The sequence below is a fragment of the Phacochoerus africanus genome, chromosome 8 (assembly GCF_016906955.1).
Source record: "Phacochoerus africanus isolate WHEZ1 chromosome 8, ROS_Pafr_v1, whole genome shotgun sequence".
NCBI lineage: Eukaryota > Metazoa > Chordata > Mammalia > Artiodactyla > Suidae > Phacochoerus > Phacochoerus africanus.
In genome coordinates this window covers 71,354,898-71,493,310 of record NC_062551.1, presented here as the reverse complement: position 1 = coordinate 71,493,310, position 138,413 = coordinate 71,354,898, and the positions used below count along the sequence as shown (strand labels likewise).

Sequence of the window (138,413 nt, the reverse complement as noted above, 5' to 3'; positions counted from 1 at the left end):
CTGGGCATTGCTGGGAGGTGTGAGAGCCCCCCTCTTCCAAGAGGCATTTATTCGTGTGATGGTCAAAAGGAAGTGGGGTTGATTCTGACAGATTTGTCCCCATGGCACAGGCTTCCATTGTGGAAGTTCAGCAGCATCCATTGCTGACTTTTACAAGCTCCAGTCAGGTTCCTTGACGACTCTCCCTGTGCCTTAAAATCCAGCCAATTGTTTCTAGGGTTCCTACTGCTTCACCACGCCGTCGGGATCCTAGGAAAATCACAGCTGGCTGCGTCCCATCCTGGGAAGACCTCACTGAACACTTAGTGCCATGACCCTGTTCCTCCAGAGACCCGTGTGCTCAAGTCAGGCATCAGAGAGCCAGTCAGAACCCCCTGTGGATCTCTTGGGGAGCGTGGAAGAGGCAGAGGGGAAATTGCCTGTGCCTGGCCTGCTGTGTTCCCAGGAAACAGTGGTGTCAGACACCAGCCAGAAAGAAAGCCATGTAAGTGGCTGTTGCCCAAGACAAAGCCAGACCCCCGGCTGCGTGTGTGTGTGTGTGTGTGTGTGTGTGTGTGCGCGCATGTGACCTCACAGGCCCTCACTAAATGTGTGCTGACTGCCTCCTGTCCCCCACTGCCTGTCCCCGTTCTGTCCCGAGTTCAGGATGCTGCCTGCTGCCCTCTGTCAGGCCCCTGTTTCTCTCCGTGGATGGGGTTGGATTCCAAAGGAGGCATTTGTGGGCTCTGGTTGCATTTTAATGATGCTCGGAAACCCAAACCGGGGCGGTCCTGTTGTGGCCTAGTGGAAACGAATCCGACTACTACCTATGATGATGCAGGTTTGATCCCTGGCCTCGCTCAGTGGGTTAAGGATCCAGTGTTGCTGGGAGCTGTGGTGTAGGTTGTAGATGTGGCTTGGAACCCAAGTGGCTGTGGCTGTGGTGTAGGATGGCAGCCGTAGCTCCAATTCAGCCCCTACCCTGGGAACCTCCATATGCCGCGGGTGTGGCCCTAAAAAGCAAAAAAGAAAGAAAGAAAGAAACCCAAACTAGGCCACTTATGGCTGAACCCTGCGGTCCCCGAGATGCCCATCTGCTTCAGGGTTTATCTGGGTGTCTGCTTTCGCCCACTGCGGGCAGGCTGGCTCGCTGCCCACGGCTTTCTGTCTCCACGGCGGCTCCGTGAGGTCTCCACTCCCTTGCCAGGGGTCAGCAAGGAGCTGGGGGGGACAGAAGAGAAGAACAAGGAAGCAGTGGGCACGGTGCCTCCACGGGCTCCCCCAGCCGGAAGCCCCTGGGAGGGACCCTGACCCCCTTCCTCGCTGAGGAGCCCCCCAGGAGGCAGCCTTGGTGAGTGCGTGACCTTAGTGCAGGCAGCCCAGGACTGGGACCTGCCCCCTACTCCCCGCTGGCCCAGGATGGCACAGTCCTGGGAGCTGAGGAGTGGGTGGGGGTGGGGGTGAGGATGGGTGACTGACTCCTGGCAGGTGCTCAGTGAACTTGTAGCATTTGAGAGAGTTGTGCGGTTGGTGGACACAATCAGGTTTCAGATTCAGAGAGACTCAGGTAGGAGTTCCCGTTGTGGCTCAGTGGGTTAAGAATCCAACATAGTGTCCCTGGAGACGTGGGTTTGATCCCTGGCCTTGATCAGTGGGTTAAGGATCCAGCCTTTCCACAAGCTGCAGCAAAGGTCACGGATGCGGCTTGGATCCCACGTTGCTGTGGCTGTGGCATGGGCCAGCAACCGCAGCTCCAATTTGACCCCTAGCCTGGGAACTTCCATATGCTGTAGGTGTGGCCCTAAAAAGAAAATAAAGAAGAGAGAAATACATAGACATGTAAGGATGCATAAATATAAATATTCTATTGATTCTGTTTCTCTGGAGAATCCCGAGACAGGCCCAGTCCAGCCAGCTGATCTCCTGAGGGCAGCCCCCATCCTGCCAGCACAGAGTGCCAAAATCTCCATGGCCTTGGGTTCAACTGGTCTTGACTCCTCACTTTGGACTGCTCTGGAAGATTCCCGTTGTGGCTCAGCAGTAACGAGCCCGACCAGTATCCATGAGGATATGGGTTTGATCTCTGGCCTTGCTCAGTTGGTTAAGGATCCAGCATTTGTAGGTTAAGGATCTTACATCTGTGGTGTAGGTTGCAGACATGGCTCAGATCCCGAGTTGCTGTTGCTGTGGCTAAGGCTGTGGCTGGCAGCTATAGCTCCAATTCGACCTCTAGCTAGGGAACTTCCATATGCTGTGGGTTCGGCCCTAAAAAGCAAACAAAGAAACAAACAAACAAAAAACAAAACTAAAAAACAACAAAAAACCAGACCACTCTGACCCTCTTTAGCAGAAATGGGGTTTAGCTGACATCCCTGGGCAGAAGAGGTTTTTAGAAGCCTGGCATGCCTTTCTGCAATCATTGACCCAAGGGTCAGCAGGAGACTAGGGGTTGGCAAACTACTAACCACTAGCAGATCCAGCCCACTGCAGCCCTCTGTGTAAATAAAGTTTTATTGGAACACAGTCATGCTCAATACGTTCCTGCTCATCCATTTTCTGTTGGCTATGCAGCCTTTTTTTTTTCTTTTTTGGTTGCACCTGTAGCATATGGAAGTTCCCAAGCCAGCTGTAGCTGCGACCTATGCCACAGCTGTGGCAAGGCTGGGTCCTTAACCCACTGCTCCTCAGCAGAGACCTGAGCCCCCACAGAGGCACCAGATCCTTAACCCCCAAGCCACAGCAGGAACTCCACTATGGAGGCTTTTGCGTTACAATGGCTTCATTGAGCAGTTGGGTGTGTGACAGAGAGGGTGTGACTTGCAATGGCTATAAGAAGGGGCTTGAATCCTGAGGCCCATCTCCAGTGGGCAGTTTGCCAGCTACCTGGGGCCTGAGTGGGTGGAGGCGTGGAGTGGGGAGGTGGGGAAAGTGAGTTCTCAGGAAGTTTGGTGCCATAGTTCTCAGACCTGGGGGGCAGGGGAGCATCTATTATACATGCAGATTCACAAGCCCACCCCTAGAGATTCTGAGTGCGAAGGCTGGGTGGCGCTCAGAAACCCAGTTCTGCTCCCCAGAGCATCCTGATGCTGGCATCCCAGGGGTGCATCGCAGGAAACCCAGGATTAGGAGGTTTTCTGCATCCAGGCCCCAGGCGCCTGTACCTCAGCAGGTGCCTGGGCCCAGAGATCCCCAAGGGAACCCCAGGTCTTTAAGGGCCTCCCACATTTTTGTGGCCCCAAGAGAGTCTGGGCCCTATCTTGGCTTTAGGACATAGAGTCACTGAGAGTCATAACATAGCCTTGCTCTGATCAGCTAGGCTTGGGGGCCTGGTCCGAGGAGATGGGCAGTGCAGGCTGGAGCTGCCTCTGTGATAAAAGACGTCCTTCCTGGTACTAAGCCAGGCCACACCATTTCTCAAGAATGCCCAGGCCTGGCCTCAAGTGACAGCATTTCGTTCTTCCTCATTCTGCCAAACATGGCATCTGCTTTTCTCCGTACTTGGCCACCCCGGCCCAGAATGAGGCTGCCAGCCTTGTGGGGGGTGGGGGGGCAGCTTTGTCATCTCTTTGGGACTTAAGTTGGCCCAAATGGGAGGGAGATACAAATGTGAAACTCCCACCCAGGAGGTCTGGGTAAAGGACCTCTTGGTGACGTGGTCCAGGCGGGGGCAGAGACTCTGTCTGCCTGGTGATTGCTTAGCTCAGAGCAAACGCTCAGTGGAAGAGGTGGAGCGGATGAATAAGGAGCTGGAGAAATACCAGCCTTTGAGACCACCCCCCCCCCCAAACGCCCTGCATGTGCTCACTGCCCACACAGACAGACCACCTCCTAGCCGGTCAGAGAGAGAGAACACGGCAGCTTCTTAACCATGGTGTCTTTATTTACAGCTCCAGAGAGCGCATGCAACCCGCCATCACAGGACTACAAGGGCGTAGCCCTCCCCCCTCCCCTGCTGCCCCCAAACCTTAAAGAGAAACTGCAGCCCCCCCCAGGGAAGTTCCTAAGAGTCAGACAACCCAGTGACAGAGGCCTCAGGCCCAGGTGCTCCACGTGGTTTCCTCTAAAAATAAAGGCCTGTCCCAGGGAACCTGCTGCAGAGCACAGGGGACTCAGTATTCTGTGATAGTCTATATGCGAAAAGAATCTGAAAAGGAAAAACAATTTTGAAAATAAAGGCCAGTTCCAGCCCAGGAGGCAGGGCCTCTGAGCCTGCAAGTTTGCCAGTACTGGCTCTTAACGAGGCAAACCGGATCTCAGATTTGCCAACTCGCATCTGAACGCAGACGCCTCCCGAGGCATATGTAAATGTCCCTGACCGTCCGACGGTCCTGTCTCCCCCTCTGCATCCCAGACACTAGCACAAGGACAGCCTGGAGAACTTGCGAAAACCCACCTCCGGAGACTCTGGTTCAGCAGGGGGATCCCACATTTCGGCCAAGCTCCCAGGTGATGGGCCGCTGCTGGTCCTGGACCACAGGGCAAGGTCGGAGGGACCAGACAGCCTCTTGCATCCAGAAGAGGCAGCCGATGCTCTATCAGCCCTCCCGTCCTGATGAGGATTCCGAAAATACACTCCCTACAATGGAAGCCCCTGGTTCTGCCGACCCCTCCCCAGCACATGCCCTCCTGTCTCCCGTAGCAGTGAAGGTCATCACGGAGGCCGTGGTGCCCCTTTCAACTCCATGACACCCCCAATGGGGAACATCAGAGGTCTGTTTGCTCTTTGGGCCCCTCCCACTGTCCCTCCCAGCACCCCTTTTTTCCCCCTGTTGTTCTGTTGTTTTAGAACGTGTTCCTTGCAGGTTACAGGTGTGGTCACTGTCTCTCTCCAGCGGCAAAGTGAACCCCATTGCCTGGAGCTGATGTCCACCATCTCAACATCAGCTGTTACTGGACGGCTTGACTATGGCTTGCAGTAAGGATCCACCTGTGACTCTCTCAGTGGTGGCTTTGGGAGGTGACTTGTGGCTGGATGACTCCTTGAGGGGCAGGTGCAGCTGTCACTTTCCCATGCGGCATGGCTCTCATGTCTTCTGACCCTTTGCCCATTCCCAGCAGGCTCAGGAGCCACTCCTGGCATCGCCAGACAAATCACAGCCAGGCAGCCCTGTGGGAACGCTGGGTACCTCTGGGGAATGGCTGGAAGGTTCCCGCAGGAGGAATGCAGGGGGTACAGGCGACCAGCTCAGCAGCTATTGGTTTCCACTTGGCTTCCTGCGTAGCTTGCGCTCCTACCCCCACCCCGGAGGGGCGGGTATCTCTAGAAACTCATGATCCTGTTATTGCAAAGCCACTGACACCTGCAACTCTGCCTCGGTGGCCAGGATCTGTACATGCTGCCTCGGGCTGAGTCCAGAGCAGTTTTCCAAACCTCTTTGACCACGAACCCCATCCCTTCTTTTCCAACGGAGCATCTCACGCCCCCAGGGTTCCAGGGGACACACATTAGGGAAGGAGCCTGAATGGTGGCTTTGAAAATGATCTCTGAGCATGTGATGAATCATTGCCAAAAAAAAAAAAAAAAAATCCAGAATACCTACTAAAACCATCCTAGAAAATAAATTAGTTCACACGGAGGGCTTGCTATGTGCCAGGCACTGTTCTAAGCATGTCGCAAGGATTTTGCATTTACATCTTACAACGCCCCTGGGAAGGGTGAGTTATTATCCCCATTTTACAGATAAAGAAATCAAGGCACAGAGACCTTAACTGAGTTTCCTAAGGTCACCAAGATGGCGAACCATAGAGGAGGCCAGCAGCTGCCCTTCCACAGCAGGGCAGGGGGCTCAGGCCCAGTGCAGGTCAGTCACCAGGATGCTTTGCAAATGCCCAGACACCACCCGGGCCAGTTAAACCAGAATCTTCCCCATAGTTCCCCAGATCATTCTAATGTGCAGCCAATGTCCACCCACTGCCTGTTTTTATGTAGTCTGCAAGTGAAGAGAGGTTTTCGCATTCTAAAATGCGTTTTAGAAAATCAAAAGAATAATCACCTGGGAATTCCCGCTGTGGCACAACTGGGATCAGCTGTGCCTCGGGAGCGCTGGGACGCAGGTTTGATCCCCGGCCTGACACCGTGGGTTAAGGATCTGGTGTGGTTGCAGCTTTGGCTTGGGTCAAAACGGTGGCTTGGAACTCTATATGCCACCAGGAGGCCAAAAAAGAAAAAAAGAAAAAAATCATCTGTGACAGGTGAAAATTCTGTGTCCCTAAACAATTTCATTGGGACACAGCCTAAAATACTTCTCTGGGCCTTTATGGAAAAGTTTGTCCAACCCTGGATTAGGGGACATTGGCTTCTGTACTAGCAAAAGAAATTTAAGATAGACCTAAGGAAGAAATTCCTGGCAGAGAAGTTAACAACATGAAAAGGTCTTTTATCCCTAACTCTGTTAAGAGGATTCCACCCACTGAGCCTTTGCAAATGCAAACTGGAAGTAGCTAGGGCAAAAAGGCCCTGAATTTCTAGCCATGGAACCCCCCTGGGAGGCAGTGAGAGTTCTTGGGGCTTTCAGCTTTGACCTGAACTTCTGCGTTTTCCATCAGTGATGGCCCAAGGCCATCCTAACCGCTGCCCCTTCAGGCAAAAGCAATCCTGGGTTCCCTGGGGTTCAATCAGGATCTCGAATCAGCCACCCCATCCGAGACACACAGCTTGGGCCTTGTCTAGTCTCAAACAGACAAAACTCCTAGTGGATTCAATTTTCAAATAGCCGGCTTTGATCTCTTTCGGTCCTCCTCTCCCCAAGATAGAGTCCCAGGCCCCTGAAACTTGAATAGGGAGAAAAGAGCCAGCGTATTTGGTTTCTCCTAGATCTGTCTGCTTTCCTTGGTGCTGGACCCTTGACCCTGACTGATTTCCCAGCGGAGTAAACAGCCCTGGCATCCTGCAGGCGTGGTCCCTCTGGCAAGTGTCCAGACCCACGAGGAATCTGGATGGTGAAGGCTTGCAACCTGGGTTGCCCTGGACCTGAGGGTTGGCCAGAAGTGCGATGCCAGGGGTGGGGGTGTGGGTGTGGGATTTAAGTGACTCTCTCTGAGGTGGCCCCTGGAGCCACATCTGCTGGGAGAGATGCTCCAGGTGGGCATCAGGGTCTGACCTGTGGGGGCAGTTAGCTTCAGAAAGCATCTCAGAGGTACCCTAAGTTCTCACTGGGCTTTGCTGGCAGAAGTGTAGGCTGGGGGTTCTGGGATGTTTTCCGGGAGGCCTGGGAACCACTGAGGTGAATGCAAAGTGCGTGCACATGGGGGATGTAAGTGTGTGTGTGTGTGTGTGTGTGTGTGTGTGTGTGTGTGTGTGTGTATTTTATATGGCTGCACCTACAGCACATAGAAGTTCCTGGGCTAGGAGTCAAAGTGGAGCTGCAGTTGCCAGCCGATGCCACAGCCACAGCAACACCAGATCCAAGCCATGTCTGCAACCTATACCACAGCCCATGGCAATGCCAGATCCTTTAACCCATTAAGCGAGGCCAGGGATTGAACCCACATCCTCATGGGTACTGGTCGGTTTCTTAACCCGCTGAGCCACAACGGGAACTCCAATGTGTGTATTTTTTGAGTCCATGCTTGCATTAGATTCTCAAAGGACATGCACTCCAAAAGTCTAAGAACCCCTGAGGTGGCAGCTGCCAGGCAGCTCCAAGGGGCATGTCCCAGGACGAGGTGAGCAGAGCCACAGAAAAAAGGAATGTCATTACCATTTTTCCCCCAAACATTTCATGTCTCAGAAACTCCCAGAGGGCAGGGGCCGGTCTGCCCAAGTCGTGCCTTACAAGCAAACAGGTGCTTCATGTACACTTTGTGTTGTTTTAAAAATGATATACCTTTGCCCAGGAAGGAAGAGAACAGATTCCAGCCTTCACCACAGGAAAAGGGACTCCCAGGGAATACGAGTTTCTCTCATCCAAAGCCACGGAGAACCTGGAAGGTGTGCTGAGCTGTGGAGGAGGATAGATGGGGGCCTCGGAGCTTGAGGGGCCCAGGTTCAGATGCCAGTTCCACCCCTGACTGCCTAGGACCTGGTCCTCTCAGGGAGCCCCTGGTCCAGCAGCCTGAACATGCTTGTGGGAAATGCAGAATCGACCGAGTTGGAATCTGCATTTTCACCAGATCCCCCGGGGATTCTTGAGGAGCACTGATCTGAGACCCTGGACAAGTCATAACCCCGCCTCCCTTTCCTGACCTGTAAAATGGTGATTACGCCTACTTTTAAAAGGTCATGTGATAAAGGCGATAACGCATGCCCCGCGTTTAGCACAGTGCCTGGTACATAGGAGGTGTTCCGTACTCATCTCCCGCCCTCAGGGTTCCCTATCTCTCAGGGAGTTTTCACTCTTTTCCAGCTCGGAAACCGCTTCCTTTTTAAACTTGACGCTGTTGCAGTACTACTATTGGACAGTAGAGGGCACTCTCTACACTGCCATCGCGGAGAACCCAGATTCCGGGATGCGCAGGGGGTGTGGGTTTCCCATGCACCCTGTGGGGGCAGGTGTGATGCTGCTCGGCGGCCTCTGGGGGCTGAGTGTCCTGGGCCTGAGCTCCAGCCTCAGTCATCCGGTCCCGCAATTTAATCTGCCACCGCTAGTTCTAAACAAATGCCCGAGTACTTCCGCGCTCAGTCCCCAGGCGGGTGGGGAGGCGCCTGGCGCAAGCGGGCCGCTAGACGTTGATGAAAGATCCCTGGTCGCCGTTGGCCGTTTCCGGCTCCACGCAGCGCCCCTTTCTCCGTGTTACCCTGCGGTTCCGGTGGAATTTGGCATAGCAGCGGAGCCCTGAGCGAAGAGAGGCAAGGGGGTCAGAGGTGCCACCAGCCAGCTCCCCCCACCCTCTGGGATCCCCTCCTCTCACCACCACCCTCTTCTCTTTTCCGCCCTACAACCAACCCATCGCCCCCCATGCCTAGCAGCCTGAATGGGCTTTAAAAAGAGAATCATCCGATTTAAAAAGAGAATCATCAGAGTGAGAAAAGAAGAGTGAACAGATGGAGCACAGGGGATATTTAGGGCCATGAACCTATTCTGGGTGATACTATAGTGGTGGGTACATGTCTATGCATTTGTCAAAACCCATAGAATGTTCAACACCAAGCGTGAACCGTAATGTAAATTATGGACTTTAGTTAATATAATAGTAACATATCGATATCGGTTCATCATTTGCACAAGGTGTACCGCGCTAATGAAAGATAATAATAGGGAAAACGGGGGCTGGAGGGAGCAGCATATGAGAACTCAGTATTTTCTAGCAATCTTTGTGTAAACCTAAAACTGCTCTTAAAAACAGTCTATTATTGGAGTTCCCGTGTGGCGCAGTGGTTAACGAATCTGACTAGGAACCATGAGATTTCGGGTTCAATCCCTGGCCTTGATCAGTGGGTTAAAGATCCGGTGTTGCTGTGGCTGTGGTGTAGGCCGGCGGCTACGGCTCTGATTAGACCCCTAGCCTGGGAACCTCCATATGCCACGTGTGTGGCCCTGGAAAAGGAAGAAAAAAAAAAAGTCTATCTAAGGGATGCAGATTCTGCCCTCCCCTATAAAAGTTCCCATGTTCTCAAAAAGAAATCTGAGGCGTTCCCGTTGTGGTGCAGCAGAAACGAATCCAAGTAGGAACCATGAGGTTGCGGGGTCGATCCCTGGCCTCCCTCAGTGGGTTAAGGATCCAGCATTGCTGTGAGCTGTGGTGTAGGTTGCAGACACGGCTTGGGTCTGGCGTTGCTGTGGCTCTGGCATAGGCTGGCGGTCACAGCTCTGATTGGACCCCTAGCCTGGGAACCTCCACAGGCTGCGGGTGCAACCCTAAAAAGATAAAGGACGAAAAAAAAAAAGAAAGAAGGAAAGTAAGAAAGAAGGAAGGAAGGAAGGAAAGAAAGAAAAGAAAAGAAAAAGAAATCTGAACTTCCTACCCCGGCTTACAAGGCCCTCCAGGATCTGGACCTGCCTCCAGTCTGCTTGCTCCACCTCCCACTCCCCTCCTCATTAATTCCAGCCACACCCAGTCTTCTAACTTTTTCTCACATACCCAGCCATTTTGGGCCCCAGGACCTTTGCACTTGCCATTCTCATGGCCAGAAATCCCTTCCTGAAGCTCTTTGCATACCTGGCTCTTTCACAGCCTTCAGGTCTCAAAGGGACCCTTCTTGACCACCCTAATTAAAATAGGCACAGCCCTCCTCCCCCTCCAGGGGGAGGAGGCTTCCTGGCTGTGGCTCTCTCCATCATGGCCATGAGCATCCCCCGATATACATGGTAGACATTTTTCATTTAAGGCCACAGAAGGCCACATCCTCCTGATCAGCAGTTGGAAGATGGGAGAGACGTCAGTGTGGCCTGAGCGATCCCTACATGTTGGTTAGGAGTGACCACAGGAAGAGAGGAGGCCCTCAGCAATTTAAGATCCGCATATATCACTCTCAAGAGAATAAAAGAATTGCTGTGAAGTTCATGCTTTCAGGGTCTAGAACTTACCACCTGGGTCACTGGGCTTTCAGACCTGTGGCCACACAACGGACACTTGGGAGGAGACAGGGCATCATGACCAGAGGTAGTTGGTGGCTGCAGAAGCCCTTCCCGAACCCTCTAGAACCCAGGTTGGCCTAGATGATTGGACTTCAGCCCTGGGACATGAATGTTGAATTTTGGAATTTCTCAGAAGTCCTCAGGACTCCTGGTCCTCGGGAGGTTTCCTGGCATCCGCATGGAACAGGGAACAGGATGGGAGGGGCAGCACAGATTGGCCATGAGTGATAATTATGGAACCTGGGTAATGCCAAGGGGGGTTCCTTACCAATATGTGTTTGAAAATTTTCAGAATACAAAATTTAAACTATTCCAGTACTTTTCTAGCTGTGTAATTTTGGGTAAGTCACTTAACCTTCCTGTGCCTCAGTCTGCCCTCCTATAAAATGGGGAGAATAATCTCTCCCTTTCCGAGATGGTTGTGAGCCTTAAGGGGATAACGGGTAAAGGGGTTAGCAGACAGCTGGGCACACCTGGGCAGGAGGGCACATACTGCTCCAGGTGGGAGCTCCGAGGCGGTAGAGAGGTAGCTGGGCAAGTACATCCTTTCCTGGGGACTCCACCCACCCACCCCTTGTTATCACACTTGGAAGGGCTCCTGTGGGATAGAATTCTGGTGTGAAAGCACCAGTCTTCTCAGGTTTAATCTTCTTTTCAACGATACATCCCATCTCTCCTTGCTTCTCCCGCTTCCAGATCGGGGGAGATGGTGCCAGCTTGTATTTCAAGAGGTGAGAAAAGCAAATCTGAGCAACGATGCCAGGAATGGAGACTAAATGAGTTCACAGATTGGGGAGGCACCGAGCAAAGCTGTTCCCGCTGGCGTCTTGGACTCCCCAGGGATGCTCCCGCCCCCCTGCTCTGCCGCCCCAGCTTCCAGGAGAAAGAGGGTTGTGAGGTTCTCGGCACCCGGGGAGCTCCGAGCCCCACCCCCCAGCGGCAGGCTCACCTTCCGCGCACATGCAGTCGTCAAAGCATTTGTTGTTCAGGCCTCGGTTGTGGGGCGTGCACAGGTGCTCCCGGAGGTCGCAGCAGGTCCCTACCCGCAGGGCAAGCACACGCGGTCAGCCGTGTCCAGCGGACCCTCTCCGCCACCCTGCACACGCTCCCACGGGACTGGAGATCCATCATCTCTCTGGCAGGGTGGGCCATCTGGTGTGCGAGGCTCCCAGCCGGAACCACCGCAGGATGTCACGGCCAATGCCCCCACCCCCCGGCAGGTGGGGCGGTGGCAGAAATCCCAGCTGCCCCAGATGGACAATTGATTGATCATGGGAGGAGCGAGGGCGCTTTGGGATCCCCTCCCCGGAGCGTGGGTGAAACCGCTAGGGGTGGCCAGGTGTGGAGTCAGCATAGAGCTGGCAGAAGCCTCAGGGATGGCTCATTGAAGCCCATCTTTCAACAGATGGGAAAACGGAAGCCCACCCCCCACCCCCCCAACCAGGAGGCAGTCCCCAGGCATGGCCTCGCCCACCAGTGGAGCCAGCTCTCACAGCCACTGACCAGTTGGCCCAAACTTGAGCCTTTTCTTTCTGCTCAGAGTGAAAACAATGGTTTGAAAAGGAAACAGCCTGTTGAGGTGCTGGTGGTCTGGCTTACATGCTTCACACCGCTGGTTCAGTTGCTGTTCTGTAGAATATTCCAGCTCCTGAATTAACAAGTGCTGGGGAGTTCCCTCATGCTCAGCGGTAACAAACTTGACTAGTCTCCATGAGGACGTGGGTTCGATCCCTGGCCCCACTCAGTGGGTTAAGGATCCAGCTTTGCCGAGAGCTGTAGGGTCTCAGATGTGGCTCAGATCTGGCATTGCTGTGGCTGTGGCGTAGGCTGGCAGCTAGAGCTCTGATTAGACCCCTAGCTGGGAACTTCCATATGCCGCAGGTGAGGCCATATAACAAACAAACAAACAAAAACAAGTGCTGGGAGGCATGTCCCTGGGATCTCTACCTGGAAAGCACTTGCTGTCCATCAGCCAAGACAGCCATCAGTTGCCAGCCTCCAGCTGTTAACACCTGCAGGAGCCCCCTGACTGATATACCACGGTGTTCCTGAGCAGGACAACCCTGGCTCGGAGGGAGTGCCAGGGCCTGGCCTTTTCTGCCCAGCGTGGGCCTCTTCTAACAGGGAATTTTTGCCCTGGAGTTTCCTGCTGGGCTGGCTGCTCTGCAGTCTCCTGTCCATCCCTGCTTCCTCCCACTTTTATCACTCCCTGGCCTTCCCCACTGCCCCCCCAGAAAAACCTCCTACACTTTCAAAAAAAAATTTAAGTTTTTTATTTTTTTACTGCTGCACCTGCAGCACATGGAAGTTCCCAGGCCAGGGGTCAAATCGGAGCTGCAGCTGCCAGCCTACACCACAGTCACAACAAAGTGGGATCTAAGCTGCAGTTTGGGGCAATTTGGGATCCTTAAGCCACAGAGCAAAGCCAAGGATTGAACCTGCGTCCTCACGGACACTATGTCGGGTCCTTAACCCACTAAGCCACAGTGGGAACTCCCCTCCTGCACATCTAACTCCACCTCAGTATCGGCTTCCCAGTTCCGACTGACCCAGTCAAGGGCCAGCCGTCTAGGCCATCCATCAAAACTCCGGGGCCCCTGTTTTCAGACTGTCCTGATGGACTCAGCAGCTGAACAGGTCAGGATGTTAGCAAACCAGCCCTGGAAGCCCAGCAGTCGTGATGCAACAGGACAGAATTAAGCTCAACCAGACTTGAGGAGGGAGAAGCAGAGAGCAGTGTATCCCAACTTAAGGCAGCGTGGGTGGTCCAGAACCAGGTAAACCCAGGTTTGAGCCACTCCTGGCTGTGTGACCTCAGCTGAAACACTTGGCCTCTCAGAGCCTCAATTTCTTAGCCTGAAAATTGGGAATGACAGGGTCCCTTTCTCTGTGTAGCCGTGAGGATCAAACAGAATAAAGTAGGACAGCAACTCTCAGCAAAGTGGCAGTGGCGGTTGGCATCATTTACCATCCCTAACGGGTCCTGAACGCGTGTCTGGGAACACCTACCCCATCCCCCACCCCCACCCAGGTTCCCCCACCCCCCCGGCCTAGTGCCTCGAATACGATGCTGGTTGGGTACCTGGCAGGCAGTCCTGATGATGGTCGCAAGGCTCCCCTTCAGCTGGTGATGTTTCGTTCCCATCACTGGAGAGCTTACCCCGCTGCTTCTCTGGGGACAAGAGGACCTGTCGTCAGGGCCTGAGGCTCAGCAGGACAGAGAGATTATGCACAGGCCACCACGGTCAGTGTCCACATTGCCACTCCCACAGGGTGGCTTAGATAAGGCACCATACAACCCTGCTTCAGTTCTCTCTTCTCTAAAGTGGTACCAATACCAGAACAAACCTAACTTTTTTTTTTCCAGGTTTAATAATTCGCTACATGGAAAGCATTTGATGTGTGAGGAGGACTTGAGAGCAGCATTTCCTAATTTTTTCTCTCTTTCTTTTTCTTTCTCTTTCTTTTTTTTCTTTCTTTTTTTTTTTTTTTTTTTGCTGCACTTTTGGCATGTGTAGAAGTTCCCAGGCCAAGGATAGAACTCGGGTTGCAGCTGTGACCTGTGCCACAGCTGCAGTAACATGGGATCCTTAACCTACTGTGGCACAAGGGAACTTTCAGGGAGCAGCATCTCCTCTTTTTTTTTTTTCCTTTTTCTTTTGAGGGCTGAATCTACTGCATATGGAGGTTCCTAGGCTAGGGGTTGAACGGGAGCTGCAGCTGCCGGCCGACGCCACAGCCACAGCCACAGCAATGCCAGATCCAAGCCACATCTATGACCTACACTGCAGCTTGTGCCGATGCTGGATCCTTAATCCACTGAGCGGGGCCAGGGATCGAACCTGCATCCTTGTGGATACTAGCCAGGTTCTTAACCCAATGAGCCACAACAGGAACGTCCAGAAAGCAGCATTTTCATTTCGAGTGTCTGTTCCATTATAGACTCCATGCCCTCCCCCCCAACTTTGGATGTCTGTAGGTCAAGCAGGACCCATCAAGGCCCCCACCCCAGTGGATGCTGGGGGAGGGGAGAAAGCCCAGCGCAGGGGTGGGTGGAGGTACCTCTCTTCTTCGCAGAGGGCCAGACCGCAGGCTTTAAGTCTTCATAATCGGTCCAGTCGAACAAGGCCATGTCCAGTGTGGGCATCACCTCGCTATCAGGCCTGGGCTGAGCCTGCAGAGGGGGGTGGAGGGGACGAAGCCTGAAGATCCCAACAGGTGGAAGAAGAAACATGGGGTCCCAGGGCCAGTGGGCAAAGGAGGGGCTCCTCGGAGACCAGCTCATTCTCTGGACAGCCTGGAGTCCCAGCCCAGGGACACTGGGGCAGCCACCTGGGGCTTCTGCTCTAAAGGCTACTTTGGCAGTTTCCTTCCAGAGCAGCCACCCCGCCTTGGGATGGTGTCTATAGGCAGCCCATGCAGACCTCTGGGGGGTGGGCTCAGGAGGAAGCCCAGCTGGTCGCTCCCCACCCCTTTGCTCCCCTGCAGAAATGATCAGCTCTCCATGGCACCCTTGAGGCCACAGCACAGTTCCACTTGCAGCCCTGGCCAGTGGTTTCAGGGCTGGATCTGCACAGAGTAGGATGCACTGGGCTGGGTTCTCAACAGATGGGCTTCAGGGGCCCCGAGACAATACGTGGACAACCATGTATGCCTAAGAGATGGCCCATTGCTTTATCAGATTTTCAAGGGATTCTGATGGCTCAGCAGGTTAAGGATCCAACATTGTCACTGCTGTGGCTGGGGTCACAGCTGTGGTGCGGGTTCGATCCCTGGCCTGGAAATATCCATATTATCCATATGCTGCGGACATGGCCAAAAAGTAAAAAAAAAAAAAAAAGTTTATTTTATTTCTTCTACATATATGCTTTATCAAGCATTCTGTGATTTTATTTTGAAAAAATTTCAAAGCCACAGAAGAGGTGCAATGACGTATGTCTTGTTAATTGCGACAATAAACACCCTCCACCTAGACTCACCAGTAACGGCTGCATTTGCCTCATCTGCTTGCTTGACGCCCCCCTCCACCCCCAGATCCTTTTCAAAGATTTGAAGCAGATGGATCAAAGTGTTAACTAAAGCTTGTTAATTCTGGATCACACGGATCTTTTCTTTCTTTCTTTTCTTTTTTTTTTTTTTTGGTCTTTTTGCCATTTCTTGGGCCGTTCCCGTGGCGTATGGAGGTTCCCAGGCTAGGGGTCTAATCGGAGCTGTAGCTGCCGGCCTACACCACAGCCATAGCAACATGGGATCCGAGCCGCGTCTGCAACCTCCACCACAGCTCACGGCAACGCTGGATCGTTAACCCACTGATCAAGGCCAGGGATCAAACCCTCAACCTCATGGTTCCTAGTCGGATTCGTTAACCACTGCGCCATGACAGGAACTCCCTTTTCTTTATCTTATCTTTATTTTATTTTATTGCCTTTTTAGGGCTGCACCAGAGGCATATATAGATAGAAGTTTCCAGGCTAGAGGTGGAATCAGAGTTGCAGCGGCTGACCTATGCCGCAGCCACAGCAACACAGGATCCTTTAACCCACTGATTGAGGCCAGGGGTCGAACCTGAGTCCTCATGGATTCTAGTCAGGTTCGTTACTGCTGAGCCAAGAAGCGAACTCCTGATTATGGGGCTTTTTTTTTTTTTTTTTGGCTTTTTAGGGCCAAACCTGCAGCATATGGAGGTCCCCAGGTTAGGGGTCGAATCAGAGCTACAGCTGCCAGCCTGCACCACAGCCACAGCAACGCCAGACGTGAGCCACGTCTTTGACCTATGCCACAGCTCACAACAATGCCAGATCCCTAGCCCACTGAGTGAGGCCAGGGATTGAACTTGTGTCCTCATGGATACTATTCAGATTCGTTTCTGCTGATTCCTGGAAACACCCAGGACATGATATTAAAAACTATAATTCTCTGGGCTTTTTGGTACATACAAACTTCCCTGAGAGGCTTGCTCTGGTAGATGCAGACACCAGGGTGCTGAGCTGGCCCTGGCTTAGGACCACTGCCTGGACAGCCCTCCCTAGATGGCATGCCCACTGGCCAGAACTGGGCTGGATGGGCATCAGAACTGGTTTAGGGACTTCTCTGGTGGCCTAGCAGGTAAGGATCTGGTGTTGTCACTGCTGTGGAATGGGTTCGATCCCTGGCCCGGGAACTTCCGCATGCTGCAGGCACAACCCAAAAAAAAGACCTGGCTTCCATTTAGCCCACTGCTGGCCTAGACCACCTCCCTCTGGCTCCTGCCTCAGTCACCCTAAACGTATTAAGAAAGGTTTGCATGACACCATCTGAGGCCATCCTGGGCCCCTTACCTGGGGCCAAAGGGAAGTGACAGGCAGGATCAGGGATTCTTCTGTGGCAGGTGCCGCCTCATTGGTGCTTAGGTAGAGTAGGGTGGGAGCCAGGCTGGTGGAGGAGTCCTCTGTGTTGGCATCCGGGGCCTGGTCTGCTGACAACTCCGCCTTCTTCATCAGGGAGCTGGGACCTCTGACCAAGGCTCGGCCTGACACGAGGAGCAGGAAACACAGGGACTTTATCTGCTCCCTCCCCATATCGGCACCAACCTGCTGTGAACAAGGGGTGGGGGGCAGGAACCCCATGGCAAGCTCTGGGCTCAACCAATTTCCTCCTACCCAGCTTCCTGGGGAGGTGAAAACAAGAAATCCGGGGCAGGATGAGGAGGGATGTCTTAGATGAATTTGAGTGTTGCCGGGGAGGGCCCAGGATTCTCCCTTTAGAGAACATTCCAGTAAGTCCAAGTCTGGATTTGTTGGGTGCGGCCAGGGGTGTAAGAACCACAAATGAAACCTAGTAGAATTAATCGTGGAAGGCTTCCTGGAGGAGGTGGAGTTTCAGCAGGGGAGGCTGAAGTAGGGGAGAAGTCTCTGAGGAGGCAGGGAGGTGAGAGCTTCCTAGGTGGTGATAATGACCGTTTATTGTGGGCCAGGACTGTGCTGTGTGCTGAGTCCTGCTTTACAAGCATTCTTTCACCTAACCTTAGCAGGAGCTCAGGGAGGTAGGTACTCTTCCAGCCTCTTCTACAGGGAAGGAAAATGAAGCACAGAGAGGTTAGGCAACTTACTTGAGGGCACACAGCTAGTCTGAATTCCAACCCAAGTCCATCTGATGCAAAGTCAATACTTTTAACCATGGATGCTGCCCTCCAAGACACGTGAGCGTGGGGTGGGATGAGTGTGAAGGGGAGACCGTGTGGGGTTGGGGGTGGTCGGGAACCAGGGAGCTTTGAGAAAAACTTGAGGGCCCAGGCTCGCCCTTGCCTCTTTTTCTCAGGCAAGATCTGACTTTAAGGTGGTGGGGTCTGTTGGGGCCACCCTACTCTCCAGAACCAAATTCTAGAGAAGAGAAAGAGGCACCACTGAACTTCTCCGTGCATTTTACAGAAGAAAACTGAGGCTCCACAAGCCTGAGGCCTCACAGCTGGTCCGCAGGGCTGGGCCTGGCCTCCAGGCCTCTGCTGTCCCCTCCTCCCTTCGCTCCTCTCCTAGGAGGGCCCCACTGGTCCACTAGAGCTGGAGCTGGAGTGGGGCTGGGTCCTCGGGCCACTGACTTTGTTGTCAAGGATGCCAGCACCTGCATCCCAATTTGACACATGATCCCCAGGGCTGGGAGGCTGAGCATCTCAGCCAGGCCCCCTCCCCTGACTGTGTTCTGTCCACCTGCTGCGGGGGCAGGGGGTCTCAGTAGACCTGGCAGTGAAGCGAGCCCCAGCTGTGTGCAGAGGGGACTGAGGCCCCATTACCCAACTCCTGCCCTGCCCCAGGCCCGGGGCACTCGGCCTGCCCCTAGAGGCAGTCTTGTCACATGAAGAGACCTGGAAGGTGAGGTTGCCTGTGCGGGCTCAGGGCTGGGTGGGGTGGAGGATCGGGGAGGAGCTGGTGGTGCGGAGCTGCTGGAACATGTTTGCTCAGAGACTGGATGGGCAAAGGGAGAGGGAGGCTGGGGCCAGGACCGGCTCGGCTCACAGGGGATTCGGGAACGTGGAAGAAACGTAGAGGAAGGCAAGAAGGACTAGAGGGGCTCCCATAAGACAGACAAGGCAGAGCCAGAAGAAATAATGACGCGACAGCCGTGTCCAGGTCGGAAAACACTGATTCAGCATCACGAACAAGCTGACAATTGACTAGTAACAACCACTGCCCACTGGCCCCTTAGACAGGTGCCAGGCGCCATTCTAAGTACCCTGGATACCTAGCCGTCTCTGAATCTCTACTGAGGGTAGGCGGGGCCATTACCCTCATTTTGTCGAAGGAGAAACTGAGGCGACTTGCCAGTGAGTGGTGGACTGAGGATCTGAACGTGGGCAGATCTGGGTTCAGAATCTAGGCTCTCAGCCTTTGCTCTGTGCTTCAGAGTTGATTAAGTGATGTGCTTGGAAGACACGGAGTTGTCCCATCTCAACTCGGGCCTTAGAGTAGGATGGATTTAGGTCAGACACAAGGTGGAACTTCCTGATTTAGGAGGATGATCTATTGATAAGACTGAGCTCCCATGGCCACATATCCTTCTCCTGTTCCCACGCTCCACCCCCAGGCCTTTCCCAGCTTCCTCTTCTTACCGGGTTCCCCCCCCACCCCCGACTCCAGGAATACCCCTCCCTTCCTCTGGGTGTTCTCTACCTGCCCGCACGGGGCCTGCGGATGTCCTCCCAGGGACCTCTCGCCACTGACACCTCCTCCCTGTCCTGCCTCTGAAGTCCCCTTGGCCTTGTGGGGCTGAAGACTCTCCCTGCTGCCCCCACCCCACCCCTCCCTTTCATGGCAGGGCCCCACCCCCTGGCAGACCTCCAGCTACCTCGGTGCAGTTTCAACCTCTCCTTCCGTCTCTTATGCTCCCTGCCACGTTTCTTCACCCTCTCTGACCCTGGAGACCGGCTCTCCTTTTCAGGGTAGGGCAGCATCAGCCCTGCCAGCAGATCTTGGCTCTGCAGCAGGCCTGCAGGACTCTGTCCAGGCAGTGGCTCCCCTGCCCCTGGCAGCCTGGACGCCTGTCTGGTGGCGGTGACCACAGCTCCATCTTGGGCCCGGCCAGGCATGCCTGGGCCCCGCTCCTTCCTGCCCAGGCCCCGCCAGCGCTGGTGGCTGGCCTGGGGCGTCCACAGTGCTGGGCCTGGGAGGTCGATGTGATTCTCGGGAAGGTTCTGAGCAGAGCTTCCAGGTGCCAGGGAGCTGGCCAGGCTCAGCTCCAGAAGCAGCAGGAGGGCGAGGAACAGCATGGGGGCAGCAACGTGGGTGGCAGGCCCAGCCATGGGCTTTTCCCTGCAAGAAAAGTAGCACTATGGAGTTCCCGCTGTGGTTCCGCTGGTTAAGAACCTGACTAGTATCCATGGGATCCATGTGGGTTCGATCCCTGGTCTCGCTCCGTGGGTTAAAGGATCCCGTGTTGCTGGGGCTTTGGTATAGGCCAGCAGCTGCAGCTCTGATTCAACCCCTAGCCCAGGGACTTTCCTATGCAACAGGCGTGGTCCTAAAAAACAAAAAACAAAAAAACAAAAAACAAAAAAAAACTAGCACTGTGAGGGGCCAGCCCTGCAGCCCCCCTCCTCCACGTCCCACTCCCCAACCCCCTCACTCACACTCATAGCCCAGCGTTTCTCAATAGGGATGGGGTGGGGGAAGCTTCCCCACCCTCCCCCGGGGACATTTAGCAACATCTGGAAACATATTTGGATAACAGACCTAGGCAGAGCTACTGACTTTCCTGAGTGGAGGCCAGGGATGCTGCCAAACACCCTACAAGGCACAGGACTGTCCCCCACGACGGGGACTAACTGGCCCAGAAAGACCGCGGGGCCAGGGCTGCGGATCCCCGGTTTCAGTGGCTCACGGAGCACCCAGCTTCCCGATTAGTCCAGAATTTCTTTTTCTGCACAAACCCCTGCCTTTGGCCAAGTTCCCTGGAATGAGCTCAGTCCCTCCAAGCTCAGGACTAGGTCTGTGGTCCCAGGGACTCGACGCAAGGGGTAAATTCACACCCACAGAATAATAGCGTTGGAGCCCGTGCTGCCTGCAGGAACCGAGTTCAGCACTTGGTGTGAATTTGTACCCCTTGGTCCTTTCAGCAGTGCTCTGCAGTGGCTCTTGTCACGTTCCAAAGTAGAAATTAAGGCCCAGAGAGGCTAAGTCACAGGGAGTAAGTGGCATTAATGTAATGGCTATGCCTGTGCCCTGAATTACTGTCCCACCCCCCCAACCCTGGTCCCCAGACAGCCCAGGCCTTGCCCATCTTTCCCTCCAAGCTTCGGGCAGGTTCTGGCCTGGCACTGTCCCTGCCAGGGCCGGGGTCTTTGGAGGCTGGACTCTGACCCTGCAGGGTGGGGTCAGCTACCTCTGGCTAAGGTACCCTGTGGACAGCCCCTCCTTCTGCACCGGGAGTGAGACCCCCTCAGGGGACCTCACTGCTCCCCCATCTATATCAGAGGAAAAAGTCGGACCCCTGGATGTCCCAGAGGAACTTGGAGCTAAGGCTCCAGAGGCACATGGCTGGGACTGGTGGCAGTGTCCCACCCTGGGGCCCCTCCCCATAGCCCTCCCTTGCCCTGTACCAGCCTCACTGCATTCACACAAGAGGTTAGTTGGGCATCTGGTTAGCCAGACTGATTGAAATGCTTTTTTGTTTGTTTGTTTTTTCTAGGGCCAAACCCACAGCATATGGAGGTTCCCACGCTAGGGGTCGAATCGGAGCTATAGTCGCCAGCCTACGCCACAGGCACAGCAACGCCAGATGCAAGCCGTGTCTGTGACGTACACCACAGCTCACAGCAATGCCAGATCCTTAACCCACTGAGCAAGGCCAGGGATCGAACCTGCCACCTCATGATTCCTAGTCAGATTCGTTAACCACTGCGCCACGATGGAAACTCCTCCTGATTGAATTTTTATGGCCTCCCTGGGCCTCCTGCTATTCCATTAGGCTTGCAAAGCAGCTTACACAACCGCTTCCTGGTGATTTGTGGCCTTGGCATTGCCTGGGGCTGAGGAAAAGTTGGTGGGCCGGTCATGACTGGCTAGTCATCTCCCTCCAGCCCCCTCAGTTCTTGCAGCCCCCACACTGGCCATTCCCCTGCCCCCACCCTGGGGGTTCACCATTAGCCAACCCTGCGCGAAGGGCCCTTGAACTGGGTGGGTAGGGCAGGCTGACCCACTCTAAGAGGGGTGGGGGGCCGGAGGGAGGGAAACAGCCCCCTCCCATCTGCCCGGGTCACCTTGTGCCCATTATCCTCTGTTCCTTCATCCTAGCCTGGCATGTCCTGGTCCCCTGGAAGGCCAGGGCCCTGGCTGCCACTACCCCACTAGCCTTTCTGTAATGAGGCCCCCTGGAAGCTGGTGCTCCGCTGCCAGGTGGGGGGAGGAGGGGCCGCTTGAAAGGCCTGTCAGTCAAGCATTGTTTTGCTCCCAGGGACCCTCAAACTCTACTGCCAGGCCTGAGGCAGATGCCAGGCTGTCTTTACCAGACGCCTTCCTCTTCTCTGTGACCGAGAAAGGCTAAGTCTGTGCTGGATGCTGTCCCCAAGCCAGGCCCACTCTTCTGTCCTGCAGGGACAGCATGTCGAGAGCCTGGGGGAAGCCCACAGGGCCCCTCCATCGACAGGGAACCTTGGGGATGCAGACCAGTGAATGGAGCCCCTCCAACGTGAGGCTACAGAGGAGCAAGGCAGGACACCCCAAAAGTGCAGGTGAGGGACCAGAAGAGGTGTGGCAGAGGGGGGAGGGGTGGGCTGACCCACAGCGTGGATGGGCAGCTTACTGTCCCTGTGGACACACATGAGGCCGATCAGGGACTCGGAGCCAGCCTCTGAGCTGGTGACCAGCCTCAGCACTAGTCCCAAAGGACAGCTCCTCCCTGGCAGAGCCGGGGAAACGAAGTGCACCCACCCCTCCAACACACCATGACCCCCCCCACACACACCCTGTCCTCCCCATCTCTCTTTCCCACTGAAGCCTTGTTATCAAGTCTGTCGGCTGGGTCTGTTCAGTGTACCCAGGAACCCCAAGTTCAGTGTCATCTTTGTTTCCTTCCACCCATTGCGCTCCACAAATCATGTACGCATCCCGCCTGCACAAGGAAGGGGGGATTTCAGTGCGCAGGCTGAAGGCCACCCCTCCCCCCAGACCTTATCAGCACCATCCCCGCCCCCAGACCCAGCCCATACTGCTGCCAGATTCCCCTGATCCTTCTCCAAACTGTCCCTGGCTTCCTACCGCCTTCCGGTGTCAGTCCGGACTCCTCACTCTGGCACTCAAGATCTCATATAATGTGGCCCCAACCTAACTCTGCAGCCTGGACTTCTATTTCCTCCCCCTCATGGCCAGCGGAGACAGATCCCTGGGCCTTGAACACACCCATCTTTTTTGTCTCTTGATATTTGCAGAGGCTGTTCCCTCTGCCTGGAACAGCCTCTCCTCCTCACCCAACCCCCATCTCTCTCTGTTGAAATCCTCCTCACCTTCTGGGACTCGTCCCAAATGTCCCCTCTGCCAGAAAGCCTTCTTCAGCCCCCCCAATGAGATGCACTCCTGATCGGGGCAGGGTGGAGGGGTCCCCACACAGCTTTGCTCAGCTCATTTCCTGCTGTGGCAATCAGCCTTTCTTTCTTTCTTTCTTTCTTTCTTTCTTTCTTTCTTTCTTTCTTTCTTTCTTTCTTTCTTTCTTTCTTTCTTTCTTTCTTTCTTTCTTTCTTTCCTTCCTTCCTTCCTTCCTTCCTTCCTTCCTTCCTTCCTTCTTTCTTTCTTTCTTTCTTTCTTTCTTTTTTTTCCCCTTCTTTTTAGGGCCACACCTGCGGCATATGGACGTTTCTGGGTTAGGGGTCTAATCGGAGCTGCAGCTGCTGGCCTACACCACAGCCATGGCAACACCAGATCTGAGCCGATTCTCTGACCTACGCCACAGCTTGTGGCAATGCCAGACCCTTAACCCACTGAGCGAGGCCAGGGATCAAACCCACATCTTCATGGATACTAGATGAGTTCTTAACCTGATGAACCACAATGGGAACTCCTTTTTTTTTCTTCCCCAAATCAGCCTTTTTTAAAGTCCCTGACTAGACAGAAGAATCAGCCCCCCGTCCCCCTTATTCCCATAAAATCCACAGGACCCAGCAAATAATTGGCACTAAGAGCTATGGGTTGTAAGGGAACCAAACTGACACGTGAGCAGAAGATCATAAATAAATTCCCAGTGTGTGTGTGTGTGTGTCTGTGTGTGTGTGTGTGAGTGTGTGTGTGTATTTGAGAGGGAGACAGAGAGAAAGAGCTGGAGTGAGGGCCTGGGATCCTGGCACTTCTTACCCCTGGACACTACATGGAGCCCTCTCTCCAAGCCGGCAGGATTTGTACTTGAATCTTGGCACAGCCCAGCAACCAAGATGCCAGCCTGGTAAAGAACCACTCAGGAAACGTGGGCTGCTACGGAAGCAGTGCCAAGGATCCACAGCAGTGAGGGTGCTGATCCATTTCTGCTGTCCTGGCAGCCAGTCGGAAGCTGCCTCACAAAGACCCAGCATCCAGGAGAAAGGGGCAGACAGTGTCGCCCCACCGCCCGCATCCCCATCAGCTCTGGGTGGTGCTGCCCATGGTTTGTGCCCAAAGCCTGTTCTTCTGGGCCTGGGTCTGATTCTCCTGTAGGATGGGGGACACTCAAGAGCCTGGAGTCGCCCTGAACAAGAGCAGCTGAGAGCCAATAGCATCTTCACAACCCAGAGACGGCTCTCTTACAACAGAGATCTCATAGAAACTCATTAAAAACTAACCTAGAGTTCCTGTTGTGGCACAGTGGAAACAAAGCCAACTAGGAGCCATGAGGTGGCGGGTTCAATCCCTGGCCTCGCTCAGTGGGTTAAGGATCCGGCATTGCTGTGGCTGTGGTGTAGCCCGGCAGCTGTAGCTCCAATTGGGCCCCCAGCCAGGGAACCTCCATATGCCACGGGTACGGCCCTAAAAAAACCCAAACAACCAAACAAAAAAACCCTAAAACGAATCTAATCTAAGCCAGAGCAATTGTCATCACAGGAGATGCTGCTCCTTGAGTGGCGATAAAGCACCACCTCTTATAAGCTTATTTCACCCGTTTCTTAGCGCATCCTCTCAACTGCCCAGCACCCATTAGGCTTTTCTCCATGTTTATTTTTTTTTCTTTTTTGGTCACCCTGAGGCATATGGAGTTCCCCAGCCAGGGATCAGATTCAAGCCATGGTTGTGACCTATGCCACAGCTGTGGCCATGCTGGATCCTTACCCCAGGGCTGGGGATTGAACTTGCGTCCCAGGACTGCAGAGACACCACTGACCCCATTGTACCATAGAGGGAACTCAACTCCATGTTTTTAAAATGAGGAAACCCAGGCCCTGGGAGGGAGGTAAGCCACAAACACATGGTGACATCACTGGTGAATGGCAAAGCCCCATCTCAAGGCCTGGGTTCTCTCCGCACCCAGTGCACCTGGACAGTCCTTGCACCCCATCGCCCGGCCCACTGAGCTTCATCAGGGGTGGCCTGCCTGCCATTGCTGTGAGTGCAGTTGGGGTCCAAGAGGGGGACTGGGCACTGGCAGCTGGGAAGAGGAAACTGACAAAGGATAGAAAAAGGACCTGTCTCATGCCCTTATCCTGTCCCCGTACTGTGCAGAGTGGTCTCCATCCAGAAGCCTGCTGGGAGGCAGTGTCACATGCAAATGAAGGCCCTTAACAGAGCCCAGAGCCCGCTTTGATTCCCGAGTCCCCGCCCCCTCCCCCTTCCCTTCAAGAGCTTGGCATTTGGAGGCCAGGAGACTGGGGGGCTGCTGCCCACCTGCCTGGCAGACAACTGTAGAGTGTGGCCACCACTGGGCATCCCAGGACAGCTGTAGGGCTTGAATTCCTTCTTTTCAGATAAGTTCACCTGCTGCCTAATGGGTTTGGGGGAGAAAAGGGGGCAGGGAGGGGACAGGTGGGAGCAGTGCAGGCCAAGCGGGGTCCAATGGGAATCCTGGGCCAGGGTACCAGTGATGCTCTGGTGGAGCCGAGGGATTATGATGCTCAGCCCAGGCTGTGAGCCAGACAACCACCCACTGAGAGAACTTGGCCGTTAACCCAGCTCCCTGACCCAGGGTCTCTTCCTGTGTGTGAAAGTAACACATTAAAGCCACTAGTTTGGTAGAAACATTTCAGAAGTTCTTTCAGCATCTGAGTCTAACCTCATTTTAAAAAAAACATTTTTCAAACTATTTCAAAAGAAAACTGTAGTGAAAACAGCAGATGCTCTCAAATGCATTCTCTACCCACTTTTAAGTTGGGTACCATCCCGCCATAACCTGGGCTTTCCTGGTTCACTGAAGAGTGTTCCAGGGATGCAAGGTGAGCCATTTCTAAAGAACTGTTGCCAGGAGTTCCCTGGTGGTACAGCGGGGTAAGGATCAAGTGTTGTCATTGTCGTGGCTCGGGTTCGATCCCTTGCCCCATGTGCTTTGGGCACAGCCGATAAAACCCCACCAAACCCCAAAACAAATGAAAGCACTGTTGCCATTTGCAATTAATTATTTACATACGGTAGGATTTTCTGCACACGAATGACCAAAGCATGTCAGAGATTCGGTCCTATATCAACACGTGCAACCAATACCCATTGCATTCTTCTATATAACTGAGGACGGTTTCTTTCATTTTTCTCATTGATTTACTTTAAAATAGATGACACGGTAAATTGGGGGCCTAACAGTGGTCCAGCAGCATCTCCATGGAGGAGGCGCTGAAGAGCATCTCTTGGCAAATAGGGCTTGAATTGTATCTGCATGAGATGGAGAAAATTTTGATTTGGGGAAGAGAGTACTGGTGGGTGGTGGGGCGTAACCTTGCTCATAAAACGCTTCCTTTATTGGTTTTAAGTATTGGGACTCTGGATAAGACATCATGGGAAATGATTTGCACTCTCAGAAAAAGTAGCTGGGGGATGTAGAGGAAGACCACTGGGTCCCTGGGGTAGGTTCAATGGTCTCGAGGGTCCTGTCTGCCTAGGAAGCCTGGGAATTTATGATCCACTGTGACGACCCTTTCATCTGTCTGTCTACCCAACTGTCAGCCCCCTGAGGGGAAAGACGACAGATCATAGCTTCCAGGTTCTAGACTGAGCCCCTGGGGACCAGGGACAGCTCTTGAGGCAACGTGGATTCAGAGGACACACCTGTGAATGTTAAAAGCCCCAACAAAGCACAACAACGTGTGATGACAGCAAGCCCATTCCCGGGCAAGCCCTCCCTCTCATTGGCTTTTGTTTGTTTGTTTGTTTTTGTCTTTTTCTAGGGCTGCACTCGCAGCATATGGAAGTTCCCAGGCTAGGGGTCTAATCAGAGTTGTAGCTGCCAGTCTACACCACAGCTCACGGCAACGCCGGATCCTTAACCCACTGAGCAAGGCCAGGGATCGAACCTGCCACATCATGGTTCCTAGTTGGATTCGCTAACAATTGCACCATGACAGGAACTCCTCACTGGCTTTTGGAGGAGTCCTGCCTTGCTCTGGCCACCTCTCCAACTGTGACTGAGCCTTAGCACAGGGGAGAGGCTAACCCACCAAGCCGCTGGGCACTCTGAGACCCGCACAGGGGTCTTTGGAATGACTGGAGCCCTTCTAGCTTTCAAGGGCTCTTCATAAAGGGGTGCAAAGTGCTGGGGGTTGGGGGGCTATATGGGAGGGGTCTTGATTCCTGCCAGTCCCCTGGCCACAGCTCGGGACCCTCCACATGGAAATATCTTAGACCTCTCTAGCTTGTAAGAAACTTGAAGCCTTCTGCTGAACCTGGACTGGAAGAAACCTCTACCCCCCGAGAGGCCAAAAAACATCTCCAGGGGAATTTTTTTTTTTTTTTTTTTTTTTTTTGCTTTCAAGGGCCACACATGTGCCATATGGAAGTTTGCAGGCTAGGGGTCAAATCAGAGCTGTAGCTGCCAGCCTGCACCACAGCCACAGCAACACGGGATCCGAGCCACATCTGCAAACTGCACCACAACTCATAGCAATGCTGGATCCTTAAGCCACTGAGGCCAGGGATTGAAACTGCATCCTCATGGATACCAGTAGGATTTGTTATTGCTGCTCTACAAGGGGAACTCCCATTGGTCAGATTCTTACCCCACTGAGCCACAGCGGGAACTCCTGGAGGGCGCTTCTAATCTGTGGGCAAAGACACAGTCCTTGTGTGCCAGGTGTCCCCACTTTGATGGGGTAGGGAGGCCACAGGCCTAATGAAAGGTTGAGATCCAGACATAATTAGGTCTGATTCAAGCACACAGATGCCAGCCCAAGCCCATTAAGCTGAGCCATAGGAAGGCAGAGAGGAAAGAGCTGTGTGACCGTAGGCAAGTCATTTAACCTCTCTGAACCTCGGTTTCATCTCCTGTAAAATGGTGGTGGTTGTGAGAATCAGAGGAGACAGAGCTATCAAAGGGAGTGGTACCCAGTCAGGGTGTAAAACAGGAGCTATTATTATGAGGAGAGGAAAGAGCGAGAGTGGGGGTTGGGGGTGAGTTTCTGGAAGCATGTATGCACGTGTGCCTGTGTGCACAGGGGGACAGGCGCAGGTGGCCACATCCTCAGTCCGAGGTGGGGTGATCAATGGCTTCCGTGGGGCGGGTCAGCACAGGCCCAGGCCAGCCTGGAGGGGACCATTGTCTTGGCAAATGAGGTTTGGCTTCCCCGTTGGGGCAGCCCCATCTGCTTTTATTTTTTCCAGCAGCCGCTTTGGGAATTCCCACCCTCTCAAGGCCTCACACCTCAAAAAAACCTGTGTAGCGGGGCTGTTTGGAGAAGAGGGGGGGTGGAGTCCTAACTCCTGCCACGTGACAGGTACTCATCACCCCTCCTCCTCTCCCAAGCCAGCCTCCTGGCCCCCCTTTTCCCCAAACTTCATTATCTTGGTTCCCAGACAATTTAACACCACTTACTGATTTGTGGAACCCATCACTTAATCATCAAGTGACAAAACGCCTGCTGTCAGTTCTGGCAGAGGCCAGTGCGGACTAGAAAGCCACCTGGAGTCAGACAAGCCTGGGTATGAATACTGGCTCCAGGATTTAATAGCTGTGTGACCCTGGGCAAGTCAATTAACCTCTCTGGGCTTCCACCCCACTTCTGAAAAACCAATATTTGTTTGGGTATCATTTATTGGGCATCGACTATTCTAAGCCTAGAGCTTTATATGCATGATCGAATTTAGCCCTTTGAAGTGGACAATATTTTAAAAGTAATAATAATAGTAATAATGGCTCAACATTGAGACAAAGATTTGCAGCATTTGCTCAAGGTCACACGGGAGAGTGGTAGAGCTGGGATTTGAACCCGTGGCCGCCTGACTCCAAGAGCAGGATCTTCGACTGTGCCTCATGCTAACTGAGTAACTAATACCAGTGCTGACGCTATGACTGTTGAAGATGCGGGGGCTTGAACCCGGAGCCTGGCACAGAGGGGATGCTGAAAAACTTAGGTTCTGCAATGACCTCAATGCATCTGCTCTGGATTCTAGGAGGATCCTTGTCACTCTTACCCCCACACCCATCCAGGGGTGTGTACCGGATGGTCAATGCCATGACTTGCTCTAGTGGCAAGGGTTCGGCTGCCCTCCCCTGTCCTTCCTGGGGAGGCCTGTGCTCCATTGGCCACAGGGGCCCACTTGGGAGGAAGGGCCGGGGAGGACAAGCAGAGAGCCTGGAGCAGCCAGAGAAGCAGATCTCACCTGGACGGGCCAGAATAAGGGTGTTCCATGGCTCCTCCCCACCCCGGGAACGCGCCCAGCTCCTGTTCTTCCCAAGCTGTAGAGTCAAAGAGGTCATGGTGCAAAACCCCTGCTCTGCCACGTTTCCAGCTGAGACAAGCGAACGTCCAGGTTGCTTAGCTGTTAAGCGAGTCTGCAGCACGCGGGCAGTTGCTGCCTTGTCTAGTCTGTTTCCTCTGCTATAATCAGACACAGAGATGGTCTCTTCTTCTGGAGGCATGCTGAGCCGCCAGTACCACAAGGACTTCCCAAGAGGCTTGGCCACCCACCCCCAACCTTCCCAGCTACGGTCCTTTGCTCTAGGGCCAACTCTATCCCTGGCCTGGCCAGCAGGACACAGTGGAACCCAGCGATAACTTGTGACTTGCAATTTTCAGTTCATGCCTGCTCCCTTGGCCATGGATTCTGCTCATTAGGACAAATATGGACAGAGCACCTGCTGTGTCTCAGGCACTGGGACCACAGCCCCACCCAGGGAAGTGCTGACCATAAGACTGGGAGGCAAGGAGAAGTTGGGGTGCGCGGGGTGCTTCCTGCAGAAGGAGCCATCTGACCTTGGCCTGTAAGGGGAGACATTTCAGACAGAGGGAAGAGCTCTAAGCTCGGAGGCAGTCAGGGTGTGGGGATGATCAGTCCTCCGTCATGGCTGAAACCCAAGACGCGGATGGGGGTCTGGTGGGAGGGAGGCAGGGTAGTTAATTTAATGGCAGGGAGCCATTGATGGGTTTAGGGATGGGGAGGGGGGTGGATTGAACAGTGAGGAGGAGGGCAGAGAAGGTGGCAGGAAGAATGGCGAGCAGGAGTCTGGCTGGTGTGTGTGTGTGTGTGTGTGTGTGTCCCCAGTTCCATTCTCCCCCCTTGAAAGAGAAAGGCTCTAGTTGCCAGCCCTGGCTGTGGATGAAAAAAAAAAAAAAAAAACCTCAGCCAGGGGAGCCCAGAACTTGCCAGCCGGGAGACGTCCCTCTTCCAAAGTTGTCCTCATTATGCCACTAAGCCCCCATCACTGCCAGACCCCTGGGGTGATATGACATAGATGATGATCAGAGGGTTTGGGTGACTACACAGCAGGTGCCGGGTCCAGCAAGACAATCCCCCTCCTCAGAGGGAAGGAGATGGCTGGTGAAAGAGAAATGGGTGCAAGACAGAGATGCAGAATTGGGAATGAGTCACGTGGATGCCTCATGATAAATGACCAGCTGCTGGCAACATTGACACAGCCACATTGATCTCAGTTTGAAATCGGAGACCCGTTCCACTCTGATTTTTAAGCTCTGACTGTAGGACAGACAGAGGGGAGGACGGAGAGAGAGAGAAGAGCCGGTCAGAGTGTGTAGGGGGAGGTGACTGTGATCCAGGCAGGGGCCATAGTCGCGTTTCTCTGCAGTGTCTCTAAGCTTTGGATTTTTGGTCAGTTGCCCCCTTCCTGTGGAGACCCCATCCCCACCCCACCCAGGGACTACAGAATCCCTCATGGCCACCAAGTGTGTGACCGGCTGGCATCCGATATGCTTTTTTCACTGTTTCCACACACATCCTTCTAGGTAGGTGCAATTTAGCTCCGTTTTATGAAGGGGACACTGAGGCTCAGAGAAGTGCGTTCCTTTGTCCAAGATCGCTCCCAGAACCACCGTCCGCCTCACCCCAGAGGGATGGTACTGAACCAGTCCTGAGACACTTCTTGCATGCCGTCAGGCTGAGAGGTGGGCAGCATGGAGAAGTGTGCTGGGCAAGAAGGATCAGACCGAGGCGAGGGCCGAGGGAGCATCCGGTGGAGGAAGGCAAGAAGACTTGGCGGGAAACCCAAGAGACCTCACGTCTCAAACCTCGGCTCTCGCAGGCGTCTGAGACCGCGGTGCGCGGTTGGAGAAAAGCCGGCAATGGGGAGGGAGAGGCTGAGCCGGGGCCAGAAGAGTGAGCCCAGCGCCGCCGTCGGGGTTACTAGGGCTCAGAACTGGCCGGGAATGGGAGGGCGCGAGGCCACCAGCATCACTGGCCGGGGGTGGGGGGAGGCGAACCTAGAACCTTCCTCCCCCCGCAATACACCCTACCCCCCTGGGCAGCCTGGAAAGGAGCAGAAGGCACTCCTGCCAGCTTTGCTCGGGGCTCAGCGAGTCTTCGAAGCTTCTTCAAACGATGGCAGACGGGTCCCCGGTCCGAGAGACCCCCCCGGAGACTCAGAGACAGAGAGACAAAGAGAGACCATGTCCCAGAGGGAGCAGGCTAATACCGAGGAGAGTGGGCGAGAACCGCGTCCGAGAGAGGGCAGCGAGGGCGCGCGCGAGGCAGTGTCAGAACGTGGAAAAGTGAGCGTCCGGCGGAAGGCGGGCGGACGAAGAGGCCAGGAGCGGAGCCAGGAGCAGGGGGGAGGCGCGGCGAGGAGCCGAGGTGCGGACGGACGGACCGACGGGTCCAAGGGTCCGCAGGGCAGGGAAGAAAGCAGCATCCTCACCTCCAGCCTCAGTCCCCGGCGTGCCCCGCCCCTGAGCGCGCCAGGTAGCCCACCTTTGTCCAGGCGCGCCGCCAGGTGAGGCGGGAGGGCGGGGCCAGGGGCGGGCCAAGGCCATGCCTTACCTGTCCGGCCGGCGGGGCGGACGCCGAGGGGCGAGGGGCCGAGCGCCTGCGGGAGCCGAGCGCAGCCGAGGGCCGAGCTGTGTAGCGGGGACCGCGCGGAGAGGTGCGCGGGAGGCAGGAGGATGTGCCCAGGCTGAGCAGGGCTGGGAGGAAGGGGGAGGGGGCGGGCGGGAGGAAGGGGGCGGGAGCATGAGGAGGGGACTAGGGAGGGGTGGCGGGGAGCGGACTCCGCTGCCCCCGGCCGAGGGCCAGCCCCGGGCCGGGCCCGGCCCAGCGCGCTCCCGGCCCGCGCGCCCTCGCCAGCTGCGCTCGGCGTTCCGGGCCGACTCCCCAGAGGCCTAGCCGCCGCCGCCGCGAGGGCGCGGGGCAGACAAAGAAGGTAGACAAAGGCGGGCGCAGTCGAGCGGCCGTGCGGGCACCGAGAGAGGCGGGCCCACTCTTCCCGGTGCGTAAGAGCCGCCTCGACGCGGCCCGGGGCGCGTGGGACGGGCGGGGCGCGGGCAGCGGTGGCGCATCTGGAGTGGCCCCGCCGGGAACGGGCGACAAAGGGCCACGGCAGGGGGTCCCTGGCGGACCCCAACAATGGATCGGAACTGATCGTTCAGCTGCGGCCGCGTATGGCCGGGCAGGGGCCGGCAGTTTCCCAAAAGGATTATTCCGCCTTGGCTGTCAAATGGGACGGAAGAAATGCCTGGTGTGAGGGAGGCGGAACGGGGCACCACCCGGCCTTTGTAGCCTCGAAAAGTGTGCTCAGTGGGGGGGCGGGGCCCTGGGAGGGGTCGCTCTTCGATGTGGGGGTACAGGGGTCTTCAGAGCGCTACCAGGTGCGACTCGGCCGTACTAGTGTCTCCTTTCCACTCACACATCCTGGGAAGGGAGGGAAAAAAAAATCCCTCTACGGAACGCGCGCGCGCGCGCGCGCACACACACACACACACACACACACACACACACACACAAACACTCACTCACTCCGCCTCTCGCCACGCCCCGTCCAAAAGCGGTCTGATGTTCCCCAACCTGGCCCAGCCCGGACAAAGCCAGAGCTCGGCCCGCTCATCCATCACCGCTCAGGGTGCCGCGTCCTGCCGACCCTGGGAGTCCCGGAATGCTGTGTTATGGGTCCCGCGGCCCCCATAACTCATGGCGGGGTCAGTGGGGCCAGGGGCGGCGCAAAGATCAAAGAGCGGTGCGGCGGGCGCCCGGGAAGCCGCAGTCCTGCCCAGAGCTGGCTTAGCGGCTTCCATTTCGACTGTTCTCTTCTTTCTCCAGAGTGTGGCAAATTATGGCTCAGAGGTTTAAGAGCTCTGCTCTGTCGTCAGGCAAGAAGCCTGGGCCTCTCTTCTGATGCCCTTGCCCCTCCCTTCCAGCAAGTGGCCCAACCTTTCTGAGCTCACCATTATCCCTAACTCTCAGGGTGCAAGGATTAAGTGCAATGGTCTGCGGAAGGAGATAATATTTCTAAGGTGCTGGTCCCACAAGGCTATGCTCTAGAAAAATGAGCTGCTGTTGTTATTATAATATTACCAGCCTGGTGGGCACCAGGATGGACGGGGTTATGAGCAGAGCAGAGACATGACTGGACCTAGGTTTTAACAAATTCACTCTAATTCCCAAAGTTGAGAATAGATTGCAGTGGGAAGTGGACAGAAGCAGGGAGACCAGTTAGGAACTGCGGCAGAGAAAGGTGATGGTGGCTTGGGCCCCGCAGGGAGACAGGGGACCTGATTCTCCTTGTCAAGGATGAAATTGTGGCCTGGCGCTCACTGAACCAAAAGCAAATTATTGGATCCTCTGGTTCCAGCGCCGCTATGATGACACCTCCCCAGTGGGGTGATCTTTCGTCATGTTTGGACTCTCTGTTTTCTGCGTGCTCCCAGAGTGATGCTGAGGGGAATGGCAGATGTTAGGAGAGAACTGGACTCCTGTCCCATCCAGGTTAGGGTCATTTTGGGCCTCAGTGTCCCCTTGGTTGAATGGCCAAAGGGGAAACACCCTAAATATCCATCACCTGATGAGTGGTTAAATGAAATGTGGCATAGTTATACAATGGAATATTATTTGACCACAAAAAGGAAGAAGTACCAATGCATGCCATAATCGGGATGGATCTTGAAAACAGTATGTTGGAGTTCCCGTCATGGCTCAGTGGTTAATGAATCCGACGAGGAACCATGAGGAGGTGGGTTCAATCCCTGGCCTCGCTCAGTGGGTTAAGGAACTGGCGTTGCTGTGAGCTGTGGTGTAGGTTGCAGATGCGGCTTGGATCTGGCGTTGCTGTGGCTGTGGTGTAGGCCGGGGGCTATAACTCCAATTAGACCCCTAGCCTGGGAACCTCCATATGCCGTGGTGCAGCATTAGAAAAGACAGAATGACCAAAAAAAAAAAAGAAGCAGTATGCTAAGTGAAACAAACTTGACATAAAAGGCCACGCATTGTATGAGTTATATGAAATGTTCAGAATAAGTACGTCCATCGAGACAGGGAGTAGACTGGTGGTGGCTGCAGGCAGGGAGGCTGGGGATTTGGGGACGTGGCTGCTCACATGTGCGGGGCCAGGGTATGGGGTCAGGTGTGTGTTTCTTTCTGGAGTGATGAAAATGTTCTGGAATTAGTTAGTGGTGATTGATGCACAACTTTGTGACTATACTAAAACCCACCGAATTGCACGCTTTAAGAGGCTGAACTTTATGGTTTGTGAATTTTATCTCAATAAATCAGTTATTTTTAAAAAGTAGCAGTTGAGCTGGATCAAGGGTTCTTACCCTGTGGTCCAGGATGACTTCAGAGGGCTCAGCAACGCTTAAAATTGTAGGAAACATTTAGTATCTCTGTGCATTCCTCTGGGTAGAGGTTCAAAGTTTAAGAAGAGATGATGTGTGAGGTCCCCCCGACCAACGTGGGGTCAGTGACACTGGCGAGTGAGCGGAGCGCCGGGGAGGGAATGGCATGGGGGCTGTGCCCTGGCTGAAGTCTTAGAAGCCGCCCAGTGATACTGGCCTAAGGTGAGGGCTCTGGCTTGGGTCCGAGGCCATCAGTGGCCCCCAGGATATGGGGCAGCTGTGCAGGTGAGGCCTCACAGCAGAAGGCCTGATGGGGGTGGGAAAGGACCTGTCTTCAGCCGAAGCCCCTTGTCATTAGGAATCTTGTGTCATGAGGATGCATGTCCATTAGGGGCTGCCAGCTGCTTTGGGCAATAGAACGGCGAGAGGGGCATGGCTACGGATGTTTTGGATGAGGTTTTGAAAGGCCTGATGGCTGGTCTAGAGTGTCTACTCTAGGGGCTTAGATAGTGTGTGTGTGGATCTTAATATCATTGTCACAATAGCCATTAATTGGGCACTTATGTGCCAGGCATGGTGCACTTGAATTGTTTACAAATGTCATCCCATTCACTCCTTGCTCAACTCTATGGAATTGGTGCTACCATGATCCCATTTTACAGATGAGGTTCAGAGTGGGAATTTCTTTTTTTCTTTTTTTCTTTTTGCCATTTCTAGGGCCGATCCTGTGGCATATGGAGGTTCCCAGGCTAGGGGTCCAGTCGGAGCTGTAGCCGCCGGCCTACACCACAGCCACAGCAACGCAGGATCCGAGCTGCGTCTGCAACCTACACCACAGTTCACAGCAATGCCGGATCCTTAACCCACTGAGCAAGGCCAGGGATCGAACCCGCAACCTCGCCATTCCTAGTTGGATTCGTTAACCACTGAGCCACGATGGGAACTCTGTGGGAATTTGTTTTTGAAAGCAGCTCTTCTCTACATACCACTGCCTCTAGCCCAAGCACTGAAATCAGAGGTCTGCTCTTAATCAGGATTAAATTAGGATTCACGTCAGGCAGCGGGCAGTGAGTCACTGTTCACCTTTCATTCTTTCTTTTGCTCATTGAACACACATTTGTTCAGGAGTTCCTGTTGTGGCTCAGTGAGTTAAGAATCTGACTAATATCCATGAGGACGCAGGTTCGATCCTTGGCCTTGCTCAGTGGGTTAAGGATCCAGTGTTGCCGTGAGCCGTGGCGTAGGTCGAAGACACGGCTCGGCTCCCACGTTGCTGTAGCTGTGGTGTAGGCTGGCAGCTGTAGCTCAGATTTGAACCCTAGCTTGGGAACTTCCATGTGCCGCAGGTGCAGCCATAAAAAACAAAATAAATAAATATCTTTTTAAAGCAGCAACCAAAAAACCCATATTCGTTCAGAACCTGGATTTGACGAGGCACTGGTGAGGTGCTGGACTGAGGGAATGAATGAGGCTGGGTCTCTGCTCAGGGGGTGTCCTAAAGGGCCCCTGAGCATCATGGTATCAGTGGGATTGTCACCCGGCTATGTGTGGCAGACTCAGGCTCCTCCTGTCTCCCTGTGTCTGGTGTCCTGGAACCTTAGGCAGGGATGAGATGGAAGATATGTCAGGTGACCAGCCTGGTGGGAATGGTACGACTTTGGAAGCGTCTGGGGAGGGATCAGGAAGGATCAGGCCACTTCACTGCTTGCTGTTCGATCCTGTCCACTCAGTGCGTGTTGTTCAGTGAAGACCGGGAATCCTCTTTCATCCAGGCAGGCCTTAGTCTTTGCCAACCTTGCTTGCATCTCACCTCCTCTTAGTTTCAATTTAAATGTCTCTAGGGAGTGATTTTCTCTCCAGCCCATGGCAGACTCTTAGGAGGCTGCTTCAGTTGGCAAATAAGCTCTCTCTCATCCTAAACATCCATCCTTCCCTCCCACGTGCCCTCCTACACATTATCCTTGTGGCGAGGAATATGCAAATAACTTTGAAAACCAGTCTCCCAGCAAATGGCTATGCAAAAATGTAATAAATTAATCCCATAATGTAATCTCGGTCCCTTGACCATCCATCATGCTGATGTGATTAAGATATGAAAAACCAGATGCTGGCTGGATGGAAATGACAGATAACTTTTCCCAGAGCTCCCCTATGGCCCCAAGCTGATTCAGCCCCCTCCCTCTGCCCCATCCCCAGCTTCTTGGTCCCCATGGAAACCAAGGCCGTCAGAAGTTTAGGAACATCTGTCCAGACTGTTCCTTTCACAAATGACATGGAGGCCTTCTGGGGGTTGGGGTCAGATCAGCGCGATCCCTCCTCATCTGTCTCCTAGCCCCCCTTCCTCCGTTTATGGCTGGCTCTGAATCCAAAGCCCTACACTTAGGCATTTTTATCCAGTTTCTAGTCGACAAGGGCGACCCCAGGGTTGAACCAGGATGTTGGGATCTCAGTTTCCCCACTGGAAAAAATAGGAGTGCTGGGGTGTCTGTCCACCAAGGTTTCTCTGAAGGTCTTTAGCTCTGTGTGGCAGGAGGCCTGTGGGTGGCTTGTACTGTGTCATCTTGGTATAGGGGTGGGGGCTGGGGCTTAGGACCCATGGAAGGAATGCCTGGCACGAGCCCCCATGTCACCCACCCTGTGCCTTGGAGGTCATCCCATAGGAGTAGCTGGGCTCTGAGCTTCTCCACACTAGACCCCAGTCCTAAGGGACCCTTTTCAAGGAACTGCCCCCTTAAGAGCGCCACTTTCTGTTACCAATGAAAATGCTGCATTGAGCAGCCTCCAGGGAGGGGCAGTTTCCACCAGTTTTCAAAGCATCTACAGTAATTAAATCTCAAGGAGCCAGGGGACACTTTTCTACAAGACGGGGAGCTGCTCAGCTGGTTCCTACATGACAGGGGGAGGGTCCCCAGGTCTTGAGAAGAGTTGCTATGACCAAAACGTTCTGCCAGGTGCATCCATTTCTGAAATAAATCATCCATTCCTTTAGGTTCAGCATTGCAATTTTATGAAATGGAGACTTTCTCTGGAAAAGTCCAAACCATGGTGGTTGCAATTCCCACACTTTCTTAGGCATCAGGGTCCCTGGGAGCTTGTTAAAGGGCCAGTGCTCTGCTCTGCACTCTGACTGATCCAGTAGGTCAGGGAAGTCCAGGTTCCAGGGATTTAATGGGCTCCCCGGGGATTCTGAGGAGGATTTCCGAAGACTGCTTTAGAGAAAGGCTCTGCTGGGGTTCTTGGCTTCCAGGGTCAGGTTACTTATTCTCTTCCCTGCCCCCACCCATTAGAAGTGTGTAAATGCAGGCTTGAAAGCATCTGGGGTGAAGGCGGTGCAGGTCTGCAGTACTGAGCAGTAAATGGTAAGCATTCCTGGCTAGATCCGTGTACAACAGATGGGTTTATGACTCTTAACAGGCTTTTGTCTTCCTGGAGGTCAGAAACAAGATCCCCAGATTTCTGGCCCTGCTATGCTGCTTGTAATTCTGAAGCCACTTCTCCGACCTTAGTTTTTCCACCTGTAAAATGGGCTGAAAATAAATTGAAGCCTGGGAGTTAAAGTAGAAGTTGGAACTGGGTTTGTAGTCCAGCTGTGTGATTTTGGCAAATTAGGGAACATCTCTGAGCCTGTTTTACCATCTCTAAAGTAGGACTATAAAATGGAGGCTTAGCTCCTAGGGCTAATGAGAGAATTAAAGAAATCAGTGGTTAAACATAGTAAGTGCTCAATCTGCCTTAGTAATTATTAATCAATATTATTAATATTATTATTATTATTATTCCCATGGTCCTCTCAGTCCTTCAGAGTCCATGGCTCTGGGGAACTTCCGAGCTATAAAGTGTAATGGCAGGAGTCAACCCTGCGCACACCCTCCCCCAAAAGCTGGGTAACTCGCGTAGGCTACTTCACCCTTGAACCTCGTTTGGCTCCTCTGTAAAACCGAGACAATCATAGCAACTGTCGCATGGAATTGCTTTGAGAATTTGGTGACTAATGCACAGACACACTTAGCCCAGTCCCCGGCACGTGGCTAGACCTCTATAAATGTTAGCTATTGTTACGCTGCACTGCTCCGGAGGTTTTATCTTCTTGGGAGGTCAAGATAGGCAGCATTTAGGTTCCGGGTGGGGGTGGGGACGTCCCCGGTGCCAGCCTTCCCAGTCCCCGCCCCGGAGCCGGCGGATTCGCTTTCGGTTGGGCAGCTGAGGTTCCGGGGATGGTGACTCCGGAGCTAGCGGTAGATGTCGCTGTCCATAGTGCCCCGCTGTGCCCTCCACCTGGCTTTCATCAGCAACACCTACCCGCCCACTTCCCGCGCCTCTTAAAGCGAGAGAAATGCCCTGGGGAGGAAAATACGGAGCCATTCGGTGGGGAGACCAAAGTCGTCTTTTTTCGCGCCCACCCAAAACTGAAAGGAAGCGGCGTAGCTCAGTACTCGCTCTCTTGGGTCTTGGGATCACAATCCAGACGGGGCCCCGCCCCTCCAAAGCCCCGCCCCCCGTCGGCCACTCCCTCCCGCACCCTTGGTTGGCTGCGCGGGGGAGTGGGCGTGGCTGAAAGCCGGCGCTAGGACCCACTGGAGCGCCGCGGACGTCACCGAGCGGCGCCCTGGCGGCGGGTTGAGCGGGAGGCGCGAGTGAACCGGTCGGCGGTTACTCTCCCGGGGGCCTGGCCCCGACCCGGGAATCGAGGCCGGAGCCGGTACCGGGAGAGAGAGAGAGAGGGGCGAGATTCCCTCTGGGGAGGATCCAGCCAGGCAGGGGGCGAAGTCTTATTCTAGTCTAGTTTCGCTTTCCGTGAATCCCCGCTTTGCGCTCTCGGCCCTGCGCATCCAGTTGTTCTCTCTGCGGCCGCGGCGGTGCCCTTTATGCAGGCACAGTTCTGGCCTCTTCTTAACCCCCACCCCACACCACGAGACTGCAGGGCGTGGTGACCAGTGGACAGAGGCCAGTGATCGAGGCGCAGCTGATGCCTCTGAGTTCTGACGCCAGCTTGGGGGCTCCTTCCCAGCTGCCCTGGTTCTGTGTGAAGGGAGGGGCGTCCCGCCTCGATCCCCCCCGCTCCAAAAGGAGGGGAGGGGTAGTGGGGGCGGGTGGGCCCTGCGGCTGCCTGGGCCTTTGGAACTAGCTTCCACTCCTGCCCCACCCCCAGGTGTCCGGAAGGATGACCACGATCACGAGACAGGACCTCAACTTTGGTCAAGGTAGGGAGGCTGGACTTGCGGACCTGGGGTCGGGGGGCCCAGAGAGGGCCTGGGCTGGCGGGCTTCCCCGAGCGCACCGGGTTCTGCCCCTTCGCAGTGGTGGCCGACGTGCTTTGCGAGTTCCTGGAGGTGGCCGTGCACCTGATCCTCTACGTGCGTGAGGTCTACCCGGTGGGCATCTTCCAGAAACGTAAGAAGTACAACGTGCCCGTCCAGGTGAGCCCCCACAGCCAGGCTCGTTGCACCCCAAATCATAGTGTGTAGGGGGGGTTAACGCTCTTCCATCTTCAAGCTTATCCCCCTCCTTCCCCAGCAGCCTGGCCTTGACTTTGACTTCCCCAGCAGCCTGGTGGCAGCTTCTGTTAGCCTGACAAGCTCCCACCCCTTCCTCCCATGGCATTTCCTTCCATCCCCACTGAATTGGGACTTCCCTTTGCCAGAAGTTAGGGACCAGGCCCTCCCATTAGAGCACCCCCGTACCCCACTGTCTTTGTACTTTAAAGGTCTCCTGAGGTTGGTGAATGGTTGGTTTGGGGAGGGGATTCCTATAAACCTCAGGCACCTACCTTCTCCTCTCATGTACCCTAATTGTAATGCGTTGTTTTAGGTTAAAAAGCAGACAAAGCAGTAAATATATGCTACTCTATTTCCAGTCTCTAGAAGTGCCTGCCCCTTAGCAGCACTCAGTAAATATTAGGACAAATGACCGAATACTGGAAGGTGGTGGAAGCTTAAAGGATATACAAGGAATAGGAAAAAAAGAATCAGCACTTACTGAGCACCCACTGTGTACTAGGTACTTATCTCACTTAATCCTCACTTTTTCCTAGTTGCCTCCTTAGCGCAGTAGGCAGCACATCAGTCTCATAATCCTCACTTTTTCTCTATGAGCTGTTCCACAGGGGAAGTAACTAAAGCCCAGAAAAGTTAAGCCTGAGGCCATACAGCTCCTAAATTCCAGATTTTTTTTTTTTTTTTTTTGCCACTGCGGCATTCAGTGGCTTGATGTGGGATCTTAGTTCCCAGACCAGGGATCAAACCCCGGCTGCAGTGGCAAAAATGTAGACTCCTATCCACAAGACCACCAGGGACCTCCCCTAAATTCCAGATTCTTAATGTTTGAAAATTAAGTTTCTGGATCCCTTCTCTGGAAAAATGCCTGTATGCCCAAATGTCACAATGTGGGGACTTCTCAGAATCTGGAGTAGCTCAGTGACCCCACATTGGGGACACCTAATGCCATATTAAATGCTGATGTTGAGACCGAAATCTTAGGATCTCCTAGCTTCTCTCTCTCTGTGGATTATTGAGTTCTTAGCCCCATGATGGGAAGTCTGTCTCTTGGGTGGGGAGCCCTAGGGAACCGCTGGGCCTCTCTCCAAAAGCAGATAGGGCCTTAGGCTCCTGGAGGGGTTGTCCAGTGGTTTCCCCGTCAGTGCTGTGGCCTCACCAGCCATCATGGGGTTGTGTGCAGATGTCCTGTCACCCGGAGCTGAACCAGTATATCCAGGACACACTGCACTGCGTCAAGCCGCTCCTGGAGAAGGTGAGGGCACCGGGCCCCTTAGCCCACGTCACCCCCAGTGCTGGGAGCGGGTGATGCCGGAACCATGTGGAGGCCCTGTGACTCTTAACACCCAGAAGCCTATTCCCTGCACTCTGGAGACCCCCCGCCCAGGGACAGGACCTGGGGCATGTGGGCACACAAAGGGCATGCTGGCTTTAGTGGAGTTGGCCCTGGAGGGTTTTGGGTTCTTCTCACATGTTCTTTTCTTTTCTTTTTCTTTTTTTTTTTGCTTTTTAGGGCTGCACCTGTGGCATATGGAGGTTCCCAGGCTAGGGGTCGAATCGGAGCTGCAGCTGCTGGTCTATACCATAGCCACAGCAATGCGGGATTCAAGCCGCGTCTGTGACCTACATCACAGCTCACAGCAATGCAGGATCCTTAACCCACTGAGCAAGGCCAGGGATCAAACCCGAACCCTCATGGATTCTAGTCGGTTCGTTGACCCTGAGCCACAACAGGAACTCCCTCTCATGGTCTTTTTTTATCTGGTTTTGCTCTCTGAGATGTCCTGGCACCCCCCCGGGGCCCAGGCATCCTCTCCTCCCCGCAGGCCCCACATGTGTCTGGGTTGCCCACTTCAGCTTCTCATTCCTCCTGGGCTCTGAGGGACTCTGGGCCTGGCAGCTGAACAGGGCTGCGAGTGTGCCTTTCCCATCCTTCCCTGGGCAGGGAGGGGTGCCGGGGGGTGGGGTGGGTGTCCAGTTCTGGAATAGAGGATTCTGTCCTTGCAGAATGATGTGGAGAAAGTGGTGGTGGTGATTTTGGACAAAGAGCACCGCCCAGTGGAGAAATTCGTCTTTGAAATCACCCAGCCTCCGCTGCTGTCCATCAGGTGCGCCGCCTTGCTCGCCCCTCCCCTCACCCCTTTAAGGCAGCTCCTGAGCACCCTGCTATAGGTCCCGGAGGAGACATGGCAAGCGTGCTGACCTAACAAAGCCTCTTGGTGGCTGAGTCACAGGGAGACCCTTCTCATCACACCGGGAAAATCACACCGCTGGCGAACGGCTAGTCCCAGTCTCATTTTATTTTATGTTTTTTGTGGAAGCTCCCTGGCCAGGGATCAAACCACATGCCACAGCAGTGACAACATCTGATCCTGAACCCACTAGGCCACCAGGCAATTCCCCCGACCTCATTCTATACAACCTATAGAAACTAAGGTCCAGGGAGATGACCCTGACCTGGTCAGTGGCGGCAGGGCCAGGATGCAGACCCGGTTCCTGACTTCCTGGTCCACAGTCAACTAGAAGTTGACCTTGGGCGGGTGTGTTGGCTGGTCAGCTCTTGGCCTCCTATGGTGAGGTCAGGGCCCTAGACTCTGTCCTCACTTGCTGTGTGGCCTTGGGCAAGCCCTGTCCCTTCCAGGCTTGGTGTCCTGGTTCTCAGGCTGGGCTGCATGTTAGAACAACTTATTGGGGTTCTAAGCCCCCCTGGCCCCCCCCATTCTGACTTCATTAGTCTGGGATGGGGCTCAGCATTGGTTTTAAACTCCCCCGCTGATTTTAACTGTGTGGAGACAGGTAGCTAGGCCCTCAGAAGTCAACACACTCAGAAGCACTGGGGCTCTGCACCCCCAAGGCAGCTTCCGGGTTGACTGCCTGCGGATGGGAGGGGGGCACCCGTGTGAGGGGAGACTCTCTTCTCTCCTCTCCAGTTCCGACTCCCTGCTGTCTCACGTGGAGCAGCTGCTCCGAGCCTTCATCCTGAAGATCAGTGTGTGCGATGCTGTCCTGGACCACAACCCCCCAGGTGTGCTCCCCTCCACCCCCTCTTCCCTGGGCAGTTCCATGGCTACCTGTGTTGGACTCCGGCCCCAGGTCCCTGGTTGGCTGCACTAAGCCCAATCTCTTCCTTCCTGCCTTTTGGAACCCCTCCAAAAGCCCACCTCCTCCAGGAAGTTTCCCTGATTGACCCCACCTGGGCTTCAGTCTCCCCCTTGACTGCGTCTTTTCTGAGCACTGGGTTTACACTCTGCTCGACGGGGCTGCCGAGCCAGCTAGGGAGGTGGGAAGAGGCTGTGCCCAGTGGCAGGCATGGGGTGGCCCAGCCTTGACCAAACTCTGGCCTCTTTTAGGCTGTACCTTCACAGTCTTAGTGCACACGAGAGAGGCTGCCACTCGCAACATGGAGAAGATCCAGGTCATCAAGGTGAGATGAGTCTGGTGTGGGACGGGGGGCGGGGAGGCAGCTGGGAGGCTCTGAAAGCCAGAATTCCGAGCGAGCAGGAGCGCGGCCCACGGCAGGACACTCACTGCACTGCTTATGGCAGCCACCAAGAGGCTTTGTTAGGTCAGCACGCTTGCCACGTCTCTTCCGGGACCTATAGCAGGGTGCTCAGGAGCTGCCTTAAAGGGGTGAGGGGACGCTCTCACTGTGTGCCAGCTCTGTGGCCACCTGCTTGTCATCGCCCCACCTGAGCACCCAGCCCTAAGAGGGGGGTGAGCCACCAGCTCGGCAGGGGTACCCAGGGAAGAGGGATCCTTGATCTAGTTTCAGAACTGCTGTTTAGGGGCTTGTTAAATCGCTTGGGCTCCCAGCCCAGCTCAGGTCTTCAGGCTTAGCCTCTCCCATGGAGGAACCTGGGACTCTGCACTGCTGGTGGTTCCCTGGTGATTCTAATAATCCCTGAAGTCTGAGGGCCCCAGCTCTGGAAGGGGGGGAGGTAGCAAAGTGATGGCAGGTCATAGCCAGCCCGTCCTCCTGCCTTGGTCCCCTTCCCAGGACTTCCCCTGGATCCTGGCAGACGAGCAGGATGTCCACATGCACGACCCCCGACTGATACCCCTAAAAACCATGACGTCAGACATCTTAAAGGTGAGATGCTTGGGGCCCGAATTCGCTTTATTTAGGGTATGCTGAGGCCTGGCCCGAGGGCTTGTGGATCCAGGCTTGGGGGCAGGCCGGTGTAAGGCTCCCAATTCCCTCTTTCCTTAACCCCTGGCTGGGGCCACACAGTCCCACCCTTGGCAGAGACCCCGGGGATTGATTCTCCATTGGAGGTGCCCGGGCCGTCCACCTGACCTTGGTTGTTCGTTCCTGTCCATCAGATGCAGCTGTACGTGGAAGAGCGAGCTCATAAAAGCAGCTGAGGGTGTGCCTGCCCCACCCCCCACCCCGTGGATGCCGCAGCTGTCGGACTTCGGGGGGCCCAGCCTAGGGCAGTGCTGCAGGGCCACCCTGACTCCAAGTGCTCTTATCGCCTCTGTGTGTGGACCACCCACCCTCCAGGTTGGGGCTGCTCAGGCCTGGCTGCCTGCATGGAGGGACCCTCCCAGGAGGGCAGTGAAGGGGGCTGAGACCTCAGTTTCTCAGCCTCCTGGGACCCGGCTGCCAGTGCTGTCTCAAATGCTATGCTGTGAGTTGTTTCAATAAAGAGCCCCCAGGCTGAGCCGGGCTGTCACTACCCGGGATTGAGGGGGGTGCTGCTTCTCTGCCAAAGTGCTAAGGACCTTGTGCCCTCACCCCTAGACCCAACCCCAGGCTACTTTTATTGAAAACATTTATTACAACAAGATATCAGAGCTGCGTGACAGTAAGTTCACAGACTGGTGGGTCTGGCCTAGGCTGGGGCCGGGGCAGGGACCTTACTGCCTGCTGCTGGCTCAGCCCTTGCCTGGAGGTGACCCTTGGTGCTCGGCTGGCCTGGACAGAGGACAGATGCATGGCTGACTGTCAGGAGGGCCTCTGGGGAAGGAGTGGGGAAGGGAGGGGGGGTGGCCTCCCTTGGCCCCTGCATGGGCTAAGGCTGTACGACCGAGGGGGCTGGGCTCCTGCTCATCCTGTGGCTGACGATGATGCTGCTGTTGGTGACCCGGGGCCCGTACCAGCCTGCCCAGTACTGGGTGTCCTTGCCCCCATGCTGGAAGAGGATGTGGCGGACACCTGGAGGGTAATCCGAGAAGGTGTGGGAGACCTAGAGGGGGAGGGGACAGGAAGTGACCACCAGGACCAGAAGAGACAGGATGACCACTGCACAGGAGAGGGAAGGGGTGGGGCCAGGTCCTGCAAAGGAGGGCCTCCCGACCAGAAGGCAGGACCTCTGGGCAGAGGACTGGGGGCTGCCCTTTTTCCTGCCTCGAGAGAAGCTGGGGGTGGGGGCAGGAGAGGGGGGGCCAGGGGCCAGCACATGAGGCCTCACCTCTGTCCACCTGGCATCGTTCCACTGAGGGATGGTCACAGGCGGGGGCTCGAAGGAGGCCAGGACGATGTAGTCAGCGGAGGCCAGCTGTACTCGGATGTGGTAGGTGCAGCCACAGTCTGCTCTGGCGGCGAACCTGGGGGAGGACGGGGCTTAGGACTGTGCACCCCAAGACAGCTGGCCCCGGAGGCGGGCGGGCAGCAGGCTGGCAAATTGGAGCCCCAAGTTTCATTTCCCCGCTCTGTCCATGAGGCCCATCTGGCTTCAGCGCTCCCTGTGGCCTGGGGGTAAGCAGTCTATCTGCACTGGGCCTCAGTGACCCCATCAGAGAAAAGGGACAACTGTTTGGGGAGTTCCAGTGAAGAATAAGGAGCAAAAGGCTCTCTCTGTGGTCAGTTGGATCTGTCACCTCTATGTCATACTGGAGATCTGGGGGTGGGGTGGGGTGGGCTGTGTGATGGGGGCGGGCATAGAGCCCACCCTCTGGTCAGCCCCCCTGCACCCCCGCCCCCTGCAGCTCTGCACGCCACTCAAACCCTAACCTTCCACCCTGAGTGGTGGCCTTGGGCCTGGCTGGAACCGGGGTCCTGCTTCTCCCTGGGCTAAGCTAGAGCCTTGCAAAGCTCTGGGCACAGAGTAGGAGCCTGAGATAGAGTCTGGGCTGAACAGTGAATAGGGGCGGAGGAGACAGAAGAGCCTGGGAGGCATGTGCGTGTCTGTGAGGTGCAGGGTGGCATTTGTGACAGCGCATCTGGGAGCCTCAGCCCCGCCCCCAGTAAAGCGGGGTGAACCTCTGCGGATGCAGGGTGGTGGGGGACGCTGGGTGTTGGAGGGATAAGTGCTGGGTCTGTTGGGGGCGGCGGGGGGTGGGGGGGAACAGCCGCAGCCCCAGGACACTGCGGGGCACTGCCTACGGGGTTCTCAGGAGGAGCAGAGGGAGGGAGACGGAGGGTGGGCTCACCAGTCCTTGACCACGATGTCTGGCCGGAACTTGTCCAGCAGCTCTTCCCAGTAGCCCTCAGCTTTAAGGTCTATCAGCTGGGACTTGAGGCACATGCTGGGGGCGGAAGGAAAAAGCGTGTGTTCCTGGGCACAGCCCAGACCCGGGCAGGGGATTCCGGGGGTCCAGCAGCACCCGGGGCCCACTGCAGGACAACCGCTGGCGCTGCTGACTCTGTCCCCCGCCTCTCTACAGGCCCACCTGGGCCTGGGTGGCCTCTGATCCCAGTCCCTCGGCCCAGTCTCCCTCCTGGGGTCCCAAGGAGGGGGCCTTGGGGAACTCCCTGTACCACCCCAACTTACCCTCACCCCCTGGCGGGGCTCCTCAAATTGCCCTCCACCCCCATGGCACCTTAATCCAGCCACTGAGGCGACTCCCACTCCAGGAAGCAGTAGATGCTGAGCTGGTTTTGGAAGCCCCCTCCCTCCAGCTTCACAGCCAGGCCCTGACTTTGGCCTGGACCCCCACGCCCCTCCACGCAGCTTCTGGGTTCGGTTTTTCTTACCCGTAAGATGTGACGAAGTACTTCTTGACTTTGGAGTCAGGAAAATCTGTGCCATGGGCTCCAGGGAGGCTCTCCACCTTCCAGTGGTTCCCCCCGTTGGAGTCAATTTTCCAGGACGTCATATCATCTGAGAAGAGCAGAAGCCCAGGTGACATCCCGTGTGAATGTCTAGTCTGGTCCCTGGTGGGAGGGGGTGAGGCTAGGACAGCAAGGTGTGTGCCCCATGGTGCCCCAGGAGCCACGCTATAATGCTCCCCTCTGCCGCCACATGCCCACTAGTGTCCCCAGTCAGCTCTGATCCGGGACCCTCTCTCTCCTCTTTTGTCCCTGACCAGCTCAACGCCTCACGCAAAGCTGGGGAAGAAAAGGAAGAAGAAAAAGGAGTTCCCATTGTGGGTCAGTGGTTAACGACCCGACTAGCATCCATGAGGCTGCAGGTTCGATCCATGGCCTCGCTCAGTGGGTTAAGGATCTGGCGTTGCTGTGAGCTGCGGTGTAGGTTGCAGATGCGGCTTGGATCCCGTGTTGCTGTGGCTGGGGTGTAGGCTGGCGGCTACAGCTCCGATTAGACCTCTAGCCTGGGAACCTCCGTATGCTGTGAGTTTGGCCCTAAAAAGACAAAAGACAAGAAAAAAAAAAGTGTGCTTGGAAATTCTGAACCAACCTTTTCTTGCTTCCCTGTTGCCGAGGGGCTCTGGGAAAAGTTCTGGTTCACGAACCCTTATGCTATGAAGGGCCAGTGGAGGTAATGTGAGTTCATCCCAACTCAGACCACTTGCTAGATGAGTGACACCCCCCTGACGCCAGCGTCCAGGGGGTTAACTGCACAAGTGAGAGCTGAGGGGTTTGCTGGTGGGTCGTGGGAACCTACTGTGCCCCTTGGACCCCCTATACCCATGGAGGAGGAATGACTTGGAGGTCAGGCATCCCGTGGGTTGGTGGCATGTAGTCCCCCCATATTCGTGGCAGGATCCCTCCCAGGTTGGCCTGGCAGGTTTGGAGGGCCGGGCTGTCCTCATCTCCCCCCTTCAGATTGAGCTGAGAACCTCAGGAAACAACAGTGCTTCTCCACCCAGGCTTTCCAGAACAATCACCAGGGGAACCTCTCCAAATTAGTCCCTTGCTCCGTCTCCTAGGAGCCCACATCCATTCCCCAGGTGTCCTGGGGGCCCCCACTGGAGAACCAGAGGAGTAAGTCAGAAGCCCGAGAGCTGGGCTAGTGCCCAGTGCAGGCCCAGAGGGAGAGCTGAGCAAGGCTGGGGGGCTGGCTCTGCATGGCTGTGTGAGCTGAGCTAGCGGCCCAGGCTGGCTGGGCAGCTTCTAAGCAGAATTTGGGGGAGGTGAGGAGCCTGAGGGTCTGGGGTACTGTCTACAGGGCCTCTTAGAGGAGCCTGAGGGCCTTCAACAGTCCGGACCAGACCCCAGACACTAGGCAGTTCTAGATCTTTGGGCAGGACGCTTATCTTGGGGAACCTCACGCTCCCCATTATAAAACAGAGCCAGCCTTCCTTATGTGGGGATGCTCTTGAGGATAAAAAGATAAAACAGATGTGAAAGGGATTCTAAGTGTGCAAACTATGCCTCTTTATTTACCTTTTCTTTTTAAGGCCCCACCTGTGATACATGGAAGCTCTCTGGCTAGGGGGTGAATTGGAGCCGCAGCTGCCGGCCTACGCCACAGCCATAGCAATGCCAGATTCTTAACCCACTGAGCAAGGCCAGGGATCAAAACTACATCCTCATGGATCCTAGTTGTGTTCTTAACCTGCTGAGCCACAATGGGAACTCCCAAACTATGCCTCTTAATCAACCTAGCCATACCCCAATGAGAAGCATGATGTATGATAAACAAATGAAATAAAAGCCCTGGCGAATATAAGAGAAAGTAAGCAAAAGTAGGCGCCTCAAACCATGTGCCTGTAGTTCTTCACTTTCTTCTGTTATCATGGGGTAACGGGATGACAGTGACATTTGTAAAGACCTCAGACTAGTGTCTGGCACAGAGGAAGCCCACCCTCAGCGTCCGTCAGCGGCATGAACTGAACCACGGGGAAGGGGGTCTATACTGTGTTCATTCATCCAACAAACGTGTCTGAGCACCTGCTATGAGGACACGGGGTGCAGAGGGGCAAGACCCATCAGGCCCCGAGAACTTGAAATTTGTGGCAGAGATTAAAAAACACAAAAAACAAGAAAAGACATTTAGTAATGACAGGTTATAGCCAGTGCTGTGAAGGAAGTGGGGTGATGTGACAGAGTGGGGGAGCACTGTGTGCAGATGGGAGATCAGGGCACATCTCTGAACTGAGATCCGAAGAACAAGGAGAGGGACCAAGGGATCGTGATTGGTGTTAGGGGTTGAGAGAACATTCCGGGTAGCATGGGAACAGCAAGTGCAAAGGCCCTGAGGTTAAGGAAAGGGAGGTGCCAGCCCACCTTCAGCACACGGGTTGCGCAGGAGGTTCCTGCGGAGGCTGCACAGAAAGTAGAAGACCTTCCAGTCGGCCACGGGCTGGTCCCAGTCCTCAGCGACGAAGCCCTCACATAGGCATTTGCGCTTCCAGAGGGTCACGAGGTCAATGAGGTCACGCCAGAGGCTGCAGACGGGGCGGCAGTTCAGCAGCAGCTGGCGGGCGGGCAGGTGAGTGAACACCTCCAGCAGGATGCTCTCGGGAAGCTGGTTGATGCTGACCAGGGCCATGGCTGTGCAGGGCAGGGGGCACACACAAGCCTGTGGGGAGCAACAGTGGTCATGAGCCCTGACAAAGAGGTGGACTCTTCAGATCCCCAGGGACCTGGGACAGGGAACATTTGAGCCCCCTTCCGGTACACAGTAGACCCTCAAAATACAGATCGGTCACATGTTATGCACATTTGAAAGAGTGCAATAAAAATATTTATAAAGTCTTTAGGGACTAATTTTTTAAGAGGTCCCAGCCCCCCATTAAAAATTAATTGCTGGAGTTCTCGTCATGGCACAGCAGAGACAAATCCAACTAGGAACCATGAGGTTGCAGGTTCGATCCCCGGCCTCGCTCAGTGGGTTAAGTATCTCGCGTTGCTGTGAGCTGTGGTGTAGGTCGAAGATGTGGCTCAGATCTCGCATTGCTGTGGCTGTGGTATAGGCTGACGGCAACAGCTCCAATTCAACCCCTAGCCTGGGAACCTCCATATGCTGCGGGTGTGGCCCTAAAAAAGACAAAAGACAAAAAGAAAAAAAAAATTAATTGCTTAACTTGGAGTTCCCATCATGGCTCAGTGGTTAACGAACGCAACTAGGATCCATGAAGACACAGGTTTGATCCCTGGCCTTGCTCAGTGGGTTAAGGATCCAGCATTGCCTTGAGCTGTGATGTAGGTTGCAGACTCAGCTCAGATCCCTCATTGTTGTGGCTGTGATGTAGGCCAGCAGCTGTAGCTCCAATTCAGCCCCTAGCCTAGGAACCTCCACATGCCACCGGTGTGGCCTTAAAGACAAATAATAATAATAATAGTAATAGTGAAAAAAATTAATTGCTTAACTTTAAGTTGGTGGGCCTAGTGAACTGTGATTTTGCCAAGGCCATGCTGTTGTCTGGAAGCTCTGCAAAAGCTTTTGGTGATGTTATTTTAATGGTGTGAATTCACCGTTAGAAAACAAAACCTTTATTATATCCACATACCAGTTTACAACTAAAGTGATGGGCTAGTGCTGAGAAACAAACTTGCCCTCCCCAAACTGCTCACTTTAGCCTAGAAACAGGAAGTGATAATACATCTTGATGAGAAGCTCCCTGCAACAGTTCTGGGTTGGGCCTCAGGCCACTCTGAAAGGCCCAGAAATCAAAAAGCAGGTGGAGGGTGAAGAAGCAAGATTGCTTGAGTTTGAATCCACTGCACTCCTCCCGCAAAGGAGTTGGCAGCTGTCCCGACCTGAGAAGGGTTAGGATGGCTGCGTTAGTCCAAGTAGAGCACTTAGCACAGGGCTGGCTAGGAAGTGTTCCATGACACCAGCACCCAGATTTCCAGCCTTAGAATAAAACCACTCTTCAGTAGTTGTAGAGTTACCTGCCTACAAGAACACCTTCCTCTCTCTACATCTGAACTGCACAGGGTTTGGGGGAAATTACAGAGCTACCACCTTGGCCCAAATCTTGCCTAGGGGGATTCTGGTTATCCAGTTCTCCAAGGGGATTTCTTCAGGTGGTTGGGATGGGCCTATAGCCACTGTCACTCAAGATGAAGATGGGCTTTCTTTCTCTCTCTTTTTCTTTCTTTCTTTCTCTTCCTTTCTCTCTCTCTTTCTTTCTTTCTTTTTTTTTTAGCAGATGGTCTTTGTCTGCTTATTGGTGGGAAAGGGAATATTCTCCTCCCACGTGTAGGGACACTAGAGAGACGTCTCATTTTCTATTGAGACGTGGCCACAAAAGCAGCTGTTAACCTAAGGCAATAAAACAGCCAGATTTTTACCAGCAAAACACATTTATTTGGGAGCAGCAAAGAATTGCAATTTGGGACGTGCAACTGGTGAACCAATTGTAAGTCACATTAAACAAAGAGAGGGAACTCTTTTATAGAAGAGAAGGGCAGAGGGGCTGTTAGGAGAAAATCTTTCTTCCTCTTGTTGGCAGTAGTAGTGTTACTTCTTGCCAGAGATCTGTATTGATTCTTCTTGTTAGGAATCTATATTGACGGTACTCCCCCTTCTGGCTTCCTGACTCCATTTTAGTGAGGTTTTCCTTTATTCATTTTCACATTTCCCCCTTTTAATCAAGATCTTTCTCCAAAAGCACTGCTGATTAAGAGTCAGATTTTTTTCTTTCATTTTGTTTTGTTTTGCTTGTTTCAACCAGCATTCAGTGGCCTTTTGTCCCTTGATGCCAGGAAGGACCTTTCCTGGGTGTACACAGGTTTTCAATCACATTTGAGTAACAAGGAGGGGTAGGAGGGAGAGTTCTCAGGAATTTCCCATCTAAAGTCTGTATCTTAGAATAGTGAATACAGCAAAGGCATACTCAAAACTGAAGGAATTAAACAAGAATGTTGAAATGACAGTGCAGGAATAAATATGAAGTAATTAAACAGTATTGTTATCTCAAAAGGAACTGTTTGGTATCAGATGTTTTATCAATAATACAGACCGTAGGTTGCAAAATCTGAGACTGAATTTGGATAAGAATCTAGAGTCAGTTTTATAGTCTAGATGAAAGAGAGACACTTCTGTGAATTCTAAACCTTCTAACAGGCCTTGTCTAGACACCCTGGGAAAGTGCTCATCAGATGTCATCTGCTTCAATTCTAGGAAATCTTTACCTTCAGGTCACCAGATGGTATGCAGGTCAAGTCAGGCTCTAGTGCTTTTTTTACATACGTCCCATGAATCCAGGAGTCTGTTCTCTGGAGTTTAGTGGCACAAGAGTAGGTTAGCAATACTTGATGGAGCCTTTCCAGGGAGGCTGAAGAGAGTCCTTCTGGAGGTTCCTTTTCTAATAGATGAAATCACCAGGTTGAAAGCCCTGATGCTTAAGGTCTTTGTATCCCAAGAGCACACTGTGAAAAAAGATTGCTCTACCAGAGCATTGTTATATCTAATGGATGCAATTAAGTCTTTATAATATTGAAATATATCTCTTTTATCAGCTGTGGATCAAAAGTAGATGAGGCCAAGAACATTGGGTAGCCTGTGACTGTCTCAAAGGGTGAGAGTTTGAGTTCTAAAAGGGGTAGACAGGGTGGATATGAGATTTAGAAGGACCAATGGCAATGCTTTTTTTGCTTTTTTGGGGGGAGGATCTTTACGAACTTTACTCAATGAGGTTTTTTTGTTTTTGTTTTTGTTTTTTTTTCCTTTTAGGGTCACACCTGTGGCATATGGAAGTCCCCAGGCTAGGGGTCAAATCGGAGTCGCAGCTGCCAGCCTATGCCACAGCCACAGCCATGCCAGATCCAAGCCAAGTCTGCGACCTACACTACAGCTCACGGCAATGCTGGATCCTTAACTCACTGAGCAGAGCCAGGGATTGAACCTGTGTCCTCATGGATACTAGCTGGGTTTGTCACCACTGAGCCACAATGAGAACTCCTGCCCACTGAGGCTTAATAGTGCCATCAGTATGTTCAACTAACTCTGAGGATGAGGATGATAGGCACAGTGAAAATACTGTAAAACTGACTAAAGAGCACAAACTTATTCAAGCATCTGACCAGTAAAATGGGTTCCTTGATCACTGTGAAGGTTCAAAGGGGGTTCCCTAGGTAGGGGTGATAATCTTTTCTAACAAAATTGTAGCCACAGAAGCAGCAGCAGCCTGTCTGCCAGGGAAGGCTTCATTCAGTCCAGTGAGAAACATACAGACCATGTATAAAAGATACGTATATTCATGAGATGGGGGCACTGTAGGAACTCCATCGACCATACTGAAAGGCCCATTAGGTTATTCAAAACGTCTGGGAACAGTGCAAACAGGTTTCTTTGGATTGTATTTTGGACAGGTGGGACAAGAAGGCGCGTACTCTTTGCGGCTTTATTACTATCTCCCCACCAACACCGATTCGTGAATGCTATCGTTTTGTCAGTGAACCAAGACTTCAATGCATGCAGTCGTAAGCAGTGGGAATCAGAATTTCTAGTGGAAGCAGTTTGTTATTTGGTTCAAACAAGAATTCTTTCTACAGAACCAACAATTACTCGATCTCCAACATTGTTTTTCCTTTCTGGGGGCACTGGGCATTTATAGTCAATTTTTTTAGATTGTTATATTAGGGAGTATCCTTTTTTTTTTTTTTTTTTTAGGGCTGCACTAGTGGCATGTGCAGATTCCCAGGCTAGGGGTCCAATTGGAGCTGAAACTGCTTGGCCTACGCCAGAGCCACAGCAATGCCAGATCCTTACCCCATGAGCGAGGCCAGGGATTGGACCCACAACCTCAAGGTTCCTAGTTGGATCCGTTTCTGCTGCGCCATGACAGGAACTCTTTTTTTTTTTTTTTTGGAGTATCCCTTTGGATCATGACAGAGGTTTGGCTGTTGGTTCCTCTGAGAACGGAATGGTGTTTCTGGTGGACATGTGAATGAGGCGGTTTCCTTTAGCCTATAGGGACTCAAGCTTGGAATGGCCAGGATTCCTTTTTTGTTTTTTTTTTTTTTTGGCCATACCTGTAGCATATGGAAATTCCTGGGCCAGGGACTGAATCCAAGCCACAGCCACAACCTACACCACAGCTGCAGCAATGCTGGAACTTTAACCCACTGCACTGGGCTGGCGATCAAACCTGCACCTCAGCAGTGACCCGAGCCACTACAGAGACAACACCAGATCCTTAACCCATGTCACCACAGTGGGAACTCCACCCAGAATCTTAATAATAGTCAACGTGGCTGGCAAGAATGTAGCATCTAATAGAATTTTGGATATAAGAGCCATTTTTTTTTCTTTTTGCCATTTCTTGGGCCGCTCCTGCGGCATATGGAGGTTCCCAGGCTAGGGGTCTAATCGGAGCTGTAGCTGCCAGCCTAACACCACAGCCACAGAAATGTGGGATCTGAGCCGCGTCTTCGATCTACACCACAGCTCACGGCAACGCCGGATCCTTAACCCACTGAGAAAGGCCAGGGATCGAACCCGCAACCTCATGGCTCCTAATCAGATTCGTTAACCACTGCGCCATGACGGGAACTCCTAAGAGCCATTTTTAATCTCCTTATTAGTGGTAAGGAAATCTTATTGTTTCCATGTTATCCCAAAGTCATGGGCTGTTCCAAAGGCATACTGACTCCCAGGAGTTCCCGTTGTGGCTCAGTGGTAATGAACTTGACCAGTATCTGTGAGGCTGTGTGTCTGATCCTTGGCCTCACTCAGTGGGTTAAGGATCCAGGGTTGCCGTGGGCTGTGGCATAGGTCTCAGACAAAGTTCGGATCCTGCAATGCTGTGGCATAGGCTGGCAGCTGCAGCTCCAATTCGACTCCTAGTACAAATATTTGTGCTTTTGCCTTTGGCTAAAGTACAAGCTCCAGTGAAAGCGTATAACTCAGCCTGTTGGGTGATTCAGCCATAGGCAAAGGTGTTGCTTCAATGATATCAAAAGGAATTACAGTAGCATACCCAGCACAAAATAAACCACTTTCTCCCTTTAAATAAGAACCATCAGTAAACCATGAAAAAATCTACATTGGTTAGAAGGATCTTCTGCAAATTATGACATGGAGTCAAAAGGTGACCTGTCAGCGTCAGGCAGCCGCGAGGGCTTTGGTGAGTGAAGCGGGGGAAGAGTGGCGGGGCTGAGCTTAGCACACGGGAAAGGGTTATGTGAGGAGCGCTTAGCCAAAGGATTCCATAAGGGGTGAAGCAACACAGTGTGGAGTGGATGAGAATTTAGGGGGGGCTTCCACCGCATGGGGTACAAAGATGGTGAAAGGGGATTCCGTGATTACCTCTTTGGAGGTTTTAACCAGAAGGGCAGTGGCAGGAATGGCTCTGAGGCAAAGGGACTATCCCTGTGCCACAGGGTCCAGCTTGTGGCTGCAGTACATCTGGGCCAGTGGTGTCCCCATGTTTTGGGGCGAGTCCTCCCAGGGCATTCCCTTCCTTCTCAGATACAAAGAGGGGATAGGAAAGTTGGTTATTGGGATGTCCAAGAGGGGGGAGTCTCATTAAGCTTTTCTTTAAGTCTTCAAAAACTGTATCATCTTGAGCTCCCCAATTAACGGGGTCAGTTTTGTTGGTTTTTATTTTATTTTACTTTATTTTAATTTTATTATTTTATTTTACTTTTTGTCTTTTTTTTAGAGCTGCACCCATGGCATATGGAAGATCCCAGGCTAGGGACTGAATCGGAGCTGCTGGCCTATGCCACAGCCACAGCAGTGCCAGATGTGAGCTGCATCTGTGACCTACACCGCAGCTTGCAGCAACGCCAGATCCTTAACCCACTGTGTGGGGCCAGGGATCGAACCCATGTCCTTGTGGATACTAGTCAGGTGTGTTACTGCTGTGCCACAATGGGAATTCCAGTTTGCTGGTTTTAATAAAGCATGTAAGGATTGAGAGAAATTTGGAATCCAGTTTCAACAGGAGCCAGACAGTCTGAGAAAAACCTCGTACCTGGAGCTTAGTTTTAGGTTTGGGGCAGTTCGGGATATCATGAAGCTGATCTGGCTCTGAGGTCAGGTACTCTCTAAATGTCAACCTGGAGTTCCCATTGCGGTGCGGGCGGAAACAAATCTGACTAGGAACCATGAGGTTGCGGGTTCCATCCCTGGCCTCGATCAGTGGGTTAAGGATCCAGTGTTGCTGTGTAGGTGTAGGCCAGCAGCTACAGCTCCGATTCGACCCCTAGCATGGGAACCTCCATATGCCACGGGTGCAGCCCTAAAAAGATAAAAAGACCAAAAAAAAAAAAAAGTCGAACCGTGTTTGAGCAAACTACAATTTTTCCTTGAGGACTTGTATCCCTTTAAGGCCAAAAATTTCAGCAGGTGGATGCTGTCTTTCTGTGAGGAGGCTTGAGAAGGAGAGCATAGAAGCAAGTCATCTGTATCCTGTCATCAAGTAGAATCTGTAGAAATCTTTACATCCTCCAAACCAGCTTTCAAGATGCGTGAAAAGCAGGGACTTCCTGTGGGACCCTAGGGCCCTGCTGTGCAGGTATATTATTATCCATCGCAGGTGAAGCAAGATGTTGGCCAGCCTGTCAACCGGGATACTGAAGACTACAAGCTGCGCATTAGTCACAGTGAACAATCTGCCTCCAGTGGGACGAGGCGGCAGTCACGCGTGGGGTGTCCAGGGATAACAGTGCGGTTTATTCCTTGGAGGTCCTGGACAAACCTCTATCCTCAGCCCTTGGGTTTTTTCATGGGTAAAACTGGGTATTACTGGGACTTGTGCAAGGGATGATGAGGCTCTAAGCCTTGAAAACTTCTATTAAGGGCTTGATACCTTGAGGGGCTTCTTTCTTTAGAAGGTACTGATTCATTCTCAAGAGAGTCTGGAGCGATCAATTTTTTTTCTTTTTGTCTTTTTGTCTTTTTAGGGCCCCACCCACGGCATATGGAAGTTTCCAGGCTAAGGGTCTAATCGGAGCTGTTGCTGCCAGCCTATGCCACAGCCACAGCCACGCCAGATCCTTAACCCGCTGAGCAAGGCCAGGGATAGAACCCGCAAGCTCGTGGTTCCTAGTCGGATTAGTTTCTGCGCCACAACGGGAACTCCTGGAGTGATCTATTTGAATCTTGGTGGGAAGTGCCCCATGGATTTTGCCAGTATCAACCGGAGATTTGGGTCCTAAAGAGAATGGTAGGGATTTCCTGCCGTGGTGCAGCGGGTTAAGAATCTGACTACAGGAGTTCCCATCATGGTGCAGCGGAAACAAATCCGACTTGGAATCATGAGGTTGTGGGTTCGATCCCTGGCCTCGCTCAGCGGGTCAAGGATCTGGTGTTGCCGTGAGCTGTGGTGTAGGTCCTAGATGTGGCTCGGATGTGGCGTTGCTGTGGCTGTGGTGTAGGCTGGCGGCTCTGATTCAACCCCTAGCCTGGGAGCCTCCATGTGCTGCAGGTGTGGCCCTAAAAAGACAAAACACAAACGAAAATAAAAACAAAAGAATCTGACTACAGTATCTATCTCTCAAAGGGCCTAAACAAAAGGGAAGAGTTTTAGAGAAGGAACTTGCCGAGGTTTGCGGACAGCCCCACTATCTGAGCTGTGTTCGTTCTCTGAGGCTGGGGCCACCTTCCGGCGGTGACGCCGAGCCTGGAGCGCGGAGGGCGCAGCTCTGCTGTCAATCAGGACAGAGAGAGACTCCTTCCCAATTTGGAGAGGAGTTTCTTTGAGCTGATTACCTTGGAGGATTGGGAAGAGCCCCTGTAGTTCCTTGGAAGCTCTGCACTGGGAATTAAGAGGACACTGGAAAGGCAGAAAAGGTCCTCAAATGCTCGCAATGATTGGCTACAATCCTTTTTCCCACCGCCCTCCCTCTTTGCAATAGCAGAGACTAGAATGTTTTTGGTTGTATTTAGGGAGCTTCACTTGCTGGAGTTGAAGATAAAGAATTTTAGCGGCCGGAGTTCCCGTTATAGCACAGCGGAAATGAATCTGACTAGCATCTATGAGGACATAGGTTTGATCCCTGGCCTCGCTCAATAGGTTAAGGATCTCGTGTTGCCATGAGCTGTGGTGTAGGTCGCACATACAGCTCGGATCCTGCATTGCTGTGGCTGTGGTGTAGGCCGGCAGCTACAGCTCCGATTCGACCCCTAGCCTGGGTACCTCCATATGCCACGGGAGCGGCTCAAGAAAAGGCAAAAAGACAAAAAAAAAAAAAGAAAAAAGTAGTGGTCTCTCTTTGGCGGCTCCTCTAGGGAGCAAGTGAGCTGATTTGCTAAATGAATCTAGAGTGGACATAGTTTCCCATCCCATGCTAGTTCTTTTAACTAAAAGAAAAAGATCTCCATTCAGCCCATTAAAAACGAGGAGGTAACAGCTACCCAGGATGGACTCATCACCTGAAGAAAGAGTAGTTTTCTTTAAAAATTGACCTGAGGTTGATAAGCCATGAAGAGGTTCACCAGATTTTTGTGGGCAAGGCTGAATTTTGCTCCAGTCAACAGACTTAGCAAAGGCTACTGTAATTGCTTGGTGGAAGTTTCCAGAGAGCATTCTAGCCTCCTGCCAAGAATTAGGGTTTGCTCCTCTAAAGCTCCTCCAGAATGTTGCCATCGGGCTAGTTTCATTCAGTGTTTGCCTGACCCTCACCAGCAAGCAGTGGATGAACTGGTAGAAACCTGAGAAACCAGATGGGGAGGTTTGAACCACTACATTCAAGTCTTCAGCAAACCTATGCGGGTCCTCCGGCACCTTACGGAAGGCTTTTGCTATGGCTCGAAATTTGGCCTTAGTTCAGGGAACATAAGGAATTTGGGGGTTATTTCAATCCTCAGAAGATTTAACTGATTTTTTTTTTTTTGTCTTTTGACTTTTTTTAAGGTCATGCCCGAGGCACATGGAGGTTCCCAGGCTAGATGTCGAATCAGAGCTGCTGTTCCCAGCCTGCGCCAGAGCCACAGCCATGCCAGATCCGAGCCTTGTCTGCGACCTACACCACAGCTCATGGCAACGCCGGATCCTTAGCCCACTGAGCGAGGCCAGGGATTTATCGAACCTGCAACCTCATCGTTCCTAGTGGGATTCGTTAACCACTGCGCCACGACAGGAACTCCGGGAAGACTGAATTTTAAGGAGGCAGATTCTGAAAGATTCAGAGGAGGGAGCAGGAAGAGTCAGTGGAGCTTTAGGAGAAAAGGAAAGTTCATGGAAAGAATCAGAATGGGGAGGTGCAGAGGGAAAGGAAGGTGGCCCTTGGGATGGGCTTCAGCATCCAGGGACAGAAAAGGGCGTGGGCAAAATGACCTCTAGGAAGCCATTGTGTCTTTCTTGAATATTATGTCTGCCTCAGTAAATTTAAAAGTTGTATTTTGCAAAGAGGCAATTTTAGACTCCTTATAAGTTTTTTTTGTTTTTTTTTTTGTCTTTTGTCCTTTTTTTAGGGCCACATCCGGGGCATATGGAGGTTCCCAGGCTAGGGGTCTAATTGGAGCCGTAGCCGCTAGCCTACACCACAGCCACAGCAATTTCAGATCTGAGTCTCGTCTGTGACCTACACCACAGCTCACGGCACAGCTCACAGCAATGCTGGATTCTTAACCCACTGAGCGAGGCCAGGGATTGAACCTGAAACCTCATGGTTCCTAGTCAGATTTGTTTCCACTGCGCCATGAAGGGAATGCCTCCTTATAAGTTTTGGAAGCCTTAAAATAGCAATCAAATAGATGTCTGGTTCAGATTTGATAACTTCGGATTTATGGGTATCTAACACACTTTTAAGAAAGGTAAGTTTGAGGAGTTGAAAATCTCCCCATATTGCCACTGAGGTTCTAAAATACTTTTGTTTCAGTTGGTCCATTTAGTTAGAAATGCATGCGAGGAGAGATTTCAGTTTTTACACAAAAAATTGCCCAGAGTCCCTGAAGAGAGGGGGGCTCCTCAAAACATTTAGACAACTGGGATCCCACCTTTCAGGGGTTTCTCCCTAGAGGGAAAGAATAATAATAACTATGTTTTGGCCATGCCTGTGGCATGTGGAAGTTCCCAGGCTAAGGATTGAACCCATGCCACTGCAGTGACAACACCAGATCCTTAACCCACTAGACCACCAGGGAACTCCGAAAAGAATAATTTTTACACAGCCAGCAGGCCAAATACCAAAACAGCTCCAGTAGGAACAGCCTGATCCCAAAGGAGTCAGGCCAAAAGCTGAACAGCACAGTTCCAGAAGGAATAGCCTGATTTCAAGAGTGTGGCTAAAGGGCCAAATACTCACTGACAAAACAAGGCCTTAACAAAAAAGGATGAAGTCTTTAAATACATTCCAAATAAAACCTGGAGAGCTTCAAAACGCAAAGAGAGCGGAGCTCAGATCCAGGAGAAAAACTTACCCTCAAACTCCAAAGTTGGCAAGAAAGCAGTGAGCTCTGTGGGCTTTCTCTGTAGGTACCAGCACCTGTTTGCTCACCAGCCTTGGAGTTGTTGGGGAGTCTTCTCTGGATCCAGGTTGAAACCTTCATGTAATGCTAACCTAAAACAATAAAACAGCCAGTTATTTTACTAGCAAAACAGGTTTATTTGGGAACAGCAAAGAATTGTAATGCAGGATATGCAACTATGGCGAACCACTTACAAGTCCTGTTACGGAGAGGGAACTCTTTTATAGAGAAGTGCAAGATGGGGAGGCCATTATAAACAGAAAGTCGGAGTTCCTGTCATGGCACAGCAGAAACAAACCCTAGGAACCATGAGGTTGCAGGTTTGATCCCTGGCTTTGCTCAGTGGGTTAATGATCTGGCTTTGCTGTGAGCTGTGGTATAGGTCGCAGATGTGGCTTGGACCTGGCGTGGCTGTGGCTGTGGTGTAGGCCGGCAGCTGTAGCTCTGATCGAACCCCTAGGCTGAGAGCCTCCATATGCCGTGGGTGGGGCCCTAAAAAGACCAAAAAAAAAAAAAAAAGTCCATTGGAAGACATAGGGATTTGGAAGTATAGTGGCTTTTCATTGGCTGAGCTGTTGCCAGGCAAGGAGAAAGTCTTTTTTTACCTTCCTGCTGGCAGTAGTAGTGTCACTTCCTGCCAGAGATGCCAAGAAGGTCTCTTGCTACAGAGATTGTATTGACTGTCAAGTGCTCCTCCGTCTTGTTTCTTTGCCTCTATTTTAGCAAGTTTCCCTTGATTAATTTTACACACAGTTCTCAAAGCTTTCATCCTATAAAAAATGAGGGTGAGCACCACTCTGGCCTAGGAAGGAGCATTTTACCAGAGGAAAAAATAAACAGATAAATGAGGTACTTGCATCTTGTGCAAAATCCTATGATGGAAAAATACTCCATGTGGCCAGGTCTTCTCATTTTCTGGGAAGAATTGTAAACATTTTTTAATAACATAAAATCATTTTTTCCCTTTTCTTTCTTTCTTTTCTTCTTCTTCTTTTTTTTTTTTTTTGCTCAACCTACAGCATGCTGAAGTTCCTAGGCCAGGATGAACCCACACCACAGCAATGACCCCGAGCCATAGCAGGATGCTTAACCCACTGAACCACAAGGGAACTCTGAAATTTTTAAATGTTGATAACTTCTAAACGCCCTGTCTAGGCCAAATAAAAGTCCCTGGGCTCCAAGTTAGAGGTGTCTTAGATACAAAAAGCTCCTCCCTCTGTTGTTCAAAGTCTGGTCTTTGCTCTGGTCGCATGTTATCACTCAACCCCATCCTCTAAGCCTGACTGCAGAGGGGTGTTCCGGGGGCGGGGGGTGGGGGGTGAAGGCCATCCTGGGCACTCTGGGCTGGAAACGTCCACAAGAGTCCACAAGAAACCACCACGCCCCGACTGGACTTCCCATGTGCCACGCCCAGAGCCCTGTTCTCTCCTCGCCACCAGAGACCCTCCCAACAACCCCTTAAGGCACTCTTAGTAAGACCAATTCCGAAAGCGGAAGCTGAGGTTTGGGAAAGTTAGGCCCGGGTCCCAGGCCTAGCGTGACGGTGCCCAGAGTTCCCAGACGGTCCCCCGGCCGAGGCGCTGCTCGCGAGGTGAGGCCGGCGTGGCCGCGGATGCCTAGGATGCTCCGGGCCCCGCGGCACGGGGACTCCGCCAGCGGTGACCAGAGCCCGGCGATCGGCCCCGCCCCGCCCAGGGCCCCGCCCGGAAGCGGCCCTCCACGGCTTCCCCCCCACCCTCCAGCCCCCACCCCGGCGGCTGCCGGCTTCCCGGGCCGCCCGGGACAGTGTCCGCGGGCTCGGTTAAGGTCCCGGCGACGCCTAGCGCCAGATACCCACACCCCCGCCCGCCGACCTGGCGCCCCCTTAGCGATCCCCCGGTGGGGCGGAGACCTGGGCGCGGGGCGGGGCGCTCGACGGGACCTGAGCTCGGGGTCGGCCTGGACCTGCGACCTCGGCGACGCCGGCCACTCTCGCCCCGCCCCGCCCCGCGCCTGCGTCACGCGCCGCGCTCGGGCCACCTCCCGCAGTGTCCCGGCCGGCGGCTCCCGCGGCCTCGCCGGGTCCCACGCCAAGACCCTTTCCCCCGCCGTGAGCGGAAGGGTCTGGGGTCCCCCGGGACGGGACGGGCCGGGCCCGCGCTACGGCAACTCCCGACCTTGTGGCCTGAACGTCAGCCTTTCCTTCCCGGCGGTGGGCGGCTCAGCGGCGGGGACCCTTCTCCTCTTGGCTTCCTCCTCCCTCCGGGGAAGCGGGAGCCGCCTCCTGACCTAGCCCCCGCCCCCGCCGGGCCCCTGCTCCGACCGCTACGCGGCGCGGAGGGAGCGAGGGAGGTGGGGTCCTCCCTGCAGGGTGACTGCTGAAACGCTGGCCGTGAGCCTGGCGCCTACGCTCCGCTAGGACCTGACCTCGGGCAGGTCTGAGTTTCCTCCAAAGTACCTCTCTGCGTTTTTGTTAGGATTAAGTTCATGAATTCCTTTTTTCCCCCCCCGTTCATCAGGCAACTGCAAAGCGTCGTGCAGGCTGTGCACTGTGCTTGATCGCGGCCAGTTATTAACTCTTTGGGGCTGCATCTTCTCCAAGGAAGGGTGTTTTTGGCGAACTTGCTAATCTCACAGCTGTTGGGTGGTGGTCCCTGCCCTAGCTGAAGCCCTAGTTTAGCTCACTGTTGTGTGAAACAGTGCACGTTAACAGTACTTATTGAGCACCTACTGTGTGCCAGGCACCGTTCTAAATTCTTTGACTGCATCTAATGTCGGGAACGCTCTGGGCAGTGAGGGACACACCAGTAAGCAGTGCCTGGGATACCGCTGACCCAGCATGAGGGCCATGCAAGAGCTGCTGGAGATATCCCCCTCCCAGCACTCCCCCCTCAGCGTGGCCAGGCCTCCAGAGGAAGCTGGCAGTATACTGGAGGGCTGCCAGGGCAAGGTGTCTGCAGCTCATCCAGGGGTCTGTTTTGTCCCTCCTTCTGCGAAGGTCTGGCCCGGAGATATTCATTTCTCTCTGTACCTTGGACAGAGCCATACAAGTTGTGGCTTCTGCAGACCAGGGGCGGGCTCTCCCCCAAGGTCTACGGTTCCCCCCCACCCGCACCCTAGAAAGCACAGGGCATAGGTTGGGCTGGGAAGACCTTTTATTTGGCCACATGCAGCAGGGGTAGGATCAGAGCACTCTGTCCTTCCAGCAGGAGGGAGAGGCAGGAACATGGTCGGACAGGGTGGGGAGGTCCTGGGAACGGCAGTTCCGAGGGTAGGTTGGGGGCCTGGCCTAGGCATGCAGGTGGACAAATGGTCCTTAACCTGCGCCCTCTCCCCCCCACTTATCCAGGGCTCACACATCCCAGCTCTCAGGGTCCAATCCTGCCCCCTTCCTGCCCTGGATTACCGTGCATAGGATCCCAGGGGCGTCATTTGGAGACCCCTGCCCTCATTTTCTACCCATGTGGCTTCTGGAACTTCATGGACAGTAAGGCCAGTCCAGACCCGGCCAGGACCCCACCCCACCCGAGGCCCGCCTATCTCAGGATCAGGCCTGAGCTTCTGGGCCAAAACTACCTCTCTGAGCAGGTGGGCAGAGCCAGGGAGCTTGAGAGTGGCAAAGAATGGGGCAGAGGATGGGCTGGCAGAGCCCTCCTTCCACTCCCAGACCCATCTGAGCTACGTGCTCACCTCCTAGCATCTGGGAGGGCAGCCATGCAGGGGAGCTGCGGGCTTACCCGGTGTCTCGACTGTCCCTGCTTGAAAGGCCCTCAAAGAGGACAGTGAGAAAAGGCCCAGGAAGGGACACTGGTTGCCAGTGGAGCTTGGAGACCCTCCGTCAGAGGCATCTGGGGGAGGAGCCTGGGGGAATGCCCTGTACCCCCCTAACCTCAGGAGCCCTATCATTCAGGTTGAGAGCCCCAGGCAGAGAGCTAGCCACGATAACATACAAAGGTGGCCCAAAGTAAGAGGTGCCACAGAGAGGCAGCTGGGGACAGGGGGGGCAAGGATGAACTAGGAAGTCTAGGGGAGCCTGGCCCCCACCTCCCCTTCCCAAGCCCAGCCCTTCTCTACCAGCAGTTTACCAGTTGGGGTTAGGTGGCTGGGGGCTTGGGGGCGTCACGGCAGTGGGGGCCCGATGGTGATGCTGCTGTTGGTGACCCTCGGGCCGTACCAGCCGGCCCAGTAGTGAGTGTCCACGCCGCCGTGCTGAAACCAGATGTAGCGGACGCCGGGCGGATAGTTGGAGAACGTGTGGGAGACCTGGGGATGGGGTGGGGAGCACGTGGGGGGAGAGGGGGGAGGACAGTGGTCAGGGGAGTTGACTCTGAGCGTGGCCCTGCCTGGGGGGGTGAGGGGGCCAGGATGTGCTGAGGTCTTAGGGCTCAAACCAGAGTCAGCAGATGGAATTCTAGTCCAAACTCTGATTCTGGGCAGACCGCCCCTCCTGTCTATGCCTCAGTCTCCTCATCTGTAAAATGGAGTTAAATCCTGCTGGGTCCAGGCCATGGGATTATCTCAATGCAGCTCAAAGGAACTGAAGAAAACTTTGCCAGCTGCCAAAAGATGTCCAAGACAGTCGTCACTGAGCACGTGTGGCTATGTAAGTTGAAATTAATTAAAGTTAGGAGTTCCCGTTGTAGCTCAGTGGTTAATGAATCTGATTAGGAACCATGAGGTTGCGGGTTCGGTCCCTGGCCTTGCTCAGTGGGTTAAGGATCTGGCGTTGCCGTGAGCTGTGGTGTAGGCTGCAGATGTGGCTCTAATCCTGCATCGCTGTGGCTCTAGTGTAGGCTGGCGACTACAGCTCCAATTCGACCCCTAGCCTGGGAACCTCCATATGCCGCAAGAGCGGCCCAAGAAATGGCAAAAAGACAAAAAAAAAAATTAATTAAAGTTAGATAAAATTAAAAATTCAGTTTCTCAGTCGCACTAAGAATGGACTCTTATTAGGTTTTCAATAAGTCACATGTGGCTCTTGGCTAACAAATGGGATGGGGCAGCCAGGCTATTTCTATAACTGCAGAAAGTTCTACTCAAGAGCCCTGGTCTAGGTGATGCATTGGCAAACCATGGTCTAGGGGCCCACTACCTATTTTTGTAAATAAAGTTTTATTGGAACACAGCCATGTCCATTTGCTAAAGCTGCTTTCTCAACACAAAGGCACAGGTGAAGAGGTAAGTAATAACAGAGATAGTACAGCCTGTAATGCTTAACTATTTGTATCTGGCCTTTTTTGTCTTTTTACAGCTGTACCTGCTGCATATGAAGTTCCCAGGCTAGGGGTTGAATCAGAGCTGCAGCTGCTGGCTGACGCCACAGACACAGCAACACTGGATCCGAGCCACATCTGTGACCTATACCACAGCTTGCAACATGCTGGATTCTTTTTTTTGCTTTTTAGGGCTGCACCCGTGGCATATGGAGGTTTCCAGGCTAGGGGTCAAATCAGAGCTACAGCTACTGGCTTATGCCACAGCCACAGCCACGCAGGATCCAAGCTGTGTCTGCAACTTACACTACAGGTCATGGCAATACCAGATCCTTAACCCACTGAGGGAGGCCAGGGATTAAACCCGCAACCTCATGCTTCCTAGTCAGATTCATTTCCACTGGGCCACAAGGGGGACTCCAACACTCCACAAGGGGGACTACTTAACCCACTGAGTGAGGGCTGGGATCAAACCCAAATCCTCAGGGACACTACGTGGAGTTCTTAACCCACTGAGCCACAGTGGGAACTCCAGTATCTGGCCTTTTAAGAACAAGTTTGCTGAACCCTGACCTAGATAATAGTAATAACTGATATTAGTAATGAATTATAGTCAACCTTTTTGAATATGGCTTGACCAGCATCATTTTATCGATGTCTTTTAGAGCTCAGAGCAGCCATAGCCCAGGTGAGAAGTAGCAGAGCTGGGATCTGAACCCAGGCCTATCTGACTACAGTGTCAGCCTTGGGCAGGGTGGCCCCTGGCCTCTCCCCAGCTCACACACCTCCCTCCACTTGGCATCGCTCTTCTGCTGGATCATTGCTGGGTCTGGCTGGAAGGTCCCCAGAGGCGCATGCGCTGACGACAGGAGCTGAACACACAGCTGGTACTTGGACCCGCAGTCTGGCCTGGCTGCGAACCTGCAGGCAGAGGGAGGGCCCATTTAGGGCCTCGGAGGTGGGGGGCAGGGTGGGGGTGGGGCACCTGAGTGACAGGCGCCCTCCCCCAGACCCTCGCCCCAGGCACTCACCAGTCCTTGACCTCGATGTCCGGCCGTGTGGTGTCCATCAGCTCCTCCCAATACCCTTCGGCCTTGAGGTCCACCACCTGGGACTTGAGGCAGGTGCTGGGGGTGGGAGGGGCCGGGGCTCGCCACTAGGGCACCGGGGGCTAGGACTGCCCCTCTCAGAGCAGGAGAGACCCCAGTGTGCCAGTGACTTGGGCTTCCCCCCAACCCCAGAACCCCTTGGATCTTACTAATAAGAAGTCACGAAGTATTTCTTGACCTGGTCATTGGGGAATTCCTTCCTCTGGTCTCTAGAGAGATCCTCCACCTTCCACTCATCACCTCCATTCACGTCCAGGCTCCAGAACTCGAATCCCTCTGGTGGAAAGCAGAGTTCCCATCAAAGGGAAGCTCCCCATCCCGCCCCCCCCGCCCCCCCCCCCCCCCCCCCGCCAGTGGTCACCTCCCATGTCTTCCTTGCTCCTGGCATCTCTCCCTGGATTTCAGGAGTTGCCCTTAAGCCCTGGGCTGGGGAACACGGCAGATCAACACCGCCTGCCTTGTATTAGTTGCTTCCTGTGTGCCAGGCCCCGTGAAAACTGACTTCTACTGGGAATTCTGAGACATGTGATAATGGGAACGGCTGGACCACTTCGGTGATGGAGAGCAGTCTGATGCCAGCCAGACAGATCTGGGTCTAGTCCCAGCTCTACCCATACTGGGCTCCATGACCTTAGGCAAGCTGCCTTCTCTCTCTGAGCTTTGGTTTTGTCCTCCATAAACCGGGGTGAAGAACAGGGGCTGGAAAACTTTTTCTATAAAGGGTCAAACTATTTTAGGTTTCGTGGGTTACATATTGACTCTATGTATAGCCTTTTTTTTTTTTTTTGGCTTTTTAGGGCGGCACTCATGGCATATGGAAGTTCCCAGGCTAGGGGTCAAATTGGAGCTATAGCTGCCAGCCTATGCCACAGCCACAGCTACAGCAACACCAAATTTGAGCTGAATCTGCGACCTACACCACAGCTCACGACAATGCTGGATCCTTCAAACACGGAGCAGAGCGAGGCCAGGGATCGAACCTATGGTCTCATGGGTCCTAGTTGTGTTCATTAACTGCTGAGCCTTGAAGGGAACTCCCTTATAGCCTTTAAAAAAAAAAATTTAACCTCTTAAAACCATACAAACTATTTTTAGCTCCTGGGCCAGATTTGGCTTATGGACAGTAGTGTGCCAAATGCTGGTCAAGAACTGTTGGGGAGTCAAATGCGGTAGGTATCCTAAAGCTCTGGACAGCTTGGGGTTGTTTTATTCTCATTTTGCAGAATTTGGCCACATAATGGAGGAGGTTCTCATCCCATCCCAGTGTCTAGCTAATGAGTTACCCTTAGCAAGGGAAAAGGGGGATCTTAGGAGTTCCCACTGTGGCTCAGCAGTAATGAACCCAACTAGCATCCATGAGGACACAGGTTTGATCCCTGGCCTCACTCTGTGGGTTAAGGATCCAGCGTTGCTGTGAGCTGTGGTGTAGGTTGTAGATGAAGCTCTGATATTTTGTTGCTGTGGTTGTGGTGTAGGCTGACAGCTGTAGCTCTGATTCAGTCCCTAGCCTGGAAACTTCCATATGCCATGGGTATGGCCCCACAAAGCCAAAAAAGGGGAGAGGGGGCAGGGAATCTGGATGATGCAGAGTCTTGTTTCACCTATTGTAATGTGCTAGAAAGAAGACTGGATCTCTCATTCTTTCATAAGCAAAGCCCCCTTTTGCCCTTGGGACAATCCTATAGGCCTAGTCTGGGAGTCTGGGAACTAGGCTAAGAAAATCTTGTGTCTTGGGCACAATTAGTTCCAATTAGCCAACATTCCCTCTCCTAGGAAAGGCCACTGGGGAAATAATCTTAAGAGTGGAATAAGAAATGCCACTCTTGGCCTCAGTTTGTCCGTTTGAAAAATGGGTGTGCAACAGTACCTACCTCTTAGGATTATTGTGAGGGAATGAAAGAAGTTAAAACCCTCCAAATGCCTGGCTGGCTCCTAATAAGTGCTTAATGAATGTTAGATGGTCTCATGACAGTGTGTGTGTGTTGGGGGGACGTCAGACCCAGTCTGCACCCCACCTTCGGCACATGGGTTGTGCAGGAGGTTCCTGCGGAGGCTGCGAAGGAAATAGAAGATCTTCCAGTCGGCCACGGGCTGGTCCCAGTCCTCAGTGATAAAGCCCTCGCGCAGGCATTTGCGCTTCCAGAGGGTCACGAGGTCAATGAGGTCGCGCCAGAGGCTGCAGACCAGGCGGCAGCGCAGCAGCAGCTGGCGGGCGGGCACGTGCGTGAACAACTCCAGCAGGATGTTTTCCGGCAGCTCGTTGATGTTGCCCACGGCCATGGCTTCTGGACACGCTCCTGTGGTTGTTGAAAAGCTGCACTACAGACCTGGCCCTCTTCCCGGAACCAGGTATTCACAGAACGCAGCGGTGGTGGAGGTTCCCCTCCCAGCTCTGCCATTGACTATCCCAGGAAAGTCAGCCTCTCTGAGCCTCAGTTTCCTCCTCTGTAAAATGGGGTCAGGAAGGGTACTTACCTCCTGAGGAGGGTTCGAGGAGCCTGAGACACAGCGGAAGCTCAGTAAAAGGTGAGCTCTAATTTTTTACAAGCATCTCACAATAGCCTCTGAGGGGAGCTAAGGAGGCAGAAAAGGTGGCAGCATCTGCCCAGAGCTACACAGACAGGAGCAGAGGGGAAAGGAGCCAGAGCCTTCTCTGGGTCTAGAGCCATTAGAGCCAGTCTTTTTTTTTTTTTTTGTCCTTTCAGGGCTGCACCTGTGGCATAGAGAGGTTCCCAGGCTAGGGATCAAATCGGAGCTGTTGCTGCTAGCCTAGGCTGAGCCACAGCAACGCCTGATTCGAGCCGCGTCTCTGGCCTAACACCACAGCTTACGGCAACGTCAGATCCTTAACCTACTGAGCGAGGCCGGGGATCGAACCTGCAACCTCATAGTTCCTAGTAGATTGGTTCTCGCTGCACCACGACGGGAACTCCTAGAGCCAGCCTTTTTCAATAGGCCTGACAGTCTTTAGAGTGGGAATAATCCGCAGCCCTGCAGCCTCTCTGGTGCCTTCTGCATTCTCTCTCCCATTCTCAAAACGGACGAGGGGGAGAACGTGTGGGGGAAGGATAATGACCATTGTCTCTGACGGAGGACCAAAGCGCCCAAACCACCTTCTGCGGAGGAAATGATCTAACTGGCTGGGACTGGAGGAGGCGTGAGTGATGGGGAATGGCCTTTCCTATTACCCTTACTCCCACCGCTGTGGCTGGGCTCCAGCCCCAGGTGCCTCCGCCCCGCGCGCGCTTTGGATTTCCCATCCCGCCTTGTGGCTTTCAAATGTCCCCCAAAGTCGAGGCTCGGACCCCTGCGCATCGATGGCGATCCCAGTTGGGGTTCGCGCCCGCGCCGCCGCTCCAGGCCGCGCCGCGCAACCCCGCGGCCTTGGGCCTTGTCGGCGCCAGGCCTCCCTCTGCGCACTGCGGCGGGGCCGGGAAACGCCGAGCCCGCCCGCCCGCCCGGCCCCCGCACGCACCCCGCGTCCGCGCCCCGCGCCCACTCCCGCAGGTCACCTGCACTCGCTCGCCGCTGTGCGATCCCGCTCGGTGGCCGGGGCTGAGCCGGGCTCTGCCGGCGGTCGCCCGTGGGTGCGGCCCCGCCCCGGCCCTCCAAGCCCCGCCCCGGCCCCGCCTCCGCCGCCCGCTCCGGTCCCAGCGGCGCGGGGAGCGCGAGTCCTGGGACGCACCCCCCTCAGAGGTAGGAAAATTACCTCGAGGTGGGGGCGGTGCCAGGAGGAGCCTCGGCTTCGCTCCCTCCGCCTGGGCGGCGCGCCCCGCACCCTCCGCCTGACCCAGACTCTCCCTGTCCCCTCGCCGCCGCCTCCCAGCAGCCAGCTCAGGGCGGCGCTGGGAGCCGCTCCGAACCGGACTCCCCCCACCCCCATTAAAACACAAAAACCAAACCCGACCCCTGACCTTTCCTGGCCTCCTGGTCGGTCCTCCAAGGAACCGAGAGCTTCAGGCCTCCGGCTGATCGCTCGGGACTGCTGGGCATCCGGGCGCGGGGCCAAAGGCGGGGCGGGGGCGGAGGCGGGGGCCTTTAAGAGGCGCGGCCGGCGGGGACCCGACCCAGACGCGGGCAGCGCCTGGACTCGCCGCCGCCGCCGCCGCGGGACTCGGACAGCCCCGCAGTGCTTCGGCTCCTCCTCCTCTCGCGACCGCCCTCCGCAGCGATGGACGGAGACGGTGACCCAGGTAGCCGCTGCGGCCGGATCCACTCGCTTAACCCAGGAGGGGAGACCGGGGCAGGCGGGCGAGTACTGCAGAGAGGGGACATCAGAGACCGAGACCCCTGGCCCCCTCACCACCTCCCGCCCCGACCCAGCACGGCACACTTTCACCCAAGCAAAGCCCTTGAGACAGTCTCAAAAGAGCACAGCCCTGTCTGCGGGAGGCCCCAAGAGATGGCAGGCAAGGAGGGAGACCCAGGAAATAGTATACGAATAATGCCACGTTCCTGCCTCCTCGCAGCTTCCCGAGGGTTTGTCCCGCGGGGTCTGGAACCCATCTGGCATGCAATAAGCCACAAGCCTTTTTCTTCCATCAGCTTCTTCCGTTTGCCAACTCTGGCCCCTGAGTTGCCTAAATCCCAGTGGATTTCTTGGGGTTACTAGCCTCTCCCCATCCCATCCTAGCCTTCCTCCTGGGATCCGTTGTCTGGAGGGGCTGTCCTTTATTTGGGTGACTGCGTGCCCAGTGGGGACCCGGGAGGGCTGGGGGCATCGCCTGTAGTCAATGCTCCGGTTTTTGAGACTGCCCAGTCATCTCCTCTGGTACCAAAGGCCCCCTGCCTCCCTGCTGGGCCTGTAGGGGTTGTCTGCTGAGTCAGGGTGGGAAAGAGAGCTGCTCCAGCATCCCCGCACTCCCTGCTCACCAGACCTACCTGAGAGTGGCCATTGCTTGGGGAGGCAGAGGTAACAGACTGATGCTCACGCAGGTACCCGAGCCCTCCGCCCCGCCCCCCAGCCCTGAAAATCCTAGCTCCTTCGGCCCCTGCTCCCAATCTGTGGCCCCTTTGCCACACCCTTTATAGGGCCCCAGAGTGGGTTCCTGCTTTTTCCCAGGGCCAAGTGAATCAGCCTTGGAGGCAGCTTCCAGGGGCCAGATAACTTCCCGAAGGCAACAATGTAGGGAGTTGTGTGAGCTTGAGAGGGGGTGGGGGGCCCTGTAATTAGATCTGGGGCCTTGAATGCCAGGCCTGGGGCCAGGAGAGGGGACCGGGCGAGGTGCACCTTTCGGGGGAGCATCAGGTGTCCACCAGGGCAGGACAGGGCAGGGCAGGGCAGGGCAGGGCAGGGGGAGGGGTGGAGAGGTGAGGACACTGAGCCCAACTCCCCAGAGAGCTGTGGGCAGCAGGATGGGCAGGTGACGTGGCTCCAGGGCAGGCATTTTCCCCTCTGCCTTTCCACTGCTCTGCCCTGCGACTTGGGAGCAGCCAGTAAGCCTCTCTGGGCCTCAGTTTCTTCCTTGCACAGGGAAGGATAAAGCCCCACATCTTAAAGATGTGGCCAAAAAGAAAAACCAAAATGCAAATAATGAAAGGAACTGTGTTGAATAATGAGTCACTAAATAAGATTTACTGAGGACTCACTATGTGCTCTGGGCTCCAAAGAGGTAAACCCTGATCCGGCTCTCAGGGCCCTGGCCACGTGGGGAGGGGGAGAAAAGCTGCACGTGAGGAGGTGAAGGGTAGGCCGGCCGGGCCCTGTCCACACTCAGACTTGGGTCTAGGCCTTACCTGCTCCTGCCCCCATGCCTGGTCTGTTTCCACCAGCACCTCGGCTTCCCAGGGCCCAGCCCTTAGGAACCCCTCATCCTAGGTCTGAGAGCAGTGGCTTCCCTCTCACCCAGAATGGCCCTGTCTCCTCCCCACTGTCTCCCCCTCCTCCAGGGACACTGGGCACTCGGTATCTGCTTACTCAAGGCTTCAGTGGCCCAGCCGAGGCCAGCCAGGATCCAGGAGACAGTCCAGCTCACAGCTCCTGACATCTGTCCTTTTCCTTATAAACTGAAATGTCCTTGCCCCTCTCGGGAGCTGAACATCAGCACTGAATGGTCTGTACAGGGATTAGGCCCATTTTATAGATAAGGAAGCTGAGGACCAGGGATAGGAAAAAGGAGGGAAGAAATCTTCCTTCACGAGCACTTATTTCAACTCCCTGTTGGATGTGGCATATGGAGATTCCCAGGCTATGGGTCCAGATGCAGCTCACCTGCCAGCCTACGCCCCAGCCCCAGTCACACAGGATCCAAGCTGCGTCTGTGACCTATACCACAGCTCACGGAAACGCCGGATCCTTAACCCACTGAGCGAGGCCAGGGATCAAACCCGCCACCTCATGGTTCCTAGTCGGATTCGGTTCTGCTGGGCCACAACGGGAACTCCCCCATGTTCTCTTCTTATGACCTCCCTCCCCTGTCCCCAAGCCCCCGTGCTCCTTCCCTTCAGGCCTCAGATCCCCATGTCCCCTAGCAGTGTGATGTTTGGCAAGTCACTCCACATCTCTGAGCCAGAGCATTTTCATCTGCAAAATCAAAATCCTAAACCAACAAGCTGTTTTTGTTTCCTTTTTTGTCTTTTATCTTTTCTTTTTTTAGGGCCACACCTGCGGCATATGTTGGTTCCCAGGCTAGGGGTAGAATCAGAGCTACAGCTACCAGCCTACGTCACAGCCACAGCCATGCAGGATCCGAGCTACGTGTGTGACCTACACCACAGCTCAGTGCAATGCCAGATCCTTAACCCATTGAGCAAGGCCAGGGATTGAACCTACAACCTCATGGTTCCTAGTCAGATTTGTTTCCACGGTGCCACCACGGGAACTCCACGAGCTGTTTTTCTCTAGGGTGTGGTGGTTAAAAAGTGGCTCTGGAGCCAGGCTGCCTGGGTTCAGATCCAGGTTCCAACCATTCGTTTGGGTCGTTTTATTTCTCTGTGCCTCAGTTTCCTCATCAGTGAAATAGGGACAGTAAGAGGGATAACCTCGAAGAGATGCATCCTCACATCTCTTTAAAGAGTAAATAACATTACAGTGCTTAGAACAGTGCCTAACTCTTGCTAAGTGTCCAATACACAGTAGCTGGTGATAGTGTGCCAGGCAGGGTGCCAGGTGCCAGGCACTGTGGGAGTGAAGTGGTGAGTTTCCCAGACCTGGTTCCTGCAGTTCCTTCGTGGGGGAAAGAGGTGTTTATAAACCACCCCCTGTGAGTTGAGGGGATGTAACTGAGGAAGTCCAGGAGGGCTCCCCTGAGGAGGTGAGGGAGCAGGGATCTTAAGAGGGTGGTTGAGAGGGCTAAGGGACTTCATGTATTAATAATGTCATCAGTTACTGCTATGGGCTCACGTATGGGGTTTACCCGCCCTGCAGGGGACACTGGGGCCTCTGAGGCCACTCTTCAGATGCGGGGCTGCGCTGTGGCCCCGGTTTCTGGTCACGGAATCGCTGGCCCCCAGCTGCGGGTTGTGCAAGCGTGGGTGGGGGGCGGATGCCAGACGCACCGCGGTTGTGGGGCGCGGCGTGGGACGGTCTGGGACAGCCGCCCCCGCCCCATTCTGCCCGCCCTTAGAGAGCGTGTGCCAGCCGGAGGAGGCAAGCCCGGAGGAGCAGAAGGAGGCGTGCACGGAGGAGGCGGGTGCCGAGGACGAGGGGGAGGAGGAGGAGGCGGCGTACCTGGATGAGCTGCCCGAGCCGCTGCTGCTGCGCGTGCTGGCCGAGCTGCCGGCGGCCCAGCTGGTGCAGGCCTGCCGCCTGGTGTGCCTGCGCTGGAAGGAGCTGGTGGACGGCGCCCCCCTGTGGCTGCTCAAGTGCCAGCAGGAGGGGCTGGTGCCCGAGGGCGGCACCGAGGACGAGCGCGACCACTGGCAGCAGTTCTACTTCCTGAGCAAGAGGAGGCGCAACCTGCTGCGCAACCCATGCGGGGAAGGTGAGCCGTCACGCCCTGTTACCCCGGCCTGGGGGGGCTCAACTTCCCCTTCTGCACAGTGGGCCGTAACAAAGCCTTGATAAAGCGCCTGGCGCGGTGCTTAGCACAGAGTAACCCCCATCATACCGTAGTATTATCTTCCTGTCCTGCTCCTGGGGTGGGGGTGGGAAGTGCCACTCTCCCAGGTCGTTCCATCCCTAGGAGCTGGGGCAAGACAGGCCCCATGGGGGACCCTCCCAAGGGGGAGAGAGGATCCGGACACAAACCGGAAGTGCTCACCATTTGTCCCCACCATCATTTGCCCACCGCAACCCTGTTCAAGTACCATGTTCGCCCTGTTCTCCTCTCCTCCCAAGATAGGGGCACAGGCCGGCCCCGCCACGCCCTTGCGGGGACTGGGTGACGTGCGTGTGGTTGTCGTGTCCCCACAGAGGACTTGGAGGGCTGGAGCGATGTGGAGCACGGTGGCGACGGCTGGAGGGTGGAGGAGCTGCCTGGAGACTCTGGTCTGGAATTCATCCATGATGAGAGCGTCAAGAAGTACTTCGCCTCCTCCTTTGAGTAAGGACACGGGGGATGGAGCTCAAGGGGGGCGAGGGGGCCTCCACTCCTTCCTAACCGCCCCCCCCCCCCCCGCCCGGTTCCCCAGGTGGTGTCGCAAAGCGCAGGTCGTTGACCTGCAGGCTGAGGGCTACTGGGAGGAGCTGCTGGACACCACTCAGCCGGCCATCGTGGTGAAGGACTGGTGAGTGGCCTTGGGGGAAGGAGAACGGGGCTGGGGGCAAACAGGAGATGGCTGCCCTGCCTCAGGGACCACTGCCTTGAAACCCGGGGCTCGGGTTTTCAGAAGGTGGAAAGCCACCTCCCCTCCTGAGTTTAATTTTTTTCCCCAAAGTCAAAACTTTATTATAAAATGGGTTATAGATATAAATGTAAGAAGTAAAACCATAAAGCATTCAGGAGAAGATAATTTGGTGGAGTTCCTGTTGGGGCGCAGCAGCGGAAACGAATCCGACTAGGAACCATGAGGTTGCAGGTTCCATCCCTGGCCTCGCTCAGTGGGTTAAGGATCTGGCGTTACTGTGAGCTGCAGTGTAGGTCGCAGACGCGGCTCAGATCTGGCGTTGCTGCGGCTCTGGCTAGGCCGACAGCAACAGCTCTGATTCGACCCCTAGCCTGGGAACCTCCATATGCCCTGGATGCAGCCCTAAAAGGACAAAACACATAAATAAATAATTTGGACTTTTGAGTTAGGAGAAGATTTTTTAGGTAAGATACCCAAAGTATAATCCATAAAAGATAAAACTGGTAAATTAGCCTTCATCAAATTAAAAGCTTCTGCTCTCTGAAAGACACTGTTTCCTCCTGAGGTGGTTGTTGTTGTTTTTCTTTCTTAAGGCCGCACTTGTGGCACATGGAGGTTCCCAGGCTAGGGGTGCAATCGGAGCTACAGCTGCTGGCCTACACCACAGCCACAGCAACGCCAGATCTGAGCCGCCTATTCGACCTACACCACAGCTCAGGGCAACGCCGGATCCTTAACCCACTGAGTGAGGCCAGGGATGGAACCTGCATCCTCATGGATGCTAGTCAGATTCATTTCTGCTGTGCCATGACAGGAACTCCTCCTCCTGAGTGTTAAATGTTGGCAAGTTTTATTTGTGTGTGTGTGTATGTTTCAATGTCTGAGCTCCAAAGAGTGTCTCTGTGGGTTAGCTTTGGTCCCGAGGTTGGGTTTGGCCCAAGTGGGATTTAGTCCTTGGGTTTGGCCATTGGGCGGGTCACTTTCTCCCTCTGGCCTCAGTTTTCTTATCTGTAAAATGGGGACACTGATAGTACTGGCCTGCAGCGTTAACTTCTCCAGCGGGCCGGGCTCGGAGTATCCGCTCAGCAGGGCTGAGGCCTGCTCTGGACCATCGCTCCCTCCCTCGGAGTAGGTACTCTGGCCGCAGAGACGCCGGCTGCCTGTACGAGCTCACGGTGAAGCTGCTGTCGGAGCACGAGGACGTACTGGCCGAGTTCAACAGCGGGCAGGTGGTAGTGCCGCAGGACAACGACGACGGGTGGATTGAGGTGAGCTTGGAGGCGGGGTCGCGGGGCGCTAGGGGGCGGGGCTATTAGAAACCCCGCCCACATCCTGGCTGGATTGGCTGAGAGGCTCAGAGGAGGGACGAGACGCTGAGACATCCAGGGTCTGAGCGCCGGGGTGGGGTGGCTGGAGGAGGCCTCAGGACTCGAGCCTGACCCTCCCTCCCCCTCCCCGCCTCTCCCCACCCCTAGATCTCCCACACCTTCACCGACTACGGGCCTGGCGTCCGCTTCGTTCGCTTCGAGCATGGGGGACAGGACCGCGTCTACTGGAAGGGCTGGTTCGGGGCCCGAGTGACCAACAGCAGCGTGTGGGTAGAGCCCTGAATGACCCATCCTCCAGCCTCCCCCAGCTGACTTGGAGGGGCGGAGGCCCCCGGGGGAGATAGGCCTTAGTTGGTAGCATCCTCACCTGCCCCAGCCCCAAGCACTCCTTTCCTGTCCGGTACTCGAGCCCAGCCCCTACACCGCGAAAGAGGGGTTCTGATGGTATCTGTTTGCATCTAGAAAGTAAGATGAGTGAGGGCCAGGGCCTGGGCTGGGCCCACCGCTGAATCGCCAGCACCTAGCACAGTGCCTGCCACTAAACGGGAGCTCAATAAATGTCTGTCCAAGGAAGGAATGATTGAACAAACGGATGAATGAACACCCCTCCCTTTGCATTCGTCTCTGTCTTCCGAGGGCCCCTGGAAAAATACTTGGTGGGGCTCCAGCTGCTCTGGTTTCCAGGGGCCCTTGGGAGGGTGTGGAGCCAGCAGGCCTGGCCGGACAAAGGCTGGGATTGTGAGGCCAAGGAGCAGGAAGCTGGTCCTGGCGCCTGAATGATACCCAAGCTGCCCAGGAGCCAGAACAGGCTATGTGTGCGCAGGCTGCCCTCCTGACCTCTCTCGATCCCCTTCATTCCCTTCTGAAGGCAGGATAGTAGGTGTGGCAGCATGCCCTCTAGGGGACAGATTCCCTGGGCCCAGGAATGGATGCCAGTGGCTCCGGGTGGGGAATGAGGGGGTGGCAGGGTGCGGAATGAGGGGGTGGCAGGGTGGGGGGCTCAGGAAGAGGCAGCTTAGTGTCCCTCTTCAGTTCATGTCCCCTTCATGCTCTCCTCCATTAGCATCTGGTCTCATCAGTCGTTTTCTAAGCCCTGCGCAGAGGCTGCCCCTACACTGGTTCAAGAGGACAAGCTGAGGAGGGAAGGGTGCGGTGCCAGGCTCTGGGCCAGGCACTTGCTTTGTGGCCTTCCAGCAGCTCTCAAACCCAGCCCCTTCCTAGGCCTCTCAGCTGCTTGTCTTGGGAGTGGTCTAGGGCCTTAAAACACCTGTTCTCTCCAAGAGGGAGGGGCATCTGGTCTCTCAAGTCAAGTCTCCGGGCCCCTCCAGCTTTCCTTTGATTCTGAACCCTGATGGTGACAATTGGCTTGCCAGGTGGGCTTGCCATTTAAGATGGGGCCTACCTGCATTTGTTCATTTGTTCATTCAACCCACCCATGATTCCTGAAGCCCCAGCCTCGGGCCAGGCCCAGTGCAGGGTCCTAAAGTCGCAGGGGCGAGTAAGACACTCCTTGTTCCAGGAAGAGTCACTGGCCTGGCCACATCAAGGAAGGGATCTATCTGGTGTCAAGAAGGCCTCCAGTCTAATGGTGGAGGCGGAGGCCCTGCTCTGGGACCATGCTCAGCTGGCCTGGGAAGACCAATCTGAAGGTGGAGGCCCAGCTCCTTGTCCCATGAGCATCTTGGGTCCTTTCCAGGAGACTTCTCAGTCCAGTGAGAAAGGCATCCTCTACTCCCACCTGAGTTACCATTCAGACAGGGAAGTGAGGCCTTGGCCTGAGGGCCCAGTTTGATGAGGGGCCAGGAAGGAAGAGAATCACCCTGGGAGCTCCCAGGCTGAAATAGAGGAGTAATAAGCAAGGGGATGCTTTGGGGTGGGGGACTAGGATGGGCACGTGGGGAGCCAGATGGGGATGAGCCGGGGGAGGACCAGAGCCCACCCTGGGGCCATGGGAGGAGGGTGGACAGGGAGATACAGTGGGTGTAAGAAGCCAGGAGTCTGGGTCCAGGTGTCAGAAGGACCGTCTGTCAGGGCAGGAATATGGCGCCATGAAAGGGGCAGGTGGGGGAGCTCCCCCCCAGGGGGGGGCATTCAGGAACCAGGCCCACAAGGAGTCTGGGGCTCTGGGCTGGAGATACAGGAGTCGAAGTGTCTGTGGCCAGCAGCCAAAGCCAAGGGCACTGGTGAGAGCTGAGTTCAAGTGTGGAGTGAGGTGGGAAAAGGCCCAGGGAAACCTCAGCCCCTGGGGCCATGACGGGGGAGACAGAGCAGCCACGGAGGTGGGTGCAAGCCCAGTAAGGCCACCCCCAGCCAACTGCCTGCTTGCAGAAGAAGGAGCCAGAAGCTGAGAAGCCAGATTCTCTCACCAGGGCATGGGGCACACAGAGGAGATCTGAGGGGCTCGGATAATGGGGTGGTCCAGACTCTCCCTGCGGGTCTGTCACTGGAGGGACAGCCGGATACACTGGTGGTGTTTCGCTGGGGAAGACAGACAGTGTCTCAGGGGTCATCCAAGTTCTGACCTGGGGGGTGGGGGTGGCTGCAAGGCTCACAGCGGACAGGGCATGTCCTGTCATGTCACCCCACTTGGATGCGGGGGAAGCGGGGGCAGGGGCCTCATCACCGCCTTCTACACATGAGACCGAGGATAAGAGACTTTCCTGGCATGGGGCACAGAGTAACTGGAGAAGCACAAGTTCAGATCCAGGGGCCTTTGGCTCCGAAGAGCATGCGCGGAACCCCTCAGCTTTACCGTCCCTACTCCAGAGGGCGGAGCCAGGCGGTTTGGGAAAATTTACAGCCAGAGGAGGCGGGTATCAGCTTCCTTCAGGGTGAAACCTAGACGGTGTCCAGCAGGGGGCGCCTCAGAGCCCTTGAGGAGTGTGGAAGCCGGAGAAGGTGGACAGGTTGCACCGCGCTCAAAGGCACCAGAACGCGGTAGAGAGAGGCCTGCCTGACCCTTAAGAGGCTTTTTTTTTGGGGGGTGGGTCTTTTTAGGGCCTCACCTTCGGCATATGGAAGTCCCAGGCTAGGGGTTGAATCGGAGCTGTAGGTGCAGGCCTAAGCCACAGCCACAGCAACATAGGATCCAAGCCACATCTGCGACTTACACCCACAGCTCATGGCAACGCTGGATCCTTAACCCACTGAGTGAGGCCAGGGATCGAACCCGTGTCCTCATAGATACTAGTTGGTTTCGATATCGCCGAGCCACGACAGGAACCCCACGAGGCTTTTTATTTTTTATCTTTTTCCTTTTTTTCGGCCACACCTGCTGCATATGGAATTTCCCAGACGAGGGGTTAAATCAGAGCTGCAGCTGCCGGCCTACACCACAGCCACGGCAATGACGGATCTGAGCCATGTCTGTGACCTACACTGCGGCTTAGGGTAACACTGGATCCTTAATCCACTGATTGGGCCAGGGATCGAACCTGCATCCTCATGCATATTAGTAGGGTTGTTAACCCACCGAACCACAACAGGAATTCCAAGAGCTTTTCTAAGCAATCCATACATTTGAGTGCCTTCTCTCTGCCAGGCAGGGATAAAACAGGTAAGGACTCTGTCCTCCTGGAATATACAGCCTAGATGGAGAAACATAACACAAGCAGCTAAATTAATAATTCCTGACATGATAGAGCACCTAGTATATATGCCAGGTACTATTTCAAGAGCTTTATATATAGTGATTCATCATAATAACCTTATCAAGTGGGAACCATTATTGTTTCCACTTTGCCAGATGAGAGAGCTGAAGCACAGAGAGGTTAAGCAACTTGCCTGAGGCCACACAGCTAGTAAGTTGTGGGACCGGAATTCTATTCAGCCGCTTAGTCACTTGACCCCAATAGCATAGTAAGCAAAGTAGAGAGTGAGGCCAGGAGGTCAAGGTGATCAGGAAGTGACATTTGAATAATGAGAAGAAGCCAGCCATGCTGACATCTGGGAGAAGAACATTGCAGGAGCAGTAAGTGCAAAGGTTCTGAGACGGGAATGAATTTACTTTTTGATCAGAAATGCAGCCAGCGTGGCTGGAGCTTGGTGAGCAAGTGGGAAGGTGGTTTGACATGAGACTGGGGATGTGGGCAGGCAATCCTGAGAGTTTCCTGAGCACCTACTGTGTGCTCTGCCTTACAAGGTGTATAGGCTACCAGGAGCAGATATGCTATCAGTGATCTTTAAGGAAAACCCGTCCCCTCTCTAGCAGGAGCTGATGGGGAGTTAGCCATCGGCAGCTTACAGTCTAGGTGATGAACCCTAATTTCCGAAGAGGAACAAATGGTGATGATGGTGGTGATGAGATAGGTTTGCTGAGGCCTTACTGGTACCAGTTCCTGTGCTAGGCACACAGCCTTGTTTAATCTGCTCAGTGGCCCTCTCTGGTGCATTCAGTTATTCCCATTTTATGGAGGGAAGAGCTAAGACTCAGAGATATTGGCTAACTTGTGCAGGGTCAGATGATGAGTAAGTAGTTGGGCTGGTCTTAGCCATTTCGCTATGGTACCAGGTCCAAGATGGGCACATGCCAGAGGAGGAGGAGTTGGAAATGACAAGGACTGTGGGGCTCCAGGGCTTCTCTGCATATCATTGCCCAAGCAGAGGGAGGGGCAGTAAGCATCTGGGCCATTTCTGTTAAGGGGTCGGGGAGGGTGAGATGTATTTCCTTTTGGATTTCTTGGTGGAGCCTCTATACAACCATTTTATTTATTTATTTATTTATTTATTTATTTACTTATTTACTTATTTATTTGTCTTTTTGCTATTTCTTTGGGCCGCTCCCGCGGCATATGGAGGTTCCCAGGCTAGGGGTCGAATTAGAGCTGTAGCCCCTGGCCTACGCCAGAGCCACAGCAACGCAGGATCCGAGCTGCATCTGCAACCTACACCACAGCTCACGGCAATGCCGGATCTTTAACCCACTGAGCAAGGGCAGGGACCGAACCTGCAACCTCATGGTTCCTAGTCGGATTCGTTAACCACTGCGCCATGACGGGAACTCCCATTTTATTTTATTTTATTGTTTTATTTTATTATTTTATTTTATATTTATTTTTTTTAAGGCCTGCACCTGGGGCATATGGAAGTTCCCAGGCTAGGGGTCGAATCACAGCTGCATCTGCCAGCCTATGACACAGCCAAAGCAATGTGGGATCTGAGCAGTGTCTGTGACGTACACCATAGCTCATGGTAATGCCAGACGCTTAACCCACTGAGCGAGGCCAGGGATCGATCCTGCATCCTCATGGATACTAGTGGAGTTTGTAACCTGCTGAGCCACAATGGAAACTCCTAGTACAACCATTTTTAATGAAAAAAAATAAAAGTCCCTCTTTCCCTTTCTGCTTCCTTTACTTTGTAAATCTGGATTTTCAAATGCATGTTATAATTTACTTGGGGACAGAGAGGCAGGAGGGAAGGAAGGACCAGTTCCTATAAGCACCCCTAGGTGTCAGCATTGTCAAGGGAGTCCCCAGATGGGGCCCATTCTGCCCTGTTTTCTGCAGAGTAAGGGACCTCAGAAGTCAGGATTTGAATCCAAGTCCTGATTTCTTTCCCTTGACTGGGGCTGAAGCTGAGTTTGCAGAGGCAGGGCCTCCTGCCCCACTTTTTGCTGCTCTTATGCCAGAGGCTCCTGAGAAATATTTAGGAGGCTGGGTCCCCAAGGCCTGAACCCTGTAAGACTGGAAAGGACCTATGGTCTCCAGGGGTCTAGCCCCATTTGGGTCTGGGGGCCTAGACCCCCCAGTCTGTCCCCACCTCAGCAGAGCCCCGGGCCTTCCTCATGGCCCCTTTTGCCTGCAGTGAACACAGAACACCGAGGCAGATCCAATCCTGATCTCCTAGTGAGTAATGACTTCGCTATTTTTTCCCCGTAAATTAAACCTAATCTTGTGTTGACTCTGCTGAACAAGGAGAATAATGAAGAAGATTAAGATGAGATGCTATTCATTCTCCTCCAACAAAAGCCAATTAATTGTCAGCAGGATTACCGCCCTGAGCCAGGAGTTGCCAGCTCTGCAGATGGAGCGGGCAGGGCTGGGGGGCATCTCCTAAGGCTTCAGCCGGGGTCTGTTGGTGATGCAGCAGGAAAGATTTCAGTTAGAGGTAAGGAAGAACTGCCTGGATTAGGGAGGGGGCTGGAGCCAAAGACAGGAAGATGAGGAGCCTGGACCCACCCACCCAGGTGATGTCTGTAAGACACAGAGGGAGGCTCTGTGGGGATTCCTGAACCTTGGCCCCTAGCAGGCCTTTGCTCTCTGAGGTCCTGGTCACTCCTGCATCTCCATTCCAGGCCACCTGTCACTCTGCCCTACTTTGCCTCCCATGGAGGATCTCGCTGTGACCTAGCTCAGCCTCATGGGCTCCATCCTGGTCCCTTTTGCTAAAGGAATCTGCATGCAGGGGTACCCAGTCTCCTTCCCACTCTGCTTTCCCTCTTCCCTTCCTCTCCCAGGAATCAGGGAGGCTGCTTGTTCAGGAGGACGAGCATGGCTTTGGAGACAGACACACTTGGATGGTGTCTGGCTTGGCTCCTCATACTTATCGGCGACATGGGACTTGCCGCCCCACCTGCCAACATGCATTGCTGCTCTGAGGAGCCAAAGCCCCCAAGGTTCCAGGCTTGGCACCTGGTTGCCTGCGAGCTTCTCTGTACAAGATGAGAGGCTGGTGGGATGATGGGATTGGGCTGACTGCTGCCTCTGGGGCCACTGTTATTGGGGGCAGGGTGGGGGGAGGGGAACAGGGGGGAGGGGAGGGAGGGAAGATAACCATTTTTTCCTCTCCTACCCTGATGACATTATCTCACTGGCTCCCCTCAGCAGCCCCTGGAGAGGCTTTATTTGGTCATCCCAATTTATGGGTGAGGAAGCCGAGGTTCTGAGAGATGGGTCTCATGGCCAAGGTCACAAAGCTATAAGCTAGGGAGCCAGCTGAGATGAGGCCCGGGTCTAAGGGCCCCCAGTGCTCATGCCCCTCCCCACCTCCACGATGCTTCAGCGCACTCGAAAGGCATTGGAGCCGCACTTGCTAAATGACTGCAACACCCACCAAGTGCTATTTCTGGTCCAGCAAGTCCCTTTTTCAGACTCTCCCACATCTTGGCACCTCCCAGAAGTAAATGGACTGCGTGAGCTTTGCAAAATTCTTCCTGGTAATTCTTGGCCACTCACCTTTCTTACTACTACTATTTAAAACAATTTTTTTTTTCCTTTTTAGGGCTGCACCTGCAGTATACGGAGTTTCTCAGGCTAGGGGTGGAATTGGAGCTGCAGCTGCTGGTCTGCACCACAGCCACAGCAATGTTGGATCCAAGCTGCATCTGTGACCTATACCTCAGCTCACAGTAACGCCAGATCCTCAACTCACTGAGCGAGGCCAGGGATCGAAACCACGTCCTCGTAGATACTAGTCGAGTTCCTTACTGCTGAGCCACCATGGGAGCTCCCCAACTACTATTAACGAAAAACCTCCATCCTGATCTCAGGGCTTGTTTCATTTACTTGCATTGATAAAATTTTGTTCTTTTCTGAGTGTGGCGGGCAGATCCCCAAAGCCACAGTGGCTAGTCCATGACATTCACACCTCCTGTGTACTCACTGTGGGCTAGGTGTGTTCGAAGCACTGTTGGTGCATGGCTCTTGCTAATTCCCCCAGCATACCTGTGTACTATTCTCATTCCTGCTGGAGAGACGGTGACAGAATTGAGGCTCAGGCTCAGTCTTGGCCAAGGTCACACAGCTGGAATCCAGCTGAGGTCTGTCCCACTGCAGAGCTGGGGCTCTCTCAACACCAAGGGGCTTTTCCATGCGACCTTCACGGTGGGTTTCAATCCTATAAGTGGTGGGACTTTTGGAGGAGGGTGAGCCTCCGGGTTTATTGAACCAACAAGATCCTTGTCCCTTGGAGGCTCACAGGCTAAAGGGGGGAACCGCTGGATTTGCAGTAATGACTCTCCCTGCCCGTATGACCTTGGCCGAGTCCACATAACCAGCCAGTGCTTCAGTTTGGTCCTCTGTATAATGGGGCTGATCACAGTTCCTTGCTCGTAGGGTTGTTATGAGAATCAAATGAATTAGTATTTGGAAAGCATTTGGATCAGGGCCTGTGCACAGCAAGTGCTAGGAGGAGTCTGTTAAATAAATAAATGTTAACCAGCAGCTGCAGCTCCAATTTGTTAAATGAATGAATGAATCTGGCAACAATTGTCTGATGGTAACAGGGCTGCAAGGGGGGAACCTGCTGTATTTTGGGAGCCTGGAGGAAGGGCATCTAACTTGGACTTTAATCGGGGGAGGCTTCCTGGAGGAGGCAGTACATGGACTCTTGAGCTAAAGAGTGGTTGGAAGGTCAATTACTTCCCTGGTCAGCCCTTAGCTTCCTGTCCCTTCAGAGGGAGCTGTGGCAGTAACTGGTTTTTCTCCCGGTGCCTTATTGTTGTAATTTATCAATGTACTAAGCACCATAATGTCACCTGCATTCGAATAGAAACCTCTGTCCTCAGGGACCCATGATCAAGGGGGTGGGCAGAGAGGGTCCTGAATCTGCTTCAAGACAGGAGGCAACGATCCTGGAAAGGGTGGGCAGGTGTGGCAAAGTCTCTGCTGGCGCAGGGTGTAGTGAAGCCCTAAAGCCTGCATAAAGACAAAGATGTCTCGGAAAAAAAAAAAAAAAAAAAAGAGGGGAGAAGCAGGCAGGGAAATGATTTTCTCTGCTGGCGTTTCTCGGGGAATTAAATCTTGTTTTTCGTCACCGCCGAGTGGAATAATCCAATATATTAAAGCAGAAGGCCCCCCTCATATTTATTGCTATGACTTTGACCTAACAGTCTCAGGGCTGCATTTGGAATCAGATGGTCCCAAGGAGGGAGAAGGGGAGGGAGGCGTCAAGCCCCCTGGATCGATTACTCTCCACTCCAACACCGGAAAAATGAATTATTCCCCGAAAAGCAGGCTCCTCATCCGATGAATTCTGCACTGCAGAGCTGGTGGAGTTATGTGAAATTGAATTTGGTCTTTGAGAGACATTTAAAACCAGGTGGAGTGTGTGTGTGGTGGGGAGTGTCTGACAGCTGGGTGGAGGGCGGAGGGGCTCTGTCGCCTGTCTGGGGAAGCCCCCTGCTCACAGACCTCTGGGATGAGGGACAAGAGGCAGCTGTCCTGCCTGCCAGAGGGGCCACCTGCGCTCTGCGGGGGTGAGATGTTTTGTTCCCAGCCTGAGGTTCAGAGAGGTGAGGCTGCTTGTCGGGAACCACACAGCGAGCTGGTAACCATGGCAATCTCTTAAGTTTTTGTCCCTTGTCCTGCTGAAAATGACCTCAGTGCCTCCCCTGACCCCTTTCCTCCCATAACCTCAGGGGGAACAAGTTATGGCTGGGAGCTTTTCATTCTGGAGCCCATCCCAAGCTATGTGACTTGGGGCAAGTAGCTTAACCTCTCTGGGTCTCAGTTTCCTGATCCAAAAATGGGGGGGAGGGGGAAACTAAAATCCTTGTACTGGTTGCTACTCTGCCAGCTACCAATGACAGAAATACAATTCAAAGTGGTTTAATGAAAAAGCAAAATTTGGGGCTCACATATACAGAGAAGCCCAGTATCGATTTCTTTCAGGTAAAGCTGGATCCAGAAGATCCAACAGTATATTCAGAACTTGGTATTTCTCTTTTGTATCTCAGCTCTCTGTGGCTTCATCACAGGCAGGCTCACCCCAGAAGGGGCTGGTCACCCCCAGGCCTGTGCCTTTCCACCATTAAGTCCTGTGGGTTCACAGTCCACCTCTGAGCTAGAGGAGAGAATCTTTTTTTTTTTTTTTTCTTTTTTTAGGGCTGCATCTGAAGCATGTGGAAGTTCTAAGGCTAGGGGTCAAATCAAAGCTGCAGCTGCCGGCCTACACCATAGCCATGGCAACGTGGGATCTGAGCCACATCTGTGACCTACACTGCAGCTTGCAGCAACCCTAGATCTTTAACCCACTGAGCAAGACCAGGGATCGAACCCTCATCCTCATGGATACTAGTTCGGTTCCTAACCTGCTGAGCCACACGGGAACTCTGAGGGATGGAATCCTGATGGGCAAGGCCTGGACTAGGGCCACCCATTGAGAACTGCAGGGCTGAGAGGAGGGGACAGGTGCCATGGGGCTCAAAGGAGGGCGACTGGGTGCTGGGATGAAAGTCTAACTTTGAGGCCAGCCCAGCACAGCCTCGGGTGGGGACGAGTGGGTGTCTGGCTCTGTGTTTGGTTCAGGGCAGGCACTCAGCTGACCACAGCCATGCTGACAGCAATTGCTTCCAATTTTCATTGTGTGTCGGGGGGGGGTGCCTGCCATCCTCTTGGGCAGGATATGAGGGCTCTGTTGGCACTCCCTCTGCCTCCCTCATGGTCTCCAGCTCCATCTGCTCCCCCAGCCATCCCCAGGCCAGACCCAGCCTTCATCCTTCTGCCTGGCCGGGGGTCCCCAGGGACAGGGGGTGGGGGCTCCTCCCCCTCTACACAGCCCAGGAGCTGCAGAGGCTGCATTTTCACTAATGATGTGGGGATGAGAGGAACAAACTAGCCTGAGATGGAGCTATTTTAGCTGAGAAACCATCCCCCTGGGTTTGAGCAGGTTTTTCAGAGCTAATGAGCTGGGGCCAAGGAACTTCCTGTCTGGTCCAGGGTGGGGATCTGTAGGGATGGGAGGCCTGACCAGGGAGACAGCAGCGGGGGCCTGGGGAGGGGGGCGATGGGTGCTCTCAGCCCACAGCAGCTCTGCTCCCTCCTCAGTTAGCTCTGCCCCACTCCCGCCCCACTGCAGTCTGAGCCGCCAATGGCCAAGTCACATTTGCCAAGCTTGGTGATCTCCGGGCTGTATTGTGAGAAAACGGAGAATCTGTTCTGTTTTCCCCCAATATAAAGTCATGTTATAATAGCGCAGCGGTCTTTTTATGTTACACCCCCCCCAACCCCATCCAGAGCGATTTGACCCTTTCTACTCTGTTGGTAGAACATCTGCTCCAGGGATCAAGGAAGGAAGAGGAGGGTTGCCTCCATGGTGGCTCAGCGGTAATGAACCCGACTATATCCATGAAGAGGCAGGTTTGATCCCTGGCCTTGCTCAGTGGGTTAAAGATCCAGCATTGCTGTGAGCTGTGGTGTAGGTCGCAGATGTGGCTCAGATCTGGCATTGCTGTGGCTGTGACTGTGGTTGGCAGCCACAGCTCCAATTTGACCCCTAGCCCCCTAGCCTGGGAACTTCCATGTGATGCAGGTGGGGCCCTAAAAGGGGAAAAAAAAAAAAGCCACACAAAGAGGACCGTCCTGTTTCATACCCACCATGAATGCTGGCTCTTTCTCTTTGCTCCCAGGGAGGAGTTCACTCTCGGGTCACCCCGACTCCGCTCCTTTCCCAGTTACAGACGAGGAACCTGAGACTGGGTTGGGGAGGGGATGGATGCTCTTCTCCTGAGGGGCAGCCTGCTGGCTCTGCCTCCTGGGTTCTGGGATCAGCTGTGCGTACAGGTGTCGGGGGAGGTCAGCATCCCTGCCTCTGTTTCCTTTGCGGGGAAAGGAGGGGCTGGGAGGGGACCTAGGCTGGCGGGGGTGGGGGAAAGGCTGGAAAGGCTCCGGAGCCAGGAAGAAAATGAGCTAGGAAGTGGGCAGAGTTGGAAGATACCTGGTTTCTGGGGCTCTTCAAGTGCCCAGTTGGGCCGCCTGGCCCCTGTCCACCAGGGACATGGGACCTCAGGAGCTAGAAGGAGAGGTGATGAGAAGCACAGAGCAATGGACTTGGAGTTGGACTCTGAGAGGCAGCAGAACACGGCAGTCCCCAGTTCAGGCCTGGGTGCTAAGTGACCAGCTCCATTCCTTCCTGGCTGTGTGGCTCTGAGCGGAGCTCTAGACCTCTCTGAGCTTTTTTCCTCACCCATTAAATAGGAAGAAAGATTGGCCCACCTGTTGGGCAGTTATGAGGATGAAACAGGATGCTGTATATAAAGCACTCAGTGCAACTTCAGGTACAGTCGGTATTCAAAGCAAATCTTAGACTTTATTAGTATTTCCCCCTAAGACATAAAGGCTACTCCAGGGAGTTCCGGTCGTGGTGCAGTGGTTAACAAACCCAACTAGCATCCATGAAGACTTGGGTTTGATTCCTGGCCTCTATCAGTGGGTTAAGGATCCGGCGTTGCTGTGAGCTGTGGTGTAGGTTACAGACGCGGCTCGGATCCCATGTTGCTGTGGTTCTGGAGTAGGCCAGCGGCTACAGCTCCGATTGGACCCCTAGCCTAGGAAGGTCCATGTTCCATGGTGTGGCCCTAGAAAGCCAAAAAAAAAAAAAAAGAAGAAGAAGAAAAAGAAAAAAGGTACTCCAGGCTTCTGGAAGAGGGGTCAGGGCAAGAGGCCCCCAGGGGTTTGGGGAAGGGGCCCCAGAGGGTGTGGGAGATGGAAGCATCTGAAGATTATGGACCTGAGGAATGGGTGGGGCACCTGGTGCAAAGTAGAGGCAGGGTCCAGGGCAATTCAGAAGTGCTCTGCCTCCAGGAAGCCTTTCCTGAATTTCCTCAGTCTTCTCTGGCCACCCCACCTCATGGCTACTAGCCTGGACCAGTTGGCCTAGTTGGCAAAAGTGCAGGCAGGACCTGGGTTCAAATCTGATTTCTACCACTGGCAAGCTAGGTGGCCTTAGGCAAAGTTATTTACCTCTCTGAATCTTGATAAATTTTATTCTTAAATTGACATAATAATGCCTATTCCATAAAGTTAAGTTTGTTCTGCGTAAAGCACTGGACACATTGCAGGTGCTCAAGACCCCAGGGATTGGTCTGCTTTTGAGGTATACGGGGAGGGGTTCAAATCCCCTACCAGGTTCAGCATATAATAGATGGGTGCCCTCCCCGCCCCCTGTAAATAGGGGCTTGCTGGTCACAGAAGACTACTCCTAAAGGCTTGGAGGACAGAGGGCAGAGGCTTGGGTTAGAAATACTGAAAGGGATAGCAAGAGGGTAAAAGTTGATGCATTGCCTGGGAAGATGGTGCTGCAACCTTACCTGAGGGCAGGTGTACCCAGTCTCAGAAGCACCAATTGCAGGTGTGCAGGGCAGAGGGGCGTGCCCACCTATCTTCTTGAGTCTGGCCTGAATCTCTGTAGCTTCAGCCTCAGCCCTCCATGTTTTTGCCCTAAGAGAGTACCTAGCTCCCCTGTCTTCTGCCAGCTCCCTTTTCCTTCTGAGAAAGGCAGCCTGGGGCATGAGGACAATGAGAGTGGGACTTATGTCCAGAGTTCAAGTCCACATGCTGCTGTTTCCTCCCAGGATGATAATGGGACTCCTCATGTCCAGAGTTCAAGTCCACGTGCTGCTGTTTTCTTCCAGGGTGGCCGTGGGCAACTTATTCCACTTCTCTGAACCTCAGCTTCCTTCCCTGTGAAATGAAAGAATAGCACTTAGCACATGGACTTGGGGCCAGAGCCAAGGAGGTGAGGGGTTGAGAAAGTGCTTTGTAAACTGTAACTGTTATACAAACAAGTTTCTGCCAGAGCCAATGAGTTTTACCTCTTATAAAACACAAGGAGATCCAGCCGTGCTCTCAATACACAGCTTTGGAGACACTGTTTTAACCAGATTCTAGGCTGCAGCCTCACGACCCTCCCCCTCATTTCGAACTCCTTGGGAAGCTATTCCCGCATTCTGCTGGCCTGGGGTTGACTAGAGCACTAGCTCTGACCTGACGCCCTGGGCAGATTTCTGGTTTTCTCTGGGTCTTTGGTAGGTGGACTTTACAGTAGGGGTGATACCCTCCATTCTATCCTTCTCTCAGCCCTAATTCCACCTGATCAGAAGTTGTTTGGAGTGAGGGGACAGGCAGTGCCTGAACATACATTGTAATTGGCCACTTGCAGCCTCTCCAGAGCTAGCTTCTCCCTGATGTTGGAACCAAGCACACGCTGTGGCTGGAGAAGACGGCCCATCTTCATCCCGTCCAGATACGGAGCAAGGATCGACCTGGGACCAAAAAAACCTCAGATACAACACTGATGGAGCCCAGAAGCTGGACTTTTTCTTGGTTGAAGCTGAGCATTTTCTGTGTCAATATGGGCTGGAGCTCAGGGCCAGACATACTGTTCCTCTGGGTGCCTCTACCTTCCAACATGGATTTTAGTTACTTTGAGATATGGGGAGGCAGAACCTTAGAAGAAAATTTGGACCGTTTTTACCCAAGTCACCTGCAGTAGCCACCTTGGGTTGGGAGAGATTCTTAGAGCAAAAGACCAGGCTGGATGAAGGAGATGACTCATCTGGAACTGAGAGTAAGCATTAGGTGTGGTTCAGCACTGCGGACAGCACCCTCACACCCTCTAGAACCAGAGATCTTGGCTGGGAGGACTCCGAGTTGATGGGTGAAAGTCTACGTAGGAGAAGGAAAGAGGGGAGGCACAAGGATCATTGGGCACTTATATCAGCCTGCACCAGTACTGGACACTTGAATACATTCTTCCAACTCAGTCTCATCTTTATTCTCATTTTATAGCTGAGAAAACTGAGATTCAGCAAAGTTAAGTGGCTCCGGGTCACCTGGCAGTTTAGTAGCAGAGCACAGACCCCGATCCAAGCTAGTCTGGTTCCAGAATCTCTTGCTGTTTCTCTGATCAGATGGGAGAGGCATAACCTCTGCACACTTGTGGCAGCAATGACCCCGAAGCCCCTGGATTTGTAGCTGGGAGTCTGGGTCTGCCTGTGTGTGCAGCATTGCGAGTGCCTTTGGGAGTGCGCAAGGGGGAATTCAGTGGAGTGTGACTGTTTACAGGAGGCTGCATGAGGCCTTATGGGAGCTAGAAGATGACAGTTGTGTCACATTTCAGAGACCCTCCCATCTCCTGGAAGGAGACCTAGAATTCTCTGCTGGCTTTTTTTTTTTTTTTTTAAAAGCACTTAAAGAACAGACCAGAACTGATAGCTAAATTAAACCTGCTGAGAGCGGCTGTTTAATTGAAAATGCCATCTGTAATTTAAATGTCAGAATCAGGATGGTTATTACGGCCGCCTTGAAGACTAGGGCTCATTTCACAGTTTCAAAACAGACCAAGAAAAGCAGCAAATGGACCATGGCCTGCAGTGTCATGGAGCGATTAATAACTTCCCCAGTCCCGCTGAGCTCTGGTTCCCACTGAGGCTCCCACAGAGGGAGTCTGGCTGGGAACTGGGTGCTGCGAGCTGGGAGCTGGGGGCTGAGAGCAGGGATTTGGGGGCTGGGGACTGGGGGCTGGGATCTGGGGGCTTGGGCTCTAGGATTCAACCCCCTGCCTCACTCCCTCTATACCTGTGCCCCAGTCTCCGCTCAAATGTAAAGCAAGCTTTCCAAAAATGCAAGGCTCATCTTATCCCTCTTCTGGGTCTCCCTGGCACTTGGGGATGAAATCCTAATCCCTTAGCCTAGCACTCAGGGCCTCTGGAAGGCTAGGCTCTGCCCATTTCTTCCATTTCAGCTTCTGTCACTGCCTGCTGCAGATATTCTGAATGGCCTTTGTATAGGCTGAGCCCTCTGTCTGTAAGACCATTGCTTCTTTTATCTACCTGGTGACTCAGCCCCAGGGTCACCACTCCAGGGAAGCCTTCTCTGACTATGCCATGCCTCCCTAAATCATCAAGCCAGGCAAGGTTAAGGGCTTCCTTCCTGACTTCCCAAGGTCCCTTAGCTCACTTCTGTAACTGACCTTCAGGGTGCTGTCTTTCCCCTGTTCTTATACCCTGAGCTCCTCAAGGACAGAGATGGTGCCTCATTCACCTTGAGACCTGGCACCCTGCCCTGAGCAATCATAATAGCTAACATTTATTCAGCACCTACACTGTGTTAGGCACTGCCATCAGTCCCATTTTAGAGTTGGAAAAACTGAGGCATGGCAGAGCTGGGACATGGGTAGAGGCAGGCTTCTTCCACAGATCAAGGTCTTAGCCACCAGCCTCTGGTGCCTCATGCTGGGTCCTTGGCTTGCAGAATGTGTGAACACAGAACACAGACATTGCTCATTAGGTGCATCCGGTCTCCCTGGGGAGGACGAGCCGTAACAAAGCGATTGGGCATAAAGCACAAAGGGAGTTAAGCCAGCCCTTGTGATGGGCGCAGGCCCTGGTGCTTCGTCCTTGCAGGAGGGGCCCGCAGGAGGGGACCCCTGTGCCTAAGGCTCCTATGGCATCAAGGTGGGAGTCCTTGTCCCCTCTTCCGCCCCCCCATAGGCAACTCTCTGCCTGCCTGTGTGGAGAGCAGTGAGGTGCAGTGGGACCAGCAGAGTTGAGGTCCCAGCCTTGTGCTTACAGCCTTGGAAGCTTGGCAGGACAATTCACCTCTCGAACCTCACTGCCTTTGTCTTTGAAATGGGGTCATAACAGTACCTAACTCGGAGTGTCGAGGATTAAATGAGAGCCCGGAAGTACAGGTCTTGGCAGAGGCACACGGCAAATCTTCCAAGTGTAATAGACTGACTTCCTTCCATCCTCCCTCCCTCCCTCCCTTTCTCTTTCTTTCCTCCTTAGTCCATGTCCAAGGGTAAGAGTCCGTGCTTATTCTGTGTTCCTGGGCCCCCAACATCCAGCTTTGGGGGATTTTAATCTGCTTAGTGGAAAGAGAATCTCCAAGATTGCCTTTTGGTTTGTGACGGGTGCTGCACCCATCATGCTCTCAGCGTGACCCCAATCTCCTGGTCCCCTCCAGCCCACGCCCCGTCTTCATGTTCTGTCTCCCCTCTGCCCTGCTCTAGACCCCTGACCTCTTCTCTGGGGTTGTTACACAGCCATGTATCCCCTCAGCCAAGAGAAAAACAGAGAAATTCACTTCCAATTAAATAGGTTTCCTTCTCCCCGGGTCTTTACTTCTTGCATGTTCTTGACTTGTTAGAGGAAATCGTATATCGACTTTGGTATCGATGTGCATAATTCAGATATAATTAGGAGAAAGATTTGCCGAGTGCAGTATCCTGCTGACCTTGGGGAGAGCTTGGAACTCGGCCTTTAATCCTCACCGAGTTCATGGCTCTGTAGACACTAACTATACCCAGAACTTTACTTCTCCATGAAGCTTCAAGGCAATAGGAAAGCCCTCTGCCCCCCAAGCATCTCCTCATTGGGCCCAGCATCCGGAATCCTGATTGACCATGAAGACTGTCCCATGAGGCCTGCTGGGATGTAGGAAGATAACACTGGCCAGGCGGTGGGTGGACATGGGCTGGTTTGCTTATGATGCCCACCATCTGGAGAGGGGCGAGGACTGCAGGACAGTGTCATTCTGACAATTGGAGGAAAGATAGCACAACCAAGCAGCCCTTAAACCCAGAGGCTAGAAATTAGTGTGACCCGGTGAATTACATTGCTGCCATGATGAAAAGGGGTGGTGCGTCCTTGAGAAGATAAGGACCATATTGAGGCAGAGACACAGATGAAAAAATGCACGCCTAGACCTGTTCTCTTCTGTAACCATTTCTTCATGCCTTCATTTATTCATCTATTCATTCAACAAATATTTATCGAGGGGCTATTCTGTGCCAGGCAAATAGGAAAGAATTAGGTGTCAACAGTGGGAAAACAGATGTGATCTCTTATTATTGTAACTGGTGGGTTTGGTTCCCGCCCACGCCAGCCTAGAAGGGTGGATATTGGTGTAGGATTTAGGGCCTGGGAGTGGGGGGCAGGCTCTGGGAGGGACAGTGCCCAGAAGACCGCCCGATGTTTCCTTTGAGTTGCGCCTTTGTCTTTTTCACCTGTGAGCTTGTTCTGTCCCAGGGAGGCAAGCGACAATATGGGGGTGGGGTGGGGTTGGGGGGGTGGAACTCCTAATCAAGTGGGAAGTGAGAGCCCTGGGCTGGGGAGGAGGTTCCCAATGGGGCGAGCTTCTTGGGACACAGGAGGATGGGCAGGGAGTTTCTTTCCATACCCACCCCCTGCCCCCACTCCTGCCCCAAAGTGACCCCTCTTCCTCCCACACGGCACCTGCAGAGTGGCCATCACCAGAAGCCATATCCAATTTCCCCAGGGTGCAACCTCCAGGCGGCTGATTTACTTGTTGGCTGTCATCACGGGCACTGAATAATAAGTCTTCTTCCCCGAGGAAGGGATATTAGAGCCCAAGATGGGAAGGGCTAGGGCAGTGAGATATTTATTTCCTGGGCATTTACTGTGATGCATCGCAGGGCTGTCTCTAGCCCGCTCTCGCACAGCACCACAGGCCCATCAGCAGGCCCCAGGGTCCCAGGCTGGCTCACCTGGTGATCCATTCCAGATCCCATCCACGATTCAGGCTGCCAGCCCTGCACGTGTGTGGACTGAGAGAGGGAGACGGCCCCCATCCCCCATTTGGAGAGGAGGCTCGTTCATTCATTCCATTGGCAAACATCTATTGAACATCTGCAGTCTCCTGCTGTGCACTGGGCTGGGGGCGGGGCATACCGAGTGAGCCAACCAAGCTTGGTCCCCGTCCTGGGGACCCTAAGTAGCATCACATTTTCCATCCCTCTGCTACCACCCAGTAGGTGAGACTCTCCTGAGCACTGGCTGGGGACAGGAATTGGTTCTGCTTTCTCTGTCCTGCCTCTTCCCCTCTAAACCCAACCCACCATCTCTGCCCAGATGGTTAGACAAGATATTCCATCTCTAGATGCTCTGGTGATAGTTCTCAGCTTTGTGCCAGGACACCAATGCTTCCCTTGGGTGGAAGAAGGAAACCCTTACTTTATCAGCACTAACCTCTGCCAGGCCCTGCCCAGTGGCAATAGTTACTTACCTGATCTCATGTAACTTTCACTTTGCAGGGGAGCGGGGTGGGGGGGCACGCAGGGTCTCGGTGTGCCCTGCAGCCTCACTCCAGTCCACATCTCCTCCCAATTCAGCCTTTGCTGATGTCAGTTTGGTCGTTTGAAGCTGGCCAGGGTGGAGAGATTTATAGTATGGAAATTTGGCAGATGCTGCAGATCAGGGCTTTATTCCCTTGGAGAGCGGGCTGTTAAGCATTTCCCAGCAGAGCCCTGCACCTCAGTGCTTTGCCCAATCCTGTCCTCTGCAGCAGCAGCAAAGGATGGGGTCATAGCAGGGTCGCCAAGGATATTGTTCCTGCTGGTGAGTGGATGCTTCGTCCTGGGAGAATGGAGGAAGAGCAAAAGGAGTGCCCATGGAGGAGTTAAGCATCTTCAGCCTCTGTTTGGCCACTTTTCAACATTACAGGTCATTTTGGGAATCAGATGCAGTTCCCGATACCCTCCCCTCCAAACCCCGGGCTAATGATGGAGTTAAGACCTTGCGGCTAATTGAGGTCTGACTCAAGGTTAACGGGTGCTTTTATTGGTGTGAGGGATAGCTTTTTGCATGGCTCTGAGGACAAGGCAGGAATCTGGTGGGGAAAGTGCCTGAGGCCCCTCCTGAGAGAGAAACACAGACCTCTCCTCTAGAAGACCTTTTCACAGGGCCTGGTCCCCCCCCCCCCCCAATCCGCCCCCATCCTTTTCATCTGAGCGTAAATGGCATTTCTTCAAGGAGACCCTGTCCATCATATCTGCAGTATGTTTCTCTGCCTCCAACAATCTTCTCTTTGAGTTTAGTTTCTGTTTACTTATTTCTTCGTTTCTTTCACTAGAATGCCAGCTCGGCGAGGATGGGGAACCAAGGCAGGAGGCACTCACTGGTTTCAGATGCTTTTACTCTTCATGTCCTCACTGTGGCCTCCTGGTTCCTGATCTGGCATCACTTCCAGCTGTTTTCTCTTTATAACTCATTTTGGATCATTATCGGGTCCCTGCGCTTGGAGGCAGAGCTCTGATTTTGCACGCTGGTATTGGGGCTGATTAGCTGCAGGCTCATGGGGAGGGAACAGAAAGGACAGCCTGGAACAGAAGCCGTGGGAGCAGAGAAAGCCCACTGCCCTCTGGCCCCAGCGCAGCCCTCGGTGGCCTTGTTCTCCCAGGCATAATGTTTTCTAGACACTCCAAGGCCTTCCTTGCCTTAAATGTTTGTCTTTTTCACTCTTGATATTGTAAAAGTAATGCATTCCACTGGAGAACATTTGGAAAATGCAGAACAATATTCAGACAAACATAAAAGCCATCTTTTGGGTAAGAGAATCATGGCGACTTTACTGCCTCCCTTTTCTGAATGAGCCCCGCCCACCTGAGCCTAAGGCCCCTCCTCCTCCAGCAATTATAAGTAACATTAAAACTGCCTCCTGGACCAAGTTATTACTTCCAAGAATAATAGTCTCTGTTACTACAAGAAACTAATTAACAGCATGCAATGAGGGGGAAAAATTCAATTAATTAGTGGCTTAATAAGCACTAGCAATGATTCTGGTCTTGGCTTGGGAGTTGGGGTTGGGGGGAGAGAGAGAGAGACCTCAAGAGGGCTAAGGGTGAGGGCTTGAGAGGTGGGGTGAGCCCCAGGCTCAGGAAGGGGTGGGGCCCTGAGGGAGTCTGAGAGGCTGCGTTGCCCATGAAGCATGAACCCTGTTTCCCTCTCTCGGAGTTCCCATTGTGGCTCAGTGGGTTAAGAACCTGACTAGTATCCATGAGGATGTGGGTTTGATCCCTTGTCTCACTCAGTCGGTTAAGGATCAGGCAGTGCTGCCAGCTGTGGCGTTGTAGTTCACAGATCCGGTTCAGATCTGGCCTTGCTATGGCTGTGGCCTGGGCCTCAGCTGCTGCTCTGATTTGACCCCTAGGACTTGACTCCTAGCTCAAGAACTTCCATATGCTGCAGGTGCAGCCCTAAAAAGAGAAAAAAAAGTGTCCCTATTTCTTGCTTTTTAAAATTAATTAATTAATTAACTTTCTGCCATACCTGTGCATTTGGATGTTCCTGGGCCAGGAACTCAACCCTCCCCTATAGCAGTGACCTGAGCTGCTGCAGGGACAATGCTGATCCTTAACCTGCTTGGCCACAAGGGAACTCCTCTGTTTCTCTTTCTGCAAGATTTCTGCTCTCCCACCTGGGCACAGGAGGAGTAGCAGTAGTATGTAGTGGGGAGCTCTCAGTCTCTTCCCAGTGTGGTGTTTCAGGGGCTGCAGGGGAGTCAGGAAAGGCTTTCCTTTGTCCTGGGGGCTGGAGGGCGGGAGTGGGTGGACACATAGGCTCCTCCTCTCCCTCAGAGCCCCTGTTCCTGGAGCCCCCACACAGCTCACTTCTTTTTTTTAAATTTAATTTAATTTATTTATTTTTAAGCCCGCACCCATAGCATATGGAAGTTCCCAGGATAGGGGTTGAATCGGAGCTGCAGCTGCCAGCTGATATCACAGACACAGCAGCGCTGGATCTGAACTGCATCTTCGATCTATGCTGCAGCTTGTGGCAACACCAGATCCTTAACCCACGGAGGGAGGCCAGCCTCATGGATACTAGTGGGGTTTGTTTCTGAGGGGCCGCAATGGGAACCTCCAGCTGACATCTTTGAGTCCTCCTGTCTCTCAGCCAGAAGCTTGGAGTCACCCCGACTCCGTTGCCCCTTCCTCAAGCCCCCCTACCTCTAGTCTGTCCTGAAGTCTTGTGGCTGCTACTTTCTATGTGCTTCTCCCACCCTCCCCATCCTTCCCCCACCAGCCTCCCCCCCACCAGCCACCGTGTCCTCTGCCTGGACTCCTGCAATAACCTTCCCAGGGTCCAGCTCCTCCTCCTCCTCCAGCCTGCTCACCATCCAGCAGCTGCCACTGTCCCATGTGCCACTGTCCCGCTCACCACTGGTGGATCAGACAGGCTCAATGTCCTGCTTTGAGCTCTGAAGCCCTGTTGGTCTGGCTCTGGCCCCCTGGCCCTCCTCTTGTCCCCATCATGCCTCCAGGCTCTCTGTGCCCCAAGCACCCCACCTGCTTTGAGCCACTTGAACTGGGCAAGCGTGGATTTGCCACAAGTTCCGGCACTCAAGGCTCAGGGTCTTTCTAATGCACAGACCCCTTCCCGAAGCATTGCGTCTCCACGGTCAAGTGTGTGTGTAAAATCTGCTGACATCCATGATATTAACTGCAGTCCATTAAAGATCATTGGCTCTGTCACTCAGACTCCTCTGCTTTCCTACTGCCTTGGACCTGAGGGTGTTGGAGGGACCATGGGCAGTTTTAGAATCCACCTAGGTCAAGGTCAATCCCCATGAACGGGGGATTCATTTATTGTGGGCCCGCAGGATATGTGTACATGGTCCACGGTGTCTGAGTCTAGTTAAGAAATGCTCCCACAGGGAGTTCCCGTTGTGGTTCAGTGGTAACATGACTAGCATCCATGAGGATGTGGATTTGATCCCTGGCCCTGCTCAGTGGGTTAAGGATCTGGGGTTACTGTGGCTGTGGCATAGGCTGGCAGCTGCAGCTCCGATTTGACGCCGAGCCTGGGAACTTCCATATGTTGCAGGTGCGGCCCAGAAAGAAAGAAAGAAAGGGAAGGGATGAAGGAAGGAAGAAAGAAATGCTCCTACAACACACCCATGACTGGCCCAAGGTTGTGATTGTGACCAGAAGACACAGGGCCAGGGGTCAAGGTGAGTGTGTCCGGCAGGTCTTGGCCCAGGTTTGACAGGTGTGCCTTGGGAAACTGATCATCAGATGTGAACATTTTAAATGGAGGATTATCTTACCCCAGGTTTTTTGGTGTTTGTTTGTTTTTGTTTGTTTGTTTTGTCTTTTTAGGCCTTCACCTGTGGCACATGGAAGTTCCCAGGCCGAAGGCTGAATCAGAGCTGCAGCTGCCAGCCTACACCACAGCAACGCCAGATCCTTAACCCACTGAGCGAGGCCAGGGATTGAACCTGCATCCTCATGGATACTATTCAGGTTTGTTACCAATGAGGCATGACGGGAACTCCCTTACCTTACAGTTTTGAAGGTCAGAAATACCCAAAGGATCTCAAATCGAGGGCTAGAATCCAGGTGTGGGCAGGGCTGCTCTCCTTTCTGGAGGCTTTAAGAGAAAAAGCTGTCTCCTTGCTTTTCCAGCGTCTAGGGGTTGCCTGCATTCCTGGGCTTGTGGGCCCTTCCTCCAGCTAGGCTGGGGTCCTTCTCATGCTGCCATCTCTCTGGTTCTCTCTTCCATCTTCCTTCCCATTTTAAGGACCTTCAGAATTACCTTGGGCCCACTCAGATAATCCAGGAGAGTCTTCCTCTTTTAGGTCAGCTGATCAGAGACCTTATTTTACTTTTTATTTATTTGTTTATTTATTTATCTATGGCCATGTCCACAGCATGCGGAAGTTCCTGGGCTAGGGATCGAACCCACACCACAGCAGCAACCTGAGCTGCAGCAGGGACAACGTTGGATCCTTAACCCACTGCACCACAAGGGAAGCCCCTGATTAGAGCCTTTAATTTCATCTGCAACCTTAGTGCCCATTTGCCACGAAATGTAACATGTTCTTTGGTTGCGGGGAATGGGGCATCGACATTTTTTTTTCTTTGTCTTTTTTGGGACCTCACCTGCAGCATATGGAAGTTCCCAGACGAGGGGTCCAGCCAGAGCAGCAGCTGCTGGCCTACACTTACAGCCTCAGCAATGCCAGATCTGAGCCTCGTCTGTGATCTACCCTGCAGCTCAAGGCAATGCTGGATCCTTAACCCACTCAACAGGGCCAGGGATGGAAGCCATATCCTCATGTAAGTATACTAGTTCCTTACCACTGAGCCACAGTGGGAATTCCTGGGCATACACATCTTGAGGGGGCTATTCTGCTGGCCACAGTAGGGCATCAACCTGTAGCAGCTCTGCAGATAATGAACGTGTCTGTGTGTGAAGCCATGTGTTTTAGGCATTCCTTGTAACAAAACATACTTATTGTATGTATAGGTTAATATATATGTATGTGTGTGTTTCATTCAACTATGCTAAAGAAATTATCTATCTTCTCTCTAGAAAGAATTCAACAGCCAAAAATATAAAACTATTAGAGAGGTAGTAGGCAGTTTATTTTATATATAAAATAAATATAAAATATATTTAAATATATAATATACATATTTATTTATACATAATTATATATATATATATTTATATATATTCCTGGATTTTGGAATATTTGTGGTATTGTCAGCTTTTAAAAATATCGAAGTTGTACTTTTTCATTCTAAATAAACATTAACTTTGTTTCATTATAAACTTTAGAGCTTTATTTTATTATTATTATTGTTATTATTTTAATGGCTGCATCTGCTGCATATGGACGTTCCTGGGCTAGGGGTGGAACTGGAGCTGTAGCTGGGGCCTACACCACAGCCACGGCAATATCAGATTCAAGCTGCTTCTGCAACAAGATTCTTTTTTTGTTTGTTTGTTTTTTTGCCATTTTTTTGGGCCCCTCCTGCGGCATATGGAAGTTCCCAGGCTAGGGGTCAAACCGGAGCTGTAGCTACCAGCCTACACCAGAGCCACAGCAACGTGGGATCCGAGCTGCATCTGCAACCTACACCACAGCTCACGGCAATGCCGGATCCTAAACCCACTGAGCAAGGTCAGGGACCAAACCCGAAACCTCATGGTTCCTAGTCGGATTCGTTAACCTCTGAGCCACTATGGGAACTCCTGCAACCAGATTCTTAACCCACTGAGTGAGACCAGGGATGGAGCCCGCATCCCCTCAGACACTTTGTCAGGTTCTTAACCTGCTTGGCCACGACAGGAACCCCCTAGAACTTTATTTCGTTCTAAATAAACATTAATTTTCATGCGTAATTTTGCATTCATTTTAATTCACTCTTTTGAATAAGGAATGAAATTTTACATTCTTTTGCATTCTTTCTTAAAAAGTCTCCACCTTCCACTCAAGTTGTATAAACTTCAGGTCCCACAAAACTAGAATTCCTGGCTGCTCTCACCCCAGGACCTTTGCACATACTCTTCCCTGTGTTAAGAGCACTTTATGCATCCCCCACCCTCCTCTCCTGGCTTATCCTTCAGACCTCCATTCAAGCTTTGGCTCTTCACAAAATCTTCTCTCACTGTGAGTCCCTCACCTCAACTTGGTGGAGTCTGCTTGGCTTCTCCTTTGTGGCCCCTCCCTCTGCAGTTATAACCAGTTACTCATGGTACTGCCTTTGTATGTCTGTCGCCCCCATTGGAATGTCAGCTCCATGACCTTGCTTGCCTTGATCCCCACTGTTTCCCCCAATGGTCAGCAGAGGCTGGCGCTCAGTCGGAACTGCAACCATGTGTGGATAGATGCTCCTGAATGCAGATACCTTTTTCCAAGACCATGTTGCTTGCATGTGCAGGCAGTGGGATTCAGAATCCAGAACTGCTGTGTCAAAGCCTGTCTTTCTACCACACCACACATTTGAGGCCAGAGGCCATTTCAAGGGTGCCCATGTGGTGGGTGGCAGAGGTGTGTGTCAGTAAATTCTTTTTTTTTTTTTTTTTGCCTGTGCCCATGGCATGTGGAAGTTCCTGGGCCAGGGGTCAAACTGGTGCCATAGCAGTGACAATGCCTGATCCTTAACCCCCTGAGCCACCAGGGAACTCCAATGTCAGGAAATTCTAAGGTGGGAAACTGGTGAAGAACCAGGCTGCATTAAATCTTGGGGGTAATAGGGAGCCACGGCTGGTTCTGGAGCACTATCAGCTGTCATGGTCTGCCCTTGGAGGAGGTTCTCTGGAAAAGGGCCCCCAGACCTTTCCCCATCTGCTTGGGCTGGCAGCTGGGCCAGTCTTCCCCACCTGCAGCCCGCCTGGTGGCCCTGACCTGTCTTCCCACGGTGCCTCCATTATGCCTATCAAAGCCAGCCACTGTGGGCCAGCTGTTTCCAGAGGGAGGCCGATAAGGCATTTATTGAATTTATGATTTTAATTTATGACAATTCTAATCTCATTATGGGTTCCCTTTTGTCTGCAGCCTATGCAGTGGAGGAGTTTAATTATAGCCCAGCTCAGGGGGGACCTTTCCTGCCGTTCCTGAGGTCCATCCCCAGTTCCTTGAAGGCATTTAATGGCTCACTGGGTGTGGGGGGCCCGGAGGAGGGTAAGAGCAGCTCCCCGGTCTGCGGGAGTGACAGGCTGCGACAGCACTCCCTGCGGCTGGCAGCTGCACTGTGTAGGACGTGCGGAACGTATGCTGATGCCTGGTGAGTGACAATTAGGACTGCAGCATGTGGCTGCGCTGGGGGCCAGAGTGCAGGCAGTGCACAACCTTCACAGATGTACAGGCCTGGCTGGGGGTTCCAGAGGCAGGGAGCATCCAGGGGAAGGAAAGGGAGCAGGAGCCCAGGGGTCTGCCAGGGCTTGTGTCTTCAAAGGCTCGGAGAAAATGATTGTCCTAGGAGTTCCCTGGTGGCCCAGCAGGTTAGGGATCCAGAGTTGTCACTGCAGCGGCTCGGGTCCAGCTGTGGCTTGGGTTCAATCCCTGGCCTGGGAACTTCCACATGCTGCAGATGCAGCCCCCCATCAAAAGAAGGAAAGAAAAAGAAAGAAAGAAAGAAAGAGAGAGAGAGAGAGAGAGAGAGAGAGTAAGGAAGGAAGGAAGAAAAAGAAAGAAAGAAAGAAAGAAAGAAAGAAAGAAAGAAAGAAAGAAAGAAAGAAAGAAAGAAAGAAAGAAAGAAAGAAAGAAAGAAGGAAAGAAAGGAAAGAAGGAAAGAAGGAAAGAAGGAAGGAAAGAAAATGATAATCCTGGGGTGGGTCTAAGCTTCCACCGCCAACCCCAGAAAAGGAGATGTCCCCCAAGCTGTCAGGGTTCCGGATATGATCACAGGGACGTCACAGAGTCCCTTCTCAACCTCTGTGTAGGGCCATGCCGATTGGAGAGGGAAAGGTGATAGAACGGGGTCAAGGTCAGGGGCTGGTCCCAGCTCTGCCAGGAGCAGCTGTGACATTTAGCCTCTCTATGATGCTCCTTCTTCAGCTGGGAAATTCGGAGCAGAACCAGGGCCATGTCAGCCTGGAAAGATTGTGTAGCTGCTGTGCTTGTAAGTGGAGGAGGCCGAATGGGGGGAGGAGGATCCGTGGGAGCTGCAGGCTCCGGCCCCTTGAGGCCTGCGTCCAGGCGAAGTGAGGCCCCTGGGGGTGGGGGTAGGGGGAGGCGGGCAGAAAACAGCCTTGGTTTGGTTTCAAGGGAGACCTGGGGGAGTTTCCTGCAGCAGCTCAGTGGGTTAAAGATCCAGCTTGTCTCTGTGGAGGCCCAGGTTCGAACCCCAGCCCGGAAACTTCCATATGTCATGGGTGTGGCTGAAAAAGAAAAAAGGGGGGAAGACCTGGGACATGAGAGCGGCCTCATATGTGGCAAAGAAAGACCCAGAGTCCTGACTTAGTTTGCTCACCTGCAAAACAAGCATGCGCACAACACCAGCACTGTGTCCCCCACGGGGAGGAGGGCAGAAGAATCCCACCTTGTTGGTGGATGAGGCTTGGTGGCCGGGCGGGCAGGAAGCAATATTTCATGGCACATTGCATCCAGTGTCTCATCTGTAACTGATGGGTTGGGACCAGATGACCTGCAGGAATCCTTTCAGCTCAGGCACCTGCAGAGCTGATGATAAAGCAAGGAAGGCTTCCTGGAGGAGTGGGTCTGAAGGAAGGGGAAGGGGAATTTTTTTCAGATCTTCAAGCCTCAGATCCTGATTCCTTAAGAACTGGATGAGGATGAAGGGAGCACAAAGGAGGAGGCTTCATGGAGTAAGTGTTGAAATCCGGACACATGCAGGGGTGGAGCAAGGGACTTAAATGAGCCAGGCAGGCAAGGTGTGATACAATAGGGGATGGTGGGGACTATGGCAAATTGGAGTGTGCCCAACCCACCTCAAGGGGCAGCGGCTTCTCTGCTGTGAGGATCTTTGCTATGTGAGGATGCTGATCTCTGGCTGTCAGATGATTTTAGTCTCTGCGAGTGTCCCTATTTGTAAAATGGCCCAATAATATCTGTTTCATGAAGTCAGAACGAGGACAAAATCAGCTAATATATGCAAAGGGCTCAGAACAGCGCCTGGCATAGCCAGAGGCCACTCACTGTGATTGCTGTTGTCATTTTCTGTCTGCACAAAAGACCAGCTGTCTTCCTTCTCTGGCCCCAGCACACTCCGGGAAGGTGGGGAGAGTCTTTTCATGGTGGTCCAGTTATTTGAGGTTTGGGGGGCAATAGGCTTCTCTGGCTGACCTTGGACTTGGCCTGCATGGCTGCTGTAGAAGAGCCATGTCTGGGACGTGGGGAGAAAGCAGACGCTGTTAATGCTGCTATGAGCAGAGCCCTTTGAGTTACCCGGACCCACTTCATACGTGTTTTTATTTTATTGGGGGAGGTTGTTCTGAGCCCGAGGCGTACACTTGTGCAAGAAGGATTTGTCGGGCTTCACTGGCCTGAGAGAGAACATCGTGGGTGGGGCGAGTCACGTGGGGAGGTGGAGAAGGGGCTGGACTGTAAACCTAGAAAAGATGCCCAGTTGTGTCCGAGGACCAGGAGAGAGACACGGGGAGCGGGCATGATGGGTAATGTCTAGCCAGACTTCAGCTCCGCCAGCATTCTCTCTCTTTTTTTTTTTTTTCATTCCCCAGCCAGCGATCAACCCACGCCATAGCAGCGACCTGAGCTTCTGCAGTGACAACACCGTATCCTTCACTGGCTGTGCCATAAGAGAACCCCTTAGCTGGGAAGTTCTCAGGCTAGGGGTGGAATCAGAGCTTGACCTGAGGCCTATGCCACAGCCGCAGTAACACCAGATCTTTAACACAGGCCAGGAATGGAGCCAGGAATGGAGCCCACATCCTCATGGATTCTAGTCAGGTTCTTAACCCACTGAGCCACAGTGGGAACTCCCTCTGCCTGCATTCTTTTTTTTTTTTTTTGTCTTTTTAGGGATGCACCTGTGGCATATAGAGGTTCACTGGCTAGGGGTCGAATAGGAGCTGCAGCTGCCCACTGACACCATAGCCACTGCAATGCAGGATCTGAGCCATGTCTGCGACCGACACCACAGCTCACAGCAACACCAGATCCTTAATCCACTGAGCGAGGCCAAGGATCGAGCCTGCATCCTCATGGATGCTAGTTAGATTCATTTCTGCTGAGCCATGGCAGGAATGCCCTCTGCCTACATTCTTAATTCTGCCTGTGCTGGCAGAGCGCGCAGGGGTGGAAGGCAGCTGGGCTAACCACTATACCTCCAACGCCTCTAGAGAGAGTGGGTGTGAACACCCGCGTGTGTCTGCCTGTGTGCCACGGCACTGTGTGTCTCTATCAGCTGCTGTGACTCCTTCAAGACCCTCTCCTTGGTTAACCCCAGCTGGTGACACTGGGTGACACTTCCTCCTATTTCTCCGTATGCAGTCCTGGGTCTTTGAATAAATAAATGACTCCTGGGTGAATCATGAACCTTGCTGTGCCTCAGTTTACCAGGCTGGAGAGAGGGCTGATCCTCAGGTCCTACGTGCTCTGCATCATGAGGCGGCAGGCTGACGGCGGTGTCCTCGCCCAACTACGCCGGGTTCAGACAGGCAGACATACAGTCCTTGCGTCTGCAACTTCCAGGCTCCTCCCAGCGTCACCACATCTTATCTCCACCCAGATCCCGTGAGGCAGAGTCGGTGGCTGCAACCCCAGGTTATCCGGGGGGAAACCAAGTCTCAGAGAGTGGTTCTTTTTTTTCTTTAAGGGCCGCACCCCTGGCATATGGAGGTTCCCAGGCTAGGGGTCAAATCGGAGCTGTAGCTGCTGCCCTACACCACAGCCACAGCAACACCAGATTCGAGCCACCTCTGTGACCTACACCACAGCTCATGGCAACGCCAGATCCTTAACCCACTGAACGAGGCCAGGGATCAAACCCAAACTCTCATGGATAGTAGTTCTTAACAAGCTGAGCCACAGCAGGAACTCCCAGAGAGTGTTTTAAAATATAATTTTGTTGGAGTTCCTGTTATGGCTCAGTGGTTAACGAACCTGACCAGTATCCATGAGGACATGGGTTCGATCCCTGGCCTTGCTCAGTGGGTTATGGATCTGGCGTGGCTGTGCCTGTGGCGTAGGGCGGCAGCTACAGCTCCAATTTGACCCTTAGCCTGGGGACCTCCATATGCCATGGGTGGGGCCCTAAAAAGACTAAAGACAAAAAGTTAAATAAAACAAAAATGAAATATAGCTTTATTATTATTTGGGTGTGACGAGACCAGTGGATCATGGGGCAATTACCATTGAAAACATTATTACAGACCCAAGAAAAGGAGGCATAAGAACTCTGGGTAGCCTGGTGCCGTCACCCTCTCCACATTGTGTGTGTGTGTGTATGTGTGTGTGTGTGTGTGTGTGTGTGTGTGTGTTGCACAGGGCATTGTGGCCAAGCTCCATCAGGACCTCCGGGAAGGGGGGACACATGGACAGAAACAGACACTATCTGCCTCCTATTCAATGCTCTTTATCTCCATCCAACAAGTCTCCATGAAGGTCTTATTCTGCGCTAAGTGTGGCCTCCAGCCTTGAGCTACAAGGACCTTCCTGCTGTTCCCGCAGATGGCTTAGAAGCACAGGCATCCCAGTCTGGGAGCCAGGACGCCAACGCCGAGTCACTGACCCACAACAAACCCCCAAAGCCTGTTTTCCCATCTGTACCATGGGTGGGCGGGGCTGGGGAGCCCTTAAGATTCCTCCCCACCCTACCCCACCATGAGTGAAGGTCTCTGAGCCGAGGTACCCAAGCCCGCTCACCAGAGTGAGCGGGGCAGAGACAGGCTTTTCAAATCCAGATTCCTGGTTCCTCTCCTGGACCTACCAGATCCCACTGTCTTGGTGGCCAGAAGTGGGTGAGCCACAGGCTGGTCCTCAGTCTGGGGGGAAGGACAGGGCAGTTCCCTCCTCTTTCTCCCTCCTGCTTCCAACCCTCCCCCACCCCACCCCCATCCTGAGCCTCCAAATCTCTCCTCTGCTTCTCCACCCACTGCCTCTGCCCTCTCCCTTCCAATTCCCCTTGTAGTTTAAGATTAGCCTTTGGTGCTTGTGTCTTGAGGACACGGATATGACATGCTGGCAGCTTTGTAGATTCCTCCCCTGCCAGCCTCAGCCCAGGATGCGACAGCAAGCCCCGGATTCTCTCACTATAATTAACGCAGACACTGGGTCCTGCTCCTCAGCCAGCTGTGCAGACCTGCAGCTACACAGGAGGGGTTTTCTTCCTTTTGATGGTACTTCTTTCCTCCTTATCCCTGTGCAAGATGTGGTCTCTCCCCCTTTCCTGGGATGTTCTAAGACTTTAATTAAGTGGAAAAAGTTTTTACTCCTTATAATTCTCCAGTTATGAATAATGATACCAGCTCATAAATGAAAATGGCTTTTCTCTTTAAATTCTGTGTGTGTTTTGTTTTTTAAAAAAAGAAGGTGTGAAGCCAAGGCTCTTGGGTCATTTGTAAGTTATTAATTTCAAGTGAAGCTCTTAGCTAGCTTATTAACAGTGAGGATATTATGACAGAGTTAAATGGCTGGGATATTAATTACCTTGCAGGCTTTCATGTAGGGAGAAATGGCTTATTTTCATGTTGGTGGGTGGTCCAGGTGGGAAAACATGACTCTCCTTCTGAGAGGTGGGAGAAGAAGTGAGTCCTGGTGACATGTGCCTTGGTAGATATTGGATCCCAAGAATAGGTGTTGAAACATTTTCCCTGGGCCTATGGCATCCTGGGGCATGGTGTCTGGACAGGCCATGGGGTCCCAAAAACAGAATGAACGTGTCTTCCCAACACACAGGACTGTGTGCCCTTAGCCTTCATCTCCACCAAGGTCAGGCCAAGTCGAGGTGGAAAAACATGGTGGAAGGAGACATTTCACTTAGTCCAGTGTTCCTAAAATCTCAAGCGTTTCATCTCTGTTTTGGCTATATTGACCTACTGCCTGTTCTATTATTTGCTTACTATTTTTATTTCCCTGGACTCCCTTTAAAAAAGCTTAAATTTAGTTTAAAGCGAAACTTTAGATTACCACTGTAAATGGGAAACCGACATCCCTAGTCATAAATTCAAAGCAACATAAAAATGAATACATGACTATTAAAATTTAAAAATGTTCATTCTGGGAGTTCCCTTGTGGCCTTGTGGTTAGGGATCTGGAGTTGTCTCTGCTGTGGCTTGGGTTTGATCCCTGGCCTGGGAACTTCCACATGCTGTGGGCACGGCCAGAAAAAGCGTCCATTTGGGTACCACCTGAAGTGAGTCCCACATGGGCAGTGGTGCACGGATCACCTGGTGAGAAATCTGGACTTCCTGACCAGTTGCCCATGTGGCTCCAGGGTCCGGGCTGGGAAACAGGTGAAGGGGGCAAGGTGACCAATGAGCAGAAGCAATGTTCTCTGGGCTCCTTCCCCATGGATGCAGCTGAAGCTGGGAGGCCATGGGGATGGGAGCAATCTGTGTATTTTGAACTTCAGGGAACAGCATGTAAATGATATGCAAATTCCACACCAGCCAGCGTTTCTTCTCTGGGCCTGTTACTTAGGTGTGTTGGGTTGGCAGTGTAGCTGGCCTGCTTGGGGCTCCTGCTTCTCATCTGGTCCCTAAGTTCCCAGGAACTGTGGCAGGAATCGGGGGACTGTCGAGAGCACCGGCCTGGGAGTCAGGATGGAGGCAGCCAGCTCTGCTGATACGTTGCTGTGTGACCTTGGACAGATCACTGGGCCTCTCTGGACTTCTGTTTCTTTACCCATACATGAGAGGGTTGAACAAGACATCTCTGGAGATGCTGCTCTGATGGTTTATTTTATGTGTCAACTTGGCCAGGCCATAGTATTCAGATATGTGGTCCAACATTATTCTGGGTATTTCTGGGAGGGTGTTTTTGGATGAGGTTAACATTTATTTTTTATTTTATTTTATTTTTTTTTTGTCTTTTTGCTGTTTCTTGGACCGCTCTCGTGGCATATGGAGGTTCCCAGGCTAGGGGTCTAATTGGAGCTGTAGCCACCGGCCTACACCAGAGCCACAGCAACACGGGATCCGAGCCGCGTCTGCAACCTACACCACAGCTCACGGCAACGCCGGATCGTTCACCCACTGAGCAAGGGCAGGGACCGAACCCGTAACCTCATGGTTCCTAGTCGGATTCGTTAACCACTGCGCCATGACGGGAACTCCGAGGTTAACATTTAATTCAGTGGACTTTGAGTAAAGCAAATTGCCCTCCAGAGCATGGGTGGGCCTCGTCCAATTAGCTGAAGGCCTGAATAGAACAAAAGACTGATGTTCCCCTGAGCAAGGGGGAGCCCCGCAGCAGAGGCCCCCAGATTTTAACTAGCATTGGCTTGTCTCTGGGTCTCCAGATGCAAGTCAGTCTCATTTGGTTGCACTGCACAAGTCTTTTGGGTCCCTTTTATGTACCTGGCCTGGAGCTGCTTGGGCACAGAAAGGTCCAGGCTAAACACTTGAAGGGGGAGTTCCCGTCTTGGCTCGGTGGAAATGAATCTGACTAGCATCCATGAGGACGCAGGTTCATCCCTGGCCTTGCTCGGTGGGTCAAGGATCTGACGTTGCCGTGAGCTGTGGTGTAGGTCACAAAAGTGGCTCGGATCCCGCATTGCTGTTGTTGTGGCTTAGGGTGGTGGCTACAGTTCCGATTGGACCCCATATGCCCCGAGTAGGCCCTAAAAATGCCCTAAAAAGGAAAAAACAAAAACAAAAACAGGAATGTGCGAAGGAAACCTGCTCCTCCCCCGACCCACCTCCCACCCACACCCTGAGGCTCAAACCAGGACTCACCACCTTCCCAGTCAGCCCGATGGGATGCAAGCAGTGGGAACTTCCCCCTGCTATGGGGTCCTGTCCCAGCATGACCACAGCGCCTCCTACTAGTCTTCCTGCATCTCAGTCCCTCCCTGTTGCTTACTCTCCAGCCAAAAGAATCTTATCTTTTTAAAATTATTATTATAATTCATATGACATAAAAATCACCATTTTAAGGTATAGAATCCAGTGCTTTTTAGTATAGTCACCGTGTGGTGCAACCATCACCACTAATTCCAGAACATTCCATTCCCCAGAAAGTAACCCTGTAAACGCCTTCAGTCCCAATTCTCCCATCCCCCAGCCCTTGATAATCACCGATCTGCTTTCTGTCTCTATGGATTTCCTAGGCTGGATATTTCGTATAAATGGGATCATACGGTCCATGGCCTTTTGTGTCTGGTTTCTTTCACCGGGTGTGTTTCAAGGTTCACCCAGTTTGTGGTGTATCCGTACTTCATTCCTGTTTAATGGCTAATGTTCCATCATGTGACAGACCGCATGGTGATAATCAAAAGGAACTTTTGGAAGCATGGAAAAGGAGTCCCCTTCGTGGCTCAGCGGTAAGGAACCCGACTAGTATCCATGAAGAGGCAGGTTCGATCCCTGGCCTCGCTCAGTGGGTTAAAGATCCAGTTTTGCTGTGAGCCGTGGTGTAGGTCACAGACGCAGCTGGGATCCCGAGTTGCTGTGGCTGTGGTGTAGGCTGGCAGCTGCAGCTTTGATTGGACCCCTAGCCTGGGAATTTCCACATGCTGTGGGTGTGGCTCTAAAAAGACCAAAAAAAAAAAAAAAAAAAAAGAAAGAAAGAAAGAAAAGAAAGCAGCATGGATAAGATGCTACCACATCCCTGCCCACAGCTCTCTACAGGGTCCTTCACCAAGTGCAGTAAACCCCACACTTCCCTACTGACCCCAAGCTCTGCATGGTCAAGTCCTTCCTGTGTCTCTGACCTCATCTGACTTTCCACCAGCCGCCAGGCTCCAGCCACACTGGCCTCCATGAACTGGTCAAACTCAAACAGCCTCGGGGCCTTCATATGACTGATAACCTCAGCGTGGAAGTTTCTCACCCCAAATCCTCTTTGGTTTGTTTTTATTTTATATTATGGAAACTTTCAAACAGATACAACAGGAAAGATAATATAATAATGAACTTCCCTTCTATTCATCATCCAGATCCAACAATTATTAATTTATGACCAGCCAGTCTAGGTTTATGTACAGCTCTCCCTGCGTCCCCTTCTCTATTACGGTGAAGCAAAACTCAGATGTATCACTTCATCTGTAGATACTATAGCGTTATCTCCGAAAGATAAAGAGACCCTTCTCCAAAACACAACCACACTGGTGGCATGTGGAAGTTCCCAGGCCAGGGATCAAATCTGAGCTAGAGCTGCAACCTACACTGCAGCAACACGTATTTTACAAGTTTCTGAACAGTTTATAAAATAGTTTAATAGTTTAATCTGAACCTTGTAATTTTTTTTTTCCTTTTTAGAGCCATACCTGTGGCATACGGAGGTTCCCAGGCTAGGGGTAGAACTGGAGCTGCAGCTGCCGGCCTACACCACAGCCACAACAACATGGGTTCTGAGCTACATCTGCGACCTACACCACAGCTCATGGCAATGCTGGATCCTTAACCCGCTGAGCGAGGCCAGGGATCGAACCTGCAACCTCATGGTTTCGTTTCCGCCACGCCACAACAGGAACTCCAAGCTGTGTTTATTTTAGTTTCCTGCTACCTGGAGTTTGCCGATGGCCTCTTTCGTGGTGTCACTGAACACATCCCCTTGTCCCTTGTCTACAAAGAGGCTGTTAGACCTAGAAGCTCGATCAGGGTCAGGTGAGATATTGCAGCGAGAATACATCAAAGGCATGCCATGTACTTTCACCGGGAGGCTCACAACCACACAGTTTCTCTCTTCTTGCGAGTTTTGGTGCCACGGATGATCATGGCATAGATGTGTGAAATCATTTTGCTGCGTAGTGGTGACCTTCTCACCCAGGGGTCCTCGACTGGGGGCAGTTTTGCCCGCCAGGGACATTTATCAATGCCTGGAGACATTTTTGGTCATAAGAGCTGGGGAGAGGCTCCTGGCATCTTGTGGGTAGAGGCCAGGGGTGCTGCTCAATATCCTCGGGCACCCAGGACAGACTCCCAGCCGGTACCCGGCCCAAACGCCAATATTCCCAAGGTCGAGACGCCTTGTCCTAATCTATCATCTTCTTTGTGGAGGTTGAATTGTTGGTCCCTATTCTTTATTTCTCTTCCGTTAACGTACGTGTCTACACACAGGCTGTGGCCCCATAGTGAGCGGAGAGCACTTCTGGCTTGTCGACTTTGGGCTCGTCAGGGCTGATGGGGCACCTGCAGATCCAACGTGAGAAAAGGATTGAACAGTATCCTTTCTTGGTTTACGAATTTTCAAAATGTTAGCACACATTTTATTTTAATTGTAGTTGATTTTCTGCTATGCAGCGCAGCGACCCAGTTATACACATACACACATTCTTTTTCTCAAACTATCTTCCATCACGTTATCCCAAAAGACTGGATATGGTTCCCTGGGCTGCACAATTTCTTAGCTAAAAAGCAGCATATTACCTACATCTTACCCGCCCTAACTTCCGACTCAATAATGCATCCTTGGGAGTTCCCCTTGTGGCTCAGTGGTATCGAACCTGACTGGTATCCATGAGGACGCGGGTTCAATCCCTGACCTTGCTCAGTGGGTTGAGGACCTGGTGTTGCCGTGAGCTGTGGTGTAGGTTGCAGACATGGCTTGGATCTGGCATTGCTGTGGCTGTGGTGTAGTCTGGCAGCTACAGCTCCGATGAGACTCCTAGCCTGGGAACTTTGATATGCGGCAGGTGTGGCCCTAAAAAGCAAAAAAGCAAAAAAAAAAAGGGATCCTTAACAATAGGTCTCTGAGTAGCGGTGTATAAAGATCCTCCTTGTTTCTGCTTCAAACTTCGTCCCCTCCCTCACGTGGCTGTGTCATTCAGCCACCCCCTTACTGTCATCTGGCTCGTTTCTAGTCTTGTTTACAAACACAGCCTCTGCAAGTAGCTTGTGCAAACACCTTTTCAGATTTTTGCCAGTGTGTCTCTGTTACTGCACATCTTCTTTCAACCATCTTTTACCCATCATCAAGGATTCAGTTTAAATAAATGTCACCTCCTCAGAGGGGTCCTCCTTGATCACATGGGCCCAAGGGATCTCCCCCATTCCCATGTCACTCTTTTGTGTGTGTGTGTGTGCGCGTGTGCGTGTGTATCTTTCTAGGGCCGAAGTCTTGACATATGGACGTCTCAGGCTAGGGGTCCAATCAGAGCTGAAGCTGCCCGCCTACATCACAGCCATAGCAACGAGGGATCCTTAACCCACCTGGGCAAGGCCAGGGATTGAACCCACATCCTTGTGGATACTAGTCAGGTTTGTTAACCACTGAGTCATGACGAGAACTCCTCCATGTTACTCTTAAATCTATCCGTTACCCCCAGTTTTTCCTTCCGCCTGGGTGAGAGGTGTGTGTATTTTCTCGCCTCACCACCATGTAAGCTCTTAAGGGCAGGGGTTTGGTTCTGCTCCCCCTGTAGACCCAGAGCTTAGCACCTGGCTGAGGGACTGAGCAGGTTCCCTTTCAGTCTTAAAACCAGGACTGTCTTGGGCACACTGGGACAATACGGTTACTCTACCTGTCAAGTGGTAGGTGCTCATGAAATATTCATTGACTGCATTCATGCAAATTGGGTGTAGGTCTGTCTTACGTGTAATTGTTTTGGCCAGGGATTGAACCCTCATCACAGCAGTGACCCGAGCCACAGCAGTGACACTGCCGGATACTTAACCACTAAGCAAGCCACCAGGGAACTCCAAATTAAGTGTATTTTAATCAGAGAACTGTGCCAACCAGAATATTTCATATACAAATCTGGATTCCTGCTTTCTGGGAAAAATCAGATGACCTCACACCACGCGGCAGCCTATATTCCCACGTGGCGGCTGTCAACTGGAGCTGAACTGTCGCCACCTGTGTAGGTGGGGCATGTGTTTGCCAGCTCCCCACAGCACCCCCTGGTCACGTTCGCTTGCCTCTCCACCTGCTCAGTCCAGGCCAGGTTTTGTGGTTTGGGTGGCCTGATGGCCTTGAGGCTGGCCGCACAAACTCTTGAACCAGATGGATTTGGATTCAGGCCAGGACACCTACTACTTCTGTGACTTTGGTGGGTTCCCCCAGCTTTCCTGGCCTCCATTTTCTCCACTTGGCCTCCTTCTCCTGTCCCTGGGGTTAAGGCAGTGGTTCTGTTTTCTTCTTTTTTGGCTGCCCTGAGGCATATGGAGTTCCCAGGGCAGGGATCAGATCTGAGCCACAGCTGTGACCTACACCGCAGCTGCACCAAGGCTGGATTCTTTAACCCACTGCACCAGGCTGGGGGTCGAACCTGTGTCCTGGTGCTGCCGAGATGCAGCAAATCCCATCCAGCATTTTTTCTAGACTTGCATGTCACAAAGTGAAAGTCTTACCAGGTTGGAGGATGTGTTAACCCATTATTCCTTCTCTTCCGACCCCCAGCCTCAAATGGAAGAGCTGGGCCCTGGAGGGCCTCGTATCCCCCGTTGCCCCCAAAGCTTTGCGGGGTCACCGAGCTCAGAGCCGGCTCAGCCCAGGCTGGGGGTAACCTGTAAGACCAGTTTGGGGGCAGGAGCCAGGGTGGGGGTTACCATGGTGATCACCCCACAAGATGGATGCTCTGGAGCTGGTCTGGAGACCAGACCAGGTAAAGGAGAGGGAGAATGGGGAGAGGAGCTGACACGCTGGGAGGTGGGTGTCGGCGGGGTGTGTGGTGGGGTCTTTCCTTTCCTGGATCTCTGATCTCTCTTAAAATGCAAATCCCCTGGGAGGGCCGGTTTCTCATTTCTTCTGCTGCTGTGGAAAGTGGAGGATTTGAGGCTCTGGCAGCCTGAAATCGGGGGCTTAGACTCGCTCCATTGGTCCCCTCCTTATCCAGAGACCACGTGGGCGTGGGTGCTGCAGCTGGAGGCGGGCCTCAGGGGTCTGGTTGCCCCCCGCCCCCCACATCAGGGACAGCCTCCACCTGCCCTGGGCTCTGAAAGATGTAGCTCATCCTTCGCTCTAGCCTCCACTCGGAACCCCTCCTTCCTGCCCAGCTGCGCTGGCCCCTCTGCCAGGGAGTCTTCCTGACCGCTCCCTCCCCAGTCCTAGGGAGGCGCCCCACCGTGCAACCTGGCAGCCCGTGTTTCCTCCATCAGAGCTTTGGGTCCCTCGGGGCGAATGGGGGACTTCTCTGTCTCTCCAGTAGGCTTGAGAGTGCCAAGGGCACAGGGGTTGTGGTCTGCTGGGGCCCCCGGGGGGCTTCCACCCAGTCGGTGTGAGTAAACGTGGGTGAGAGGACGGAGGAAGACATGGTCCACTTACCGTGTCGTATAGGCAGGGCTGTGGGCAAGGGGAGAAGGGCGTGGGGACGATGGAGGAGAACTCAGACTTGCTGCGGGATCTCTCCAGTTTCGATGTGTGCGAAGCCACCTCCCTCGGCAGCCTTGCAAAGTCACCTCCTGTTGCTGCCCTTGCAGTTCACAACCAGTGTGGGTGCGGATGTCCCCTGCTGGGGCGACGGAAGAGGGCAGCTAAGGTCTTCTGCAGAGGCAGGGGCCTCAGGCTCTTCCTTGGAATGGTGCTGGGAGGAGAGGGAGTGTGTGTGTGTGTGTGTGTGTGTGTGTGTGTGTGTGTAGCTGAGGCCACTGTCCCACCTGGCATGGGTCACTCAGGACCCGATCACAGTGCCCCTCATGAGGGACATGTCTGCCAGGGGAGCCTTTTTTTTTTTTTCTTTTTCGGGCTGTACTTGCAGCATAAGGAAGTTTCCAGGCTAGGGGTCCAATTGGAGGTCCAGCTGCCGGCCTACACCACAGCCACAGCAACGCCGGATCCTTAACCCACTCAGCAAGGCCCGGGATCGAACTGCATCCTCACGGATACTACTTGGGTTCTTAACCTGCTGAGCCGCACGGTAACTCCCCAGGGCATCCCTTCTACTCCTCCTCCCCTGGGCATGTCCCAGTCTCTTTTGGGTCTTTTCTCCAAACTGCTTAACTCGAGTAGAGAACACTGATCAACTGGCATTGTCCCAGCCTGCCAGGCAGAGGAGGCAGGACCCAGGCAGCTTTACCAGGAAAGCTCCCTGCAGGCAGGGGTTGGGCAGTGGGAGGGGCTTCCCTGTACCAGGGACCCCTCCCTGAGGTCTAGCCCAGATCCCTTATACTGCAGGCACCAGCTCTTCGCTCAGGAGAAGCCCTTGACCAGGCCGTTAGGTCCACGCTGTGCAGCCCTGCTCTGCCCAGACCTGCAGCTGTCAGCTGGCCGGCTGTACAGGGGGAAATATTGCAGCCTTTTCCCCTTTTCTCTCCATTCACTTGAAAAAGGGAGGTCATAAATGTGGCAAGTTCATTAACTAGAAAATACACTCCAAACCACACAAATGAAATTCAACTGCCTAGCAAAACAACATTTTTTATGGCTTTGCTCTTCATGGGTGAGAGGGAGGGCTTTGTCTCTGTCTCTGTGTGATTCTGAACTTTTCTGCATTGTGGGGCCCCGCAGCCCTGGTGGGGCCTGGCTTTAAGCATGGTTCTAAGCTGCCGATCCTGGGGGCGGGTCAGCACTGCGGCATTCAGCGTGGGAGGGCATGGTCCCTGGAGAGCAGGACAGGGGAACTGACCCCCCAGAGAGGTTCAGTCCCTTTCTCAAAGCCACCTGAGCTCTTTGGGCCTGCGAGGTTTTAAGGATCCTACAGAAATATCTGAGCCCTTCAAATATTTATTGGCTATAAAATGGGAAAGGAAAACTGCGCAATCGAAATTAATAAATGTTAAATGCCTACAAAATGTAACATTAGGTCAACGGCATTAATTATCGCATTCGGTATTCATAAAAGTGTCATTCCACGCCAAAGCCATTTGTCAGCTCCGTTTTCTCACTCGGGAAGAGATCCCGGCTGAGGAAAGGGTGGATGGGAAGGCAGAGCCCAGCGCCAATTAAATCCTGGCCTGGGAGCCAAACCATTCCCAGAGCAGAATGATTCATCATTCTGCTTTAAAAAAAGTGCGACAAAATGCTTATATTTATTTATTTAATTTCCATTTCGTTTTTACTTTATATGGGCGTCTGCTTGATTTACAATGTCAGTGTCAGGTGTACCGCAACGTGGTTCCATGATACACAGACACATGCCCCCTCTTCTTCGTATAAAACTGTGATAAGATTTCATATGAGCTGTTAGGCCCTTGGCTCTGATGTTAGAAAGCTGGTGTTAAGTTTGCCGAGAGAGGAACATGCAAGGCCACCTTGGTAAAGCCAGAGAGATGTTTGAAGGCATCAGAGAGGGACGGGCTGAGCTCAGGATGGCACCAGCCGCAAAAGCTGACAGCACTCACGGCCTGAACCTCTCCTGAACTCAGAGTGGGACTTGAACCCACCTGCTGGGACTCGAACCCGGCCTAAACCCAGCTTGGGACTTGAGCCCAGCTTTTAAACTAGAATCACTCACCCGGTTGTCTGGACTCACTGAGGTTCAGATTCCTTATGCCTCCGCCCAGAATGAATTCAGCGAGAGACAAAGTGATAGGCAAGAAATAGATTTATTAAGCTAGGATGCTTGAGAGAGATGCCAGCGGGCAGGCAAGGAGGCTCTGCCCCCAGGAGCAGGTGGGCTGCAGTTTTATCAGCCAAGGGGAGTGGGGGTGGGAAAAGACTGCCTCTTCCTCTTTCTTAGAGTAGTAGCGCCTCCTTGGCATCTGGCAAGAGAGTGTTTGACCCTATAAGGTCAAACTAGGATGGTCCTGGTGCTTATTCAAATCAGCAGAAGGGCGGTCCTTAAACTCCTGCCCTTGGTCTGAACCTGATTGCAGCCTCACCCCATCCCTGACCCAAAGACCTGAGGCTTATCTCGCACCTCCACGAGTCAAGCCAGCCTGCCTCGTTCTGCTGGCTCTCCTGAGCCGTTCTGAGCTTGCAGTGGTCTCCCACAGTCCCCCAGGCTTCCCTTTCTATCTGTGGCCCCTTCCTGGGACTTCTGCCACTACCTGTGTAACTATCCTCCTCCAGCCCTATCAGATCTATGGTGGGATCTGTGGCTGGAGTTCATGGCAAGAGCCTGTAGCAGGAACAATGAAGAAGGAGGCGGGGAAGGTCAAGGGATGGGTGGGGGGTTGAGTCCCAGGACCAAGGGCAGTTCATCCTTGTAGGTGGTTAATCAGTACAGGCAGTCGTTTTCCAAAGGCCGTGGTTTCTTGCTGCCCAAGTTGAGCCTCCAATGCCAGAAGAGGCTGTAGGTCTTGCACTGGGCTGAACCCATGTCCGCAGGAGGTCTCCAAGGTGAATAGGCACATTCGGGGGGTGGGGTCCGACTCCATCCTCCTGGGAACCTATCAGGAGGGTGTGAGGAGTCCTCTTTGGGGGGCTTGTCCCAGGTCTGGGGTTTGACCTTGGCCTATGTGAAATCTCAGCCAGCCGTGCCTTTCTGGCACCTTCACTGCCAGGAACTCCTCCCCATGAGGAGGAAGGGCTTCTAGAGGGGATCGGAAGGAAGGACCCGTTGGGAGGCCCTCCTGTCCCTCTGTTTCTACTGCCAATGCCCTCGGCAGGGCTGACTGCTACCTCCCTGTTAAGAAAAGCTCCCTCTTTTTTGGGGGTCTGGAAACAGAGCTGTAAGCCCACAGCTAGGGCAATGCTGGGATTCAAGCCACAGGCTCGATGGGGAGAAGTGTAACAGAGCCAGTGCCCTGTGGGCTCTGGGCACATAAACCTTTCTGTGTCTCCATTTCTTGCTTTTAGGGAATAAACTTCAGCCTACAAGAGCTTCCCAGAGTTCCAAAGAGCAGTGGCTCATCAGGGAAGGGAGGGGATGTAGAGACCAGGGAGGGGCAGTCAGGAGGCAATGGTGCAGCCTTGGGCAGGGTCCTGGATGCTCCTCAAGGAATATACATAACAACATCTTTGAAGAGTTCCCTTTGCGGCTCAGTGATAACAAACCTCTCTAGTATCCATAAGGATGTGGGTTCGAGCCCTGACCTCCCGCATTGGGTTAAGGACCCAGCATTGCTGTAAACTGTGGTGTAGTTCCCAGACATGGCTTGGACCTGGCATTGCTGGGGCTGTGGTGTAGACCAGCAGCGGCAGCTCCGATTCGACCCCTAGCCTGGGAACGAGAACACATATGCCATGAGTGTGGCCCTAAAAAGCAACAAAACAAAACAAAACAAACAACAAAAACAAAAACAAATAAAAACAAAACCAAAAAAACCCTAAAACAAAAAACAAAAAAAACAACATCTTTGAGCCTTTCTGCAGGACTAAACCCCCCAGTAAATGGAAGAACTTCTTGATGAAGGCTTCTTAACTCCAGGAAAGAGGACCACCAGAACAAGTGCTGTGGCCACCAAACACCAGCTCTGAAGACAAGGCAGGCTTGCTTCTACCCCGATCCTTATCTGGGGCCCTGTTTTCCACTCCCCTAACTATAAAACCACCTCCTAATCTCTCCCAAGGGGGCACAGTCTTGAAGGCATAAGCCTGCTGTGGCTCCTTTGTCTGGCAAAGCAATAAAGCTCTCTTTTCCTCCTTCACCCCAAACTCTTGTCTCCACATTTCTTTTTCTTTTTTTTTTTTTTTGTCTTTTTTGCTATTTCTTGGGCCGCTCCTGCGGCATATGGAGGTTCCCAGGCTAGGGGGCGAATCGGAGCTGTAGCCACCGGCCTAGGCCAGAGCCACAGCAACGCAGGATCCGAGCCGTGTCTGCAACCTACACCACAGCTCACGGCAACGCCGGATCGTTAACCCACTGAGCAAGGGCAGGAACCGAACCCGCAACCTCGTGGTTCCTAGTCGGATTTGTTAACCACTGCGCCACAACGGGAACTCCCTCTTGTCTCCACATTTCTATTCACCTATAGTGGACAGAGGCTGAGTTTTGGCAACAGAAGGGAGTCTTGGGAGAAGCCTGGAGGGTTGGGTCTGACCCGGTGTCTTACAACTGGCCCATGGAAGGATGCCTGGGACTAGACTGGTGGCCCATATCTGGTCCAGCACCAGATCTTAGTCTGGGTCGGTCACAAATAACTGTGTGACCTTGAGTGAGACGTGGCTATCCTTCCTTCTCTTGACTCCCGAGCGGTATCGGATCATCCCTTTGAAGTGTGAGAGCAAGAAGAGGTCTGTTAGTGAAATCTCCCCACTTTACAGCTGGAAAGAACGAGGTTCAGAGAAGGAAAGGGATCCACCCAAGGTCACATGGAGAGATTGAAGGGAAACAAGGCCATCTCTTCTCTGATCCCCCTCCCCGCCACCCCACATGTGTCTCCACTTCCTCCACTGCAGAGACTTCCTGCAGGGACTCAGCTCCTCCGGGGATCATAGTACCAGGGCCTTAGGTCGCCAGGAGCCTGTGACCTCCTATCATTCCCAGCCAAGAGGCTCTTTCTCCATCCCTTCCCCCACCCCTGAGAGTGCGCCGGACTTGGAGTCAGAAACCTGGGCTTCCTATCCTGTGTCCTGGTAGAACAGATGTGTGACCTTGGACAAAGCACTCAACCTCTCTGATTCTCAGGTTTTGAATCTATAAAATGGAGCAGAGATGGGCTCTGCCCACCCTGTGGAGTGGCAGCTGCAGCTGGGCAGCCACCTGCTCTAGAGGAGGCACCCCTCCTGCCAACCCAGGAAAGATGTCATTAAATCTACAAGTTGTCACATAAAAACCACTTCCTCTGGAGAGAGGAAGGAGCCGGAATCCAGTTCTTTCAGAGCCTGGGGAGGGCGGGGCCAGCGTGCTGCCAGGACCTATAAATCCCAGGGGTCCAGGGAGACCCAGGGGGACCCAGGCTAGAGATGGAGCGTGCTGCTGCTGCTGCTGATAACTGAACCAGCTCTGGCTCCTTCCTGTCATCCCTCCCACCCTCGTTCTCCTCCCTCTCAGAGCAGAGATCCTGAAGGGTCCAGCATCCTTGAAAGCTGCCAGGAGCCTCCTGATCGGGGTCTTTGCTTGAGTGAGGTCCTGGATCCCTGGTGGAGGGGTTGTGGGGGGGCGTGAGCCTTCTGGGGCTGGGGGTAGGGCACCTGGGCATGGTTTTTCTGGGGTGGGCCTGTGTGCAGCGAGCAGCAGTGTCTCTAGCCTCTGGCCAGCCAGTCTGGAAAACATTCTGAATAACACCAAACACAGGCTTCCCCGAGGCAAACAATCTGGGAGGAAATGAACCTGGGGATTATGCACTGGGGAGCCACGTGGCCTTCTTTTCTCCATCTCAACCTCATTCCAAAAAGGATGATGGATCGATTCCCTTTGCGAGCGCTTATTATGTGCCAGGCCTTGTACCAAGCACGTTACCCGTATCCTCTTATTTAATCCTCACCACAGCCCTCTAGGAGTAGGTACTGTGGGTAGGGATGGAATAGGACAGTTCCACAGGTAGCTGTAGAAGTCCCAGTAAGGGACCATAAGATAGCGAGGTGGGAACTGAAGTTTGGCACCTGCCATCAGCAGGTGTTTGCATGGAGTAAAACATGAGCCACTGCAGCTGCCGACCCACAGCAGAGCTCAGGGTGGAGACCAGGAGGGAGGTGCTCTGTGCTCTGGAAAACTTGCAAGAACAGGTCTTCAGATAGATATTTTTAGAAGAAGATTTTATGAGCTCAGTTCTCGCATCTCCTCATTTCTAGAAAAACACTAAAATCCTTCAATGGTGACTGATGTCTGTGACCAGCAGTCACCTTCATGAGACCAGCAGCAAATTTCTGCAAAATGTGTGCATGGCTGCAGGCACCTCCCCCTTCACCTTTATGACATATAAATATATTATATATATATTTATAAATATATTATATTTATATATATAAATATATATATATATTAGGGCCACACCCATGGCATTTTAGGGCTACACCCCCAGCATAAGCATATGGAAGTTCCCAGGCTAGGGGTCCAATCGGAGCTACAGCTGCCGGCCTATATACCACAGCCACAGCAACATGGGATCCACAGTTCATGGCAACGCCAGATCCTTAACCCACTGAGCGAGGTCAGGGATCGAACCTGAAACCTCATGGTTCCTAGTCAGGTTTGTTAACCGCTGAGTCATGAAGGGAACTCCTGTAACTTGTATCTTGATATTCCCCCCTTCCCTTTTGGGGGTAGTATTTCCGAGCTCTCTAAAACACTGCCTCCTGGGCTGTGGTTCGTGGACCGAAGGAAAGATGGCACAGTCATCTGTGACAACCACGCCTCCCAAGGGTGGGCCAGTGAGCCCTGAGGGGACTCAGGACAGAAACAAAGAAGTCTGCCCCCCCCACCCCCCCAGGAGCGTATCAAAGGAGTGATCCCAGTAAGCCCAGCTTCCTCTGTAAATCTGGTTATCTGCAAATCTTACGTTCCTGCTATCTTCCCTTTGTTGCAAAACTCACATATCCTAGCTCCCCCCTCGCCTCCTCGGGGTGCTCAGGGCTCCCTGAGATGTTGTCTCCTGGGCTTAAGTCCTAATTTCACCCCGAATAAAACTTCACTCTCAACTTTCAGGTTGCGCATTCTTTTAAGTCAACAGAGGGAAACCTAGGGGACTTTGGGAGACCACTGCAAGCTAAGAACGGCTCAGGAGACCAAGCAGGACGAGGCCTGCCTGCCTCGTGGAGGCGCGAGATAAGCCTCAGGTTACTGGGTAGGGGATGAGGTGAGGCTGCATTCAGGTTCAGACCAAGGGCAGGAGTTTAAGGACCGCCCTTCTGCTGATTTGAATAAGCACCAGGACCATCCTAGTTTGACCTTATAGGGTCAAACACTCTCTTGCCAGATGCCAAGGAGGCGCTACTACTCTAACAAAGAGGAAGAGGCAGTCTTTTCCCACCCCCACTCCCCTTGGCTGATAAAACTGCAGCCCACCTGCTCCTGGGGGCAGAGCCTCCTTGCCTGCCCGCTGGCATCTCTCACAATCGTCCTAGCTTAATAAATCTGTTTCCGGCCTGTCAATTTGTCTCTTGCTGAATTCATTCTGGGCGGAGGCACAAAGAACCTGAACCTCAGTGAGTCCAGACACCAGGTGAGTGATTCTAATTTAAAAACTGTGGGTATGGAGTTCTCATTATGGCTCAGGGGAAACAAACCTGACTAGCATCCATGAGGATGCAGGTTCAATCTCTGGCCTCGTTCAGTGGGTGAAGGATCTGGCAATGCCATGAGCTGTGGTGTAGGTCGCAGACGGGGCTTGGATCTGGTGTTGCTGTGGCTCTGGCGTAGGCCAGCAGCTACAGCTCTGATTCAACCCCTAGCCTGGGAGCCTCCATATGCCACTGATGTGGCCCTAAGAAGACGAAATAAAAATAAGTAAATAAGGAAAATAAAAATAAAAACTGGGTTCAGGTCCCAAGCTGGGCTCTGGCTAGGTTTAAGCCATAAGTGTGGTCAGCAACTATAAATGTAATTGAGTCTTAAAAAAATGCCATAGAAAATTTTAAAAAAGCCCTGAGTGTTGTCAGTTTCTCTGTTGATTATGCCCACTTTATAGATGGAGAAGCTGAGGCTCAGGACACTGGCTAAAGGCTGCACAGCTGGTAAGTCGCAGAGCGGGGGTTTGAAGGAGGATCAGGAGTCCGAGCCCCTCATCATTAGGGGACAGTGCCCTTGCTGACACTTGTTTAGGCCAACAGTTCCCCGGGAAGTGACCCTCTTGCTGGGACCCATGTTGCAGCTGAGCTCCCTCCCCAGACCTCCTGGCTCCAGGAACTGGGCCTGACCACCGGGGGGTGCGCCGATAGCCCTCCCCTTGGCTCTGCTTTGTGCATGCGTGTCAGCCTCCTGAGGCCCATGTGCCTGGCCCTCAACACCCCCCCACCCCCCGCCGCGTACTCCCAGTTTAGCTCTCGCTAGCAGGGAGCCAGGGATAGGGAGAGGTCAGGGGCCAGAACCCTGTGGGTTGAGGCCAAGTGGGGAGGCTCCAGGAGAGGCCGTCCGGGTTAATGAGCAATTTGTCCTGCAGACCAGGGCAGCGACACGGCTGAGATATTCCTCTGCCCTAGGCGCCCTGCCCTATTGATTCCACTCAGCGTTATCAGTGGGCAGGGGCCCTGCAAGAGCCAAGGGGCAGGAGAATCCGTGTGCCAGTGCCAGTGGGGCTGTCCCCGTGGAGCAGAGTGAAGAGGCTAGCGTGGGCTGGGCCCCAGCTGTGGTCCTGATGACATTTGGAGGAGACGAGGATGGCTTTCTGGGTGACCCCGGAGGGGAGTCGTGTCACGTGGCTTCCTCCCACTCCTCTGTCAGGACCATCAGGGCACGTTTCCCACCTGGCTTAGCTGATGGATCCTTTCTCTCCAAGTCTTCCTACTGTGGTGGTCTCTGCACGCGGGTGGAAAAAGAATTTTCTGGATTTAAACCAAGTTGTAGAAAAGACATGTTTATTGAGGCAAGAGACACGTTAACACAGTAGTCTGACTTGCTGATGATCCTGGGTGCATGGTCCTGTCTGTTCTTATAGCCCAGAGACCAAGGAGTACAAGGAGTGGTCTTGCCATACACCTGCTGGCCTGCTGATGGGTTGGGGAAGAGTGGGGTCTCCGGATACACTTGCTGGTTGGTTGGGGGCATATGTTGCCCCTATAGGGCCAGGGTGAGGAGGGAGCCACATACCTTTCCTAGTGGGGGGCTGGAAGGAGTAGGTCAAGTTGCTGGGGGGGCGGTGTCCTTAGGAACATTGTAACAATCACAATGAGACAGGAGGGCTGCTAAGGGTCTGGCAATTCTTATCTTATCTGGAGGCTTTTTGAGTTTTATTTTCTTGGAGAAGCCTTCAAGTCCCACACCTACCTCTTGCCCAGAACCTGCTATGGCTCTCAATTACCTCTTGTGTCCCTCTATCACCCCTCCTAACTCTTCACCCCCTTCTCAGGGAGCTTATCCTGATTCTCATCTCACTCTGGACACTTCCCGGAGCCCCAAACCCACGGATTTGCAGGTCCTCCTGCCCCACGGATATTCCCTCCTGGACAACCCTGGGCCCCTCGGACTCAGCCAAAGTAAACAACACTATCTTCCTTCTACAGGCTCCCCGCCACCCGGTTTCCCTGCCCTGAGCTTCCCCTCCCCAGCGCATGGCAGACATGCACAGAGTATCAGTGGTGTTCTGTGTGACACAGGGGAGCCAGCCAGGGACTGAGTTCGAAGTGACTAGGAGTCGCGGGGTCTGGGTCTGGTGGTCAGGGGTGGCCTCTCTGAGAAAAGGACCTTCGGCCTGAGAGCTGAACGATGAGACCACTGATTTTGCAAGGATATAGAGGAAGAGTTTTCTGGGCAAGGGAAATAGCAAGTGGAAAGGCCCTGAGGCAGAAGCAGTGAGGCTGGAGCATTTGGGAAGCAAGAGGGGAGCCAGTGCAGGTGGAGGGCGTGGGTCACCTGGGACGAGTGGGATGAGGTCAGAGAAATCAGTAGGCAAGGAGATGCAATTTTTGTTAGGAGCAGTGGGAGCCACTGTAGGCTTTTAGGTAGATTTATGTGGGGATTTTTTTTAGGTAGACGTTTCAGAGCCAGGGATGGAACCTGCACCATAGCAACAACCCGAGCCATAGCGTGACAATGCCTGATCCTTAACACGCTGAGCCCCCGGAAGATTCCCGATGTATGTTTTAAACGGATCCCTCTGGCTGTGGGGCAGGTGGGGGAGCTGGGTGAGGAAGCAGAAGTGGGATGGATTTTGAATAACAGGGCCCACAGGGCTTGCCAGTTGGATAAGGGGCGTAGGACAGAGAGAGGAAGGCGAAACCATGCCTGGACCCATTGTTCTGAGCAGATGAGGTGGGGAACGAGGGGGAGGAGCAGGTGGAGAGGAAAACAAATTTCTGTTTTGAATTCCCATCCTGGTGACAATTGCAAGTACGCAGCTGGAAGTATGAGCCTGGAGCACCAGAGAGATGTCAGGGCTGGAGAGAGGGCTATTAGTTGATAAATGTGAGTCCAGCCTCCTGGCTTTGTGCTCATCCTTTGCGGCTAATGTCTCTGTTTTTTCTATTGGAGTGAGAACTCCCTGAGGGCAGAGCTGGGTCTTATTTTTGCTACAGCTCCAGTGCTTTGGGGCCAACAATTGCTGAGGAGTGAATCAAAGCATGAATATCCATTTCTCCTATTCATTGCAAAATATGTGCTTAGCTCTTACTCCGTGGTGGGCTCTGTGGTGGGCTCTGTTCCGGGTGTTGGAAATACAGACATGGGTGACAGACATATTCTTGCCCTCTGGGAACTTAGACTTCAATGGGTGACACGGGTCATAACCAAACCAATGAATTTATAGTGTGATGAGGAAAAGTGAGAAGAACTAGGAAGAAAGATTAAGCAAGATAAGGAGAAAAAGGGCACTGGGAAATGTTCTTTTTGTTTGTTTGTTTGTTTTTTGTCTTTTGTTTTTGTTGTTATTGTTGTTGTTGCTATTTCTTGGGCCGCTCCCGCGGCATATGGAGGTTCCCAGGCTAGGGGTTGAATCGGAGCTGTAGCCACCGGCCTACGCCAGAGCCACAGCAACACGGGATCCGAGCCGCGTCTGCAACCTACACCACAGCTCACGGCAACGCCGGATCGTTAACCCACTGAGCAAGGGCAGGGACCATGGTTGCCAGTCGGATTCGTTAACCACTGCGCCACGACAGGAACTCCGGCACTGGGAAATGTTCTTTAGGAGGGTGATTGCAGAGGTCTCTTTAAGGAGAGGACAAGTGAATAGAAGCCCGAGTGAATGAGGGGTATGCTGTGTGAGTATCTTGGGGAAGAGCATGAAGGCAGAAGGAACAGCATCTGCAAAGTCTCTGAGATGGGAACACAGATGTCCCTGTGCTGGAGGCTAATGGCACCTCAGAGCAGGTGCATTTGAGGGCGAATGAGAGTAGGTCGAAGTCTTCTCTTTTTTAAATCTTAAAAATTTCTTTAATTTAAAAAACTTCTTGGAGTTCCGGTTGTGGCTCAGCAGGTTAGGGACCCTAGAGGGTTTCTGTGAGGATGCCGGTTTGATCCCTGGCCTTGCTCAGTGTGCTTAAGGATCCAGAGTTGCCATGGCTGTGGTGCATGCCCCTTGGATCCAGTGTTGTTGTGGCTGTGGTGTAGGCTGCAGCTGCAACTCAGATTCGACTCCTGGCCTGGGAATTCCCATATGCCACAGACGTGGCCTTAAAAAAAAAAAATCTTTTATCCCTCTTCCTTCCTCCTTTGGTAACCATAAGTCCGTCTTCTATGTCTTTGAGTCGGTTTCAGTTTTGCAAGTTCTTTTGTATTATATTTTTAGATTGCACATATGAGGGGTATCACATGATATTTGTCTTTCTTGTTCTGACTGATTTCACTCAGGATGAGAGCCTCTAGTCCCATCCACATTGCTGCAGATGGCATCATTTCCTTCTTTTTTATGGCTGAGTAGAATGCCATTGCATGTATATATATATATCTACCACCTCTTCATCCACACACCTATCGATGGACAGTTAAGTTGCTTGCATGTCTCAGCTATTCTAAACAGTGCTGCTGTGAACCCTGGGGTGCATGTAATTTTTCTGAATTGGAGTTTTGTCTGGATATATGCCTAGGAATGGGATTGCTGGGTCGAATGGTAATTCTTTCCATTTTTTAAGGAACCTCCATACTGTTCTCCATAGTGGCTGTACCAATTTACATCCTACCAACAGTGTAAGAGGGTTTCCTTTTCCCCACACCCTCTCCAGTGGTTTTTTTTTTTGTAGGCTCTTGGATGGTGGCCATTCTGACTGCTGTGAGGTGGTCCCTCACTGTAGCTTTGGTGCACCTTTTGGTCAGTCTTCGTCTCTCCTCTACGCATGGGTGATAAATTCCCTTGAGAATCCTGGAGACGGAGCCTTGAAAGTTCGCTGGCTGAAATGTTTTTTTCCTTTCCATTCATTTCTAGGTTTAAGAAGGAGCCACTGAGGAGAGAGGCCAAGAGCCTCTTTTAGGGGAAAGAGAAAAGGGAAGTCCCATCGTCCTTCAGGCAGGACCCTTAGTCCCCAAGTGTTTGCTCCGGAATCGCTTCCTATTGGGGGTGGGCGGCGGCGGGGGGGTGGGGGCATGCGAGTTCAGTTCAGTGACACAAAATACCTTAATGATAACGTTGCTAACAACTTCGTGCCTTCACAGAACGACTATCTAAAATCACAGAAGGCACTTCAACGGCACCCTGCCTGAGTGCAGACGCCTCCAACCCAGAAAGCCCTCCCCCCCATCATGTGATTTTAGCCTCACGAGTTTCCCACGTTGAGGTGGGGGCAGGTGCAGCACCGCCACTGTAACCATGTCACCTTCAGCAGGTGGAGACAGACCTACGATGAGAGCTCCCAACTCCGCACGCTGGCTCTTCCTCCTTCCCCAGCAACCTCCAGGTGTTCTGGGGAAAGGGGAGGCCAGAAAGCTCCACCTTTCAAAGGAGAAGCTGGGGCAGAGGTCCAGCTGCTCCCCTCAGCCCCAACTCCCAGCCTTTCCCTGCAGCCACAGCCGGGGTTTGGCTGGAGGGCTCTTATCGGAGAGCCATGTGGCTGGAAGGGACTGTGGTGGAAGTGCACCGTGTGGCACCGGGGGTGGGGGATGGGGGTGGGGGCCAAGGGCCTCCCAACTTCCCAGAAGAAAAGGTTATTTCAACTCTTTGAAGATGTCCAAACTCGTGTCCTTAATTCCTGCCTGAATGACCTCTCCAGGAGCCTCTGGACTTTGACTTTTTTTTTCTGTTTTTTTTTTTTTCTTTTTGTGGCCATACTTGCATGTGGAAGTTCCTGGGCTTGGGGTGACATGGGAGCTGCAGCTGCTGGTCTACACCACAGGCACAGCAACACTGGATCCAAGCCACATTTTCGACCTTTGCCGCAGGTCACTGAGGATCCTTAGCCCACTGAGCAAGGCCAGGGATCGAACCCACATCTTCACAGACGCTGTGTTGGGTTCTTAACCTGCTGAGCCACAAGGGGAACTCCTGGCCTTTGACTCTTGTCTGGAGCTGGCCTCTTCTGCAACCCCGCCCTTCCCATACCCGAGGTGGAAATCCTGGGGGAAGTGTTCTGTGTGTAGCTGGAGTCGCTGGAATCCCTGGGCTGGGAGAGAGAAATTTACATCGAGGGACAAGCCCGAGTCCTTTTTAGACTCACTAGGCCAACAATAGCAGAAGCAGCATCAGCAGCAATAACAATAAAGCACTTGCTACATGCTGAGTCATCTTGATTGACTCTTATCTTCCCATTTCACAGAGGTGGAAACTGAGGCTTGGAGAGGCTGAGTGACTTGCCCAAGGTCACACACCCTGTGAGAGGCAGAGGAGGGATTTGAACCCTGGTCTTGATAGGGATGGCAGTTGTAGAAGTCCCCATAAGGGACCATAGGTAAAGAGGAAGACTTAGGGGACTTTGGGAGAGGACTGTAAGTTAATAAATTGCTCAAAAAAGCCATCAGCACAAGGTGGGCTTGCTTGACAAGAGGCAGTGTGAAAACTGCCTCAGGTCATTGGGTAGGGGATGGGGCCTGCATTCAGATTCACACCAGAGCCAGGAGTTTGAGGACCACCCTTCTGATGATTTGAATACACACCTTTACCGGGTACCAAGGAGGAGCTGCTACTCCCAGAAAGGAAGAGGCGGGCTTTTCCAACCCTCACACCCCTTGGAGGATAAAACTGTACCCCGTTGGATCCTGGAGGCAGAGCCTCCTTGCCTGCCTGCTGGCATATGTCGCAAGCGTCCTATCTTAATAGATCTATTTCTTGCTTATCACTTTGTCTTTCGCTGAATTCCTTATTTGTGCTGAGACACAAAGAGCCTGGACCTCAGTAAGTCCAAACACAGGTGAATGAATTTAATTTAAAACTGTGGGTTCAAGTTCCAATCTGAGTTTAGGCTGGGTTCGAGTCCCACTCTTGGTTCTGGCTAGGTTTAGGCTGTTGGTGCTGTCAGTTTCAGTCTGGCTGAGGCCCCGTACCCTCTGCCTGTGCCCTAGCTCCTAGCTCTGTCACTTATCAGGGGCCTTAACAGCTCTCCCTCTTTGTGGCCACCCCTGGATGTGGCCGCTCCTTCCAGGGGTCTCCCTTTTCCCTCAGTGAGCTGGCTGTGGACAGGGAGGAAGCCTGGGCCTCAGGGCAGGGTGTGAGCCAGACGCCCCTGTGTGCTGGTATAACTGGGCAGGATGCTTTGGGGTTCCTGGACACAAGCCTTTCTGGGTCTCCCACTTCTTGCTTTTGGGACTAAAACAGCCTCCGCCAACTTCCTTGAGTTCCAAAGGGCTAATCAGGGAAGGGAGGGGATGCAGAGACCCAGGAGGAGGCGGAGGAGCCGTCAAGAGACAATTGTGCAGCCTTGGGGCAGGGCCCTGGCTCCTCCTCAAGGAATAGACATAACAATATCTTTGAATGTTCTGCAGAACTAAAACCCCCACCAAAAGGGAGAACTACTTGACGAAGCATTCATTCTTCATTCTGGGAAGAAGGACCACCAGAACCAGGCCTGAGGCCACTAAACTCCAGCTTTGAAAGACAATGCGAGCTTGCAAGCTTGCCTCTACCCTGTCCTTATCTTCAGCCTGATTTATTTTTTTTCCACTCCCCAAACTAAAAAACCACCTCCTAATCTCTCCCAAGGAGGGGCACGGTCTTGAAGGCATGAGCCTGCCATGGCCCCCTTTGCCTGGCAAAGAAATAAAGCCCCCCTTTTCTCCTTCACCCAAAACTCTTGTCTTGGCGTTTCTATTCCGCTATGGTGGACAGAGGCCGAGTTTTGGCAACACTGGCCGCTCCTTTTCACAGTGGCTTCCCTCCCAATTGTCTTCTGGAACCCCCTGGAGCTGCAGGGACATAGTTCCTGGGCAGGACGGGCCTCCCACTTCTGCACACCCTACACCCTGTAGGTCCAGAGCCAGGCACACCTGATCTATATGCAGGGATGGGGGTGGGGGCAGGGGGCAAGGAAAGGTGGTGGAATTTCAGATATTCTGGAATCTTCCCTGAGCCTGCCTCCACCTGCCCTTCCATCTACTTGAGGCTCCGGTTGCTTAGCTTTCATCCAGGAGACCGGGAGGCCAGGAGACCAGGGAGCCTCACTTCAGCGGCTGTGCTATTCCCACAGTTTGTAGTTCTCTAGAACTTTCTCACTCACCTCTCTGCCAAGAGGCCTGGGGCACAGGAAGGGACCCCCACAACCCACCTGGGAGGGGTCTGAGGTGCCCAAGACCATAGTCAGGGTGTGTGTGTCGGGGAGAGCCAGAACCCAGTCTTCCAGTGGCAGAAAGAGAGAAACATATTCTACCACTGGTCTCGGCCTCCACCTCGACCAGCCAGTCCCTTCTGTGCTGAAGCCATTTCCCCTGGGGAGGAAATGGAAACAAAGATATCTAGCACTTGTTGAGCAATTGCTGACCTGGAAGTTTTAAGGGCTTTGCATGTATTACCAATTCATTTCATTTTCCCACCATCCTTTGTGTGGGCACCACTCTAATCTTCCATTTTACAGATGGGGAAACTGAGGCACAGGGAGGTTACTGTCACACAGCTTGTGAGGGGCACAGCCAGGATTCAAATGCAGGCTGCCTCCAGGAACTGCAATAGTATTTGATAGTGATTTATGGAAAAATAGCTTAAGTGTGAAAATTAGACCAAGGTACAGCTACATTTGCACAATCGCCTTTATTGAAAACATGCAATGGTATGAAATCAGGACCATCTCAGAGCATCTGTTGCGTGTTTCTGCCTGTGCTGGGAGACTGTGGAGGCAGCCACAAGCAGAAAGCCTCTGGAGTCATTTCAGGTGGTCCTGGGTTTAAGTCCTGCCCTCCCCATTCATCACCTGTGTGCCCTTGGGCAAATTACAGAACTGCTCTGAGCAGGAGTTCCTGCTGTGGCACAGTGGGTTAAGGATCCAGTGTGGCTGCAGCTGTGGCATAGGTTGCAACTGCGGCTGGGATTTGATCCCTGACCTGGGAACTTCCATATGCCACGGGTGCAGCTGAAAAAGAAAACTTCCCACATCACGGGGTTGTTGGGAGGATGAAATAAGGAACCACATATAAAATACTTGGCATGGTGCCTGAGATGTAGTAACAATTCAACTAACGAGCTTTCATTATTTTTAAAAAGGCGCAACGTGTTTGTGGTGGTTTGGTGAGCAGTCAGGTTGTGTGGTGGGGAGGTCTCTCTGGGATTGTGTCTCCAGAGTTCCTGCCTACAAAATCACTCCAAACCAAGTGGCTTAAAACAACGTAGTAATTTTGCTCGATATGGGCTGGGCTCAGGGGGCAACAATTCATCTCTGCTCCATGTGGCATCAGTAGGGGAGGCTGGACCAGGGTTTTAGCATGCATGTTCAAGATGAGCTCCTCACCTCTTGATGGGTTGGTGCTGGCTGACCCGTTGGGATGGATCAAGGGGTTCATGTTCTCTCCAGGTGCAGCCTGCTTGGTCTTCCTCACAGCATGGTGGCTGGATTCTAAGTGTGAGCATCCCAAGAGAACCAAGGTAAGGTAAGACTGTCTTACCTTTTATGACCAAGATTTGAAAGTCACGGAGCTCGTCTTGTGGCTCAGTGGGTCAAAAACCAGACTAGCATCCATGAGGAGGTGAGTTTGATCCCTGGCCTCACTCAGTGGGTTAAGGATCTGTTGTTGCAGTGAGCTGTGGGGTAGGTCGCAGATGCAGCTTGGATCCCGAGTTGCTGTGGCTGTGGTGTAGGCTGGCCGCAGCAGCTCTGATTCAACCCCTAGCCTGGGAACTGCCATATGCTATGGGTAGAGCCCTTAAAAAAAAAAAAAGTGAGATCTTGCCTGATTTCCAAATGAGAAATTTGTTTCCTGGATCAGGAAGATGATGGCAGGTGTGTCAGGGACCCTTGAATGGGCTGTAGATATGGGGTGTCCATCAGTTTTCCTAGGCTTGGAAACCTAGTCTTCCTACTCTTCCTGAGCTCCCTTCACCCCAGCCCTTCTCCTAGCTCTAAGTATCCCCAAGCCTTGGATACAGGAGCCACTGGCAGAGCCAGGAAGCCAGGATGAGCAGCGTTGGGTAAAAGATGGAGAGATGGAAGATTTGGGGATGTTCATTAAATTTCAGGGGCTTGGAGAGCATCCTGCTGCTGCAGACAGGTTACAAAGTAGGAGAAGATGCTCCATTAATTTGGGGGAAAAAAATGGAGGAATCTCATAAAATATGGCTTCTTTTATTAATGATCATGGTAATGATGAAAATAAAAGCAAAGCCTGCCCTTTACTGGGTATTAGGCATCAATCGCTTGCGAGGAGTAATTTATGAACATTTTCCTTGTTTAGCCCCTCATCTCAGTGAGGCCATGGGCAAGGCACACAGGGCACCTCCGCAGGTGGCTTGTCACAAGTCATCTCCTTTGAGGTACTGGGGGCTGGATGAGGATGTGGGATGGTGGCCCGTGCTGCTTCTCATAGAGACTGGACACTTGTCTCTGTAACTGGACCCTTAGGGTTACTTGGTTGGTGCCTGTCTTCCCTGCCGAACTGTAAGTTCCTGGAGCGCAAAATCAATCTCTCTTTTTCTCCCAGCTGTATCTTTACTGCTCACACGGTGAAACTTAATTCAGATTTGTTGACTACATAAACCAAAGGGTCAGTTTCTCCAGGACCAAATGGTGGTTTTCGTGGAAGATCTAGTTAGTGTTCGAATTTCACCCACATTAAATTCAGAAGGGGGAGCCTGCAGCCCTGGGTTCCCACTGCTAGAGTCTGACAAGGCTTTCTCCTTGTGCAAGTTAGTTATATGCTGATTATAACCTGCTGTATAAAAAACTGCCCCCAGACTTGGTAGCTGGATTAGTCAGTGTTCTCCAGGGAAACAGAACCAAGAGGAGATTATATATAAAAATTTATTATAGGAATGGGCTCACATGGCTATGGAAGCTGAGAAGTTCCACCATCTGCCATCTGTTAGCTGGAGAACCAGGAAAGCTGGTGGTGTGATTCAGTGCAGTCTGAAGGCCTGAGGATATTGATGGGGTAAGTCTGAGTCCCAAATCCTGAGCATTAGGGCTCTGATAGTGTGAGTCGTGATCTGAGTCTGAAGGAGGTCCTGGAACCAGGGGCACTGATGTCCATGACGGGAGAAGAGGATCTCCCGGTTTGAGCAAAGAGAGGAAATGTGTCTTCTTCTGCCTTTTTTTTTTCTTTTTAGGGCCGCATATGTAAGTTCCCAGTTCAGAGGTCAAATCAGAACCACAGCAATGCCAGATCTAAGCCGCATCTGCGAGCTAGTCCACAGCTCACTTCAATGCCGGATCCCTAATCCACTGAGTGGGGTCAGGGATGGAACTCGCATCCTCAGACACTATGTCAGGTTCTTAATACGCTGGGTCCCAGTGGGAACTTTTCCTCTGCCTTTTTGTTCTATTCAGGCCCTTGATAGATCGAGCCGTGATCGCCTGCCTTGGTGAAGGGTGATCTTCCTGACTCGGGCTACCAATTCAGACACTTCTGTCTTCTGGAAACATCTTCACAGACATGCGAGGAAGAAATAATGTTTCCCCAGCTTTGGGGTCCACCCTTAGTCCAGCCACGCTGATATGTAAAAGGAACCATCGCAAGTCAACCTCTCTCAACCACACAGGTCCCCTGACAGCGCCCTTGCTCTTCAATAAAGGCAGCAACAAAGTCATCATTCCATGTCACATGATAGAACCGTGCTTCAGGCAAACAAAAAGGCACTGATCCAGTCCCGGAAGCGGAGGTGATGTCTCTGGGAGGTTTCCTCCTCTCCCACCAGCCTGCACCTTAAATACCAGGATGTGAAATTAACAATGTCATTATGTAAATACTGACATCGAGTCAGCGCATTTTATGTTACGTGATGAGGGAATAAGAGAGGAAAGAAAACCAAGATATTTGCCTAATATATGTATAAATACACAAATGTATTCATAGCAACTAAGGAGGAAATAGTCACGACAATTACAGCTCTTGATGTTTTGCAACTGGTCACATGGTCATAGTCGGTATTAATTAAATATTTTATTTTATTTTATTATTTTCTTTTGCAGCTGCCCCTCTGGAAGTTCCTGGGCCAGGGATCAAATCTGTATCAGAGCTGAAACCCACACCACAGCCGCAGCAACGCTGGATCCTTTTTTTTTTGTCTTTTGTCTTTTCAGGGCATATGGAGGTTCCCAGGCTAGGGGTCTAATTGGAGCTGTAGCCGCTGGTCTATGCCAGAGCCACAGCCACGCCAGATCCGAGCCGTGTCTTCGACCTGCACCACAGTTCACGGCAACGCCGGATCCTTAACCCGCTGAGAGAGGAGGAATTGCAACCTCATGGTTCCTGGTTGGATTCGTTTTCGCTGCGCCACAACGGGAACTCCAAAACCAAGTTCTGCATTTTTTTTTTAACTTTTTTGTTCTTTTTAGGGCTGCATCTGTGGCATGTGGAAGTTGCCAGGCTAGGGGTCTAGCTGTGTCTGCACTTACGCTGCAGCTCGTGGCATTGCTAGATCCTTAACCCACTGAGTGAGACCAGGGTCAAACCCGCATCCTCATGGATCCAAGTCAGGTTCTTAACCCACTGAGCCATAACTCCTGGGTCAATGCCTGATCCTTAACCCACTGCTCTGGGCTGGTCATTGAACTGGCACCCCCACAGAGACAAGCTGGATCATTGACCCCCGGTGCCACAGCAGGCCTCCCATAGTTGGTATTTATAACTACCTTTCTTTCCTATGCATTCTGCATACCCTTTGCCTTCAGGAAGCACCCCAGTTGAGATGGTCCTGCCTGGACCAGTTGTAATTTTCCACTGACCTTAATTACAGGGCCTGGCGATCCGGAGAGATGTCTTGAGGGATCTCCTGGATTCCAGACCTTCTTTACTTCCGCTGTGGAGCAGCAGGTCCATGTCCTCTTGGTAATCAGAATCCCTCACCCAAGCCAACACCATAACTCCCTTATTTGCCGGCTGATTCAGAGGCTTGAGGAGCCCATAGTGACCAGGTGGCCGTCTTAGCTTCCCCATCAAAGGAATCATCGTGTGTCACCTGGTGGAAGCATTTGTCCCTCTGTAAGTAAGACCACTAGCCCAGCAGAGCAGACGGTCATGGGACGAGGAAACAAACATTTGGCTAGAGGGTCACGAAGGGGGTACTAGTGGAAGGTATCGTTCTCACTTCCGCCCCTCGATGCCTGGACCGTGAATCTGGCAAGTGGAGAAGCAGGATCACATATTGGACTCCGATGCAAAGCATGTGCAGCCTTCTGAGAATCTTGCATCTGCCCTGCAAGGTATTGCCGTCTAGCTGGTACCATGACTGAGTCTTTTATTTTGTTTTTTTTAAGGCCACACCAGCAGCAAATGCCCAGGGATCACACCCAGCCACACTTGTGACTTGCCCACAACTGGGACAATACCGGCTCCTTTAATCCAGGGATCGAACCCACACCTCCACAGTAACCTGAGACACTGCAGTGGGACTCTTTCTTTCTTTCTTTCTTTCTTTCTTTCTTTCTTTCTTTCTTTCTTTCTTTCTTTCTTTCTTTCTTTCTTTCTTTCTTTCTTTCTTTCTTTTGCTTTTTAGGGCTACGCCTGAGGCATATGGAAGTTCCCAGGCTAGGGGTCAACTCGGAGCTACAGCTGCTGGCCTACACCACAGCCACAGCAACGCGGGATCCGAGACTCATCTGCCATCTTCACCACAGCTCATGGCAATGTCAGATCCTTAATCCACTGAGCAAGGCCAGGGATTGAACCTTTGTCCACATGGATACTAAGCAGGTTCATTACTGCTCAGCCACACTGGGAACTCCAACAGTTTATTACTACTGTTCCTATTTCTGTGGGTTGACTAGACTCAGCTGGATGGGTTTCTCTTGGGATTTCTCATGGGATCACGGCCAGATAGTGGCTTGGGTTGGAGTCACCTGAAGGGCTCGACAGGGCTGGTTGTCCAAGGTGGCTTCATCACATGTAGGTCTGGTGCCTCATTTGAGATGCTAGAGGACCTGGGGGCTCCCCCTCTTCATGCAGCCTCTCCACGCGGCCAGCTTGTGTTGCCTCATGGCAGGGAGGACAGTTGCCTATCATACAGAGTGAGTGTTCCAAGAAGCCTAGGTAGAAGTGACAAGGTTTCTTAAAGACCTAGCCTTCAAGGTCAGCCAGCATTACCTGCATTATGTCCTGTTGGTCAAATGCAAGTCATACCCCTAAGTCCAGATTCAAGAGGAGGAGAGGTAGTTTACTTGGGGCGGGGAGGAGGGGGGGCATACATCTCTGGAGACAAGTTTACTACCAGGCTGAAGAGACATGCCGTCCTGGTTCTGCTGGTCATCCTTGGACAAGTGTCTTGACCTTTCTGGGTTTTAGCTACCTTAGATGTAAAATGACAGAAGTGGACTAGACATCTCGAAGATTCCCTTGGCACCGACAGGCATGGGCTTGGCTCCCAGAAGCGCAAGGGGAGCCCTGCTTTCCAGGCTTGGCTTCTGGTGGGGTAGGTGGGCCAGTTGCCCACCTCAAATCCCAGAGCCCATGTCCCCCAGCTGAGCTCCCAGACTTGAGAACTGAGAACAGGTGGGGCTTGAAGTCCAGAGCTTTGGGGGAAAAAATCGCCCTCCCCAGCCATCCCTAGGTGCCTTCCTCACAAGTTCATTACCATTGAATTTAATAACCAAATGTCATCCAAATGCCATTTATTCTGTCTTCTCACCATGGATGTACCTATTTATTTTGTATTTCAAATGAATCATTCATGCTGTCCTTTGGGGCTTTATTTTGTAATCTTTCGACAAGTTCCCACAAGTTGAAAACGATGCCGTATTGAACATAATACCTTCCCAGCCCCCTC

General features: G+C 53.0%; 5 protein-coding genes and 1 long non-coding RNA gene across 23 annotated transcripts; 3 read left to right on the top strand and 3 right to left on the bottom strand.

Annotated features, from left to right (window-relative positions):
* Positions 1 to 7,517: 7,517 nt before the first annotated feature.
* Positions 7,518 to 19,767, bottom strand: DRAXIN (dorsal inhibitory axon guidance protein). The gene is made up of 6 exons (XM_047792232.1): positions 19,314 to 19,767; positions 16,814 to 17,004; positions 14,559 to 14,670; positions 13,579 to 13,668; positions 11,446 to 11,535; positions 7,518 to 8,753 (listed from the first exon to the last, which is right to left on the bottom strand). Exons 1-6 carry the CDS (start codon positions 19,765 to 19,767, stop codon positions 8,641 to 8,643), a joined length of 1,050 nt encoding a protein of 349 aa, XP_047648188.1. The 3' UTR covers positions 7,518 to 8,640.
* A 12,359-nt stretch (positions 19,768 to 32,126) lies between these two features.
* On the top strand, positions 32,127 to 44,767 carry MAD2L2 (mitotic arrest deficient 2 like 2). Of its 4 annotated transcripts, none has more exons than XM_047791813.1 (9): positions 32,127 to 32,273; positions 39,761 to 39,812; positions 39,910 to 40,028; positions 41,287 to 41,358; positions 42,111 to 42,211; positions 43,034 to 43,128; positions 43,454 to 43,527; positions 44,101 to 44,193; positions 44,427 to 44,767. In XM_047791813.1, exons 2-9 carry the CDS (start codon positions 39,773 to 39,775, stop codon positions 44,466 to 44,468), a joined length of 636 nt encoding a protein of 211 aa, XP_047647769.1. In that variant the 5' UTR covers positions 32,127 to 32,273; positions 39,761 to 39,772; the 3' UTR covers positions 44,469 to 44,767. The 4 variants fall into 4 exon arrangements, with proteins under 4 accessions (XP_047647769.1, XP_047647767.1, XP_047647768.1 ...); XM_047791811.1 differs by lacking the exon at positions 32,127 to 32,273 and adding an exon at positions 39,160 to 39,310; XM_047791812.1 differs by lacking the exon at positions 32,127 to 32,273 and adding an exon at positions 39,186 to 39,332.
* FBXO6 (F-box protein 6) lies at positions 44,188 to 62,863 on the bottom strand. 12 transcript variants are annotated; one of them, XM_047791799.1, is made up of 8 exons: positions 62,698 to 62,863; positions 60,494 to 60,633; positions 52,315 to 52,398; positions 49,459 to 49,753; positions 47,023 to 47,149; positions 46,479 to 46,574; positions 45,518 to 45,653; positions 44,188 to 45,292 (listed from the first exon to the last, which is right to left on the bottom strand). In XM_047791799.1, exons 2-8 carry the CDS (start codon positions 60,620 to 60,622, stop codon positions 45,119 to 45,121), a joined length of 1,041 nt encoding a protein of 346 aa, XP_047647755.1. In that variant the 5' UTR covers positions 60,623 to 60,633; positions 62,698 to 62,863; the 3' UTR covers positions 44,188 to 45,118. The 12 variants fall into 12 exon arrangements, with proteins under 12 accessions (XP_047647755.1, XP_047647754.1, XP_047647757.1 ...); XM_047791798.1 differs by lacking the exon at positions 62,698 to 62,863 and adding an exon at positions 62,433 to 62,538; XM_047791801.1 differs by lacking the exon at positions 62,698 to 62,863 and adding an exon at positions 62,463 to 62,530.
* A 794-nt stretch (positions 62,864 to 63,657) lies between these two features.
* Positions 63,658 to 70,874, bottom strand: FBXO44 (F-box protein 44). Of its 3 annotated transcripts, none has more exons than XM_047791791.1 (6): positions 70,757 to 70,874; positions 68,858 to 69,139; positions 66,992 to 67,118; positions 66,765 to 66,860; positions 66,519 to 66,654; positions 63,658 to 64,783 (listed from the first exon to the last, which is right to left on the bottom strand). In XM_047791791.1, exons 1-6 carry the CDS (start codon positions 70,833 to 70,835, stop codon positions 64,640 to 64,642), a joined length of 864 nt encoding a protein of 287 aa, XP_047647747.1. In that variant the 5' UTR covers positions 70,836 to 70,874; the 3' UTR covers positions 63,658 to 64,639. The 3 variants fall into 3 exon arrangements, with proteins under 3 accessions (XP_047647747.1, XP_047647749.1, XP_047647748.1); XM_047791793.1 differs by lacking the exon at positions 70,757 to 70,874 and adding an exon at positions 70,355 to 70,451; XM_047791792.1 differs by lacking the exon at positions 66,765 to 66,860 and having other exon boundaries at positions 67,021 to 67,118.
* A 57-nt stretch (positions 70,875 to 70,931) lies between these two features.
* Positions 70,932 to 77,486, top strand: FBXO2 (F-box protein 2). The gene is made up of 6 exons (XM_047791790.1): positions 70,932 to 71,035; positions 74,408 to 74,764; positions 75,196 to 75,325; positions 75,414 to 75,509; positions 76,702 to 76,837; positions 77,045 to 77,486. The coding sequence occupies exons 1-6, from the start codon at positions 71,014 to 71,016 to the stop codon at positions 77,177 to 77,179; spliced, it is 876 nt and encodes a 291-aa protein (XP_047647746.1). The 5' UTR covers positions 70,932 to 71,013; the 3' UTR covers positions 77,180 to 77,486.
* A 46,141-nt stretch (positions 77,487 to 123,627) lies between these two features.
* LOC125133617 (uncharacterized) lies at positions 123,628 to 135,600 on the top strand. Of its 2 annotated transcripts, none has more exons than XR_007136480.1 (5): positions 123,628 to 123,659; positions 124,125 to 124,170; positions 133,012 to 133,082; positions 134,464 to 134,584; positions 134,980 to 135,600. It is a non-coding gene; the product is annotated as an uncharacterized LOC125133617 (long non-coding RNA). The 2 variants fall into 2 exon arrangements; XR_007136479.1 differs by having other exon boundaries at positions 133,012 to 133,087.
* Positions 135,601 to 138,413: the final 2,813 nt, after the last annotated feature.

Coding starts and splice junctions, on each gene's coding strand:
- FBXO2 (XM_047791790.1), top strand. CDS start 71,014: ATGGACGGAGACGGTGACCCAG. Junction 74,765..75,195: donor GCGCAACCCATGCGGGGAAG/GTGAGCCGTCAC, acceptor GTGTCCCCACAG/AGGACTTGGAGGGCTGGAGC. Junction 75,326..75,413: donor TACTTCGCCTCCTCCTTTGA/GTAAGGACACGG, acceptor CCGGTTCCCCAG/GTGGTGTCGCAAAGCGCAGG.
- FBXO44 (XM_047791791.1), bottom strand. CDS start 70,835: ATGCCCAGCAGTCCCGAGCGATCAGCCGGAGGCCTGAAGCTCTCGGTT. Junction 66,861..66,991: donor TACTTCGTGACTTCTTATTA/GTAAGATCCAAG, acceptor TCCCACCCCCAG/CACCTGCCTCAAGTCCCAGG. Junction 64,784..66,518: donor GCGATGCCAAGTGGAGGGAG/GTGTGTGAGCTG, acceptor CCCCATCCCCAG/GTCTCCCACACGTTCTCCAA.
- MAD2L2 (XM_047791813.1), top strand. CDS start 39,773: ATGACCACGATCACGAGACAGGACCTCAACTTTGGTCAAG. Junction 39,813..39,909: donor GGACCTCAACTTTGGTCAAG/GTAGGGAGGCTG, acceptor GCCCCTTCGCAG/TGGTGGCCGACGTGCTTTGC. Junction 44,194..44,426: donor TGACGTCAGACATCTTAAAG/GTGAGATGCTTG, acceptor CCTGTCCATCAG/ATGCAGCTGTACGTGGAAGA.
- FBXO6 (XM_047791799.1), bottom strand. CDS start 60,622: ATGAAGGTTTCAACCTGGATCCAGAGAAGACTCCCCAACAACTCCAAG. Junction 49,754..52,314: donor TACCATCTGGTGACCTGAAG/GTAAAGATTTCC, acceptor TGCTCCCCACAG/GCTTGTGTGTGCCCCCTGCC. Junction 47,150..49,458: donor GCGCAACCCGTGTGCTGAAG/GTGGGCTGGCAC, acceptor TGCTCTTCTCAG/ATGATATGACGTCCTGGAAA.
- DRAXIN (XM_047792232.1), bottom strand. CDS start 19,767: ATGGCTGGGCCTGCCACCCACGTTGCTGCCCCCATGCTGTTCCTCGCC. Junction 14,671..16,813: donor TCACTTCCCTTTGGCCCCAG/GTAAGGGGCCCA, acceptor CCCCCTCTGCAG/GCTCAGCCCAGGCCTGATAG. Junction 11,536..13,578: donor TCATCAGGACTGCCTGCCAG/GTACCCAACCAG, acceptor CCCTGCGGGTAG/GGACCTGCTGCGACCTCCGG.